Source organism: Zalophus californianus, chromosome 10 (assembly GCF_009762305.2).
Source record: "Zalophus californianus isolate mZalCal1 chromosome 10, mZalCal1.pri.v2, whole genome shotgun sequence".
Lineage (NCBI taxonomy): Eukaryota > Metazoa > Chordata > Mammalia > Carnivora > Otariidae > Zalophus > Zalophus californianus.
In genome coordinates, this window is record NC_045604.1 from 9,862,561 (window position 1) to 10,006,370 (window position 143,810).

General features: G+C 49.0%; 1 protein-coding gene across 1 annotated transcript; it reads right to left on the minus strand.

Moving 5' to 3' along the window:
- Window positions 1–15,938: 15,938 nt before the first annotated feature.
- Window positions 15,939–103,123, minus strand: FAM78B (family with sequence similarity 78 member B). Its single transcript, XM_027613767.1, has 3 exons — window positions 102,808–103,123; window positions 28,467–29,393; window positions 15,939–19,140 (listed from the first exon to the last, which is right to left on the minus strand). The coding sequence occupies exons 1-2, from the start codon at window positions 103,068–103,070 to the stop codon at window positions 28,871–28,873; spliced, it is 786 nt and encodes a 261-aa protein (XP_027469568.1). The 5' UTR covers window positions 103,071–103,123; the 3' UTR covers window positions 15,939–19,140; window positions 28,467–28,870.
- Between the last annotated feature and the right edge of the window lie 40,687 nt (window positions 103,124–143,810).

Here is a 143,810-nt window from a genome sequence, read left to right on the forward strand (position 1 = left end):
ACAGGTAGAGAAGTTGACTTTGGAGAGGCGTGGAGATACTTTCCCACCTGAACACAAGAGGAGGCAAGGGTGTTTGGTCTTAGAAGCTGGTGTAGGAAGGTGAGGTGATGCTTATCTGGTCGCTTCTATTTTTTCAATGAAGTACAAAGATCATAGGTGAATTGCTTTGGGCTGGGAAGAATCTGAGGACTACTCTGAACAATCTTCTTCATTTGATAGGTAAGGAGAGCAAGACCCAGAGAAGAGATTTGCCTAAGTTTCCCTGGACAGTTAATAACTGGCTTAAGAGCAGAACCTAGATCTCCTGGTCTGAGCCCCGTGTTCTTTTTACTCCCTGTGAATCAGCAGGAGAACATGTCTCTGGTTTCCCTCTAGAGATGGTTGGCTGGACTCTGGTGAGCTATCAGGGAGGTGTGTGTCTGGGGATTGTTACTGATATTTCCACAGTGGCTTTGGTGAATCTGGATATTGGGTTGCATGATTTATTTATTTATTTGTTTATTTTAAAGATTTTATTTATTTGTTAGAGAGAGAGAGCAAGCACGAGCTGGGGGGAAGGGGAGAAGGACAGAGGGAGAGGGAGAAGCTGGCCCCCCGCCGAGCAGGGAACCTGATGTGGGGCTCGATCCCAGGGTCCCGGGATCATGACCCGTGCCGAAGGCAGATGCTTAACTGACTGAGCCACCCAGGCATCCCTAGGTTGCATGATTTAAATCCAAGAGTTTGGTCAAGGAGGAGACTCACAATTACAGAATTTCAGACTTAAAGAGGCACCTCTAGGTGCCCCCAAGATCCATGATCATTGCTAAGATATCCCTCAGAGCACCTTACAATCCTCCAGTAAGTCATTGCTCAGCCACTTTTTTTTTTTTTTTTGAGAGAGAGAGAGGACACAGGGGAAGAGGGACAGAGGCAGAGGGAGAGAGAGAGAATCTTAAGCAGGCTCCATGCCCAGTGCAGAGCCTGATGCGGGGCTCGATCTCACGACCCTGAGATCATGACCTGAGCCGAAATCAAGAGTCAGATGCTTAACTGACTGAGCCACCCAGGCGCCCCTCTGCCACTTTTTGATCACGCGCAGTGACTGGGTGCTTGCCACCTCTCAAGCAGTGTACCCTACTGTGAGACATCTCTAATGGCAAGAACACATCAGGCTAATGTAGGGTTGAAATCTGCCTCTGTGTAATTTCTACCCACTGAGTCTAATTCTGCCTCTGGAGTTGTACAGTGAGACTCATCTCTCTCCTTCTTGACAGCCTTTCAATTACTTGGAGCTTCCTCACAGGTCCCCCTGCTGCGAAGTGACACTGCTTCTGAACCTCGAGAATCAGAGCTGTCCCCAGAACAGCAGCCTCACCCCAAAGCTTAGAGGACCAGAGTCTCTTGATAGCTCAATTTTTGTTGCTTGTTCTGGTGGAGGCCAGGAAGTCAACTCTGCTGCTGATACCATTTTCTGTTTCTTAAAAATGCATTCTCTTTTCATTTCAGTGCCCTGGGACCCCAATCAAAGCTCTCTAGTACGCCCCACTTGTCTTGCCTTACTTGCCTCGCATGTACCCCAGGGACACTGCAGGTAGGACCTGCTTGCTCTTCCTTCCTCTGTTAGAGTCCCACAAGGAGGTCCAGGGCACCAAGCCTCAATCAGGAGGCTCCTCCACTGACTCATTGACAGATCACCAGTAGGAAGTCTTTGGCAGGGAAGGTGGGGATGCTCCTCACTGCAGCAGACACAGAAGTAGAATCTTGTCTGGAATCCTTACACTTATCCCTCACTATTCAAATCCTTCCCACACATCAAGGTTCACCCTTGGACCTTCCTCCTCTGTGAAATCTTCCCAACCTGCTCTAACCTGTGCTAACTTCCTCTTTCTTGGGACTCTTCATCTTAACAGTGGTGACATGTGGGTAGGAGCCATCTTAACGTGTGAGGAGGGATATTTTATAACAGGTATTATTTAGAGTTACAGCAATGATGATCATAAAAAGCAGACCTTCTTTTAGTCCATCTATTGTTTGTAAATCCTCTGTGCACAATGCACCTCCTCAACACTTGCACGGGGATGGGTGCCACTGCTTAACGGTGACTCGCAGCTTGCCACATGGTTTCTCTGATAGTTGCATGAGCCTTAGTTTTCTCCCCCACCCCAGGCATAAGCCGCTGATGGTTGGGATGAGTCTTACTAATCTTTAGCCAGTCCTTCTGAACCCGGGCATGTACTCATGGCTTAAGAAGTAACATTCCTGATTTCACGAGTGAATAATTGGAGTGGTTCCCCATTCTCAACATCCACAGCAGTGCATTGTGGTTCTGATCTCCCTTAGAATCATCCCTCCTGACTGGCCTCAAGGAGGAGAGAGACCGGAGTGAGTGGGTATTCGTGTGTGTGTGAAGGAAGAGGGAAGCATGAGGGGAGAACCCTGCATGCCCACCACCCCAGCTGTGGGAGAAGGCAGAACTGGAATGCTCCCTGGCTCACTGGTCTGCACCTACCCAGAATCTTCTACTCTAATCAGGGGCAGGCATCTTACTTCTGCTCCTCTTCTCTCATCCTTCCCCCTCCTCACTCCTACCTTCCTTTTGTAATTACTCTGTTGGGATTTCAAAGACTAGAGCATCCCTTTCCCGACCTCAGCAGTCCATATGATTTCATTTTGATTTTGCTTTGGCTGAGCCTTTGACCTATTGTAATTATTTTCCCAAAGTGCCTGCAGTCCCCAGTGCACACAGCTAATTATCTGCAGAGCATGCACAAAGTGATCTCTCAGCTTCTGATGGATCTGGGGCTCTGCAGCCCTTGCCTGTTGGTTAAGTACTGGGAGCTCTGGCTAGACAGTTTTGAACTTCCCATTCAGGGTTTTGGCATGTGGGAGATTCAGTATTCAGTAAGGGCCCCATTCCTTCCGGAGGCTGGCTATCAATGAGTAACACCCAGTAATCAAGAGTACGCTTTTCCTGGATATTCATTCTGACCACATGATGGCTAGACTGCTTTCCGGGAGTGAGGCCACCATGGGAAATCATTTCATTCAATTACTTATTCAATTCATTCCTTCATCTATTCAACATCTTTTGAGACCCTACTACATGGTAGACATTATGCCAGGTGCTATGTATCTGATGAATGAATAAGACATGGCCTTTGCTTTCAAGAAGCTTGGTCTAGTCAAGGAAATGACAAGTCTTATATGCTCTGAGGGAGGCACAGATCAAAAGGACACAGGAGTTCACATGACAGGAGGGGAAAGCACTTTTAAATGAGGGGACAAGGGAGGTCTTCTGGGGAAAGGATATGGTTAAGCTGGACTTAGAAGATGGGTTTAATTTGGCTACTGGGAGGCAGAAAGTAGAAGCAGCCCATTGTGTGGGTGAGTCTGTAGGACTTTCTCCTGAAGGCCTGTTAGGGGCCCCCAGCCTCCTCGAGGCCAGCGGCAAAGTCTACAGAAACCTTGCTGGCCCCCGTCCTCACTCCCTCCCAACCGGAGTAGCGATCCTCTGGAGACTGACGCTCAAGGTCACGTTCGTGAAGTGTCGTAGGCTTATGGCTCCACAGTCTTCTTTCTGGCCCATCTCACGGAAGCTGAGGAACTTCCCCACTTCCAACTTCTGCCACCTCCTTGCTCCCCACCGTGCCCTCTCTGGGGTCTGGATGAATCACTTTAAGTGTCAAAGATGCTGCCACGACAGACTAAAGACATGAGAACACCTGATGTGTTCCCAGACCCCCCCACTCCCAGATGCTTCCTCACCTTTGTTCCTTTGCTTAAGCTGATCTTCCCTCCTTCTCCTTCCTCCCAGGGCTGACTCCTTAACATCCTTCTAGACTCATCTCCAGTGCTGCCTCTCCCTGGGGACCCCTTCCCCCCAACCCAGGATGTGTTATGTGTCTCTCTTGGCTTTCCCATCAATGCCACCATTGCCCGGAACTGTCTGTATTTGACCCTATGTACTGTTGGTTCTTTGTGGTCAGGAACTCTGTGTTTTTCCATCACCAGTGCATACATAGTAAGTGCTTAATTGGTGTTTGTTGGATCAAGAAATGCAGGCAGGGTGCTCTATAAAGCAGATGCCTCTGCAATGAATGTGGATTGAAGAAAAGGACTTTGCACATTTTTCTTAAAGCTGTCATGATATTTAAATTATGTTATTGCTGTGGCCACATTCTGGCAAGCTAGGAAGACCAGGAACCAACCTCAGGAGTGGGAAAAGCTTATGGGATGCGTCGGGAGGTGGTGGTCTACATGGCCGATAGACCTGGCTGCTGGGAGACCTTCTGGGGGAGACTCTTACCCAGATGCATGGCCTTGATAGTCTTCAGGGGTCAGTTGTTCTCCAAGTGGAGTCCCCAGACTCCATTAGTATCGCCTGGCAACTGGGTGGAAATGCAGATTCTCAGACCTACCCTAGAGCTACTGGATCAGAAACTGCGGCTGGGGCTCAGCCATCTGTGTTTTAACAAGTTGTCTAGGTGATTGAGACGTGCTGAAGTCTGAAAACCATTGGCGCCACTCAGCGCTCCTTAAACTGCACTCTGTATAAAAATCACTTGGGGGAACTTATTTAGAATGAAGATCCCTAGACCCCATCGCAGAAGCTGTGATGCAGAAAGTCAGAGAAGCCCGGGCGTGTGCTCCCTGGGAGCTTCAGGATCCAGCTCCAGATCATATGTTCAGTTCATCCATGGGGCAAGAGATGATTGCTGAGGTCCCCATCACGGTGACTGGCCTCTGGTTCTGGTTGGCAAGGAGTTGTTGGTACAGTGAGTGGCAGAAGGTGGGTCTGGGGGGGTGATGGTGCTCTGCCAGCCTTCCAGTTGGCTGGGAGAGGCCCTCAGGGGGAAACCGTGATGACTGTCCTGTGGGACAGGACCTGGAAAGGAAAGCAGCCCGGAGCCTGAAATGGGACAGTCTTTCCCCAAAATAGCCTAGAGTGATAGTAGGGGGAGGGCGTAGCACTTCTGCCCCTTTAAACACCCTTGTAATTTGCATTTAAAAATAGAAAGAAGCTCATGAATAATTTGTGAGTCATGAGCAAGCCCCCTCAAAATACAGTCATGAATAAAATATCCCGCTTTGCCTCCTCTAATGACACCGGCCTTTGATGTTTTATTGATGGCTTGCCTGCCCCGAGTGCTGCCAGGCTCTGGGATTAATTCATGCACTTGGGCCCTCAACCCTCCCAGGTTGGTGGGTTTGCCCTTGCTTGCTGGCTGGCTTGCTTACACATAAATACACCACCCTGTTTTAGACGGTTGGAAAGGGCTGCCTCAGATCCCTTTGGAGCAAGAAGCGTAATTACAGGACTGTGAGAACCCGTGCCCTGGCCTCAGAGAGGGTAAGACCTAAATCACCGGAAGCCATTGTCCGTAGCAAGATGAGCATTTGGAGCAGGTGCAAGTGTGTCTCCCGTTTTATTGCTTCCTAGGCAGCCAGGCATGGAAAGCAGAAATTAAGGAACTATAAATAATAATCCCCTAAAGCCTGCACGAAGAGGTGCCCTGGAGGCATGTGCCCCATCTAAACAGAGGCTCTGCCTTCCCCGGGGTGGGGTGGGGTGTGTGTGTGTGTGTGTGTGTGTGTGTGTGTGTGTGTGTGTGTGTGTGTGTGTGTGTGTGAAACAAAGGTGGAAGCCCCAGTGAAGGAGCTGGAGGCGGGGCTTGGCTTTGCATCCTACCTAGGGAGTCTAGGCACCTGCCAGGGACCCTCTCTCCAGGCAAGTCCAAAGGACTGCCTTGGATATGTTGCTGTCTACCCAGGCATAGGAGGGAGGGTGGAGGAGGGCAACTTCATGGCCTTTTAAAGTAAAAATAAACAAACCAACCTTATAATGAGAAAAAATTGCATGGATGAAGAGGATAATGGTAGTGAAGTTCCAGACACTGAATGTCCTGACCGAGGCGAGATCCCGGCTTCCCCGAGGATGACCTGGATGGGCTGGGAATTCACCTTGGGAGAACAGGGAGCTGAGGTGCTTTGGGTCTGTCCTGGGACAGAGTGATTGGTGGAGGGTGGGACAGTTTTGGGGTGGGAATGTGGAGACCCTACCAATGTCTTTGACTGAGGTCTTGGGCCACATCCCAAGTTTGCTGAGAGAGATCGCTGGAAGAGTAGAGAGAGTTGTAATAGGTAGGGACAGTGCCCTTCAGAACCTCAGCCCTGTCAGCGTGGACAACTGTGGTCATCCAACTAGGGATCCAAGTCTGGTGGTGATGAGAAGAGCCAAGGGACACTGGGGACATGGCAGAAGCAGTTGAAGGCATTCAGGCCAGGGAGTGGGAGTGCCTCCACAGCTGGAGGCCACGGTGGTCAACGAGGAGACAGCATGAGCTCCCTTGGATCCAGCTGCTCTCTCCTACCCCTTCTCCCCCATTCTGTGACTGACCATGGAGTCCTGGGCTAGAGTCCCCAGGCTAGTCTCCCATGGAGAGTAGGATACCGGTTCCCATCAAGATGCAAAAAGAGGGGCATCTTGGTGGCTCAGTTAGTTAAGTGTCTGACTCTTGATTTCAGCTCAGGTCGTGATCTCAGGGTCATGGGATCAAGCCCCACATTGAGTTCCACACTGGGCGTGGAGCCTGCCTGAGATTCTCTTTCCCTCCCTCTCTCTGCCCCTCCCCTGCATGCATGCATGTGTGTGCATGCACGGGTTCTCTCTCTCTCACTCTCAGAAAAAAAAAAAAAGAAAGAAAAAAGATGCAGAAAGGGGTCATGGAGTGGAGGCAGACTGAAGCGATGAGGGAGCACAAGGCTTGGTAGAAAGAAGAGACCAGGGAGGACAAGGTTCATGATACCTGCACCCTCCCAGTGAGTCAAGGCAGGGAGGTAGTCTGGATCAAGTGTGTTCTATCCTGGTGGCGGGGGGGGTCGGGTGGGCAACATTAGTACTAGACATTTGACTACTATCTGCCAGCAAACTGTCATAAAAATATAAAAAATCCCTTAGGATTATGAAGTAAATGGCACTCCCAGAGCTATGTAGTATAGAGTATACGGCAGCCCCAGGGGAGTTGGGGAGGGGGCTTGTCACTTCTGCTGCAGGCTGCCCTTCCAGGGGCAAGTGTATTTGAATAGGATCAAAGCCTCATGCAAAAGGAAATCATGGCATTGCCCACTGGGGGTAGGGACTAGGTATTTTTAGGGGGTCTCTTAGTCTGTTTGGGTTGCTCTAACAAATTTCCACAGGCTGGGTGGCTTATAAACAATAGTACTTATTTCTCATAGGTGGCTGGAAAGTCCCAGATCAGGGTGCTGGCAGACTCGGTGTCTGATGAGGGTTGATTCCTGCTTTATAGACAGCCATCTTGCTGTGGCCTCCCGTCGTGGAAAGGACCAAGGAGCTCTGGGGGTCCCTTTCATAAGAGGACAGATCCTGGTCATGAGGCTCCACCCTCATGACCTAATTACCTCCCAAAGGCCCTACCTCTTTTTCTTTTTTTAAGATTTATTTATTTATTTTAGAGAGAGAGCACAAGTGGGAGGGGCAGAGGGAGAGGGAGAGAGAATCTCAAGCAGACCCCGTGCTGAGCACGGAGCCCAGTGAGGGGTTCGATCTCATGACCCTGAGATCACGATCTGAGCCAAAACCAAAAGTTGGATGCTTAACCAACTATGCACCCAGGTGCCCTGGCCCTACCTCTTAACACCATCGCTTTGGGAGTTAGGATTTCAACATATGAATTTTGGGAAGACATAGACCTTCCGTCTATAGAGCAGGGAGTGGGGGTATGTGTATGCTAACAGTGGGGTTCCCTGAGGCCCCTAAAGAAGACCGTGAGTGTCACTAGGTGCCACCCACACAAGAATACAGCTGGGGGATAGAGGTCTTTACTGGTGATCCAGTTCATTCATGCTACTCATTGGACCAAGGGTCAATGCCAGTGTCTGAGTCTCAGTGCAAAACCAACATTCTGGTGTGAGAGTGTTGATTTCAAAGTGGGTATAGAACTCTGTGTGAGTGTGTGTGTGTGTGTGTGTGTGTGTGTGTGTGTGTGTGAGAGAGAGAGAGAGAGAGAGAGAAAGAGGAATTGTGGTTGTAGCCTTGAATTAAGAGACACTTGAGCACCAAGGAGCTCATAGGAGGTAAGAATAGCTAATTGCTGTCTTGTCCACACAGTCTGGGAGACAACCCTGAGCTCGTTATTGCTGAGACTTAGGAGAGGCAAACACCCCAGAAAAGGCAAATGGGGAAAGAAAAAATGTTTCCAGGCCAGAGGAGGGAGTAAATGGTCCATTTCCTCATCATGCCTCTCAGCCAGTGTTCAATAGAACACCCTTCCTCCAGAGCTTTCTCCGCCGTCCTTCAGGACGGGTACAGCAGGCAAGAAGGTGCCCAGCCCACCCCTGCAGTCAGGTGGCTGTGAGTCCGGGGTGCGTTGCTCAGTGCCAGTGAGCCTCAGCTTCTTCGCCTGTAAAGTGGTCATTCCAGTACCTGGTGGGGTTGTCGTGAAGGCGAAATAAGGGGTGTCTCAGCACTCGGCACCTGGTGACTCCACTAAGTGTATTTTTCAATGTTTCTTGAAAAGGAAATACATAGCGATGGAATGGTATCAATGTAAAAGGTGGGAAAGTCTCTCTATATTAAATATGATGGATTAAAAACTTTGAAAAGCTATTATACATACATAGAAACAAAATAGGGCAAAAAGATATGTTGCAAAAAATAGATTCCCCTCTTTCCCTCTTCTTAGTTCCCAGGTGCCTTCTCCCAAGAGATGATCAGGTTTCACCCTTTTGTCAAGAGGGCTGTGTTCCAGAGTCCCCTGACTTCCCCCCCTTGTGCTTAAATCATCTCAGCCTCCAAGATTTTCTATGCAGCTTCACTTGCCTGGGAGCCAGCTTTGCAGAAAACAGGATTTGAAATGTCTAACACATAAATAAGCGTTCTACACATTTGTTCTACAAAGGATTTGTTTTCTCACACCCTGGTGCCCCAGACCAATACATCTGCCGCCCTGGCACGGTGAATGGCGTGTTTCTGTGTGATGGCCAAGAGGTGGGAGCCAGTGCACGAGGTGTGGACAAATGCCCCATGGGGTGGTGGGGTGGAGGGGGCTGGGAGGCAGGGGGCTGTGGCTGCACCCTGGCTGCCGCCCCTTCTCACTGTGTTGTGGCCCACCCTGGGAATTGGCTCCTTCGAAGCAACCTGTTGTGATGGGGGCATTTGTGGGTAAGCCCTGGGCTTTTGAATCAGCAACTACCATGGCTAAAGTCTCACTTTGGCAAAAAGATAGGCAAGGAAAGCCAGCAAAAATGACCTCTTTCCCTCCGGGCCCCTAAAAACGGCATCGATGTAGATTCCTGCTTGGGTTTATCCTCAGGCACTTAGCGCCAGTCCTGGGACCCTTCCATCCTCCCTCCCACCTCCCCCTCCCCACCAGGGAAGGGTCATGCCCTGTGACTCCTGCTGGGTCCTCACGAAGACTGGGAGCCAAGACTGGGAGCCGGGCTGTGTACCGTGGATTCCAGCCCTGGGGAGACTCTGGCTCACCCCAAGGATCTCAAGTCCCAGGCCAATGGCGGATGGGATATGCAGGCCTGTGTACCACCTCACCAGCTCACCAGCTCGCAGATGCAGTGGGAGGGTCCGAAAAGGAATGGTTTTGCTCCAGTGTAGATGCTCCCTCCGTGAGGCTGCAGTAACTGCCCTCAGAGCACTCGGTTCTAAGGAAGGCAATGATCCTAGAATCTCCTATTCATTCACCCAGTGACCCTCTCTTCTGAGGCCCTGGAATTATGGTATTGCTCCTGACCTCAAGAAACTCACAATAAGCGAACTGCCGAGCAGCCAAGGTGAGTACAGCGGTGTGTGCCAGCAGCCGGAACGACTGAGCCCTGCAGCAGGAGTGGGGGCAAGAGCGGTTGGGCCTTCGCACAGGGGCAGCTCGTGCCCCATTGCCAAGAGACTAGCAGGACCTGTTCACAGTCCACGGTCTTGCCACAACCCCATGTGTCCTATACGTGCTTCTCATTATTTCCTTCCTTCCTTTGCCCAGCACGAACTCACCTCCATCAAAGACCCAGGAACTACTGAAGAATTTTCATGGGGAGATTGCCTACCCAGCCAGGACATCCTCGCCTCTGATGGAAGACCAGTGGGCAGGGCCAGTTCAGACGCAGTAAGGCACTCAGATGAGTTCCTGGCAAGCTGGGTCTCGAAGACAAGGCTCATTCCACTCTAACCCCACTGGGCTTCTGTAGTTCCTCAATCATGTCCACTTCCTGTTCACTCCAGCCTCAGGGCCTTTGCACTGCCGGTTTCCTCTTCCTGATAATCTCCTTCTCTAGGTGGTATCTGCCTGACACCCATTTCTTTCAAGTCTATGTTTAAATGCTACCTTCTCCTAAACCTTTCCTGACCCTCCTATTTGAAACCCATCAATCTATATTTTCATTTCCTGCTATTTTCTCCTCCAGAGCACTTATCACTAACATAGCCTCTATTTTGGTTACTGATTTTACTACTATCACTCTGCAGCCTCCAACTAGAAGTAAGCAGAGTTTTGCCTGCCTTGTTCACCACTGGGTCTCCCACCCCTGAAACAGTGCCTGGCACAAAGCAGGTGTGCCTGACATGTTTGTTGAATAAATAATGAAGGAATGGGTATTTCTGGGGGCTGAATAATTGGACTGAAGGGAGGCTCATCTTGCACCTCTGCTGAGGGGTGCTGCCTGGCCCTTCCCTGGTTGTGGGCCACAGGAGAAATCACTGGGGAACTCCAGTGCTTGGTTTCCAAGCCCCTGCCCCCTGGACTCTGGGACCCATGTCCTCTTTCATAGCAGATTCACGCCCCCCTACCAGACTCCAGTCACAGGCTTCCTCGTGGGCTCATCTGGGGGCTTGGTACTAAAGAGGGTGTCCTGCTCCTCTTCCCATCCCCCGCATAGCAGGTACTCCTAGTAGGTTTGTTCAACTGAATGGGCCCTGTTCTCTGAGGGGCCACCTCATCACATGCAGTATTTCCCTAGCGTGACTTGGCAACAGAGGTGTTAAATGGGGATATAAGAATGTCCTTATTCACAGCCTCTGGTTTCTGCCTCTGTGAACTCACCAGCAGGGAGATCTCTCCCTAGAGGGGAGGAGGCAGTGTGGAGTTGGGGTCCCTAGTCAGCTTTGGTGCTGTTTCTCCCACTGCTTTGGGAGGTGGCCTCCCTGCCGCTGGGATCCCAGGCTGTGTGGTTACTGAGCGACTCAGTGCCCCAGACCCACCACCCCCAACTTCTATTTCCTACTAAGGGATACTGCTCCTCCTGGGGTGGGGGAAGCTCTCAAAGACATGGGATTTGGGGGGCGGTCCTTATAACCATCAGTTTAATACATTGTAATTCAGAAGATAGCCCAAGTCAACTCAGAAGTGCTCAGGGACAAACTCGCCACCTGCAGTGTTTGCTGCTGCCTTGTGGACCCCTCTGTTTGGGGTGGGAGCGGTGTGTTAGGAAGGAAAGAACAGCTCCCCACCAAAGACCATTTTTCGCTCTCTCAGAATCTTAACAAAAGATCCCTACAGCTTCAGTTGGAACCCATTTCTCTCTGTCTTTCCTCAGTGATAGGAAAATAATTGGTTCCCATCATCCTCACTGTAGATGCTCTCGCTAGAGTGAACAATTGCTACACCTCAGACGGCGCTACTGGGTGGAGACACAGACACGTTCCTGAACTTTGCGGATAGATTCTATTTAAACTATTTTGTGTCTTTGTCAGGCTATGCACATGAAGTTTTAGTTTGGAAACTATGATCATTGTGGTTCTAGCTTCTCCCACATGCTTCTTGCTTATTCTGGGATTTGTTTCATCTTCTGTCTGGGTTCATTCTCTATCCTTCCCCATGAAAATGAGGCTTGCCCACTTCCTTCATGTTGACCCTGGGCTTATCAAGTATCTTTGTGTTTTGGGTGGTTTTGTCCCACTTCCCTTGGCATCTTGATGGTGAGAAACCGCAGAAGCAGGAAAGGGACACTTCTGCACACCCTCCAAGCTGGGAGGATGGCTGAAGAGGCTACTTACTGTCTTCCCTGGTTGTTCTAAAGTCTCTCACCCTGACCGTGGGGAGAGGAGAGCAGGCAACCTCCGGCAGCTCTACGAACCATTTTGGAAAACAGAGTATGCCTCTTGTCTTAGTCAGTCGGGACCGCTAGAGAGAACACCATAAATTGGATTGCTTGACCAACAGACATTTCCTTCTCACAGTTCTGGAGGCTGGAAGTCCAAGATCAGGGTGGCTGCATGGTGTGGTTCTGGTGAGGGAGCTCTTCCTGGTTTCCTCACTTGGGGGAGAGAGAGCGAGCGAGCGAGCAAGAGCGAGAGCAAGAGAGCACAAGTGAGTGAGCTGGGGTCTTTTCATCCCTTTATAAGGGCACCAGGCCCACCATGGAGGCTCCTTCCCCATGACCTCATCCAAACCTGATCACCTCTCCAAGACTAAAATACCCCCCAAACCTAATTACCTCTCAGTTTCCAAATACCATCACTTTGGGTGATATGCATTCCACATAGGCATTTTGGGGGACACGCTCAGTGCATAGCACCTTCCTGCCTATAGTTTTTATCTTCTAAGCTTTCCCAGAAGCTGAATTCAGTCTTACTTACTAGGTTAGACTCATGGGCTCAGGACCAGCTGCCTTTCAGGCTAGCTTGACACTTCTTTCTTCTCCATGGTGGGCATTCTCCAATGGCTGAGATAATAAAGGGAACCAGAGGCCTGGGATGGGACAATAAATCCAACTGCTTGTTTGTTGCCACACCCACACCCCTGGGATCCATCACACGAATGTCCTTTTCTCCACACAGAGTGCTCAGAAGCTCCTGGCAAGGACCATGTCCCAGTGCTTCTTCAGCACATTTTGTGTAGTTATGTGCATGCTTTCATAGAGTACCTGCGAGTGGGCTTGCTCTGAATCCAGTTGGAATCAGATAATTAGTTTATAGACACAAAATATATACTGTTTTAATTTCTCCAACTTGAGTAAGGATTGCTTTGGGAGTTGTGTGCAGCATGCTGTAAAAATAAGTCCTTTTAATTATATTTATTTCCTTAATGAATCACACCGATAGTAGGTAAGTGGAGTGTTGAAGCAGCCCACGGGGTTGCCCAAAAGTGTCATTTGTCCCATGCCTTCTGATTTATAATGTAATTTCACATCCAGTCTTATCTTCTGTTTGCAGGGAACTTTTCTAGGTTGCATACACCTAGTAAGAGGGAATGCTGGGTCTCAGTTTTGAATCTTTGGGCTTCATGTCTTGTGCTCTTTCCATGTGCATTGGGAACATCATACAAGGGAGTCAGGAGAGCCTGACTCTTAGTAGCCATGTGGCCCTTGGGGGCCACTTGACCTTGCTCAGCAGCAGTCAGTGAAGGCTCCACAAGTTGCCTGAGATAGGAGGTGATCAACCTGAGACTGCCTTGGAGAGAGTGAAGTGATCCTTCCGTGGCCCAGGGTGCCTCCTGGTGCATAGGTTAAATGGGAGAGGGCATGATTACTATTGTTGTTATTAGTAAATGTAATTGGCAGATGCTTGTTGGCATATGGCCCAGATAGAAAACCACCTGGAAGCTGATCTTCCTGAACTCTTGATCCCCCTTCTCTGTTCTTGTCCCTTCCCATTGAACCTCTCACCACATAACATATAATTTCCGTATTCATTATGTCTATCGCCTATCTCTCCCTCCACTAGAATGGCAGTTCCAGGAGGGATGGGTTTTTTTTCTGTGTGATCCTGAGGACTGCTCAGCATCTAGAATAGTGTCTGGTACATGCTGGTCACTTAATAAGTATTTGTTGAAATAAATAAATCTCTTGCTCTGCAGATCACTCCAGTGGTCTCCTTACTTATACAAACAGGGGCTTCTGGGAAGGGGTAAGGCAGAAGTGGATTAGCTTGCCTAGGAGACCTGGGCCTTTCTGTAAGTCAGGGAATGAGAGGCAATTCCCTTTCCTAGGTTTGAAGTTGGGACACCCATGGGGATCTCCAAGGGACCCATACCTGGGCTCAGAGAAGGAAGAGTGCTAAGGTCACTGACTTGGGTGGGCGGACAGGGCTTTAGGTTGTTGAACTGGGTGTAACATAGAGGCTTAGAAAGTTGTGAGGAAGGTGGTTTCAGCACCACATGGGATAGATTTTAGAAGGGCCTCTGGTTCCCAGCACCCTTGGCATTGTTTCTCTTTGAGAACAGTGACTGAGCAGAGCGTGGTGTCCAAAGCCGTACCAAGGTGATAACTTTTGTCCTGGGTACCCCAGCAACAGTGAACTGCTATCTTCCCTCAGCTGGTGGGAAGGGAAGGCAGGAATGCATGAACATGACCGTGTTCTTTCTGTGTGGTGTTTCGGCTCTCTTTGGGATGAGTTCAGGACACAGCGTTCCTGAGAAATTGGGGGTGGGTGGGTTGAGGAGCCTCAAGAAGGGATTACTGAACTCTCTGCTAACAGGGCCTAAGAAAGTTCGGGTAATTAATTTGAAAAATAAAAGAAATATGATCATATTTGTGCCATAAGTTGATTAGGCAGGTTGTACCATTTCTTCACATAGGTAGCAATAAATATATAGTTTTTGTTTGAATATTCTTTGTTCCCCCAAATTTCTTCTTTAAGTGTGTGTGTGTGTGTATATATATTTAAATCAAATACATCATTGTTTCCTTTTCTAAACCGTTATAGAGTTTAACATAGAATTTTACAGTTTCTTTTAGCGAGAAAGAAATACCACTTATTTTCAAGTTTGCTTCAACTGTCACTATGTTCCCAACCCTCATTTATACATTTGAGCTTTATACATGTACACACACACACACATACACACACACATACTCGGTGTATTCAGCCATCACCAGGGCAGTGTTTATTTCTTAAAATAAATGAATTAGGAAAAAGTGCCAATTGCCCTTTCACACAGGATATAATTCAGACTATGCTTTTTACTGGAGAAGATACAGGAATCCCGTTTCTGAAATGTGCCTGTAAGGCTGCTTCCCACAGAACTGTGCATGTCCTGCTTGGCTCACTTGGTGGGGGGGGGTGTCCTAGTTATAAATACATATGTTTAAAAATGTACCACCCTCACCCCAGGAGATACATGATAGATAAATTTTTTTTCCCCACTAGTGGAAGCCACTATTTACCATTCTTTGAGTATCTGGGTCTCCTTCTTGCTTTTCCTCTTTTGAATGGTGAGAGAGAGAGAAAGAGAGAGAGAGAGAGAACAAATATGAATTTTTGACTCCTAGCCCTCTTAAAACTGCTGACCCCTCAGAAGGGTCCCATCTCTTGTGGCAAACAGCCATGATAGCTCTGAATAAAAGGTCCAGTAGAAAGAACAGCTGTTAGCCTGATGACTCCAAGCACTTGCCAGCCAGGTGCTTACTTCCAGCAGAAAAGCAGGGTGAGGAGGAGGTAGGAGAGGCAGGCGTGGGGTGCCGGGGGGGAGTGCTGTGGCTGGCCAGGGCTGGAGAGCTGTGCTCCTCAGGTCCTTCCCACCTGCAGAGTGTTCAGAGTCCACGTGCACGCCAGGATCTCCATCCCAACTACACTTCCCATTGTCACCCAGATAGGTCTGACCATTAAAAAACATGACTCGAGGGAGAGAAGGTGATATCCCAGAAGGCTTATCTACCTTTGGGAGCTCAGACTCTTCAAGTTATCTTGTTTTAGTAGAATCCTAGGTGGCAAGTGTTGAACTAAGGGGAAATCATTTAGCAAAGGCAAAGCAGAAACTGGTCAAAGGGTGCTCTAGAGAGGAGTAGTGGTGGGGAGGGGATAAAGGGCAAGGTTTGCCCTCTGCTTTTCTAGAATGTTCTCCTTTCCCCAGTTTCACAGCACTAAGTTGGCCTTAGCCCACTACTTGTCCTAGTGGTCAGGACTCTTGTATCTGCCCTCTGTACGTCCCAGAGCTGCTTATTCTGAGGCCTCCCCAAGGCTTTAAAAAAAACAAAACAAAACAAAAACCAGCCGCTGCATCTTTAATGACCAAATTAAAGAGAAAAGATACTTTGTTGCTGTTGAATACATACTGTATTTAACTTTTTTTAATCCCAGAGAAGTGAAATGCAACATCTGTTTGAGTTTATGTAACATCCAAAGACTGACGACTCAGAATTTCCTAATTAAAGTCATTTTTAAGGCACTCTGCAGAGCCAGCTTTCGTCTCTTCCTTGGGTGGCTTTTTCTCCAAACTGCAGCAGAATACCTGGTTTCTCTTTCTTCCAAGAGATACACACATGCTCATGCTTTTCACCTGCTCTTTGTCCAGACAACACCGAAAAACAGCACAATTCCAAATGGGAAACAGTGAAGGAAGGAAATACATCTGTTGGAGGGCATGGGGGGAGGGGGGGCACAGAGAGGACACTTTTGAGTAAATTAACTGATGGGGTGGTAGCAGAAAAGAGAAGGAGCCGAAGGGAAATGGAACAGGGTGGGGTGGGCCAGGTGGCTGGCAGCCAGTGAAATACAGGCTACATTTCCCAGTGAGGTTTAAATTAATTTAGCTGTTCCTTCTTTTTCTTCTTCTTCTTCTTTTTTTCTTTTTTCATTTGTAAAGTTCGGGCCAGTATAAGGGAGGAGTGTCCACATTCTGGAAAGTGTACATAGGTAAGTGTGCTTGCTTGTGCTCATGTACTTATGAAGGGTTGATCTTAGAGATAAGTATGGCTGGGGGAGGGCTCTAAAAAGCTCCCCTGATAAAAAATAATCTCCCTTACTGGCCCACTGCTGTGCCTGAGATACCCACCATTAGAGCCACTCCTTCGGATTAAGGCATTATCTGTAGCCCCAATTAAAACATGAATGTCACCTGGGAGGGGTAACCCTCAACTCTTTAGCACCCACTGACTGAACTGTCTGTCACCTATCAGAGAGTAGGACCCTGAGAGATGGGACATAGGGCAGGGACATTCTGACTAATGGGGAAAGAAGGCTTGGTGGTATGGAATGCAGGAGGGGACAGGCTGGGCAATGGAGGATGTGTATGAACTAGTACTAGCCCCAGGAAATTACTCAGATGAGGGAGATCAAGTACTAAAAAAACCTCTTCCCACATCCCAGGTTTCCCTGGACTGTGTGTGTGTGTGTGTGTGTGTGTGTGTGTGTGTGTGTGTGTGTGTGTAACAGTTTTGTATATATTACAACATTCTTGTGTATATATCTAATATGGAATTCACCTAGGCCCATTTAGGAACATGGTACATCTCTATGGATCTCGATGGTTTGTATGCAGCTGATGCACATCACACACATACACACCATTCATACATGCATTTACTCACACTCAGTGGAAATCTTGTAAAGTGTGAAGGGGGAGATGTCTCTTCTCAGCCATTTGGGATTTGGATGCTTCACAACTGTTGGGGAAAGAACTGGCTTGGGGTAATGAGACTCCTTCCTCTGTTACCAGTCGACCCTCATTCAATTCAGGTGGCTCTGCAGAAATAGCCAAGCCTTGGGTTATCAAGACTCAGCACGGGCCTTCCCATCAGGATTGGGATTTGGAGACAAAAATGTCACCCAAGTGCCCTTTAAACCTTTGGAGCTGGGGAGTCTGGGGCAGATGGAAAGAGAATCTGGTGGGGAGTGGGTTTCTATTCCTAGAAAAGCTGGACACCATTTGAGAGCCCCCGGGCTGGGTGTAGGCACCAGCCTCAGGGTGCAGAATGGTGGGACCTGCCAACTCTCCAGGGATCCACTCAGGTTGGTTGACCTGATGGGTAAGGTTGAGTGAGGAGGAGGGGCTGGAGAAATGGGAAGAGAGTCCTCATTCCCCAGTGGCCACTCCCATTCTTGGCAAGGCAGAAAGCTCCGGAAATAGAGGATGAAGGATGTGATGGGTGGGAGGGATGAAGGGAAAAAACACTAGAAGTGCTTCTCAACCCTAGCCTCACATTAGGATCATCTGGGGGTACTTTTAAAAACACCCATGCCCAGGCTCTATCCCCAGATTCTGCTATAATGAGTTGGAGAGGGGACCAGGTATGGATGGTTTTTAAGCTCCTCAGGCATCTCTGATGTGCATGTGGCCTTCAGAAGGTGGCACCAGAGCAGAAGGAAAAATCTAGATCCGAGGTGGCCAGGCTGCAGCTGACTGCCCCCCGCCACGCGCGCACACAGAGCAGGGGAGGGGTTATGCTGTGACGGGGAGGAGAGGGCGGGATGCTGGGACCTTCTACTTGGACAGTTGACCCTTCTCTCTGCTGATTTGTATGGCTTTATCGTCTCACTAGAGCTGGTGGTTTCTAACCCCACTTCTGGCTGAAAATCTGGTTGGGGTGGAAGTATTTGGGCAGAGAGAGAGAAATCCCCCCTCTGTTTTTTCTGTGGCTTCAGAGAGGAGTCACTCACTGTGCTCTACGGGGCCAAGAAGACAGATTCTGGGGCTGGACGCCTCAAAGATGGGAGTGGGTTTTCTGCTGTATAATAAATACATATTTCATAAATGAATCAACCAGTAAGGAAGCCAACCAATAAACCAATAAATAAAATAATGCACACCAGTTTTGCCCTCTTAGGGTGGCCCTCCCCTCCCCCCATCAATCCTGCTGACATACACTTTGCCCTTGGTCACCTGAAGACACCCAGCCTGGTCATGCCAGGGAAGCAGGACTGCTTTGGCCCTAGCTCCAAGGATCAGAGAAATCTCAAGAGAGTATCCACGTTGGCCCCCCATGTGGAGAAGGGAGGAAAAGGGGAGGTATGCATTCCCGCTGTTTCAGACCCAAAAGCGTAGGGAGGGAAGGCAAGAGTTTGGCAACCAAGGCCGGGCCATGTTAGGTATCTGAAGTCCAGGCTGACCAGCTCTTCCTCCCTGGGCAGCTTCGCTTTAGAGGGTCGGGGATGGACTTGAGATCTGGATGGACCCAATCTTTCCACACAAAAAGATACAGCAGACACAGCTCCCACTTCAGCACAGCCTGCCAAGGGCCGAGCCCAGCCCAGCCCAGCCAGTCCATGGGGAGTGCTGCATGACCCGTGCTTTGGTAGGAGGGGTACAGCTCACGGGATGGGAGGATGGCGAGGAGACAGGGAGAATAGCGCTCGTTTTAATGGGAAATCAGCTGTCCAGGTCTTCAGCTTCTAGAACCACCAGCCATGGCTCATTTCCTCCTCTTTAGTCTCTGCCATGTGGTTCTGCTTGCTGGACGTGCCTTGTCCTACTAGGTGACCTGTATGTGGACATGGAAACGTGTAAATAAGACAGGCATGAAGACAGTGACCAAAGAATGTCATTCCTTAAAAGCAGATGGTTATAATCTGGGCTTTATAGATTTCAAGGGGACAGCAACCCTGCAATTTTATGCGAAGTTATTGGGACATATTTACATATCCATTTCTCTGTAAAGATGGTCTATACTGTTTATGTGGGTCTTAAAAAATGATTAAAAACTAAAATAATATTAAGGGATTCCAGATCATCCATAGGTGTTACCCACCAGCAAGGCACAAAGGGATCTAAAGAAATGGGTGGGAATTCCAGACCCTCCACAACCCTGCCTTGTTTCTCAGCATCTGAAGGCACAAGGAGATTTGCAAGACTCGCTGATTCACCAGAACCCTGTGGCTTACCCCATAGTCCTGTGCCTGGGTGCACTCTCCAACTGCACTAAAATTTCTCGAGTGTAGGTCTATACTACTCAACTTGAAGTTGTCAGTCAGTTTGTCTTTTTAAGACAACTTGCTGCCACTATTTTTGTGTGTGGGTGGGTATTTGTATATATCGCTTTATGTAATAGTTATGGTCCTAAAGAAGGGGGTGAACTGAATCTTTCAAATAAAAAGAGTACTTTTGAATGCATGGAAGGAAGAGTTGCTCCGAGGTAAATCCAAGCACCAGGCATCCTCCTCTTTCTTCCCTGATCATTTTTTCTGCTTTGTGTCTTTGGATTTTTGATATACTGGCTTTGCTTACAGGGATGCACAGCAGAACGAGTTTTTCCAACAACGAATGAACACCGTTGTGTTTTCAGAATGTCTGCATGGTTTCAATTTCAAGAAGAAAACAAATCCCTAGTTCTTACAGAGGTTGTCAAATAAACTTGTTCCAGTTGTTTGAAGTTTGCAGACAACCACATTATATGTACAAATGGGGACTTAATAGCCTATAGGCCATTCTAGAAACGGATCCTCTATACACCCTGTACTCTAGACTAGCTGCTATGCCCTAGTGTCCACAGTGCCTTTCCCCGCCCCCTGTAGTGAGTGAGTGGTCAGAGGCACTGATGGTGCTAGGCTCTGCCGGCCCTTGATATCGTGCACGGCACAGAACGACAGATGTGGGGGATGATGGTGGAAGTTGGGACATGACGTGGGCACTTGTGTGCAGTGCAGAAGCCTTGAGACAGCCTCGGAGGCTGTGTGCTGCTCATGGACCATACTGGAGAGAAGCCTGTGTGCAAAAGTCACATCATTGTGACAACTGCTTTATATGACCATTATATTCATTATTATAATGTTCATATTATGTTAACTGTATTCAACTTACTATACAGTATGGGTGCCTTTGGGTTAGCATAATTTTGGTACAGGAAATATTTTAACTGCATGGTTGAGTTTTATCTCTCAGTTTCCCCCAGGGAACTCTGCCAATATGTTCTCACAAGCTTAAAAATTTTGGGGGGTGACTGTGGCACTGAGAATAGGCCTTCTTCCCATTTCACAGATGGAAACGTGAAGATGCCTTGCATGAGACCTGCATATTAAGGTCCATTCAAAAGGACTGGTCTCCTGGTCCCTGACAGCATCCTGAGCATTTGAAGGAGGGAGCTGGCTTGGGAAGTGCCTCCTTCTTTCCTGAAGAGGAAAGGACAAGATCATTTTGAATCCAACAGAGTTTAGAGCTGCTTATTCTCTCGCAACAAAGGCCCCTATTTCCTTTCTGATGAATGTGCCCAAAGAAGGCATTTTCCTTTGTTTGATTTTGTGTGTGCTCTTGGGAGCAGGGTTTTTTTTTTTTTTTTTGCTGTTTTCAGAAGACCCATGACATTCTTCAGGTGAGACAGCAGATGAGTCTTCGTCCCTAAGGCATGTGTGTGTGTACATGCATGTGTATATGTGTGATGTGTACATGCATGTGCATATGTGTGTATGCACGTGCGTGTGTACATGCGTGTACATGCATGTGTGCATGCATGTGTATATGTGTGTACATGCATGTGTGTGTGTGTGTGTACGTGTGTATGCACACGCACACTGCACACGAAGAACTAGGTGGTGTAGAGCCTAAGTCCCTGTTCATCTGATATGCATATGCAGGGCGCTTCTTTCTTTCCTAATTAATGAGAAGTAATAGCTTTCTATAGTTTCTGGTACGTGAGGGAGTGAAGTGGGAAATAATTTAATTGGCTGTCTTGCTTTCAAAGCCCAGTTTAATGAAATAGTTCTCAGCCTGAAGTGCATTTATTATCTTTCCTGTTATTTTTCCAATTAACATTTCACTGGATCGTGTCTGTGTGGAATATTCTAATTGGTTTGGGGGTGGGGTGAGGGGACAAGAGCAGATGGAGAGATAACCAGCTGTTTCTCCTGTCACCAGAGCCCGTGTATGTGTGGATGAGGCTGTAGGCTCTCCCTAGTGCCTTTCCTTGGAAGAGATCAAACAACACGACAGAATGCTGCTTGTCACCTCACCCGTCCTTACCAAGTCCTCGGGCCAGAAAGGCGTCTTACCCTCACAGGCAGACTAAGGGAGCACTTGCTAAACTTCTGGGGTTACTTGTGATGTATGGCACCAAAGGAGAGGATGACTGGTGCCCAGAGCTTCCTGTGAGCATCGTCTCCCTCTGGGCAGGGGCTCTGTTTAGTCTGGCACATAGGAGATGCTCCGTTTAAACACTTGCTGGGGGAATGAGTATCCTGAGGGATCTCACGGTAGCCACCCCCACCCTCCCTTCCTGTGAAGAAAGCAGCATGTAGACGGTGGCACAGAGAAGGGCTGGGAGCAGGGTGAGGGAAGCCAGGCATCCAGGGCAGACACCGCGGGGCGTTCGTGCTCAGCAAGTGCAGAGTTGCTCTTTGCACAAAACTGCATCAAGGGCCTTCTGAAATTTTTGCACCCTGGTTGGTTCACCTTCATCCTGAGCCTGGCCTGAGGCAAAGTATTCTGTCCTCCTTCCTGTCTCCTCCCTGTTGCCAGAGACATGGGGCATCAGCTGGCCTGAGACCGGCCCCCCATGCAGCCATCTTGCTGTTTGAATGCTTCACATGCACTGTCAGAGCCCCCCATGGTCCCCAGGGATGTCCGAGGGCAGCTGGGCCACTGCTCTGGTCTCCCCTCAGTGCTGTAATGCTATAGCATCTATTTTCCCTTCTCTCGGCATTTCTGACCCACACTCAGCAGCTTTAAGGACTGAGCCACATGTTCTGGGTTAGCTAAGGACCCCTGGGAGCCTGGAGGCAGAGGAGAGGCTCCTGCGTGTGGCCATGTGGCCCGCTGCCCAGAGGCCTGGCTTCATATTTATCCCGGTGAGAAGAGCGGGTGGTTTCTCTTCTGGACCACTCCCCAGTTGGGCCAGATTACCTCTCTCCTCAGAGGGCCCATGGTGCTGGGCTCGGCTGGGGAGGGGTGCAGCGGGGTATGTGGGGCCAGGGGGCCTTGGGAAGCAGTCCTGAGGCAAGCTGCGTGGCTGGTCCAGGTGAGGCCATGTGGAATGGGGCCACAGCAGGCAGGGTGGGCAGAGAAAGGGGCCATAACCACATATGCCTGCCAGGTGGTGGGACAGCCTGGGGGGGTGGAACATTTGAAGAAACATATCCTTTTATTTGCATACTCAGAGCCAGATCTGTAATGCGACCTCCAAACTGTGGTGTCCTAGCCAAGATCTGGGGCATCAGAAACTGTAGAGACAGGACAGTGGGAGATCCCCACCCCCAACACTATATATATATATATATATTTTCCCCTCTGTATTAGTGGAAACCCACAAAAAGGTGTGTGTGTGTGTGTGTGTGTAAAATTATTATTATCACCATTTTCTGCCTCTGTATCTCTTGCCTGAGCTCACAACAGGAAAAGGACCCCTGCCCCTGGCTGGCTTCTCTAGGTGGCTTAAACCAGGCAAAGTGTGCTGGGATTTCAAGTTTGGCCCAGATCTGATGTTCAGCCTCCTTTCCTTTCCAAAGGCTTCTTGGAGTTGCAGCTACAAATTCTGCCCAGACCTGCTTCCTACAGGGCTATGTATCCTTTCTTTTCCTGACTGCCAGTATCCAGGCCTTTCCAGCAAGGTGTCTGGGGGCAAGGGGAGGGGTGGGGAGCTCAAAGCCCACCACCCACCACTGAGGCCAGGCTTACTTGGTGGGCAGAGTGGGTTTCCCTGAAATGGTTTTGGGCTTCCCAGTAGATGGAACTTGAAATCGTGCAATTAGCTCTGGGCCCTGTGATTCCACCAATGTGACAATACCTTACAACAGGCAGCATGTTAGACATTTTGGGAGTGTTTCCAGACATCATCCCCCTGTGTCTTCCTGACTGTGATATTGGCTGGGTTGTATTAGTGGCTCAGTTAACAGAAGAGGAAATGGAAGCCCATGTGAATTAAATGATTTGCTCAAGGTCTAGTTCACCAGCTGGATCGCAAATCACGCTGAAGTCCTGGGCTCTGGCCTCCAACCTTAGAGCACCCCAAAGGGCTTCCCTTCCAATGAGGAATAGGAGAGAAATCACCTGAAGGCACAGAGCCTGGGATAGCTGAACCCAGACTCTTCTGGAGAGCTAATTCTGTCTTAAAGTGCATCCAGGGATCAATCAAAAAGGATCAATTTCTGCATTCCTGCAAAGACACCCCCTCCTACTTAGTCAGCCCTGCTCAAGGAACAGCAGTGGCTGGACAAACAGAGAAAAAATGCTTGCATTGAATGAAGGAGAGAATGTTCCATGAGAATGGAGTGCAGGTATGCAACCAGAAGACTGAAGCTCAACTCCTCCGTGCACTACTATTAGGGTGACCTTAGACAGGTCACTTGACCTTTCTCCTCAAATCCTTCATCTGTAAAATAGGGACATAGGGCAGCTCTCACTGGATGGTTGAGACAAAATGACAGAATCTGTGTCTGTGCTGTGTACAGTGTAACATACTAATCAGAGGGGAGTCGTTGCTGTTAATAATAAGAAGAATAGAAAGATTAGGCCAATACTAAGATTTCCTCTCTTCAACGGAGCTCTTTTTTACTCTATGTAAAGGATAGGAAAAACCCTTTGCGAACTATAAAGCACGGTATGCCTGGAAGGAATCGTTAGCAGGACTGAGGTTAGCAGTAGGATACATCGTGGGAGGGAGCACGGCCCTGGCCCTCAGCTCCCCAGACATATTCCTGTAAAACTGTTTGAGGATGGCCAAATAACCTTGTCTGTCCTCTGGCCACTGAGCTGGCAAGTCTCCTGCAGGCCTTCTAGAGGCAGATGTCCTACCCGGGAAACTGGAACCAGATGTACTCAAGATCTCAAAAGAAATTAATGGCAATAAGACTCTGGGGTAAAAATATCTGTGTGCACTGAGCTTGCTCACTCAGCTCCCTTTCTATCTGAGGATCATTTAGGCTTAATTATAGAGTTCAGGCGTTCATTGGGTTTTTGATTAATTTTCTTTTCAGCTTGAGTGTGTGAGTGTTTGTGTGTGTGTGTGTGTGTGTGTGTGTGTGTGTGTGTGTGTGTGTGTGTGTGTATGTGTTTACATCCTTCTTTGAAACGCAGTTGGGAGCTGGCTCTGGCAGTGTCTAATTGTGCCCTCAGTTTTAACAAGAACGTTCGATGTGCCAACCAGAACTCCAAAAGCCGTTGTTTGCACTGCCTCCACCCCAGGGGCTGCTCCTGCCACATCGAGGGATGGTGGCTGGCAGGGTCTCGCTCAGCTGGGACCTCAGCTGCGGAATGCCCGCTTTCCTCCTCCTTTTGTGCTTATGGGTTGTTGAAGGGGCTCTGAGACCAGGAGAGCCGACTTCCTCCTCTACTAATGACCGGGGCTGTGCTGAGAGCTGCCAGATGACCGCAGCTCCCCCACCCTGCAGCCTCTGACAGGCATTCTTGGGGGGGCCAGTCTCCCTGAGGATTACAAGGTTCTCTGCCTAAGAAAACAGTGTTCGTCCTCTTATTTTTAATACATCCACTCAGTAGTTGGTAGGGACTACATGGCCGTGGAGGGGAAAGTGGCATGCTTTCTCCCTTCCTTCTCTTTGGGTGCCCTCCAGGCAGGGAACGCGTGGGGAGGCTGCATAGTGCAGTGTCCTAGCATGGGATTTGGAGCCAAATGGCCCAGTTTGAATCCTAGCTCCTGACATTTCCTGTTTGTGAGCCCTTGGATAAGTCACTTAACCTCTCTGGATCTCAATTTATGGTCTGTAAAATGGAGACAATAATGTCAACAACAAAATTACACTCCCTGCAAGACTGGGGATGAGAAGAGGCATGTAGAAGCCTTTGGTAAAATACTCTATAAGTCACAGTTCTCTTATTTTACTGCTCAGAATTGCTGCTCAGAACGTGATTTTGCCCTATGCCCTTATTCCTAGCATGAGGAGACAGGGTTGTACAAAAGCCCAGGGAACGGGAGGTGGAGAGAGGACTAGCCTCCAAACCTTCCCATGGGCTGTGGACCAAAGCACTGACCTGGGAATATAAAGTCCATGCTGCCAAGGGCCCAGATTAAGAGTTCAAGCTCAAACAACTGTCATGGGTAAGAGGGAGTCTGGAATATTCATTTTTTGACATAACAGTAACAAAGATTTCACCCTATTTTTAAAAGGGGGAATTCAATTGCGTCTAGTGCTGGGAAGGTGAATGGTTCAGGGCTAGACATGGGAGAGGACAGTGGGTCTCAGGTAAGTGTGCCCATGCTGTGCTTTGAGATCTGGGAGACCCAGGCTCTTCTCTTGGCTCTGTTGCTAATTAGGTCTGTGACCCTGAATAGACGAACTAATTTAACTGGACCTCAATTTCCTTGAGATTGCGGAAGAAAAGATCTCAAAGGTGACTACATTTAAGATCTATTACCTGACAAAATGCTCTTTCCCACAAGGAATTAAACGGTCTTGTGCCACCAGAAACCACTGCATTATGTGTGTTTAGAATTAAGTATAGTCCTAAGACCACCCAACTAAAACCTGATCAAGGCACTGAATGAGCCTCTCTAAACTGATGGCCTCTGGCATCAGACCCCAGGGGCTCTTGGGGGAAGAAAAGCCTGGTGGGAGGATGGGGTGACCCCAATAGAGATTTCAAGGTGAATTCTCTCTTGCTGGAGAGCCTTTCATTTGGCAATATCCTGACTAAGCTGAAAGGTAACGATCTAAGGATCACAGAAAGAAAAGGGACTGTTTCCTTGCAAAACCACTTTAACTTTAAAATAATCAGCTGTGGGGTGATGGAGCATTCTTCCCGGCTCATTCCAGAACCAAGAGACCCAACTGCACAGCTCGCAACAGTATCACCAACAATAATCATAATGTATATTTGCCCAAGGGCTTTTAACTTTATAAGCACTTTCCTCTCTATTTTTCTCATTTTGTTATTACATAATTTTCCACAAAACTGGCCAGGTCATTTCTTTTGAAACTCCGAAAAGTGCGACTTTTCAGCAGGAACAAATCTAGCTATGTATGCTGCCCCTTGCTTTTTACAGATATGCCCTTGAAGAAGTTATGTTATACGTAAATGTGATTGTGGAAGTCATATCTTGGGCATGAGGAATTTAAAAACAGAAATCTTGTACAGGATTTTGTAATTCAATGATCATTTCTCATTAATCAGTGGTTTGTTGCAATTTTGGATTTTTAAATATCAGGTTTTCTTAGGATAGGGCCACATGGGTTAAATTCCAGGATTGGTGTCCTGGCATCCCATCTAATTCAATCAGAGGGAGAGTTTGTTGTTTCAGATATCAGAATGGAAAATAGGCAGGTTTATTTCAGCCATGGAGCTCTTTGGAGCTCCCATAAAAAACAAGGAAGCATGGGAAGGACAGTGGAATCCAAATGTAACGGCTAAATTATTTTTAAATGGAATGTCTCTAGGTCTTCTGTGAGTCACTGATGTGTCATTAATGTGCTATTATAAATAGCTCAGTTTGCCATCAATAACTAATCTATAAGAGAGTAGCTGGTGGTTGGGTGTGAGGTTAACATTACATGATTTCAAGTGGATCTGTTAACCCTCTCTCGTAAATAAGCACCATCCCCTGGGACTAGAACCTGAAAGAAATTAGACTTAATTGCATTTTAAATAAAAGTAATAAAAAAGTCCTCCTGCTTTTTCTTCTCCACTCTCAGACTGTGGTAGAAGACATCATTGAAGCCAACCATAGGACTGTAATAATTACTCTGAATGTCAACTCTTTCACCTGAAATTAGGCTGCCAGTGTCCATCCACAAAATCTACAATGACATTGTGACAGTTTTAAAATTATTTTGCTTGGGGGATTTTGAATGAAGAAACCGTGTGTGTGTGTGTGTGTGTGTGTGTGTGTGTGTGTGTGTGTGTGTGTGTGTCACAATTTGCATGATTGAGAATAAAAGGAAAGGCTCTTTTCTGGGTGATGTAAGCTAGAAGAGCTGGAAAAGTCCTTATTGTAAAGACTGGAAACTCTCTAAAACGTTTGATATTGGCCTGACTAAAGGAAATGGTCTCTCATCCTTGATGGTGGGATCTCAGCCATATAGTCTTGCACAATGTGAGCAGCTCAGATTTTCTTTAAAGAGCTCTGAAGTTAAGCATTATGAGGCACTTCCTCACAAGTGCTCATGCAGTTAAAGTTGAGCTTCTGTGAAATCAAGCTCAAGTAAGCATATATAAAGTGTATGTACTGGGCTACAAGGACATATGTAGGGACTGCTGGCACATGTGTTGGTCATGCTACCAGCATCCTGGTGTGTATGCTTGCATGTGTGCATGTATGTACATGTGTGCATTCTGTATGTTGACATCCTTCAGAAGCTAAAAAGACCCCAAAAGAATGAAAATAGTATTCTTATTTGTTAAAATGTTCTCGAAATCCTACATGGATTCCATGGTTTATAAACAATTACGTTTTTGTAAATTTAGGGCTGGTAACAGGAACAGGATAAGCAGCTGTAAACAAAATCACAATTAATGTTTCACCAAAAAACATGGTGAAGTCCCCAAATATCATAGCTTCTGCAGAATACAGGAACTGTCTATCCAAATACTGTGATTAAGGATACACAGAACAATCAGATTTTGGAAAGAGGTGGGTAGATGGAACCATTGAGGCACCATCTGTCTGTTCACATCAGAACCCTGGACAGTTCCCAGGAGGCTCCCCCTTCAGAATGGAGTGAATATCAATATATCTCTAGTTCTCTAAATGTACCTTTCATTCCACTGAATATGTTGAAGATCTGATTGTCTACTAATAAATTCATAGGTATTAATTTGTAGTAACAACTTATTTCTCCTTCTCCCCATTCTTTTTACCACCCAACTTCCATTCCACCCCCTTCCCCGAGCACCCTCCAGTCAGACAGTGGGACTTTCTGTCTTACAAACACCTGGTGTGGATGTTTTCACTCCCACTTCTAATTGGTTGGGAAGCAGCATTTGCCACAGGCACTGTTTAATTTTGTTTCCATCCCCTGCATCTCACAGGAAAGAAATGGTCAGTAGTTCAGATAAAAGAATCATCCTGGTCAGCTCCAAAATATGGCTACTTGCATGGTAATCACAGCAAGTCTGTCAAATCAGTGATTTCTTTATTCCTAAAAGGAAGGGACTTTTCCTAAGGATTATGGTTCTACCACCCAAGAAGCAGCCCTACTCTTCATAAGTGGCTGCAAATGCTGGCAAACCAAGTGGTCTGCTTTGGCTCAGAAACTCAGTTTGGCTCCTGCCACCCCTGGCAGCCTCACTGCATGTCATAGCGTCATGTGCTCCACACACAGGCCAGTCTGCTTCTACTTAGGAGGGATCACAACCAGAGGTGGTCCTCGCTTGGGCCTCCACATGAGAACCTGGGCATCGTTGGCATTGGGTTTCACTAGTGCATTGGGGGGGATGGGTTCCATCCGGCTCAGGATCCGGGGCTGCTCCTGCTGAGTCCTGCCCACCAGCCGGGCCCGTTGCCCCAAGAGCTGAAGAGGGTCCACCTCAATGTCCACTCTCATCCTCCACTTGATGGTCTGTAGAATGATCTTCTCCTTCGTGGTGGTATTCATGGCCACCAGCCAGGTAGTGAAACTTTGGTCCCTCTTGATCCTTGTGAGCAGTGGCACATTGCTGTCACTCACTGGCACTGCCCACGTCACACTTGGGTAGAAGTTGTCATTCATGCTGACGGAGAACCTGGAGATCTTGTTGGTGGGACCAACCAGGGTCACAGTTTCTGTGGTGTTCCCGTACCAAGGGTAGCTCACCCCATCTGAATCACTGATGGCTTTTACTCTCCCTTCCCTCAAGTCAGGTAGTTCCCAGCTTGACCTGGCAAAGCAGAAGAGATGCACAAGAAAAGAAGAGGCTGAATGAATTTTTCAAAAGCTGGAGAGGTGCCCACCACTTACTAACACCGTCAACTTGGGCAAAATGAGAAGTTCAGAGGGGAATTCATGTCAGAATTCTATGAATTCAGGTCAAGGTTCTATGCTGTGCTGCTTCAGGATTAAATAGGGACAAATCAAAACAACACAAAGATTAAAAAGCAATACCAAAGCAAGTTAAATAAAATCACAGCTGGTCCAACTGGAAACAGGAAGCTCTGAGAGGCATTTGTGAGCCCCACAGAGGCATCAACTAGTTGGGATGGTGAATTGTAATCAGCTGGTTAGAGGCATTCCATTTCAAGAAACACTTTCTTGGGAAGTATGAGTGTGTGTAAGGTTTGTTGGCAAGAGGTGGTGACAATTTGATGTACTTAGAGGGAAGTATCAGGTGTAAAGGAGGGCAAAAGGAGGCAAACTTTCCCAGGAAATCACAGTGGTAGAATTTCTACTCAACAAAGAAGGTTGCTTAAATTCCAGTCATTGGCCAGTCTAGCACTTGGCAAACAGACGTAGAAACTGATAACACAAGGAGATCATGGTCACCTTGGGAACCACCTTAATGCAAATGTTGTGCTGTAGGCTGGCATATGTAGTCTCTAACTACGTGCTGTTCTCCCACTGACTTCAGGCCCAGCCTCGAAGTCCCATTGCTTAGTTTAGTAAACCTGCCATTCTGGACACTTTGCTATTCCTCCTGGCTGCACCTGACTTTAGCCCATGTCCCTCCCCTCTGCTCACCACTAACACCACCACCACCACCACCACCATCACCATCATCATCATCATAGCTGTTACTTATTGAGCACTTGCTCTATTCCAGCAACTGTCCTAAGTACTTTAACTATGTTATCTCAGTTAACGTTCAAAATATTCCACAAGATAAATGAATTTCTATTTCCATTTTACACATGAGAGGGTGGAGGTTTAAAGATGTTAAGGTCCACACCAAGGGTTCTACAGTTTGTAAGAGGTGGGAATTGGGAATTATCTGCCTCCAGAGTCTATGCTTTTAACGACTGTACTTTACTACCTCCTGGTTCTGGAGAAAGCCAGAATGGAGGAGACTCAGGCTGTCTGTGTGATTGCAGCTCCCAGAACAGCCACAGAGAGCTGGACTGAACCCAAATAGAAGCAGAAGTTTAGTCAGCAGAGCCTGGCCGTGCATTCTCCATATATCCACTGCTGGGACTGGGAATGATTCTCAGTGACAGTGCAGAAGAATTTAATAATTAAAAAAAAATGAGATGCTCCACTCATCAGCTAAGACATGGTATCCTTGTTTGATATAAAGTTCTTCCTCTTATGAAGTGACAGAAGATCCTACAGGGCTTTATACGAATGGCTTAAGAGAGGGTTGCATTGTCAGGTTGATGCTAAAATGTCTCAGCATCCTTTACCGTCACACGGGGACATGGAGACACTAATTGCTGCCCCTGGCTGGCCCCCACAGCACCCCCTGTGCTAGTCAGCCCCAGTCTGAAAAGAAGGGAAGGCCAGGCTGCCTGGGGAGGAGGTGGTCCCACAGCTGCAAGAACCTTTTCTCTTGTCTCCATGCCCCTGGTAACTGCTGGGCATAACTGCAGTGTATCATGATTGGCAGAGTTGAAGAAGAGGAAATGCCCTCACGTAGAAAGTCAGTGAGAGCCCATTTTGCTGCACATGCTCATTGTAGCTGCGCCGATGAGTAGCTCTCCACGATAATGCTACAGCCCCCCAATAATGCTACAGCCATTCCTTACTGTACAGAGGGGCATAAATGTTGTTTGAGTGGGATATAATCATATACGCATCAGAGGTCAGGTGAGACCCAATCTGCTAGTTGGGCTTATGAAACAGACACACTGGAGTCAGCTTCTTGCCCCCAGCCAAAGTGTGGAGACAATTATTAAGTCACCAGGCATTTACTTTCTGTGTCGCCTCAGCTCTGTTCTCCATTTAGGTTATAGTGACCAGGCCTGCTTTGGGGTCTTTTTTTCCTTTGTGGGACGGGAGGACAAGCATTCTCAGCAGTATAAAATTGTACCTGTTCTCCTGTCTAAGACACTGTGCCAACTGTGGCACATTGGTTGGGGAATTTTTCATTCTGGTTGATTCTTGGTTTTTGATTCTGTTGTAACACTGTCCTTTTCAGGACTGGCTATCTTGCTGGTCGATTAAGATATGTTGTCTATAGTCTTCACAGTTCATATTTTTGCCCCCACCTTCCTGCCTAGAGGTATGTGAGCAGACTTAAGCCCAGGGTTCTAGAGGTCAGTCATGTGAGAAATTTACAAAGCTTAGTTTGGTCCCAGATTTTCTGCAAACAGAGATAATACGATAAAGTTGCACTCTTTTGCCTGTCTTGGGAGAGAAGGAAGATACCCTTTTCTTTTAGGATTCTGTGGAATAGAGAAATAAAACAAGCTTCTTAATCATCACATCAAAGCAAAGGCACCTGGCTGAGTCTAGTGAATGGGCGTGGTGACCTTGGGAAGCGGTGTACTCAGTCCATCCACATTGCTGCGACTTCTGACACTGCTCTATTGGAAATCCTTTGGGTCTTAGGCATGTTCTCTCCCACAGCCCCAGGGACTGAAGGACTCCATCATTAAGGGAAGGTTTGATTTTGGGTAGCCCAAAATTCATTATGACATAAGTCTAGTGAATAGGTTTCTTTTTCAAAAATATCATATTTTTATTTATTTTATTTTATTTTATTTTTTTGCATTCTAAGGTAGTGGCACTTTTTCTTTTCCCCCAGAAAGAGTTATGCCTATACAACGCATGACTGGTTTATGTAGCTGATAAACTGGCTTTGGTAATGGTTTTCTTTTCTTTTTTTTTTTTAAGAGTATTTATTTATTTATTTGACACACAGAGACAGAGAGAGCACAAGCAGTGGGAGCAGCAGAGGGAGAGGGAGAAGCAGGCTCTCTGCTGTGCAGGGAGCCCAACGCAGGGCTCGATCCCAGGACCCTGGGATCATGACCTGAGCCGAAGGCAGATGCTTAACCACTGATCCATCCAGGTGCCCTGGTAATGGTTTTCAAAGAAGTCCCTGATAAATTCCAAGCGTGATAGTACCCTGGAGTCACTCTCTGACCATTTAAGAGGACTACTTTGAATGGGATGCTGGAGGCACTTCAAATTCCACGTGTCCCAAAGTGAACGCACCACCTCCAGCATACACTTGGGCCCTTTCCTCCTTCTCTGCCAGAGGTGACCCACTGCTCACCCAGTCTTCTAGGCCAGAAGTAAGGGTTATCTTTGGCTCTTCCTATGCCCTCCCCTAGACTGTTTGAGGTATTGCATCACTGAGTCCTATGAATTTTGCTCCATAAGTGATGCTTGAATTTATCTCCTTTTCTCCATCCAGCTGTCCCTGCCCTCATTTAAATCCAAGCCCTTAGCATCTCCCACCTGGTCTACAGGGAATGGTCCATAACTGCCCTCTCTGCATCCAATCCTGATCCCTTTCAAATTGATCTTTTAGCTGCACTGGTGTTCAAACACACAGACATGATTCTGTCCTTTTTACACCTAACACCCTTCAAAAGCATCATTGGCATCACCCACATGATGGGATTCAAGTTCCTTAATATACGGCCCTCCATGGTCTGGCCTCCCTACCTCCACACACCATGCTGTTTTAACCTCTTCCTTTTTGCTCATGCCATGTCCGATGCCTAAAGCACTCTTTCCCCTGCTACAGTCTCACTGGATCTAATCACTCATCCTTTGAGAATCATTACATACATCACCTCCTTCAGAAAGCCTTCTTTTCCATGCTCCCATGGATATATCCAGCTCTTTACAGCTCTCAGGTTATATTATAATTATTTATGTGTCTGTTTTCCCCATTAGATTATGATTTCCTTGAGGCTTGGGATTGTGACATTTTTGAATCATTAGTATCTCACACATTGTTGACATATAGTAGATCTTAATACATTTTTGTTGAAGGAATAAATATTTTATTTGAATCACTTTCATGCCTGTATACCTGGAGCTTGGTAGAACTTGTATACAACAAAGTGCTTTATCACAGTTTTACCTTTTATATATTCCCTCACCTTTAAAAAAAGACTAACATCTACTATTCATGTATTCTATTATGAGAATAGCACCGTGCTTAACACTGAAAGTTATTTATCCTTGAGGGGGAGGCAGACAAGCCACACACAAATAAAAATGAATGAACTGGTGAATATAAACGTATTTAGTGACTGTTCATGCCATTATATACCTACATACAAAAGTGAATGACACAGACTCGGAGTGATACAGGATGTTGGAGACATGGACGTCCATGCTGGCTATAGGGGGAGAGCTTTGTGGAGGAAATGGGATATGAGCTGTGGAGAACAAAGAAAGGCACACCCTAGTGGGAGGTTCCACCATGGGCAAACATGTGGCCTTAAGCATGAACATGGAGTGTCCAGGAAAGAGAGGGCACCTGGGAAATAGAGACAAGGCTGGGTGGGCAGGGCAGAGTCAGTCTGTGAAGTAGCCTTTAATAATGGGCTTAGGCACTGGCTTTCATTCCCGGGGTGGTGGGACTTTTGAGCAGGAGATGATGTGCCAGGAAGAAGGGTGATGTAAGAAGGAGAATTAGAGGGACAATGGGAGGGAACCTGCGATGTTCAGGAGCTTTTGCAACACTGTAGGTGATCTTTAATGAGGCTTCCAGCTAGGCTGGAAGGAACGGAGGGGAGGGGCTACGTATGAGAGATGCTGCACAAGTAGGTAGTCTCTGGCTCGGTAACTGATTGCCTATCAGAGACAAAAAGAAGGGATAAAGTAAAACAACCAGAAGAGCCACACACAGTTGACTGGTGTGTGTAAAATCATTCTCAGAAGTAACAAGGTGTGGTCTCACTGCCTCTGACATTCCACATATGTCCCTGGACCCACCCACAGTGGTATTTCAGGGTGCAAAGCCCTGACTCCTCCACGAGGGAGTGAAGATGGAGTCACGTTTGTCTTTGCATCTATGCCCAGAACATGGTGGCTGGCCCAGGGAGCACACATGTGACTCCTGTTGCCCCTTGTGTCTCATGAGCTCTTCCTCACCATCCTTTGCTGATTCTGCTTCATCTCTCAACCCTTTACCTTTGGAAGGCGCCAGGTCTTAGTCTTTGGTCCTCTTCTTTCTGTCTACTCACATTCCCTTGGTGATTCCAGTCCCATGGCTATTAAGTACCATCTACATCCTGACAACTTCCAAATTTCTATCTCTAATCTGAATTGCTTCCCTGAGCTCCAGATCCATAGACCCAACTGCCCACCTGCCAACAACTTTGGAGTCACTCTTGACCACACTCTCACATTCCATGCACTATTGGCAAATCCTGTTGATGCCATCAAAATCTATCCAGAATTCATCTCCTGTCCATCCATCACCTCCATTGCCACTACCCTGATCCACGCTAGAGATGTCTCTCCTGGATTGCTGCCCTAGCCGCCTAGCCAGTCTCCTCCTTGCTAAAACCTCTGTTCTGCTGCCCTGGTCCATTTTCAACATGGCAGTCACGGTGATCTTGTGAAACAAATGTGAAATTATGTCAGTCCTCGACCCAAAATGATTCCACAGCTCCTAAGCCACTCAGGAAAAGCCCAAGCTCTTCAAAGGACCTATGTGGCCCTACATGATGTGGCTCTCCATTTCCTCTCAGCCACCATCAACTTTTCTCTCCTTCTTGCCCATTCTGGCCTCTGTGCTGCTCCCCTGAGCATGCCAGCCAAACTCCCACCTCATGGCCTTTGCACGTAGTCTTTATTTTATCTGAAGCATTCTTCCCTCAGGATCTTCAGGGCTTGCTGCCTTGCCTCCATTATTCCTGGCTCAAGTGTCATGTTCTCAGTGCAACCTTTCTTGTCAACCATATTTAAAATTGCAACTTCCTGCCCCAGCACTCCCCATGCCCTGACTCTGCTTTATTTTTCTCCACTGTCTAATACACTATATTACTTACTTTGCTTATGGTCTCTCTCCCCTCACCCTGCAGCTCAAAGTTAACCCCAAAGAAGGTAGGGACTTCCTGTTTTATTCACTGCCATATCTCCAGTACCTAGAACAGTGCCTGGCACACAGAAGGAGTTCAGAATCACTTGTTGAATAGGTAAGTATTGAAATGATCTTAAGTGAAAGATAGGAAGACATTGAGTTTCAACTGGGAGGTGCAGCTTTTGTGGAATTGCAGAGTTGGATCGAGAGCTTGGGAGAAAGTCAGGGCTAGAGGTATAAATTTGGCAACAGTCTGCATGGAGAGGATTGGCTGATGGTGATGGTGAGACCACGGGGGATGAAAAAGACACCTTAGGAGGCTCGTTCAGATGGCCAGGAGACAAAGAGGAACCTATGAAGCAGAAGAGCCAGCAAATGGGGACAACTCGCTTCCAAAGTCAAGAGAATTTCAGGAAGCCATCATTGCCAAAAGTCACATGAATTGAAGAGAGTGGGGTTAAGGAAAGACTATGAGATTTATTAATTATCAAGACAGCAGTGAAGATATGCTGGTGGAAGTCATCCTGTAAGCGGTTACAGAAGGAATGGGCAAGCACAAGAAAAAACTGGGAGTTCAGGTAATTCCTTCAAGAAGTTGGGCAACAAAGGGAAGGAGAGAGCGAGGTGGGGAGCTGGTTGGGCAGAGTAGCCAAGAGCAGGATTTCTGGAGCCAGGCTGCCTCAGCTTGTAAACCGAGTGCTACCACCTACTGGCTGTGTCAGTTAGGCAAGTCACTTGCCCTCTCTGCACCAGTTCCCCCACCTACAAAATAGGACACAGTAATAGGATTTACTTGATGTACTTGGTGTGAGCATTAAATGAGATAATGGATGCAAAGTATGTAGCACTGCATGTGGTACAAGTGAGATCTGACTTTAGGTGTTAGTAAGGAAGAGCAATGGGGACAGTGTTGGGAAGGAAGGAAACTTAACAGCCACTGATCCTTCCGTGGGCAAGCACCCAACAGCAACCGTGTGAGGCAGATTTGATGATACGCGGGTCACACACAAGGAAAAGAAGCTCCAAGCAAACTGTGCAAAGTCCTACCAACGGCAAAGGGCAGCACCGGAATCTGAAGTCAGGTCTCTCTGACCCCAAACCCTGCTTTCTCTCCTTCACCACGCTTGTGGAAAAGCTCCTTAATCTTAAACTTAAACTTAAATGAGTTCTTCATCTCATTTTTTCTCTTTGCGCTCAGTGGTTTAGGTGTCAGTCCCAAGGTGACAGCTGGCTGGCCTCAGACAAGCTGCTCCTGTCAGCCTCAGGCTCCTCGTGGGTAAAATGGGAAGGAAAATAACTCCAGGCTCCTTACATATCAGAGCTGTTACAAGGATCAACTGGAGTGATGGAATGTGAGCAGACACTTTGTAAACTATAACAGGCTAGATCCACGTTAGTATCTCGTTCCCCTCCTTCTACAATCCTCTCCTCATGGTGATAAACACAGTGTTTTCATTTTAGACACTCAGTCATTGACCAAAGGTCACAGCTAATGGACTCACCAATGGGGCTAATAATGAAAACATCGATTATTGCAACCTTCATGCTTTCTGCATCCCATTTTTAGAAGAAAAAGGCAAATCTCATTTAAACAAGTTCATGTGAAGCATTTCATTCAAATAAGTGGTCCCTGGGTTGAGGTCCAGGTTCCAGCCAGTTCTCCCAGTGCCCATGAAGGGCAGAGCAACCTCTCTGAAGGAGCTCTACTTTGCTCCCCCTGAAGCCTTGTGGTCACCAAGGGGATGGGGGGCCAGTAGCAGCATTCTTGAGGACAGGGATAGGCCAGGTGTTCAGGGACACTGATGTCCCCTGATGGATGGGTGGTTTCAAGCCTGTTTCAAGCTCCCAGGTAGGCTTTGGTATCCAAGATGACACTGCCCCTCAGCCGAGGCGAGAGGAGCCCCTGCTAGTCTTATGCTTTAAGGGACCCACTCTGGTATCTTCTGGCTATGCTGTTCCATATTGAGCAAGGGCCCTGTGGGGCTAAGAAGACATGCCCACCTGAAGCCTGTTTCCCTCCTTCTAGACCACAGTCTGGGTATCTGGGATCTCAGTATTCCCAGCCATATGGCCCCAAACGTGCCACCAGGGTCAATGCAGGCCTTTTCCCTGTTCTGTCTTCCTAAGGGCAGTCTACTCCACCTGTGTGGGCCAAAGCTTGGCTGTTTGTTGGGGGTGCACATGGAGTTTGGACATATGTGTTAAGCATCCACACGCATATGCGTGATTGTCCATTATCTCTCAATATGGTAACAAGCCAAGGTGGGAAGAGGAGTGGGGCCAGCTGGGGGTCAGCTATTCCTGCGCTGCTACACTCTAGCACAGAATTTTGAGGAGTCCAAGAATTCTAAATCTGAACTTTGCTTTCTAGGTTGTTATAAAGGTGTATCTATCAGGGTAGGAAGGCAGAACTGATGTGATTTAGCACTTAGTCTGACTTACACCCTTAGCTTTCCATTAGTTGACTTAGAATTAAAATTAATATTTAGAAATTAACTTAATATGTGGGCCTTCGTTTGTGTTCTCTCTTTGGACCCTACAAATGTTGGGGACAGGTGGAGATCTGGAGCGCCGTGGCTTTGGAACCCTGGACAGCTCCAAATCAGCATTCTCTTTTGGTTTGTGCGCTTTTACTCACATCTGTTCAGTCTTAACATTTACAAAGTACTCTCAGAAATAGCTTTGCACCCACTTCTTACATCAATCTCATGAAGTGGGTATCAGTCTACTTTCCATTACACAATAGGGAACTTGCTCAAGGTCATACAGCTAGCAATGGGCAGAGCTGAGTTGCGAATCGAGGATCAGATTCAAAACCACATGCTTTCCTCACACTGACTCCCTGGTACTAAATTAGTGGTCCAATGGCTCTGAAAAAATAATGATAATAGTCATGGGTGATATTAGCTGACAGACACTTGCTATCACCATACCAGTTGTTAAAATATTGAAACATTTTTTTAAACAACTGCTAAACCGACACCCTCCACCGTTCCCAAGCGCCTCCTCTCTAGCTACGCAGGTTCCTGCCCAGGGCCCTGGATCTCTCCAAAATCCACCAGCCAAAGGGTTAATGCAGGCAGGACAGGGGACCTCGGAGACCCCCACTCAAGCTCCAAGGCTGGATATCAGCCCTGATCATATCACAGGCACTGCTCTGAGAGTCTGTGGTCTGTCCACCTTGCTGAGCCTGCTCCTACAGGAAATTGGCTGCTGTGTTAAGTTCACTGTGTTCTGATGCTGAGAAGGGACTCCCGCCTTCTCTCTTCATCTTCATCCCTCAAACTGATGGCATTACCACTCAGGAGTATGGAAAATTAAAGAGAATGTCATGTTTTCTGAGGATTCAGGCTTTTCTCCATCTAGTACTGGGACGAGCAGTCATTGCCACATCCCAGAGAGTCTGCGGCTCAGGGTCACTTCTGATTCGGCAAAGGCAGTGCCCAGCACCTTCATGCCCCTAAAGTCCCTCCACACGAGGTGCTGGAAGCGGTGGGTGAAGGGAGATGAGAGGAGGAAGAGAAGCCCCCTTCTAGGAGCAGGTGGGGGCAGGGCTCAGGGCTGGGGAAGGGGCTGTGGTGGGAGGTGGGGGGAAACAGTTCAAAGCCGCTGCCCTGTGTCACCTGGTGAGTCCGGACGCCCACGGCCTCTAGGCAGCCTCTCAGCCTGTTCAGACACCAGTCCCAGCCCTGGCATGGCTCCCGAGTCTCAGATGGTTTGCACCATGATTACAGAGTAAGTTTTAAAATTAGGCTTTTCCTCATTCTGCACTGTTTATGTCAGACTCCAAGAAGCCTCCCACCTCCTCCTCCGCCCCTTCCTTTCTGACCACATCCTTTTTTCTTGGCACACAGGGAGGTATTTTTTCCCACAGCAGAAAAGACAATTTCCAGTGTTTTTAAAGAGCCTTCCGTGTTGGGAGAGGCTCCATGTTTAAGTGAAAGGTTTCTCTTGCAGCCACACTCATGTTCTGTTTAGACTGGGTTTCACTAGCATTAGAGACACCTTCTTATTACGTATTTATCCTTCACGCCTGGGGGGTCAGTTTCTCTGGTGGACCCCCTAGCCCAGCGGGGTTCTCAGAGGCCTCTGCTGGCTTGTTTATATTTGACATGCCTGAGGTCTTGGGTCAGTGGCCAGTTTTCTGGGTCATGTCAGGATGGTTCACCTCCGACTCCAATTCTGAGCTGCTCGGAGCAAAGCGCCCTTCCCCACAGACAGCTGCAGACTGGGGCGGCGGAAACAGCGAGTGCCCTCACTCACGTGTGTGGGGCAGGCACGCAGGCCCACGCTGTGTCCCGAGGGAGCACGGTGTCTGCTGTTTGGGCACAGGCCCTGTGCTAGGCATGGCGGGGGTCTGTGCCCAGCCTCCAGGGGCTCACTGCCTACCTGCACTCAGAGGCTCCTTACCTCCTCCTGTCCTTTGGAATGAGGGTTCCAATCCTCCTCCCAAAGGCAGCTCCAAGGACACAGCCTTGAGTTGTGCTGTGGTGCTAAGACCATCTGGCTGGTTCACAGGCACCAGTGTCCAGAGTTGCACAAAGGTCAGTGTGAGCCCCCCATCCCCAGCACTGCCTCCCTAGGTCAATGGCAGCCACCCCTCAGCCTACTCAGCTCTGGTCCAAAATGCCTCACACTCATGATTTGCAATCCTGTTATGTAACTCATCACTTCCTATTACAGAATAAATACAGTTTTTTTTTTTTAAAGTAGTTCTCTACACCCAATGTGGGGTTTGAACTCACACCCCAAGGTCAAGAATTGCATGCTTTTCCAACTGAGCCAGCCAGGTGCCCCCAAAATAATTATTTTTTAGAATATGGACAAAATAAAAATAAAGGGAAAGACCCATAATCTTGTGATCATAGGTAACTACTTTTAACATTTTGGTGAATCCATCCAATATGGATGGATAAAATTTCTCAATTTTAACAAAGCATCTATCTGTAGTAGCAAAATTCCCAAATGAGAGGAAGAAAACACATGTCCACCTTCCCTCTCCTCTTGTCTATCATTTGTCCAGCTTCTAGGGATGAAAGCAGACGATTCAGTTGACTACCATGGCTGGAGTGTGCAGCCCCCCTCCCCCCCCCCACCTGGCCCTTCCAGCCTCTTCCAGTGCCTTGGGGTGGAGCTCATGGACGGTGCTGTCACATGGAGGCACTCGTGCTGATGGCTGGTGGGATTTTCAGGGCCTCAAGAGGGGAAGAAATCTGATTTCAGAAGAAAGAAATGCAGTGGGTATTCGCTCAGGATGAGCTGCCCCTCCCAGAACATAGGATCGACCCAGTTGGTTTTCCCGGGGCTCCAGAGACACTGTGGGGACTCAGGCTGGCTGCCCTGGATCTAAGCTGGGCCTGGGGCTCCATTCACTCTCCCCTCTAATCTTCCTGATTGAGTCTCTGGTGCCACCTGCAGCTGGGGAGCCACCACGGCTCCTGACAGGTGGTTCTGATCTGCTGGTCGTCATGCTTCCAACCTGTGTATTCGGGATGGAAGGAGACATGGCTCCCACCTTCACCCCGCCTGGTCCCAGCCCCAAGCCAGCCTTCCCGAGGCTCCTATGCTCTAGAATCCAGCTCCTGTGGTGATGACAGGCCTCTGACCCTGTGAGCGCCCAGAGTCTTTCTTTGCATTTGTTCCTCCTGTTCCGTCACTGACTGGGGGGAGGCGTGGCTGGCTTATTTCTTTTTGTGCTATTCAAGTGAGATTCCTCATTTGGAATCTTTTGGTGGGTCCCTGGAGGAGGACACCGTGGGGCCTTCCCATTTCCCCAGCCTTGGGGAACTGACAGCTTGGCACGGTATGCTCTGCAGTCTCATTGACTTTTAGCCCAGAACATCTGCAGCTTTTACTGTTGTTTATAAAGACACAACTGGTTTTCTGGGGGCTGAATCTAATGATGGCACAGGCATCTGATAGAGACGGGGAATCCTGAGGATGGCTGGCAGGGGGCCGCAGGCAGCCCCGAGGAGGAGATAGCCTCTCTGCCATCCCACCCTGACATCTGGACCTAATGCCGCTGGAGGCTGGGGCCAGAACTCCGAATTCTTCGTATTTGCTGGTCTAGGTAGTAGTTGTGATTTCTTCCCATCTGGTTTGGGAATCATTATGGGGGACAGTTCCTCAAGGTCAAGATCACATGATGGCTAAATCTTCCCCAAATGAATAGGAAGTCACTAGATATTTACAATTGAATGAATGAATGAATGAATGCACCAGAGCAGGAGTTCAGGGGCACCACCACCCACCAGAGTTGACTGAGCCTCTCTGATCCCAGCCAGGGGAGGAGAGATTGCCACTTCCCAGTCCTGCCCACCCCATCAGCTAGCCCGACAGAACAGCCTACAGGGCTCAGGCCCCTTTGGGGGACCAGGACTGGGGAGGTAGGTAGAAAGGCCAACAGACCAGGGGAGAGGCTGAAAGACCCTGCTCTGGGCCACCAAGCCAAGGGCGGGACTCAGGAGTGACCCGAGGGTCTGGGTACCAGGGGTGGGGGGTGTCAGTGTAGGGTCTGGGGTGCAGGCTCCTTGGCCTCAGGGGTCTAGTGACTAGAAAATGAAGTCAAAGATCTGTTTATTGGAGGAAGAACAAGACCAGAGGAGCCAGACTGAGCACAGCTATGGTGACAAGGCAGAAATCAAGGCAAACAGTGGGGACTCTCAAAAGTCAAGTATTATTAATACTGCTATTACCCGCAAGAGTGGCCAATATTTACCGGGGGCTTACTGTGTGCCATTCTACTAGATACTTGATACAGCAACCTCAAAGTAGGCACATGTTACTCCCCTCTACTTTTTTTTTTTCCCAAATAGGGCACTGAGGCTCAGGTTAAAGCATTTGGTAAAGTCACCAAGCAAGCAGGCAGCCGACCTGATACGAGCCTGACTCTCCAGCACCTGTACCCACTTGTGGCTCAGAACTCGAGGCTGTTGGCAGCCGGTACTGACCTGAGTGCCCTAACCTGCTTCCCTCTCCCCTGCCCCGCCAAAGCACCGGTTCTCTGTATGGGTGACACTCCGGCTGAGGCATCACCCCAGGGGAGGCATGGCGGCAGAGGGAAATGACTGCCGGGTGCCGGGTGCCGCTTGCTGGCTGCGGGGAGCACGTGTCTCTCACGGGCACCGGGCAGGGTGTGGGAGGGAAGGCGGACAATGGGGACGTGCCCGTGCCCTTTCTCCCAGCCGCCAAGCACTTCTGCTTCTTCTTCGGGGAGATCCCCATTCCCACCGGTCATACCCAAGCAGGGAGCGGAGAGGGTGGGGAACGGTCAGGTTCGAAGCACAGCAGGAGAGCGGGGTGCACACAGGGACACAAGGGGCGAGACTGAGGACGGAAATGGTGTGGGCCAGCGGCACCGACTCTTAAAATCAGAGTTTATTGTTTTCATTAACTTTCCACTGTGTGGTCCTCACACGCCGCATTTCACTGCATGCTGAGTGGGGCAGCAGATGTGGGGGGTTACCAGCACAGCTACACTGGGGGCAGATAACATGCGGCTGCCGCCGGCTCAGCATGTGTCCTGGTGACAGGGCTGTGAAAATGGTTTATTAGACAGGTCCCTGCTTAGCACACAGAAGGGGTGCCTGTCTGCAGGGATGCAGAGGTGGACACATTTGTGAGCACAGAGGAATTCACATAGGTATTACCAACCTAGAGGGGCAGAGAGATTCCAGAACCCGTTCCCCCAGCGCTCGGTCCAGGGCGGGGGGGATGCCCTGCAGCTCTCAGTGAGGGACATGCTTCACACACCTGCTCTCACTGAATCTGTAACAACGCTACCAGACGGTTTCTATTATCACCACCCCATTTGGCAAAGGAGGAAACTGAGGCACTGAGAGATGAAGTTACGCTGGGATCAGGCAGCTGGTAAACCATGGAGCCAGGATTCACACCGTGGTCACCTCTGTGGCCCCCAATTCTCCAGAGATGGGAGGAAACTACCATCTCTTAAGCTTCTACTATGCCTACCATTCTCGGTACTTTCTTACGAGTCAACTCATTTGGTCTTCATAACCTCCTTGGGAAGGAGGCGTCAGTAGCCCTGACGTACCAAGGTGCAACGCTGACTGAGAAGTCAAGAAGCTTGTCTGTATTCTCCCAGTTGGGAAGTGGCAGAGCTGGGATTTAAACCCAGGAGAGGCCCCACACTCTTTCCCCTGCCCTGGGTACCTCCCACTTGACATTGTGTTGTGTTTTCGATTTTAAGAAGTTACCTTATTTATCTGCCCCACCCTGTCCCCCCATCTGCTTTCCTCGTTAATCGATTAACTCCTTTAACACATAATTTTTGAAGTTGTTCTGCGTCCAAGGCCATGTGTGGGGAGGGGACACACCGCTGGCTGTGGCCTGGCTCCCGGCAGGTTTTCGCTATATGCACATGACCTTGGTGCAAGGAGGAAGATGAGTAGTGCACTCAGGCCAGAGAACGTTCTGGGGTGTTGGGGATGCCGGAGAGCACCTGTTCCTCGGTATTTTAGTCTTTTTGATGCTCTTGTAAAATGGCCTGTTTTCCTAATTTCCTTTTGAGAGTGTTCAATACTCATGCTACCTAGAGACACAGCTGATTTAGGGAGTGTGTGTCAGCTGTTGCATCCTGAGCTCTGGGGAAGGTGGCTCTGAAGTCAGCCTCCCCCAACGAGGGGTCCAGGCGGCAGACGCTTTGAGCCAAAGCTGCCCAAGCTGTTGGTCACCTCATCAAACCCCTAGGGGCCTGGCTTTTACACCCCTGGATGGATCATCTCTGCTCTCAAGATTCTGGCATCAGCCTGAGAGCCAGCAGGGGAGCTGACTCACAACAGAAAACCCTGGCACCTCACTCTCTTCAGATGTTAAGTTGAAATCTGGAGCTTCATGACTCTTCCTATCTTTGGGAGCCCATCAGAGCTGTGTGAACCAGAAGGAGCAGTGGATCACCCCTGCACGCCGTGCCCCCCTCTGGCCTCACTCTCTTCCCGGGGGAATTTCCCTCTCCTCCGCAGACCCTGCTGGCGGGGTGCAAAAAGCGTTGGACTTGACATCGGAAGATCCAGGCCTGCATCCCGGTCTGTCCCTCAGCTGCACAACCCCCCGAACAACACCCTGGCTCCCCTCTCCCTGGGTTGCCTGAGCCATAAAATGCAGATAATAATGCCCCTTCACGGAGCCAGGAGCCACCGTGCAGGTTACACAGGAAGTATGTGGACCGCTAGGTTTTATGCCCATTACAATTTCCCGGCTTTATTGAGTGACATCCAGCTATGGCCAAGACATTTCCACCACACAGTCCTCTGGGAAGTGCTTCTTGACCATCCCAGCACACCTGGCTTCTGGAGGGCTGTGTCACCTTTTCCCCCAGCCCACAGCCACCCAGTTGGGGGGCAGAGGAGGCAGACCCTGGCTTGGCAGCCTCCCCAGCTTGCGACTGTTCCTATTACAGGTAGAATAAATCCCAAGCCCCTCACTTTCTCCACTCACCCTGCCTAATCCGGCCTCCGGCTCTCCCCGAAGCTTCCTCTCACACCACGCTCCCCTGTGCTCTCAGTGCTCCATCCCCACCCACTCGCCTTGTAGTCCTGAAACATACCAGACTCTGCCCTGCACCAGGACCTTGGCACATGCCATCCGGGAAGCACTTTTCCCCACTATTTATGTGGGTAACTCGGAATAACCCTTAGCTCTAAGTGCCAGTGGTGTTTTCTCTGGGACCTTCCCTGATCTGCACACACCCTCCCTTCCAGAACGCTGAACTAAACTAGGTTTCTCTTCCAGAACCCTGTGCTTTTTATGATTCACGGAATGCATCACCATTTGCAATTACATAAATGCATGAGTGTGATTGTGCTTTAACGTCCATGTCTTCATGTGGGCTAGAACACGTGGACTCTGGCTACCACCACAGACCGAGTACCTGCCACACTCGAGCACACGGTGGGATTTCATAAGCATGTGGGGTGGGGGGAGTGAATGTCTGCAGGAGGCAAGAGGAGGGAGAGTACTGGAGAAGGAGTGGTAGGGCTGACTACTGAGAAGGGAGGAGGGGGAACGTGGTGGGGTGGGCAGGGAGAAGGCAGAGGGCTCAAGAGATGAAGGAAGCCCAGTGGGAACACCTGAGAGTGACTGATTGAATTTAAGATTTTGAAAGAGCAGAGTGAAGGATGGTCTGTTTTAGGGCTCCCAGAAAGGGTAGGGGCTGCCTCCAGATGGGGTGCAGCCAGGGCATCCAGAGTGCCCAGGGAGCTTGAAATGGACCCAGAAGGAGGACAGGGCTCCATGGAGGGGCCCGTGTTACCCACGTCCCTGTGGCAGGGGTGGCCCTGCCCTCCAGGCGTCTGAGGGATACTTGGAATTTCATGGGGATCCCTTGGATTCTGCAGGAGGGAGCTCTCTGGGAGGCACGGAGCTCTTTGCACATAACTTGGGGATTGAACAGCAGCTTTTCCTCATGGGCTGGAGCCCTGTGGTCAGCAGCGCTGCGTGGACTCAGCAAGACTCGGCTCCCACAGTTCCTGAGCCGCACTGGGGCTCTTGGTCCTCCTGGTAGCAAGGATAAAGCTGAACAGCAGAGGCAGCGATGGAAAGCCACACGGGAAGCTGCTAATAGCCACTTGCAGAAGTAGCTCTTTTTAAATACAAAGTTTCATACGAAAGTCAGTTATCCAAGGCTGCTCCTGTCCCTCCCAGACCCTCCCATTCCCAGTGCCTCCTTTCTGACCCCGTGCACTCCTGTGGGTTGAAAGATGTCAACGTGAAAACCAAGGGACTGAAAATCCTATCCCGCATGTGCCACTGCTCAGGGCTCCATTTTCCAAGTCAGGACGCCACAACCATCTGCCCATTCACCAATACACGAACCAGCCCAGCCCCTGGCCGGGCACATCAATGCCCAGCCACGGAAACAGACCCCTTATTCAACAGGAAGACTGGGCTTAACACTAAGACATAGGGGAAGTACGTGCCATGAGCCAAAGGAGGTAGCCGTGGCAATGATGACAACGGAAGAGCCTCCCAGCATCGCAGGTTAAGTCCATCCTTCTCCGACTACACCTAGCCCCGCCAAGGGAATGTTACCCCAATCAAAATCAATAAGAAAAGCTGCCTCAAAGGTGGGGCTCATTTTAAATTTAGTTCCATGATGTCTTGAGCACTTGCCCTGTGCCTGGCGCTGTCCCTGGTGCGGGGGACACCGAGACTTAAGACAGGGCTGTTGACATCCCAGGCAATGTTGATGTTATTTGGGGAGGACAGGCTTAGAGGCAGATCACTTCAGTGCAGTGTGGGATATTTGGGGACAAAGACATGTCATCCTAGGAGAGGTAGGAGAAGCGTGAAGGCCAGCTGGGGAGAGAAGCAGGTGGTGACGGCAGTGACAGCCAGTGCTGATCGAGGGCCTGCTCTGCACGGGCATCCTTCCCAGTGCTTCGCACGCGTTCACTTATTAATCCTCACCACCACCCAGGGAGGTGGGAAGTAGCGCTCTCCTGTTTTAAAGGGGACCGTGGTGTGGGAGGTGGATGACCTAGCCTGGGGTAATGTGGGGTTTGAACACATCCTGCATGGGATCCCAGAAGAAGACTGAGTGGCAGAGGAGGAGGGAGCATGGCCTGGGGAAGAGAGGGCGCAGGAGATAGCTTCTGAATGTCCTGAACGTGGAGTTGGGCCAAGAGTGAGGGAAGACCGGGGCGCCTGGGTGGCTCAGTGGGTTAAGCGTTGGACTCTTGCTTTCGCCTCCGGTCATGATCTCAGGGTCCCAGGATCGAGCCCCAAGTCGGGCTCTGCCCTCAGAGGGGAGTCTACTTGGGATTCTCTCTCTCTCTCCCTCTTCCTCTGCCCCTCCAGCATCTTGCACTCTCTTGTTCTCTCTAAAATAAAATAAATCTTAAAAAAAAAAAAAAAAGAGTGAGGGAAGACAAGGTGGGAGGGGACGATGGTGTGGTCGGGTTGATGCAAGGAGGTGGGCTCTCAAACATAATTTTTTGTGGGTCCCCCACCTTCTGCTGCCACAGAGATGCTCTGCATCTGTGACTGACCCAATGGGAAAATCACCATAGCCAAATACTGGCTTAGCACTTTACACTTCACAAAATACTCCTTAATGACCCCATTTAATCCTCACAATAATCCAGTGAAGTTGATGGTATGTCCTCCATTTTAGAGTCAAGGAAACCAAAGCTCAGAAAGGTTAAGTGATTTTTCTTAAGGTCCAGCAGTGAGTAAGTGACGGAGACCTGTCTCAAACCTCCATCTGCATTCTCTGTGCTGTCTACCACACTCACCCTGCTCTCATGGAGGCAGGATAGCTGGAGAACCCAGAAACTGGGGTCCACATGGTTGAGCTACCATTTTTTTCTGAAGCACAAAAAGGGTGGGAGCCTTATGTACCAAGATTCTATTTTTCTGATGAATTTTCCAGAACCTGGCTCTCAGGGAGAATATCTGTCCAAACTGCCTGTAATACACTTAGTAAACATGAGCCAGAAATAATTAGGTAATAAGCTGCCATCAGTGCTAATTATCTGTGCCAATGGAGGCGAGCACTGGTGTGGAGAATAAAGAGCATTGGGCAAGTGTCCCTCTGATGGCAGGCACAGCCCTGCTCCTCCTCCCCGAAGGGGATCCCAGGCTGCCCTCGGTGCAGCCTGCACTCCCAAACCTGTCCGGTGCTCTCAATCCTCCTCAGCAGACACCCCTGTAAAGGGACCCCTCGGGGTCGTAAGTGCTCTCCACCACCCCTCTACCTTCTCCTTGCACCCAGGTAGTCCTGCTCTGCCCCTCCCGTAGACCATCCATCATGGATTCAGGGCTGGTTCTCTGCCTGTTTGCTGCCTGTTGGTCTTCAAGCTTCAAGCTTCCTTAAGCCTATCATCTAGGACAGAGATCTTGGTTTTCCTTTACTCCATGCTCCTCAGCTGCAAGCCAGCCTTGCCCCCCTAGAAATCCAGTCCTGGCCCTTGGAGCCCTGGGGAACAGGCTCCCCAAAGGGAGTTTTGTGTATGCAGCATAGCTTTGATTATAGGCCCAACCGCCCCAAACATCCTCCCTTAAATCTGGTGCCGTCTGATTATTTTTGCTTGCTAAGGTGAGAGTGAAGAGGCCCTAAGAAAAGTCATTCTAATCCACATTTTTGACGAATGAAGGAATAAGTAACTTAATCCTCCAGTGATGCCCATTTTACAGAGGAACACACTGGATCTCAGAGACCTTCTAACTTGCCACTAAGCAGCCATGCCAGGACTAAAGCCGGGCCACTCCCGAGCCCCAGACCTTCAGGTCCACTTGCAAACTTCAGCCGGAGTTAAGATATGCCGAGAAACAAATATACTGGGGCAGCAACTCATTAAAGGAGCCTTGCTGAGAAGAATTTTGGAACTGAAAACTCTTGGTGTACAATACAAATGAGCACCCATTCATTTTTCCTATTTTACAAGTTTCTTTAAAAATAGATACTCCCGTTTTTTAAAGTGGGGCATGTCAGTTTGTAAGGAAAGACCCAGAAGAGGTATTGGGTGGAAAAGGGTAGTAGGAACACACAGCCAGGTGGTGCCTCAGGTCTAGTTGTACATGGCCATTGTGAATGGCAGCACAAACATGCAGATGGTCATAAATTCTAATTTTTATGTACCTGTTCCAAGCACCTGCCCTTCCCATTTTACCAAGAGAAAAGGGGTCCGATCGTGCCCTTTTTTCCTGGGCCAAAAGCAGAAGGAAAAAGAACCAAAATATCATGACATGCCAGGCCCTATAGGACCCCCACTTTAAAGCAAAGGGCTTGCTTCCTTTTACATAAAATGTCTTTCTGTCCCTTCTCACATGCTAAGCCTTTAAGACATGAAATCTGTGCTAAATTAATGGAGGATACACATGAGAGGAAAGTGTGTCAGAGCAATTCTTTGCAAAATAAGGCAATCCTGTTCAGCAGAGACCTTGCAAGGGCTGGGAGTCAGCAGGCAAGAGGGTCACAAGGAAAGTGTTCTTTATTATTTTGTTAAAGAAAGCAACAAAATTAGCAGACAAGATGCACTGGAGGTGAGGCAGGCGTTGATTTTTAGGGAAGAATTGATGCATCCTGATTGGCTGGGACGATACAAGGACAGGGCTGCTGGGAAGGGAAACTGACTAGTCCTGGGAACAATGGCAACTCCCTGGAGAGAGAAGGGGGCATGGGGACCAGGGGAGAGAGGTCCTCGGGGAGTGTGAACGAGTGTGTGTGTGTGAGAGAGAGAAAGAGAGAGAGTTTTGAGGCCACACTTTACAGAGCCAGAGGCTGGAGAGGAAGCAGGAGGTTGGGATCAGGGCTGACCTCACACAGGAGGCTCTGAATGCGGCCGCAGAGAAGAAGCTTTCTGGGGGGGGCGGGGCCGAGGAAAGTGCCTGTGGTCACAGCCAAGAGGAAAACGGTGGCAGCTGAAGAGCAGGACCAGGAGTGCTAGGACTCAAAGCCATGTGGGCCCCGATGGAGTCGGGAGCTGGGGGACAGAAGCAGAAGGCCCCCCGCCCTGCTGTGGAGGGCAGATGCGTCCCGTGCTCCACGTAGGGACCCACCTCCACGCGGTGGTGGGACCTCCCCACCTGGGCGAGCGTGTCCACACGGGCATCTGCTCTCTGACAGAGCGTGGCCGTGGGCATTTTCCAATCAAGGTGGACACAGCACAGCCCTTGGCCATGCTGCACTGGGGCTGAGATTCTGGCCCCATGCTGTCCTGTCCTGAGCAGACTTCCCTCTGCTCCTGTCTGTACCTTCCTTGGAAGGCTGACGGTGCAGGGGGGTCCTGCAGATGTGGGGGCCGAATGTGCCTTAATTCTTCTGCCGTGAACATGTTGGCCCTGTACGGATGCTGCTGTGAATCAAAATGGCTACATATTCCGGAGGGAACCCTGAGGGTCGCTGAGGCCTGTCGGGGCTGGCCGAGGCTGACAAGTGCAGGGAGGGACCAGACTTCTGTGGCAGTGACAGCAGTACTGGCTGCCGTGGCTTATGCACTAGGACATGCCAGACGGGGTAGGGCGTTACATACGCTTAATCCCCACAGCCACCCTTCTGCACATTTAATATATAAGAACACGAGAGCTAAAACCACCTGTCCAAGGTGGCCAAACTGGCAGGCCGCTCTGACTGCCCAGACCCTCCTGGCCATCCTCAGTAGGCACGGGGCTCTGCACCATCCCCCTGCACCCGCCCTCGCGGGGCTTGCAGGAACTAGCTGGCTGGCACGCGGTGCCGCAGGTGGCCGCGTTTCCTCCTTCCCAAACGGCTTGCCAGGCCCTGTGGGCAGGGCGGCTTCCCGGGACAGGGGTGGGGGAGGCTTCCTTTCCTTTGAGCACGAACAACTCAATGACAGGCCCTCCAACTGTCCCAGTCCCACAAGAGGTGGCAGGCCAGGGCAGCTGGGGTGGCCAGGCCAGAGGGACGTGGGTAGAGGCACGCCTAGGTGTCACAGGTGCCGGCCCGTGCTGTGGGCGCTCTCCCTGGTTTCCCAATGCTGGGGCATGGGCCATCAGAGCCACCGGGGGAGGGTTGCAGAGGGCCTGCCCCAGGAGGAGGGCCACCACCACCGTTTTCCAGCGGAGCTATACAACCTGGACTTCCATGCACACTGTCGGGGATGCCCTGCCCCTGGCCCAGGGCTCCTGAACCCCCAGGGGACCCCCCAGACCCCCTTAGTCATGCCTCTCCTCACCCCTGCTGAGAAGGGGGCATGGGGAAATGAGCAGGGACCCACCCAAGTGATAGATACAGTGAGTGATGCACAGACCCTCCCAGGCAGGAGACAAGTCTCTGGGGCTGGAGCAGGGGAGCAAATTAGGAACCGCTCTGGGGGGGTGACACTCCCCGAGCCGAAAGGAGTAAGATGTGAACTTCTGACGACCAGTGACAGAATCAACACAGAGACGATCAGACCCTAAATGCAGCAAGCTGCAGTCAGAAATGAAATGCCCCAGCTGGGAGTGGCAACACTTAAAAATACGGGCTGTGGTTCTCACAGGAATGCTCAACGGCCCACGTTCAATGGAGAATGGCTTCTGGATTATGGGTTAGAGTAAATAAAGAAGATCATCGAAGTAACATAACTATAGGTTTTTAGCTTAAAATGACATCTGGTACCAACATATTGTCTGTCTCTAAGAAACTCAAATTGCCAGTCGTCCTGGGAGCCTCTGCTGTTCTCAGCAAGTTTTCATCCTGAGTTGCTCTGCCTGGTAAGAAAGAGCACAAGTGTGGACTTCCAGCCCTGCTTTGGGCCCCCGAGTCTCTGTGGTGACCCCAGAGCCGCTGCTGGGGACAGGCAGCCACCGAGGGCCCACCTGCTCCCACCTGTGGGCTGGAAGCCCCCACGGCCCCCACGCGGGTCATGCGCACCTGTCTCCTCTCCAAGGGAAGCAGCTTCAAGCGCTCCACTTCCCCACGGTTGGTCACTGGCAGCGTTGGACACTTCTCTGGAAGGAAGTTAAACCCACCCCATGATTGATCTAATTCCTGGTTCTCCAGGGTCCACGCCACGTGACCCAGGGCGAGTTACTTCCCCGCTTTATGCCCATTTCCTCATCTCAGATGGGGACTCAGGAGAAGAATATTTCCGACCGGCCTGAAGTCGCCCAAGAGGCCTGCTTTCATGTTCTCCTGCTCCTGTCCTCGCCCTGGGGCCTCCCCCCGCCCCCAGTACCACTGTGGCAGTCGGCCTGCACCCCACCGCACGCTGACCTTTGCCACGGGAAGTCAGCCCAGTTGCCAGGGAAACCAGGCTGGAGCCCTCGGATCCAGAGAAGATGAAGAGCTGTTTTCAAAAGGAAACGAGCAGGGCTTTATCACTGGCCCTGGCCCCGGGGGTCGTGAAATCCTGACTTCGCCGCCTCCTTCAGCACAGCTGGGCATCTCTGAAGAGTCGGGCGGTAAGAGACCGTGACTACTCTCTTCCTTCGGCTGTTCTGGACACTGTTCATTATCTTCTCTTCCTGTGGCTGAGGCCAGGGCAAGTGGTGAGCAATCACAGGCCTTCCCTCCCCTATGCCTCTGCCCCAAGCCGAGCTCCTCATTAATGCTCCCACTCCTTTCTTGCTCGGCCACTGACGCGGTGAGCAGATGTCACAGGCATATCGGCTGCTGGCTAGGCGGGCATCAGTCACCACAGACTCCAGGACACTTGGAACCGAGTCCCACAGAAAACCCAAGGAGGGAGTCCCCAGTTTGGGAGAGCAAATTGCAGCCCCCAACTATGGGAGACATGGCTTCTGACACCTCACGTAGCAGGGCTCGGGGATACTGTGAAGACCCACTGGGATGACACTGTCCTAGGACAGGCGCAAAGTCTGAGGGCCTCTGCACGTAATACTGGGCGTTCTTTGTAGGGTGAACGTGCACTAACACCATACAGTCATGCTTTGGAAGGTCCTGTGCCCCTGGAATGGGAGGAATGACAGAGAAACCTGCAAGACCTCTGCTGAGCAGTGGAAAGGTCTCTTTCCAGTGGAGAGAGACAAAGTCACCGGTGTGAACTCTGACGACCAAACCTGGACGGTAGAAAGTTAAAGGCCTCCGTGGGAAGACCAGTTACAGGCCATTGTTGACAGGGTTCTCCTGACCCTCCCAGAAATGGTGGCCTGGATCTGATCCTTCTCTTTCACATGTCCCCTGGATCAAGCAACTGCAAGGTCCAGGTGGCTGGGATCTGTCCAAGGAGGGCCCTGCCCGGGGCACCTGTTGTTCTCTCCATCAGGATGATCCCACATTTATGCAGTTCGTTAGAAGTAGGACTCTCTCCGAGACTGATGGACAGAGTTATAATGGGTTCACATTTGCTCTCTGCACCCCAGTAAATGGGCCTCTGCTTTCAGAGGTTGGCTGTCAAGTGGAGACACTTGATAGGAACGATCTCACCCCTGCAGAGAGATAGCCAGAGAGCTCAGACATGTCCAGGGCTACCTGTCACAGAGGCCCAAATAGCTGGCAGCCAGCAAGGACACACCGACTGTGAGGTTTATGTACAGTGTCCCTGCTGCACCTATAGTCTGTTCTGGAAATGTACTAAGTCTCCTGCTTTCCTTACAGGTAACTGGGACTCACTTCTTTTTGGCCACCTGCAGTGGGGGAAAATTCATACTCACAAGGTCCAAGAAAATGTCTTTACATGTCAGACAACTATCAAGTGGTTCCTGGTCTGGGAAACCTCCTGCCCAGAGCTTTTGAGGGGACCCAATGAATGCAGGTCATTAAAGTTTGCAGCCCAGCTCCTGGTACCTAATAACTACTCGGTAAATGTTCACTATGATCTAATTTCCTGTAATATTTGAAATAGAACCAGCCAGAGAGCAGGGCTCTTGGCTTCCCAGAGGCTGGTTCATTACCTATGGCTTACCATTCTTTATTGCTCTCTGGCTAAATTTCCACCCAGGTCATAGAGATTTTGCCTAAGAGACTATAAATTGAGTTCAGGAAGTTGCATGATCCAGGTTCTCACGGAGTTGATCAATGTCAGGAGACAGGGCTCAGTGGCCTGGCCTTCCCTTGGCTAGAACTCTGCTGTTCCGGGCCTCCTTGGCACCATTCCTTCTGCCTCACTTCTTGGGGTGACTCCACTGCCTCTGCAATTTCCTTCCAGCTGAGTCATTCCCATCTTCAGAAGGTATTCACGAGGGATTAGTTTTCTTAGTCACTGATCCCATTTCTATTACAATTGCATTCACAAGGCTGGTCCCCAGACAGACAAAAAACAGAGGCAGGTCGAGGGAAAATACAGGTGGGAGCCCAAAGCTGGGTTCTGTGGAGACCAGCCTGTTGCTTTGCTTCTCCTCCTCACCTCACTTCACCCAATTTCTAGAAAAGCATGGATCTGGTTTCTCGGGCCCACAGTCTGAATTAGCCGAGGAGAGGAACTGTGGAGCTGGAAAGGGCACTTTTCCCTGAGAACCCTCCCCCTGCTGCAAGACCCAGCTCTGGACCCTCGTGGCATCGCCTCCACTGAGGGAGCTAAGGAAACACTGTGAGGGGGGCCCTGTGTCCTGGAGCTCGCTGATGAAGCGCCGACTAACCCCCCAGCCTGCACTTCCTGCTGCAGGCGCCCCCCTCTTCAAGGGGTGGCTACAATACCCCGGCTTCCCTGTCCCCCAAGAGGCAGGCGTTCCCCAGCTCCTGCCCTCAAACTAAGCAGAACGGGGAATGCAGCACCGAGTCCCCAGCCTGCCCGAGGTTCCACGAGTGCTTCCCACGTGCCAGGCCCTACGCTTAGCACCTGGGACAGGCACCTCATCTCTCTTTGCAGCGATCCTATCGAGTACATAGTAGGCTTACTCCCACTTCACAGATGTGGAAGCTGAAGCCCAGAGAGGCTATGTCATTCACCCACAGCCCTATCACTAACAGGTGCCAGAGCTGGACTCCAAGTCTGTATTCCTGGGAAGTCCGTTTATTTATTTATTTATTTGCTTTTTTTTTTTTATTTTAAGATTTATTTATTTATGTTAGAGAGTGTGTGTGTGTGCACGCAAGTGGGGGGAGGGGCAGAAGGAGAAGGAGAGAGAGAATCCCAAGTAGACTCCCCGCTGAGCAGGGAGCCCGATGCAGGGGCTCGATCCCAGGACCATGAGATCGCGAGCTGAGCTGAAATCAAGAGTTGGACGCCCAACTGACTGAGCCACCCAGGCACCCCTAGGAAATCCATTTAAAGTGCACTGTTAACCTGGCTAAGTTATAGAGATGAGAGATTAAAAAAAGTGTTTTCTACTTAAAAAAATAACACTACAGAAACTAACTGTAGTGAACCAGGCTCAGCTGTGTCCCCTCCAAAGGCCTTTCAGGCCTCAGATGGTCAGCGGCCCCAGACCTGCCTTGTCCTGGCCATGGTCGGGAGGAAGGTGTGGGCACCGGGGCCACCGTGAGCAGGCTGGCTGTCACTGTGGCCCTCCACCTGTTTTGCTGTCGGCAGCGGGATGCACCTGCAGTGGGCCCTGAGTTCACAGCCCTCCCCCAGCAGGTCCTGCCCCCACAGCCTTCCCAGGAGACTATGTAGGGCAGCCAAGGGAGACCCACTCTGCAGGGTGAACAGACCTCCCTTATTTGTCGCTATATGCCCAGATGACGGCACTGCTCCAGCCTCAGTCTCATGAGCTGTGAAACAGACCTAGAAGCTCTATTGCAGAGTTATGAAGATGAAATTAAATGTGTGATGACCAAAGCTATGTCAAAGCGTTATACACACTGGCAATTAAGTATGTAACTGAATTTATTTTCATCAGGGTGTGAAGGACCATTAGGATTTACCCTCCTGCATTTTTTTAAAAAGATTTATTTATTTATTTGAGAGAGGGAGAGAGAGCATGAGTGGGGGCAGGGGTAGAGGGAGAGGGAATCTCAAGCAGACGCCCTGATGAGCGTGGAGCCAGATGCGGAGCTCGATCCCACGACTCTGAGATCATGACCTGAGCCGATGTCAAGAAGCAGACGCCTACCCGACTGAGCCACCCAGGCACCTCTACCCTCCTGCATTTTAAAAGAGGAATTTGATCAAAACAAATGACACTCCAATGAGTAGGTTGTGATGTGGCATCAGAAAATCCTTCCAGCAGGTGGGAGGACTGGACTCATCCCCCACCCCCGCCCCCAGAGTCTCTGGCCCTGTCCTGCCGTTCAGGCTGGCCTCCCCTGCATGCTCACTCAGGTGTGCTCCCCTCAACGGCCCTGCATGGAAAGGAGCTGGTGTTTCCCGGCACAAAGGGCTGCAGGATGGGGGGACAAGGAGATGGGCCCATGTGCGGGTGGGCATGGCTGTGAAACCACATGCCAGGCCTTTGTCAGCTCTGCCACGCCACCTCCAGCAGGTACACTGTCGGGATCCAAACTGGGTTGAAAGCATGAAGCCAAACAGTGGCCAAAAGGAGGCAGCCCAGCCGAGCTGGTGACATGGTGCCCATGATGGGATCCACCAGCCCGCGGGTACCTGCTGGCATGCGAATTCTTTATAGAACAAGATAACTAAATCAAATAGACCCTATTTATCCCTTCCACATTCGCCACAGGCCTCCTCTGTGCACACTCTATGCTGGGCACCTTTGGGGGTACCATGTATGCTGATAAAAGGGCATTTCTCTTGCACATTAGAATTTGGGAGGTGCTCCCATCGGCATGATCGAACTGGATTCTTGAAACAGACCTGTACCAAACATAGTCTAATGCCCATCTAGTGGTCGGGAAAGTAAAGTTCAGGGAGGAAAGGTGTCCTGGGCCACAGTCAATGGCACAGCGAGGGTGAAGAGCCACTGGTCCATTCGGTCACTCAGTCAGTCAGTCACAGAGTGGTTGGAATTTTTTGGAATTGATTTTGGTATAGATCTGCCACCTTTTAGAAAAGTCTGGCCATTGAAGCAGAGGGTCCAGGGCTCTAAGAGAGGTGCGGCCTCCCCAGGAAAGCGGCTTCTCCTCTGAGGAGATACGGAAGGTAGAAAAGGGAACTTTTGCCTCCTTCAGACTGGTCCTCTCCCTTCTGCTCAGCAACTAGTAGTCCGGGGCCTGCTCACACTGGGCACTAGGGAAACCGAGGCAGCCTGGCAGCCATCAATCACCCCGGCAGTGAGCTGCCACTCGATACTCTCATTTCATCTCTGCGACAGGCCTGTGAGGAGGTGCCAACACCTCCCGCTGCACAAAAGGCAAAAGGAGGAGGGGATCGGGAGGCTGAGTCCTGCTCCCTGTGCGGCTCTGCAGGTCACCAGGAGCGCGGAGGGCTCTGGGCTCCGCCCACCGTCCAGCCCCTCCCTCCCGTCCACATTCCCCCTGTCAGTGCTCTGGCTCACCGAGACCCTGGTTTCCTGTCTCGTACAATACTGCAATCGTTCCGTTTGACATTTGTTAAAAATACATACGTCTACGTATGTGTATTTTGTGAGCACCAGCAGTGGTCTGGGCTCCGTGCTGGACCCCGGGGAAGAATGACGAGCATGACCCAGGGCCTGGCATGCTGGTTTGGAACAGGACAGGAGGACAGGCATCCCTACCTCGCAGGGGCGAGCGCTTCACGAGCGCATGGCAGATGCATCTGGCCCAGCCGGGGAGGGGGGGGGAGGCGGGGGCCGCGGTGTTCAGGGGTCAAGGGAGGCACGGGACCTCCGTGACGAGTTCCAGCCAACCAATGTCCTGATGACCCCTGTTGAAAATGAAAATCCAACCAAACCACGCCTCTTCTCAAAACCTTCCGATGGCTCCCTATCACTGACAGAAGGAAGGGACGGGCTCCTTAGCAGGCCCGCCAAGTTCTCCCACTCTGCCTATATATATATACCTGTCTCCTCCATGATGGAAGCACCCAGAAGGCAGGGCCTGGGTCCAGTTTAGCTCTTCAAATCCAGGGCCCAGAAGAGGGCTGCTAGATAAGAGGCGCCTGAGGAATTTATTACAAAAGAAAGAATCACTTCTGAGGTCTGAGTCATGGTCCCCAGAGAGAAGGCCAATTCTGCTTTCCCTTGGGTCTCATGGTAGGAAGGGCCCAAGCCCCCTGTAATTTTGGTCAGTGAGGGGAGAAGAGGAGGGTAACAAGGAATGAGATGCAGCTTCGGCCCCTCTATTTCCTGTGGAGAACCTAGGAGGCCTGTGGACAGTTCTTCCTACCGCTTGACACAGAGGAGTCAGTTTATAGGTCCTCTGAGTGCAGAGTCCGAGGAAACGTCTCTGTATGAACTGCCCCTCCCCCCAGTCCTTCACATTCCCTCCCTAGGAGCCCCCAGCCCCAGTGCTCTGCACACACCAAGCATTTAGCAAGTTTCCGTGTGAAGGGTGGGCCCTCTGCACTTCCCACCAGGATGGGGTTCATAACGGAGACAAACTCCCCTATACTAATTTTCAAGGAGAAAAGAAATGCACTTCCAGCAAGAAAATTGGGTATCTGGGAAGGCTTCCAGCTAGGACTTGAAAAAACCGAGTCCATCCTGCATTACAACAGAGTGGGGGTGGGGAGGTGATCTTTACTCATCCTTCCCCAGCTCTGTGCTAGTCACCTCCCAGGACACAGAAGAGGCGACATGGAGCCTGACCAGGAGAACAGAACAATGTGGATTCCCTCTCTCCTAAGTATAGTGTGGCTTCTTTGCTTTTTCCTCCCCAAACTCCGTGCTGGCCAACATCTTAACAGTTAAGACTGTGTGTCTGACCCACGTCTATACCAGGGGCTCCTGACTCCCAGGGAGATAGTCCGGTTTTGTACCAGTGGTTCCCCTCAGCCTTCTTCATTTGATAGCATAGAGATGGTAATTTTTTAAATTTGGGGAGGAAGGATGAGGAGTGAGAGATTTAGGAGGGGGATGCAGTACTACCCTCCTCTCAAGATGTAGCCAAAAACAGCTTTTGGTGCCTTAACATGATGCACATGGATTGTTCATTCATTCCACAAATGTTTACTGAGTGGCAGAGACTGTTCTACGCTCTGGGGGCTCTGGACAAGCCAGGCCACCCCGCACTGCCATTTGTCCGCATCCACGAGGAGGGGACGCTGTGCCCACAGAAGCCAAGCGAGGCTCTGACCAGAGCTGCGTTTGTGTGTAGCAAGAGGCACTCAGCTGGGGAAAGAGAAGAGCCAGCACTCTCTATAAAGAAGGTCCATTTGGGAGGAAATTGCCATCAGCAGATGGGCACGGTCATAGTTGAACACCAAACGAGCCGCCATGAAGTTAGAATGAAGTGCATGCCACGTGCCCTGTTCCCGGGTTAAAGAGTTCCTCATCTCCAGGTCCCCTTAGGAAGAGGAGTGTTCTTTCACTAAGCCCACAGCTTGACGTATTTCATCCCTGGTATGTGTTTTCTGCTGAGTCGTCCTCCGGTAAGCTCCCCTCCTCACCTGGATCGCCCATACCTGACTTATGAGTCAAATACTGCTTTTGTTCTATCACCCGGAGCACCCCTTGGGTCTCAAGACTATCTGGAGAAAGGGGGGTGAGAACAGTGGCCCCCAAGGTCCCATGACCCTTGGTTTGTAATGGGCGCACCCTGCCATCTCTCCTGGCTGAGGATCTACCGTGTCCCTTGGATTGTATCTTGACCTCTGCCATTCTGTGCTCTCCTTCTGCCTCCCTCCCCAGTTTAGGGAAAGACACATGTCCCTGGGTAGGATTCTTGCCTAATTTTGCATTTTGTGAAGACTGCAGCTTGCTCCTGGGGCTCCATAATACAAACAGAATAAAAGACCCCCCCAAATCGCAAGTTTGCCTTTGTTCCTTTAGATGATGAGCGCTTGTGGTCTCGGCACCCCCGACATCACATTTCCTGGTCAGCGCAAGCGGCTGCTTCTGCCGTGTGCTAATAACATAAGTATCCATTTACTCTCACCTGAGAAGTGCAGTTCCGAGGGCCTGTTTCATCCCAGTCTCAATGGCACTGATTTTTCTACGGATATATGCCTTCATGAGCATAGATTTCTGTCGAGAAGTCAGTTAGCATCTGAGGTTACAAGGACGCAGCGTCTGCCTTCACCGCTGGAGGGGCTTGGGCAGAGGGGGCTGCTGTCTGAGACGACTGGTCCTTTGCAGGCTATGGATCAACAGAGCTCAGGAAGGGGGAGAGGGGCTTCCAGCATGTGGGGCGGGGACACTCTGTGATCCCGAACATCCCTTGGAGCACCCAGAGTCTGACATTCTGTGAAATTTTTATCAAGTACATCCCAAGATAGTTATCTAAAGTATAATTTCAGTTAGTCACACAGCAAATAAAAGAACCAACAATTTCATATTCTAATGGGTTTTATGCCTTCATTAAATAAAACATATAACTTTATTAAGTTAGATAAAAGCTTATTGGATATGTTTACTACCTTGACTGTGGTGATGGTTTGTTTTCATGAGTGCATGCAGATGTCCAAACTCAGCAAATGAAATATGAAATAGGTGCAGTTTTTAATATATCACTTATATCTCAATAAAGCTGTTAATTATCTTTAAAAAAAAGAAATATTGTGAATTTTTAAAAAAAGAAAATCTTAAAAAAAAAAGAAAGGGGGTGCCTGGGTGGCTCAGTCATTAAGCGTCTACCTTCGGCTCAGGTCATGATCCCAGCATCCCGGGATCGGGCCCCGCATTGGGCTCCCTGCTCAGCGGGAAACCTGCTTCTCCCTCTCCCACTCCCCCTGCTTGTGTTCCCTCTCTCGCTGTGTCTCTCCCTCTATCAGATAAATAAAATCTTAAAAAAAAAAGAGAGATATTCTACCTCCCAGGTTCAAACATACAAATCCTACCAAAAAAAAAATTAAGAGAAAAAAAAAGAACCTCATTGGTTCTCTAATCCAGGACCTAGGGCCTGCGGCCTGTTTTTACAAATAAAGTTTTATTGGAACAGCCACACCCATTCATTTACATATGATCTTTGGCTGTTTTCATGCCACAACAGCAGACTTGAGTAGTTATGGCAGTGACCATATAGCCCATGAAGCCCCCTATATTTATGATCTGTTTGCCACCCTTCTATCTAATCCAATCTCCCAATTTATAGGTAAGAAAACTGAGGCTGACAGAGTTCAGTGACTTCCTTTAGGTTGAGTGAATCAGTGGCTGAGAGAGGACGAGAACCACAACATCATGCCGGGTGCTCATTTTATAGACACAAGGCCCGAGGACGGAGGTGAACTCTTGGGGCCCAGGATCACTCCCACCACGTGGCCGGCCGCAGGACAGGGCTGACTCTCTGAGTTCCGATCCCACAGGGCTGGCTCCCAAAGGCTGTTCCAAGAAGGCTGAGGCCTTGGAGGGCAAAGAGAGCCTCTAAGACAAGAACTCATCTGGCTCCCCAATTCCCTCTCAGCATTAGCATTCACCTTCTGTTAGCCAACAAAAGGACACATTTACAACTGTCTCGAGTTCAACTTGAAAACCCTTTTCACAGGTTTCCAGGGAAATTACTCCAAGCGGCCCTGATGGGTTAAAATGATTTTAACACACCCAGTTGCTTTCAGTTCCTTCCGTGGCATCTGCTACAAACAGCAAAACACATGAGTACCTGATATTTATCTTCTTTTGAAATAGGAGATTCCAAATGAGAGAATGCATGGGGGAAAACCACCCTATCTGCCCACAATCATATTTAAAAAGAACAAACAGCCAGTCGGAGGCCCAGGTTGGGCCTCTGTGTTCTGTGTGGGAGATTTCTTAGAGCTACGAGATCAATCAACTGCTCGGATGATCTACGTTTGTCCAGGAGAGTATCCATGGGAAGCTGACCCTCCCTATCTCCTTTCTCCAGCTGCGTGTGTCCCCTCAGAGGGCTGTTTTCCTCCTCCTTACCATTTACAAGCCTTTACATTGTCCGCATTTACACTTCTATCACACATCTCTCCTGGACAGAGAGTGATGAATATTCCTCGGAGAGATTAAAGAACGTCAGCATTCTCAACATAAGTGGTCAAGAGAATAAAGTGCGCACTGTCAAGAGCCACGAGAGACCCCCCCAAAGCCTTGCCAAGGGGGTACATTTCACAGGTGCATGGTTCCCTGGGCCCACAGAGCTCCTGACCAGCTCAGACACGAGCTTGAATTTCAAGGGTGCCATTTCCCAGCCAGGGGAGGAAGGCCAAGGACCAGAGGGAAGCCAATCACCAGAGGCAGCTTTGCATGGGGTTCACCCAGTGCATCCCCTGTTACTCATGGCTCTGAACTCAGCATGCCCTTCTCAGTGGAGTCAGCTCCTCACAGCTTGCCGAAGACGACAACCGACAAGTGTCACACCAGCCACTGGGGGCAGTGCTGACAATCAGAGATGGAGAAGGTCCTTGTCTTTACATTTTTTGAGAACTGTGCTGCGGCTTTACCCGTGCCGCTTATTTAAATCCTCACACAACTCAAAAACCCGCGTATTTATACACGCAGCATCCCTAGCTCTGAGAAGCTAAGCAGCTGGTCCAAAGACACACAGAAAGGAAGTGAAGGAGCTGGGCTTTGAACTCATGTGTGTCCATGTGCCCTCCATCATACTGTGCCTCCTCCAGAGTCTGGGGACTGTCTTTCTCTGTGGCTACTGGCCAACGGTGCCTCACCCCCTCAGTGGGGTGCCTGGCGGCCGCAGGAACACAACAAACACATGGGTGCATTGAATGTGCTGCATATCGTGTTGAAATGAGGGTAAGTTGGAATGGCGAAGGTCAACGGAGAGGAGAGGCAGACGAGGGAAACAAGGGAAGAACAAACCGGATTTGTTGGAAATACAATTGTGTACGTTGGTGTGAATTATTGGGATTGATCTTGCTCAACTGTGCTCACTCAGGCCCTGGGGGCTCCTGACGAGGGGGGGGACATCCCCGAGGGCCGCGGCAAGGGCTGCCAAAGACAGCAAAAATGCAAGATTCCAGCGGCACCTGGAGTGAGGTGGGTGGGTGAAAACAGGAGCTGAGAGCTGTTTCCAAGAAGAGGGGCAGGCAGTGAGCGGAGGACCTCCACCGGGAGCTCGCGAGTAACCCGGATGAGTGGAAGCACGCTCGGGGCAGAGGGGTCAGTCTGGCTCCGGAACCCCCGGCTGTATCTGCAAACACCGCTTACCTTGTTCCTTACAGCTAAGTCTCCAGTACCTCTGCCTTCCATCTGTTTGGCCACAGTTAGCGGAGGGAGGAAGTGAGGATGGAAATCAATACAGCAAGGCAGACACATCCCAGAGCTTCGGCTCCGAGGAACTGCTCCTGATCTCACGCCTCACCACGATTATCACCACCAGGCCCACCGCGAAAACGTTCAGGGTCTGGGGCGAGAATAAAAAAGCCCACACACCATATGAGTAAATATTTAAAAGTTATAAATCAAGCCTACAAACTGCTAGGTAAAAGAGATGCTGTTCTCCTACCTTGGCTACCATATGTCGTCCTATCTGGAAGATCAGATTCCAACTCAGAGTTTTCAGACTCCACAGAGTACTGTGTTGGACCATGGTGGCAAGGGATGACACACCCGTGGACGTGGATCTTACGGTCAGGGAGGGGCCAAACCCACATGGTGGGAGAGCGAAGTCCACGGTCCGGGCTCCACCCACACCCTTACCATGCACCGGGGGCCTCTGAGGATTCCCAAGGCAGTGGAGGCCACCCACAGGAGGCTGACCTGGGGCGAAAAGCTCCCCATGGGTCCTGGAAGCAGTTTGAGGCTGTTTTAGCAGGGAATTCTGGGGTCCTGGGGTCGCTGAAGCATGGCCTAGAAGGAGGAGTACGGATGCATGTGTCTCCTTGGCCCTTCAGAACTCCATGCCCTGTGGAGCACAGGGCTCTCGGCCCAGGACCCAAGAGTGGTAATGATCTTCATTGATACCCACCAAGTGCCACCTACTAACAGGTGTTCCAGGCATTTTACATGGGCTAATTTATTTAATTCTCACAACTCCAGGAGGTAGGTACTATTCTTGTCACCATTCCACAGCTGAGGAACCTACGACAGGCAGCGGGAAGCCACGTGCCCAGGGTGACAAGTGACGGATGGAGCCAGGTTGTCTGGCTGTGCTATCAACTACCCCGCGTCCCCTCCTCACATGGCCGAGTTCACCTGCGGCGCAGGTAAAGCTCATGCAGTGGCCCCTTAGAGAGACACAGAGCCCTCAAGGCAACTCCCAATCAGGCACGATAGAGCGCCTCCTGTATACTTGTGGCCAGAATGTTTGTGACGACTCTCTGCCACATCCCCATCTCTCTGACTGCTTTGCTGAATCACAGATTAATTCCCAGACCTGGGAGGTAGATTTGCTGAGGCATCATTGTGAAGAACGGGAAGTGAGGTAGGCGATGGGTTTGTGTGTGTGCCTCAGCCAGGAATAAGGAATGGAACCATCCCTAAGGGAGAGGATAAGCCCAGTCCGAGGGCATCTGTGGGCTGATGCCATAGCTGATCTGATATAACCGGGAGAAGGTTGCTCTGTCAGGACACAGATCCGCCCGAAGTGTGAGCAATGGAAGGCACGGTGGATGAGCAAGGTTTCCAGCAGTGGGGGATGGTAGCTGCCCTTGAACTGGGGGAAGGTCCAAGCCAAAGAAAAGGAAGCCACTGCATCTCATCTTAGAAGCCCAACCCACCTCTACCCGAATCAGATAATAAAGGGGAAGAAAAAAACCCCAGGAGCGTGGTATTTACAGATGTTTGTAAGGTGTGTCGTCCCACATTATGTCGGCAGGTTCCCCATCTTAGGTAGTAACAGACGTCAGAACAGAGACAGCTGGGACCCACTGACAAATGGTTAAAAAATCGGTCCGGAGGTGAGAATCATCACGGATCTGGGTTCAAATCCTCCTTCTTTCCCTTAGTGGCTGTGTGCTCTCGTGTGTGTCATCACACCTTCCTGAACCCTGGCATTCTCCCCTGTAAAATGGTGACAAAGGACCTACCAGAATTACTGTGAAAATTCAGTGAACCAACATTGCTAAAGCCTCGGGGACATAGAAGGTGCTTGGGCAAAATGCCATTTCCCCCTTGAGGCCATCCTGGGAGCCTCTGTCCCCTGCTGTGTGCAGGAGTCCGGGCGCAGGCTGGTCCCAGCTGTGGGAGGCCCTCTTCTGCATGGGGGATCCGAGGTCCGGCCCAGAGCCCTGGGAGGAACGTACAGAAACAGCAGAGGGCAGGGTCTGCTTTGATCAGGAGCCGCTCTGAAGGAAGGTGGGAACCCAGACAAACACCTTTAAAAGAAATCCCTCCGTGGCTGTAACAGCGGAGCTGTGGGGGCCGCACCCAGCCCCGCGGTGACAGTGAGCACAGCCCACAGGGTCTGCTGCGCAGCGAGGGGGTGCGGGGCGGGACACGGCGCCTCTCACTGCCTCTGCTGGCTGCCCACCTCCTGCTTTCAGGCCTTGACTTTTGAGGCCAGGCCAGGCCTCGCACACACCCTAGGCCGGTCCAGGGACCCTGGGAGGCCCAGACTCATGGGCGGACACAGCTGACAGGCTGCTCTTGGTCGCCTCGGTGTTTCTGGGAGCGGTCTGCCTTCTCTGTTCTGACTTCAAGTCATCTCGACACCCAACGTGGGGCTCGAACTTACGACCCCAAGATCAAGAGCGGCATGCTCTTCTGACTGAACCATCCAGGCCTCATACTTCTCTCCTGGACTCGGGCGGCCCCTAAGGGTGTCCTCTCTCGACTCTTTTTCTAAGTCACCTTCCACGGTGCTATCAGCGTGGCATCTCTCAAATGCAGGGCCCACCCCAATTTAACACCTTCAATAGCTCCCTCACTGCTCAGGCTCCTTAGTGTGGCCTATTAGTCAGGCCTGTTTCATTTGCAAATGTCACAAACCAGCTTGAGAAGCTTGGATTTTTTTCTTTTTCTTTTTTTAAAGGGTTTATTGGCAGGATACTGGGAAGTTCACAGCACAAAAGGAAGAACGATAGGAACCTGGGCAGTTCTGGGATCTCAGGGGCCAGCACTGGGGACTCCTCCAGGGGGTGGGGCCTTCAGGCGCCCCGGAACCACGCGTCTCCAGCCACACACCGCACAAGGGGCAAGCTGGACTCCCCAGCCCGGCTCTGGCTTCGGTGGAAATCCCAGGGCCGCTGTGATTGGCCAGCTTGGGTCACATGGGCACCCCGCGCTCACTCTGTGGCCCGCGGGATGGGGGAGGTGCCCGGTGCTTGAGCTCCACTCCCGGGCCTACCAGAGTGGGGAGAAGAGTGGGATCTGCGCTAAAAGAAGTCAGAAGGGTAAAGTCAAAAGCCCCCCGTGATCTGACCTCATGGTCAGCTCAGCACCTCACTGCTCGGTGTCCCATCTGGAACCTTACATCATAGCAACACCAGTCTCCTTGCTCTTTCTAGCACACGCCATTATGTCTTGCTCCTGGTTTTCAACATGCCTTTCCTGGGACGTCTATACCGTCTTTGCTTGGATAATGCCTACTCATCCTGCTAGATTCAGTTCTTGGTCACCTCTTCCAGGAATCCTTCCTAGAGCCTTAGGTTAGACCAGACGTCTCTTTCTGAGCACCTGGCACACCTGCGCATCTTTACTGTACTTAGGACACAAGGACACTACCCAGTAATAATGATGGTAATGAAGACAAACATATAATGTTTACCATGTGCCAGGCACTGTTCTAGGCAGCTGACACACTTGAATTCATTTGCTCCTCACCACAACCCTACGAGGCAGGCACATTACTAGTCCCCATTTTATGAAGCAAAGAAACTGAGGCACAGAAGCGAGATCACGAAGCTAGCAGTCAGCAGAGCTGTGTTCAAACCCAAGACCCACGGCTCTGAGTCTGTGCTCCTAACTACTGTGTCCAGAAATGGCTCGAAGGGCCGCAGGCTGCCCTGCTGGGCTGTGAGCCCTCAAGGGCAGGGACAGTGAGAGTCACCCTCACGTTCCAGGCGATGACAGAGTCCGCACTCACAAAATACTGTCTGACAGAATCGAATGGAACTGTCTCTGTGGGGTGGCAGGAGGACGAAGAGGGAAGGAGAAAAGACTCCTTGAGCTGGATTTTGCAGACCTGCAGAAGGCATGCGGTCAGAGGCCAAGCTGCCCGTGTCCGGGCAGACCACACAAGCTGGCCAGAGCCCTGCTGCCCACCGGCCCTTTCTGCAAAATGCCTCTGGCTAACTCTGCCACACTTCCTTTCTCTGCAACTTGTCTCCGTATTCTTGAAGCAAACTTGGCTTTCTCTGTGGTTAACTGAGACTTGCCTTGTGGCACAAAAGGAGGCTTCTACACTGAGCTCTCACAGATGCGTTTTTTTCCAACATAACGTGATAAAGCCAGCATTGGGGTGTGCAGCGCTGGGGTGATTTTCACCTGGAGCTGCGGCATTCCTCTGTGTAGCTTTGCTTTCCTTCGGTTGCTGGCCCAGTGGGCAGGCAGGCCTCTGACTCATCGCCTTTCCTAAATAAGCTATCAAACGTTCCCTGACTTGATTTCTCCAGTTGTGTATTGAAGCTGACTCTAATAATCTGCCTCAGTGGGCCACGGGGCTCAATAAAAGGGCCTACTTGTTTCTACTAGGAAGGCGGGGGGCAAGGAGGGACTGCAACCATCATGACGGGTCATTAAACATGGCACGTGCTTCCCTCCAGTAGGACCCGAACCCAAACTACACCCCAGCAGCAAATTAATCAATACTAAGGTCAGATATGATGAGAGCGACCATTTATTGAGTCCTTCGTAGGGGTCAGGCTTTGAGCTAAACTATTAACAACTCCTATCTAATTTAATCCTCGTAAATCTGTGTTGATCCTTTAACGGTATGACAAGCACCTGTTCATGCCAGACGCTATAGTGGGTCCCTGGGACACAGCAGTGAACAAAACAGACAAAGATCTTTGACTTGTATACAGACAGCAAGCAGTAGACATAATACACAAGTACAGTACAAGGTGAACCACAAAATGGTTAGGGAAAAGATGGGTAGAATAGTAGAGCGGCTGGGCGCCCTGGGGGGATGGTCCCCATTGAGAAGATGCTATTTGAGCAAAAATTAGTTGGAAGTGAGGGAGTCGGCCATGTGGATATCTGGGAGAAGATCATTCTGGGCAAAGGGAATGGCAAGTGAGAGTGGCCTCAAGGCGGGACCGTGCCAGGGGTGCTCAGGGATGGGTGAGGAGGCAGGAGAGGCAGGGGAGGTGTGAGAACAGGGAAGATGAGCAGGAGAGGCAGCGAGGGGCCACGTCGTGCAGGCCCTCACAGGTCACAATACAAGCTGCTTTACAGAAGAGGAAACTGAGGCAGAGCAAGGTGATGTGACCTGTAAGTATCAGAGCTGGGACTGACCCCAGGGTCTCTGCATCAGAGCCTAGGTGTACATCCTGATGCTAGATACCCCCTCCCCCCTACACACGGCAAACCAAAGCTGCGGCTGCTGCTCTCTCTCGTTGTTTTTTAAGATTTATTTACGTGTGAAAGGGAGGGCACTTGTGTGCACCTGAGTAGGGAGAGGGGCAGAGGGAGAGAATCTTCAGCAGACTCCCCGCAGAGCATGGAGCCCGACGCGGGGCTCCATCTCACGACCCTGAGATCATGACCTGAGCTGAAACCATGAGTCAGACACTTAACAGACTGAGCCACCCAGGTGCGCCAAACCAAAGCTTCTTGATGTCCTCCCAGGTCAACCAAGTTAGGTCTGATGGGATCCAAGACTCAGAAATTTCTGATAAGTACTGACAGTTTCTCTTTCCTGTCCTACCTCCTTCCCCAGCTTCTTGGAGCTGCAGTCATTGACAACCCATCTCTGAGCTCAGTCCTGCCCCAGATGGGGACGGGACATGTACCAGTAGGCTCCACTCAATCGCTACCAATCCATGGGGGAGCTGGGAATTTTCCTGGGACTGTGGAGCGTCACCCCCTCATCTGTCCCCACACATGGCAAGTCCACTTTCCACACAGGGGGCCAGAATCCGGTGCCCTGGGTGTCCCCAACCTTGAGTCTCTACTGTTCCTCTTTCATTGGCTGGGGCCCCACTGGATGCACTCAGAGCTCCACTTAAAGCATTAGACACATGTTAGGTGCTCAATGAATGGTTGTCACTGTTGTTACTAATAGTACAATGGGATTTGCTGCCCCCAAAAATGTACTGGACAAGTCATGCACTGCTGTGCACCCCAGTCTTCCCCTCAATATGGGGTTAAAACCCATGCCAGTTTCCGTCATGGCAACTGCCTGGGCTACTATGGATGAAAAAGCCTGGGCTACTATGGATGAAAAAACTTTTCATCATTTGCGAAAAGCTATACACACGGAAGCCACTGTTTTTAGGCATCAGCTGGAGAACAGAGAGGTTTCAAGCTGGATCCCACTGCCCACATCCACAAGCCAGAGCCTGGGGGACCTGGTCCTTGGGCCTCTCCTCCCACTTTCCCACTGGGAGCAAACCAGGCACGGGGCTGTCAGCCAGAGTGGCTGAGGCAGGACCACCTTCTTTCCTGTGGTGGCCCCACAGAGGCACGCGGCATCCCTTTGGCTGGTTAGCAGATAAATATTAATGACTAAATATGTATGTAGGGTGGAAGATGGATGGGTATCCTGGGAGCCATCGCTTTGATTGTCCCTTCTTAGATGCATTTAAGGATCTCAACGTGATAATTGTAGAGAGCTGGAACGAAATAATGAAAAGCGTGGTGGGGAGTTAAAGCGACGTCCAAGGGAGGAAAAATAAAGCCGTCGGGTCACCTGCTGAGAGGACACCACGCAAATGTGACTGGTGGCCCTGGGAGGGGAGGGCAGAAGCCTTTGGTGGGGACACCCTCTCGTGCTCCAAGAGTCCTGGGCTCTGCCTTCCTGCTGGGGGTGTGAGCAATGGCAGGAAGCCCAGGGGTACCAATTCGGGCTCAGAGCCCCTGCTGCGGGCACACGCCAGTGTATATAGACTCAGAGCGTCCTGGTGTATTGTTAGAATATTCGGAAAAAACAGCATATGGCATATGCTTCGCATGCGATTCTGCTCCTGCTGTTAACTTAGTTAATTCCAAACTCGGATTCTCTCTGCTTATAAAAAGGTGCTTTGCACAGGGACTAAGGCCCCAGACTGAGCTTCTTTTCTTCTTTCTCACTGAGTGTTGTTTTTTGAGGGTCACATAGATCATCCTTTAAAAAATTATAACTAGATCTGAGAAGCCCGTCCGCACTGAAAAAACAAAGCATTGAGCCAATGAGTGCGTGTCTTTTCCCACAGGAAGCGTGGGAGACCATGCCTCTGGGAAACCCGCGTGTTTAGTGCTTTTCCCGGGCCCCCCTCCAGGGCCCAAGGTTCCTGATTCCTGGTCCCTCCTTTGCTCCTCCTGTTCCATTAATGGCCACGTCCTCCTCAGGGATCCAGATTCCACGTTTTTGTCCCTCTGCCTCCTCCCCACCTTCCTTCACCCCTCGCCAGTCCTGCTGCCTCTCAGCACCTCTTCCTTCATTCATCCTGTGCTCCCCACTCCCATGGCCGTCACTCTCATTCAGGCCCCCAGACACCTTGCACTGGCCTCCTCTCGCTCCAGTCCACTCCAGACACTACCACCAAACCACCCTCCAAACACGGCTCTGACCACGGCACTCTACTGCTCAGATAGCTCCCATGGTTCCCCCTTGCCAACATTAAGGGCAACTGGCACAGCTCACATTCAGAGCCTTCAGAAACTGGCCACCAGGTCTTATCTCTGGCTACCTTGTCCTCTCAAGCTATGTCCTTCTCTGCCCTTCATCACACTGCTCCTCTGCTCAGACCACCCGCAGGCAGCTTCTGCCGGCTGGAATCCTCCTCAGCCCCTGCGGGCCTATCCCCAGCATCGGCTCTCCCAGGAAGCGTTTCCTCTCGGCCACCTCTTCACAGCTCTCAGGTATGCGCGCCCTGCATTCCAGTCCTTTCTGTGCTGAAAAATTCCTCCCACTAGAATTTATCACCCACGAAAACAGGCACTGCTACTCATCTTTTTGGCTCTTCACTTCACACACAGTAGATATTAAACACATTAAAAGAAAGACACTTGGATTGCGTGAAGTGAAAGCACAGACATACCGAGTTTCCTGCTGGATCACATAGGGGTCTGGTTTAGAATACGCTGTTTCTTCTTTCTGCTTCTGCATAATTATGGTCAGATCAGAGGAGACCCAAATGCTGAAGGATGCTGACGGTGGCCCCCATGGTGTGTCCTGCCTGTGCACACATGGTTATTCTGTGTGTTCCGGTAATCCTAGGGGTTCCTGCAGTGGCTCCGGCTGGGGGGTGGATTTTGCCCCCCAGGGGACACTGGGCAATGTCTGGAGATACCTTTGGTTGTCACGATGGGGAGGTGCTGCTGGCATCTGGTGGGCGGAGACCCGGGATGCTGCTAGCCATCCTACAAGTCACAGGAGAGCCCCCACAACAAAGAATTATTCAAGCTAAGATGTCAGTAATGCTCCTGTGGAGAAACCCCGAGTTATTGTTAACTCCGTGATGACTGGGCCAAAGAAACCAAGGCACGAACAAGTCGGGTGACTTCCCGAAGATAACACAGCCATTTCAGTGGCAGAGATAGGCCTGCCCCCAGGTTCTCTGATTCCCAGCCGGGTCCCTTCCCCTAGGTTATGCCTCTACCTGCATAGACACACGCCACGGCAGCAACTCAAAAGTACCAGACCTGACCGAGATCACTGTTATTAAGCCTGGTGGATGTTCAAGTGACCCCAAGGGCGTGGGCCAAGGTAAAATAATTTGGTCTCTCAATCACTCTCCTGAGCCGGGATGCTTTCCCCGAGTCCCTCCAAATTAAACAAGCCAGTGGGAAGCAAAAGCAGAGAACCCCCATCCATGGATAACTAAGTCCTCCAGGACACGGTGGCTTTGCTGAGACCCAAGAGCATCAAGGCTGGCTTTCTCTGCTCCAAGCGCCACCGTGATGAAGCCCGGGAAGCAGCCCAAGGCAAGCCACACTGGGAAACCCGACACCACCTCGGTTCCTGGATTCCTTGACTCCAGAGAGCAGAAGGGCAGCATGCTGGCACGGAGGGGGAGGAGGGGCCCGACAGACACAGATGCCACTTTTTCTGAGCATTTGGGCCCTGTCCCAGAACCTACCATCTGTGGGAGAGAAGCGGGCTGTAGAAGACTGACAGGCAGAGGGCACTTGGGGGCGCGAGCGTTTCCTCAAGTGACTACAGGGCCACCATGCGAGAAGATGCTCTTGGGGGCTCTAGGGGGCGGAGAAGACACCATGTGGCAGATTTGGGCGCCATGTGAGGAAGAATAGGGACAACGGTATAACATCACATGAGGTTCCAAGTCCCCGGGATCCAGGGTAAGCGGTTGAAGTTCCTAACTTGATACCTCCCAAATCCTCTATGTCTGATGGAGGAAAACGCGAGCATGGTGGCTGGGTGCTAGCTGTAGGGCCGGAGCCTGTGGTCTCAGCAGCATGCCTGTCTAGGACGGGGGACGGGACCCGAAGAAGCCCAGCCCCGCGGAGCAGGAGATGTTCAGCTGGATGCAGAAGACCCGTCTCACGGCGACAGGGACACAGAGGCATCGCTGTCGCTCGGATCAGAGCCGTTGACTTCAGTTGAGAAGGTTTCTGCTCCAATCCGAGGCTGAACGTCAGGAAGGCCATAAAAACTCCTCTAAGTACAGCTTTCTCCAATTTTTAAAATTTGTCAGCAGATGTCTCTACAGTAAGAGCAACAGGCTATGAAGACCGGGCACGGAGTAGCTGTCGCTGGGAAGTAAAGCTCACAAAATGAATATGGTACATTCAGCGGTACTGTTGCTTTTGTGTTACATGGGGGTGAAGCAGTGCTTGGCTTTTCTGTTCTCACTTTGCCACTTAGAGGGGTGATTCCAGACCTTTTCTCTCCCCCCAACACTCACGGGGTGAGGAGACGGTGACACCGGCATTGACTGACATTCAAAATCTGGCACTGCCACTGAAGTGTGACCTTGGCCAAGTCATTGAAATTTCACGTTGCGGTTCCCTCATCTGTCAAATGGGGATGCTGTTACTACCACTACTTACCTTTACAGGGTAACCGTCGAGGATGAAATGAGATGTGTGTAACGCACACGAGGCAGGGGATGTGCACGCTAAGTGGCTGGTGAATGTCAGCCCTCATTACAAAGGGCTTCCCCATATGTCATCTCTTTCCCCCTTGTACCACCATAAGGTGCAGCAGCAGGAGGCTCCCCACCCCTCCAGGGCCTGATTCTTCACCCAACGGTTGTTGTGCCCTCTTGCCAAATTGTTCTACCTAATTAGGCAAAGACTCTCATGTTAGGATGAAGGCACCAAGTTCTTGCTTCCAGTCGTTTTCTATAAAGGAACCACTCATATATATATATATATATATATAGCATCAACTACGTGACCCAGTAAGGTCAGTTTCGTTGCTAACTGCCCAGAAATATTATGAGATAAGCAGTGGCTTGAGTTACAACGCCAGCTCTTTAGTGCGATCAAACAATGCGTCGCGATATCTGCTGGCTTCCCAACATGACCCCTGACGAAAGCAGTAAGAGCAGTTTGTAGGGGTGTCCACAGTACTACTTATGCCTTCTGGGATATGGAAACAGTCTCTGGGGCCAATGTCAGGTCACCAGCAGTGCTGGGAATTTGTTGGAGAACTTTCACTCCCAACAATGAGGGAAGGTATGGATGGTTTGTTAAACTGGCAGGATCTTGGCAGGACAGGAGGTATTGCTGACTCTGGGGATGGCCAAAGTGGCCCTCTTCTTCACTTGGAGAATAGATATCTGCCGGAGGCTGCACCTGTGTTCTTCTCTTGGCTTTATGTATGGGGACCAAGGCAAAGCTCTGCGGAGCTGACTGATCCAGCAGCTGCGTGCGGTGCCTGAAACCCCTAACAATGCCCCCTTTGGTCTTCTGCAAAGGCAGGTTATGAGAACTCTAGGGAGAGGATGCTTGTTATTTCAGAATTCTAGGTTTAGAGAATTCTGAACTTTCCCAAAGATGCCCGTTAGAAGAACAAGGTCTTTAATGAAACAAAAGAACCTGCAATTTGCATATTTTGCCAGCAGGTGACAGCCATGTGACCCAGACTCGAGTGTGGGACCCAGCAGTAGCAGGTGTGCTACTGCTATTTCCACGGATTTAGTAGAACGCATACAACTTTAAAGCAATATGAATCCGCCAAGCTGAGAAATCTTAAAGAAAAAAAGAACCGGGGATATAAAGGGGGACGCCGAATCTGATCTTTATTGGTTAGAAATGGTTTCTGAGGCAAACCTCATGCCTATCTAATTGCAGTGGGTTTAGTGCTGCTCTTTCTTCAAGCTTGCCCCCCTAGTCACCCTGGATCAGAACCCCTGCCTCTCTTCTGTGCACACTGCGATGTACTGAGCACTCACTTTCTACCAGGAGCTGGATAAGACTTCCTGCCGTTCACTGCCGCCTCGCCACAATCCCACGAGCTCCACATTATCATCTTCGTCTTCCCAATGAAGGATGGACTCAGCTGGTGACAAAGCCACATCCAAACTCAGACTTGCCGGACCCCCACACACCGGGCTCTCCCCTGCTCACGTCGCTCATTTCCTCTACCAGGCTGGAAGAAAAGGAAGATACCAGGGTTTCCCCACGCTGACAGTTCTTTCCTGACACTGTCCTTACAATGTTCATTTCCTATCTGAAGGGGGAAAGTCCTCTACTTTATCCTTGAAAAATAAGGCAAAGCAAAAGAACAAATAATCTAATCAAGAATTGGGCAGAAGACATGAATAGACATTTCTCCAAAGAAGACATCCAAATGGCCAACGGACACATGAAAAAATGCTCAACATCACTTGGCATCAGGGAAATACACATCAAGACCACAATGAGGTACCACCTCACACCAGTCAGAATGGCTAAAATTAACAAGTCAGGAAACGACAGATGTTGGTGGGGATGCGGAGAAAGGGGAACCCTCCCACACTGTTGGTGGGAATGCAAGCTGGTGCAACCACTCTGGAAAGCAGTATGGAGGTTCCTCAAAAAGCTGAAAATAGAGCTACCCTATGACCCAGCAATTGCACTACTGGGTATTTACCCCAAAGATACAAATGTAGTGATCCGAAGGGGCACCTACACCCCAATGCTTATAGCAGCAATGTCCACAGTAGCCAAACTATGGAAAGAGCCCAGATGTCCATCGACAAATGAATGGATAAAGAAGATGTGGTATATATATGCAATGAAATACTACTCAGCCATCAAAAAAATGGAATCTTGCCATTTACAATGACATGGATGAAACTAAGGGTATTATGCTAAGTGAAATCAGAGAAACACAATTATATGATCTCACTGATATGTGGAATTTAAGAAACAAGGCAGAGGATCATAGGGGAAGAGAGGAAAAAATAAAACAATACAAAACCAGAGAGGGAGACAAACCGTAAGAGACTCTTAATCATAGGAAACAAACTGAGGGTTGCTGGAGGGGTGGGGGTGAGGTGATGGACATTAAGGAGGGCACGTGATGTAATGAGCGCTGGGTCTTATATAAGACTGATGAATCACTGACCTCTACCTCTGAAACCAATAATACATTATATGCTAATTAATTTAATTTAAATTTAAAAATGGAAAAAAAAATAAGGCAAAGCAGTCCCCCATTTTCTTTCTTTCCAGGCACTCTGAATGAGTGTGCAAATCGTATTTATTTATAGGTTCCCAGAATTTTCCCACCCGTGGGACCTCAGGGGAGCTTTCATCCAACTCCCTCTCTTTGTGATATGGAAAACGAGGCAAGAGAGGGGCAGCAACACCCCAGGGTCAAGCAACTAGTTGGCAGAGGTAGGATTGGAGCCCAGGGGTTTCCTGCCTTATGGCTGGGCTGTGGGACCCCCTACGTTTTCCAAATCATTTCAGAGAGTTCTGAATAAGTGGCCAATTGAGAGAGACCAGAACATCAAAATAATAATAATAATAGTAGAGATTAAACTGGTTAAACTGGCTTAATAAGAGTGGAGCATGAGAATTTAAAACACCTCAGTAGGTCAGACCAGCATTCACCCCACCTTACAAGGCACCTCTGACCGTGGTATCACAGAGGGTCATGGGAGAATATGGGAGATGCATCTAGAATGTTAACATTAAGCATTTTGGAAATGTCCCCGAAGTTCCATTTAATAACCCCATTTATATCTGTCATCCACGACTCTCTGAGAGTTCATTCCTGGAATCTATTTATAATTTCAGCCCATACTGTTTCTCGGAGTAACGATTTTTGCACATTTACTACCTACAGCGTAAAGTACTACTTCCTTTTATTTGGCCTAAAACTATCAAGCTCTCTGGCTCTGCTCAGCAGGGCAGGACGAGAAGTCATTAACATCTTTCACCTGAAGAATTATTTTTAAAGAAGCTAATTAAGTCTACAATGAAAACAGGTATATTACTATGCAAAAACATTAATTAGGCCAATTTTGAGGTTCCTACAAGTGCCCTGAAAGAGTTCAGTCCACCTACGGGAGCTTATCTTCTCTGGAAGACTTCCAGGTAGAACCTACTTTTAGTAGGATTTTTCTTTAGACACCTGTGTGGTGGACACGATTTATGGCTGCCCCAGAAGAAAGAAAAAAGTCTGTCGAGGGGCGGAATATATAATCTCTAACGACAGTGTGACAGCAATGAAATCTTTAAAATACATCCTTTTGTTCTCAAAGTCCAAAACTCTGAGAACAATTCCTTTCTGAACAAAAGGTATATTGGGAATGACTCCAGTAGCTAAGGCTGGGAGATGGGCTAGCAGGAAACACCATCTCGATGGAGATTCAGGTCGCATTACCTGAATCCTGCTGGATCAGCATTTATAATGAAAGCATGCATCACCCCCTGTCTGTTTGTTTCACTATCAATAAGGGATAAGCTTTCATTGCTTTTGTATTCGGGCCAATAGTACAGGACATGCTGGCTGAAGATATTCTCCTTGAACATTCAAAGAAAGGGCAGATGGATGGCACGGTCTGAGTCTCCTTCTGTGGCCAGGCCAGGAAAGAGATGGAGAGGCACACAAACCAGGGAGAATTCCAAATGGAACAATTTCCACTGTGGTCCCGGGCTTCTGGGACCAGCTCCAGCACAGGCCCAGACATAGTGCTTAACACCACGGCACCTGTCAATTGGGGGCGTGGGGGGGGGTGGTGGTCAGTGCCTAAACGAGTTTCTCTTTCCTCTGGAGAGTCACGTTCTGTGTGTCTTCTGCAAAGATAGTGCAAAGGTTAATCACCCAGGGTATTTTAGAGTCAGTACAGACCAAACCCGTTTTCTGAAAGTTGGTTTTGATACACTAGGGAGAGTTCTAGTCTCCCAAGACCACGGGAATCCCCAGGGGTTCCCACATTCACAAGACAGAGCAGGAAAAACGAAGCCACATGGCAAGCCTCAGCACTCAATCTTCTCAAACAGCCCTTTGGGGGAGACGTGCCATTCACCAGTATTTTTAGGTAGGCGAAGTACAGTGTCTTCAAACTCTGCCAGTAACGTGCTTGTCTATGGGACCAGCTGGGAACTAGCAAAGGACACAGAGGATGTAAGTACAAGACTGTAAGGATCCTAAGGCATGGAGCGAGGCAGAGATTTGATAAGACTTGGATCCTCTACCAATGTCCGAGTTCACAGCATGGCTTTTTCCAAGAAGCGCCACGTGCTTTCTAGAAGACACGTTAATCTTCGCAGAACCCGGGGAGGGGAAAGCCGGAGGCCGCGGGGGCAGGGTGGGGGGCTGGGGAGGCAGACGCCTCACCGTGCGCTGCCCCCCCCCCCCCCCCGAGAGCGGGTCCGCGGTGCGGGGAACAGGACAGTGGCATCCAGACGTCCTTCTGCTCTGACTGCCGTCCTTGCTGCCCACTCTCCCTGCCCGTGTTACTACCACCGTGAACCTTCTCTCTCTTGCCAGCAGCCTAACTTTGCTGATAAGCAATAATCCCACATAAAAGACTCCAACAGCAGATGAGAGAGGAAAGGGGCAACTGGCTGATCTGCCGGAAGAAAAGAAGCCAGGAGCTCAGGGAGCATGAGCATCCCGCCTTCTGTCCCAGGCTCGGGGCTACCCTGCCCGTAATTGGGGCTGGAGCGTCTGCTCCAGATCCGGAGGCCTGGCTGCCTTCTCCGCCTCCGCGCGTGAGGAGAACCTAGATGTCTGGTGGGGGAGTGCTCGCGTCGCCCGCCTGACCACGTACGAATGCGGCTCGCCCCTGCGTGTTAGCACAGCGCCTGGCGCACAGCGCATGCCCCGAGTGTCTGCTACGCGAATGCGCTTGTGCTGAACCCTACGGTTTAGAAAAGCGTTTGCGTACTCTCTCCCCTTCACTCCTCAGAACTTGCATACGGCAGGGGCCGTTGCACTCTCTCAAAACACGAGGAGACGACGAGCAAGAGAAGGGACCTGAACCCCGAACTTCTCATTCTGATACTCTACATATCTCCAGAAAAGGGAGGTTTCAGGCTGAGCTGGTGGAAAGAGGAGAACAGGTTTCTATGCCCAGGATGATAAGAAAAGAACCTGGGGATCTAGTGGAGGGATGGCAAGCAATTTCATTTTATGTGCCAACTCTGATTTTCAGCAGCAGCTGCTGGCTCCGGGAGGCAGGAGGACCCTGGGGCTGCTCAGTGGGAGGGTGTGCTGTGATCGATTAGCTATGTCTGCCCCAGGCACGGAAAGGGCTAATGGGACCATGGTGTCACCATGATGTCACCTATGGGCAATATTTTCTTTCTCGTACACCTATTTATTTTGTAGCTAATAAAGTTTATCAGAAAACTAATGCATTCTACATGACACAGCTGGACCGTGGCAGAGCTGAAATTTTACTCTAGGACTCCGAACTCCAAGTCCAGTACTTTGTTCACTATGTCATGCTCTCCTGGTCCTAATACCAGTCACGGCTCCATAAACATGGACGAATGAGTTCTCCCCCAACTCCGTTTCTTCGCCTGCAGATCACAGGAGATAATTCCCATTTTCTCTCTCTCACAGAATTACTGGCAATCAAATGAAATGCCAGAATCCGAGATCTCTGAGCTCGCGGCCGCGTTCTTGCTGCGGAACCACGATGCTATCAATAGATGTGAAAACACTGAGAATGCAGAGCAGTAGTACGGGAAGCAAGGAGTCTGAAGCCCGAGATTCTGCTTCAGTTGCATCTGCTCCACACCTGGTGGCTCTCTCTCTCCAGCCCCACGTGCAGGAGCTCAGGAAGAATGAGAATGGAAGAGAACCAAGGCTGACAACAGAGGCAGCCCCCAGCCCCCCGCGGGCAGCTGGTTCCAGGGATGTCGCAGGAGAGAGGACGTGGCTGGAGGCAGCAGCCGCATCTTCTCGTAGCCCTCTCACCCCTCCATCCCGCTCTCCGGACGGGTGGCTGTCCCAGACCTAGTCACTTCACATGAGCCGTGTCGCTGGAACCTGGGCCACTGCAGCTCAGAAAAGAGGATGATGGCAGTAGGGCCTGGGGAGGGGTGAGGCTGGGGTCCTGCATCTCGAGTTGGGGGCTCCCCTTTGTCTCCTACTTCTGTTCGCTCATCAAAGGCTCCATCCTTACTCCTACTGCTCTCCATCCTGTCTCTCCCTCCTCCTGACCCCCTCATGGGCCCAACCACGTCACCCATCCTCTGGGGTCCTCTTTCTTCCAGCCTCAATAGCACGGCAACCTCAAGGAAAGGCAACCACCTCTCCTGCCCCACGCACATGTTCCAGCAGGGGGTCTTGGGGCCGCGCATAAAAATAGCCACTGTATCACCTCATCACTCCTCATAGAGTGGGAGTTTCTGGAGAGTGGAGGTCATAGTTTGGCCTAGAGGTGTCTGAATAAAGAGAGACCACTCATCTTAACTAGCCTCAGACTCACAGGATTATGAGGCCGAAAGGAACTAACAGGGTCATGTTGTCTAACCAGCCATGGAAGTCCTGAAAGTATCCTTGAACACAGAGACCTGCCTAGCTCCCAGGCAGGCTACTGTGGGGTTCCAAGAAGCTCCTACCCATCATGTTTATTTTTTGATTGTCTCCACTCGCTAGAATGTAAACTCCACGAGGGTGGGGATTTTTTTTGTCTGTTTTATTCATTACTGCATCCCCCTTGCCTAGAGTAGTGCTTGGCATATGGCAGGTGCTCAATAAATACTTGTTGAATTAATTAATAATTGGTTTAGTTTCTAGCCTTTGGGGTCTTTCAAAAGAGTTTAAACCTTTTTGCCTTCTATAGGATGGTGCCTCAAATAATTCAAGACACCTGTCACGTCTTCTCCCTCCCTGACTGAGCTCTTACAGTCCCTTGAACATTACCTGAAGAATATCCAGACCCTTTGCCACCTCGGGATATTCTCTGAATTGCTCCAGAATCACAAAGCAAGGAGGACACCTGAAATTTTCCCAGCTAGCCCAAGCTCTCATTTTACTTCGGACACCAAAGCCCGGATGCCTCGCTGCCTCGTAAGCAGAAGTAGCTGTGTTAGAGGGGCATGAAGTGTTCCCAAGGTGCATGCCCTCCTCGTGTGTGGGCCAGCGAGCAGAGGGAGCACTCACAAAGGGCTCACCTGTGGTGGTCCGACAGGTGACTTCTGGGGCAAGAACATGTGAGATGCACAGAGACGGTCTCTGCCCTCAGGGTCTCCAGTGGGACAAAGGGGTAAGTCAACATGCAATTACATCCTAGCGAGCCAATGGTTGATGCGGCAAGTGCCCCACCAGGAGCACACCAGAGGTTTGGGAACGTGCCAAGTCTCTGTGGGTTTTACTCCAGTGACAGCAAGACATTCCTCTCTCTGAACACCCTCAGAGTATTAAGCAACTGAAAGGAAGACAGTGGAGTATTTCTACCTGTACGTTTTTGACATCATTTTGAAACTCCCTAAGACAGATTTCCTGAAAGCTGTTGTAACTGTTTACTAGGTGTTGGGAGCTGGGCCCATCATAGGTCCTCAGCAACTGTTTGTTAGACAAGTAGATGCAGGATCTTCACAAAAACTCTACGAGCTAAGCATGATTATCCCCCTTTTACAGAACAGGCAAGTGTGTTCCTGCCTGGAGGTGATGAGAGGTACATATCTACGTGGGGCCCGGCAAAGGGTGGCCACAGATCGCTGGCAGCTACGGGATGCACAGCTCACATTGTCTTTTGCATGTGCTGACAGATGCAAAGCTGCACATGCCAAGCACGGTCGTACGTGTCCTGGCCTCTGGAGGAGAGAGACTGCTCTGGGCTGGATTGCATGGAGATGCTGGGGGAGAGGCAGGCTTCCGGGTGCTGGGCTGGTCCTGCAAAGCCATGGTGCTCTCTGCTCCTCAGCAGGGTATACTGTCAGAGGTCCCAGTTTCCTTGCTCTGGGCACAGTTCCCCTGTAATCAGGCAGGTTGTGAGGGTGAGTGGCATGCTGGCAGCCAGTTCTGCTCTGACCTGAGGCATGTTGGCATCGAAGGCCACCACTGCCTTGCAGAGATCTCTATGAAGGTAGCTCACTAAGGGACACTGTGCAGTGGAAAGTCATTGTTGGGGGGGGTGTCAGACTATGCTTAAAGAAGGTTCTAGAGTCCTGAACAACTTGGGTCTATTGCAGTTTGGGGCTCTGCTTCCAGAAATCCCCTTCCACCCAGGGTGGATCTCCCAGATGCCTGATTCCTTTCAGTGACCTCTACCATCCAGACCTGGGAAGAGTGCGTTACCGTGGCCAAGACACAGGGTGGCCACAGAAGCCTTGAGCTCACAGAGAGGCACTTAGTCCCTCTCTTCAAGGGGTCCAGCGGGGACAACAGGGAGACTCTATGTCAAGACTGACCACAAATCAAAGAAACTGGCTTTGTTTGTGATTTGAGGAATTGTTACCATGACTCTAGGTTTGTGTATAATCTTGTTTATTTCCTCAACCGAGTCACAAGCTCCCCAAGGGTGGAGGCTTTGTCTTCTAAGTCTCTGACCCCATGGTTCTAACGCTGAGAAGGCATTCTGGGCCTATTGTGGAGTGATGGGTGGGCAACGGGCTGCATCATGTGGGTTAGTCTTAAATCTGAGCCCCACAGGCCCAGAAGGAGGGATTGGCTGAAGGGTTAACTGAAAGGAGAGGTGCTCTGACCCGGAGCCGGGCAGTGTGGCGGCTTCCAGGATTCAAACGTGTAGCACACGTCTTCTTCGGTCAAGGAGCTCAATCCAGAAAGGGCCATGGTTCGATCAACAGCACAGGAGGCCACAGAGCCTGGTGGTTACGAACGCAGACTCTGGGGCCAGATCCCGGGTTCCAATCCCAACTCTAAAGAGCTGTGTGATCCTAAACAAATCATTTCATTTCTCTGTCTCAAGTTCCTCATCCAGAGGTTGCCATAATCGTAACAGCTCACGGGATCGTTGTGAGGATCACATGAGGGGAGATTTATGAAATATCAGGAAGCACATACGTGCTGGCTATGAATGTGCCGTAGAGGCTGGGGCGGTAGGAGGGAGGGAGAGCGCATCCTGACTTGGGGTGGGGGGGGAGGATGCCAGGAAAGCTCTCTGGGGAGATGCACAGGTGTCTTCCGGAAGGGAGGGGGACCCTGGCTGGGGGTGACACGCGGTGTGCTGCAGCTCTGGTTGAGGCCCCATGGAGGGACGGCGGGACGGCAGACAAGGCAGGTTAGATGCCCACCCCCCGACCCCCCCAGCAGACGTTTGGCAGTACTTGGTAAGGAGTGTGAATTTTACTGTGGAGGGCATAGAGAACCTTAGGAGGCTTGTAAGTAGGAGGATGAGCTGATCAGATGTATAGGCTGAGATGCCCGCTCCGGATGCAGACAGGTGGCAGAGGGAAGGGCATGGGGATGGGAGGCAGGAAGGCCAGATGGGAGGCAGCGGTGCAAGTGAGAGGAGGTGGGGCTTGCATGAGGGGGCAGGGATGGGAAGAAGAGGGTGGGCAGATCTGACAAAGTTTATGTTAAAGGACGACTGGCAGACGTCAAAACAATATGAACGATAATTCGTGGGGTGCCCTTAACAGGAGTCAGGCCCTGTGCTGAGCACTGGGCTCGGGCTACCTCATTTAGTCCCTCCCCCAACCCTCCAAGCCTCCGGCGGGTGGGGTGGGCAGGGTGGGAGGGACTGGGGGCCCTCAGGGGCTGCAGGACAGATGAGACACATCCTGCTAATTTACCTTTGATGAGAATAAAGAAGGAAGGGGGCTTTATGAAGGAACGAGTAACAATGAGGCGAAATCGCTGACAAAAGGCAGCAAAGAAATCCTGAACCCAAATTAGTGGGTCCGGCAACCGGGGTTCTCAAGGGATAAAGGGACTGGGGAGTGCTGACTTCTCATTATTCAGGAAATGAATACTAAAACTCAAAACTGCCTGACAGTCTGTCGGACGTGTGCGTGTGCACTGTGTGCGTGTGCGCGTGCGTGTTTGTGGAGAGACCGAAAGGGGGGGTGGGTGAGTGACTATGTTCTCACAGACCCAGGCACGCTCAGGCACTTAGATGGGGGAAAGTGCTGAGTAAGGGAAGGGTCTAGGAATGGTTCTGCTCCTCTTTATGAATGATCTTGATGTGGGTGTCATAGGAATGAAATCAACAGATGGCAATAAATTTGTAGGAAATGAAAGAGACGGATTTAAATGCAGGATCACAAAAACCCTTGAACTGCTTCTATGCAAGAGAGGCCTATGAACATTAAATATTTCCTAAAGGGTTAGCTCAATTCCCAAAGGGGGGGAGGCAGGGCTGGGGAGGAGGAAGCTAGCTGTCCTCATGGGAGGGGGAGAGGGGGAGCAGAGGGAGGTCTCCCATTCATCTGAGCAGTGCTGGCTCTTGACAGACAGGGAGTGGGCGGCTGTTTATCTCTCAAACCTCAGCCATTTTCTTCAGTAACAAGGTGTAAACTAACTTTCCTCAGGGCAGAATCTTCAGCTTCAAGGGGGAAAGAGCACATCAAAGGTAGAGAGCCCACAGGCAAAAGAGGGACTTGCCATTTCTTTATGGAAGAAACTTCCTCTCTGTTCTCCCCCACGGGACCTCACCCAGAGGCTGCTCTGTGACTTCATTCATCTTCCCACCAAAAAAAAAAAAAAAAAAAAAAGCAACCCTCTCTTCCTGCCCCTGCCTATGAAAAGGAGTAGTTTTGAGTTTCTTTGAAAAAGCCAGAGATGGGGAGAGCAGTGGGGGCACTCAACACCACCTCCTAGACTGGACTATCCCTTCAAAGGCTCACAGCAGACTTTAGTTCCTTGATTCTCCAACTATGCCAGAGAAGACAAGTGGTAGGGGGCCCTTTGGGGTTGAATCTGTCTTAGTCAAGGTAAAGGAGGTGCCACTTGGAGGGGCCCTGGAACAAAAGAAGGTGACCCCTGATAGCCACAGACTCAGGAGGCCAAGGACTGCAGGAATGGCCACTCCTGTCTCAGCCTCTCATCTTGTCCACCAAGACTGTTTCCAGCATGTTCGTTTTTCCAAATCAGAGGTGTCACCTAAACATGGAACCCAGGCGAGACTTGACATTTTGGATGTGTTCCCACCTGTCTCATTAACCGGTCTGAAGGGCAAAAAAATTGTCCCAGAGCGCGTCTGGTGTCCTGCCTTCCAGAGCATTCTGCAGGTCGGGTCCAGATGCCTTCCCTGAGGACAGTTCACGGCACCAGCACTTTGCTCAGGTTCTCAAGGGGAAAGGATGGTTTTCAATGGGCAAAGGTGGGTGGGTGTGTGTGTGTGGAAGGGCCTGTGTCGTACAGGACACCCACCTGCTTCTGGGTTTCCTGGGGGAGAGGGAAGGATGAGTCAGATGTTTTCTCAAATTCCCTTTCAGCTGCTTTGTGTCTTTAAGAGAGGCCACAGAGCATTACCTTAGCAAAAGTCAGCAAAATACCCATCTTAGATCTGCATATTGTCAAAGACAAGCTCAAGTCAGACACATTTCTGGCACGGAATGGAGCCCATCTCTGCAAGTTTTCCAAATGAAAGGTGACTGGCTCTTCTTGGTTGGCTGCCCATCAAGCTGCCGCACAAATGCAGAACTCGAGGCCTGGAGGGATGGCAGAGTGGACAAAGCCTGCCTCACGAGTTAGAAGGAGCTCGTCTGGTCATATCCCTTGCCTTCTGGCGTGGGATGTGTCACATAACTCTGCTGGGTCTTGGTTTCTTCATTTGCAAAAAAGACATGATACCTCCCCACCTTCTTCTTATAGCTACAGTGAGGAGCAGAGGAAATGTTATGGGCCAAAGCACTTTGTAAGTTTCTATTACCAAGATGAAGGATGATTATTAGTAACATGGCGCGGAAGGTCCAGAATCTTCCCTGAGGACAGTTCACAGGAATGCTCTGGGCCTTTAGTTCAACGGACTGACATTTCAGTTACTGCTATGGCCACTTTGTTGAAGAGGCTTTTGACCCCCAGGGCCAGTGTCTACCTTCTCCACTCAGGGTTTTATGACATCTGGGACTACAAAGCATTATGTTTATTTAGGATCCTGTCTGAATCGCTTTTTGTTATCTCTGAATTAAACGTATTGATTATTGGGTCAGGGTGGCACATTAGGCTGATGTTCCAATTCAGAGCCCAGAAAGCCAGGAGGAGGGTAAAGTGGACAAATCGTGGGGAATGGGTCTCAGGGGGCATCTCTGTCAACCTCGGCACAGGTAAACAGCCTCCCGAGCATTAGCATGCATTTCATTCTGGCTCATAAGGCCTATTATCCTGAGCTTCCCCTTAGAAGCTTTAGGTCCTTTGCCTTCCTCCGTATTCAGTGCTCAGGCTCAGTTGATGACTTTTGGATAAGGACCCTCTACTCTGTCTTTGTAGGTCTCGTCCCCAGCCAAGGCATCAGGGTTCCTAAAAATTCTGAGCTCATAATCTAATCCAGGGGCTTTGAGCTCTGGGTCTGGAGTTCAGGAGACAGCAGATCCAGGTGGAGATGGTCAGAAGGAAATCCGTCCTGGGAGAGGCGGTCAGGAAAGAACCAAGTGCAGCCTAGGAAGCGCAGCGATGGACAGGGGAAGGGAAATTTGCTGACAACCAGGACGGGGAAGGCAGGCTCGGCATGAGGTGAGGATGGCCAGAAAAGTCCTAGGGGCTGTTGAAGGTAACACCTGACTTCTTTTACGGGAACACTGTGGTTCTGGAGATCCAAGCAGGCACGGGGCCGGGATAACAATGCCTAGATGAAAAGTCCTCCCGTGGCTGCTACTTGCTCATGAAGACCTTCTCTGGGAACAGAGTCCCAAGGATGAGCAAGTTTGAACCTGGTAAGGACACTTTAGGGAACTGGTATAATTCTGCCTGGAGAAAAGGCAACTTGCGGTCTTTTAAGGGTGCCTACCAGTCTATCGGGTTCCACCTCCTCCAGGCAGGCCTCCTTGATTACAAAGCCCATCGTGGACCCCGCATGGTGCTAAGCATCCAGGTGCTTAATAGCACCAGCTGACTGATTTAAAAGGGCTTGTACACAACCACAAGATTTTCTGCACAGGATGAAAGATTTCCTAGCATAGCTCCTGGCACATACCAGGTATTCAATGAATACTTGTCCATTTAGTTATTTATTCACCCATTTTTTATTTAATTTTTAAAGATTTATTTTGAGAGGGAGAGAGACTCTTGAGCAGACTCCCTGCTGAGCGTGGAGACTGATGCAGGGCTCCATCCCACTACCCTTCAATCATGACCTGAGCAGAAATCAAGAGTCAGACATTTAACCTGAGCCCCCCAGGCACCCCTCACCCATTTTTAAAAACATTTAACAAAATCACAGGGTGCCCGCAATGCATGAGGCACTGTTATAAGCATGTTGTAAATGTTAACTCATGTAATCTTCCTAACAACTTTATGAAGTAGGTACCCCCTATTATGGGTGGGGAAACAGAGGCACAGAGAGGTCCCTGAACTGCCTGAAGTCACACAGCTAGTAACAGTTACGTACGGAGCTGCGTACATAGCCCGGGTAGGGGGAGCTCAGAGCCCATGCTCCTTCATGCTATGTGGCCTCCTGTCAAAGAGGAGGTAAGAGGCCGGTGGTTCTGAGCCCCGTGCCCTTCTCCACCGTGGCGCCCTCTGCCCAGGAATCTAATGCTTCAGCCGCCACAGTGACAACAAATCTCCAGCTCCACCCCACTCTACCACATGCAAACCTCACCTGAACGCAAGGTGCCATGTGAGGGGTCCAAAGAGCTATGAACACAAAGAGCACAAGTCTTTGATAATTTTTGTTTAAAGAGTGTTTTGTTGGCTTTCGGAAAAATCCTGACCTCCCTCTCATGTACATGCAGTTTGGTAAGAATGTTTGCAATGGTTCTGTGATCACGTGTTGGCATCTTAGGGTTGCTTTTCCTCTCTTAGGTCAGGCAGTAGTACTTAGGAATGCTGTGCTGATCCTGCTGGTCAGAAGCATAGCTTTGGAGTCCTTCGAACCTGGTGTTCAATTCTGGATCCAGCACGGGTGAGTCTGGGCAAAGTACACGATTTTGAAGAGCCTCAGTTTCTTTGTGTCTCACGGAGATAATTTGAATTTCAGCGAGTATTAACAAGACACATTTGGGTCAGGTTTGTCCTGCGCCTATTGGCTGGCGAACCAATAAACGAATGGATGACCGCATGCCAGTCAGATGGGGGAGGTGCAGCTCAGATCTCCAACGGGCACCCCTGCACCTGAGGGAGGAGACAACTCATTCTGCCCCTCGGAGCCTGGAGGCCCAGCTGAGAGGGGAGGCTCAGACCCTGCGCTCCCGACACAGCGCCCGTCCAGGTGAGGTCATTCCTGCGGACCGTCACTGCGTTATGGAGTGTGTTTCTCTGAGGAATGATAAGCTTGCATAAAAAATTAAATTCACAGAATTGTTATAAAAACAGACATGTTTGACAACTCCATCCTTGGAGGATCTCAACTGGTCTGCTGCTCAGCTGTTTGTATGACCTTGACCTCTTTTCACACCTGTGCTATTGTTGCACCTGAGAAATAAAGCAGTCGCACTGGGGAGCTCACGGTCTTTCCAGCTTCTAAAGTTCTATCGCCTTTTCTTTTTCTACCATCAGCTACCGAGAGGGAGCAATCAACGTGGAGGTGGCAAGTGTGGCCACTTCCTGACCATGTGAACCTGACAAATCACTTAAGTTTCCCGAGCCTGGGTTTTCTCCCTTGTCATATGGACAGCGACGGCATGAGCTCTAAGAGCAAGGCTGAGCCTCAGCGGAAGTACCTAGAGAAGAGCACTTTGGTAGATGCTAAACTTCCAACCTCTCCTTTTGTCACCGGATTCTAGTTTTATGTGACCCCCCCACTGCCTTGAGATCTCCACACCCCAGAGCAGCTGGACGCAGGGAGTCCCCAGCCCCGTTCCCATGCCCCGGCTAGTCAGCGCGAGGAGTGCCCAGGCAATGCCAGGCATGGGTGCCTTCCCGGGGGGCCCCTGGTTACGCCTTTGAAATAGCAGCCAGCGTTGCCTCCCCGCCCCTCTCTCCTCCTGTTGGTCCTTCTCAGAACCATCTGGAAGAGAAGGAGGTACACAAGCTCACCACCTGCCAAGGGCCGAATGCCAGGGCAAAATGAGCCTCGGGGTCAGGCCCAGGGAAGAAGAGCAGAGCAACCTGGAGCAAATCCTTCTGAGTCGCTGATGCTCTGGAGGGACACTGCAGATGGCTGTGCTCAGACAGGGCCTCCAGAGCTTCCTCTCCAGCAGAACATTCTGGGTCATCAAGGCAGACTTAGGGCCCTGAAGTGTGTACAGATGGGGACCAATGCACAGTCATTGGGCATAGTCACAACACCACAGAGAAACTGAGTCACTGAGACAGCAGTATGCTTTCGTCGGCTGTGGCCGGTGCACGGTACGGGTCTTGCCAGACTCCCTCTATCCAAGATCCTCACCATGCCGTGGCCCCTCTCTCCACTCCCAACGGTGGGCGTGCTAAGAAACCTCAGCTCTTTTTACCAAAGGGCCTTGCCTTGACAAGCAGCTTGCTTTGAAAGATATTCCTTCAAACCAGAAAAAGTAGCCCCTAAAAGCTTATTTATTTTTTTGCCTTACTTTTGCCTATAGTTAAGGAACAGAAGAGCCAAGTAAGGAGGTCCTAATGTAGTTAAATAAACGTCTTGAAAAACCCTCCATTACAGATCTCTTACGGAATCCGTGGTTGAGCTTGCAAAACAGATTCCCCAGAGGCCAAACATGAAGAGGAAGCAAAACCAAAGAAGTAGGCAGGCTCAGCCTTGAAATGTATAAAGCAAACTTGAGTACTCTGCAGGAAGAGAGTCATGAACACACCAGCATGGAGAGAAGTTTCAACAGATCTTCTCAGTAACGAATAGAGCAAGCAGATAAAACTTGGCAGGAACACAGAACATTTGCACAACACAACTAACAAGCTGGATCTTATGGACATAAATAGTGAATATTCAGAAGTTGGATGGAGTGACCCAGAGCTAAGATGCTGAGCTTGTATGGAAGTTGATTTTCGCCAAGGAGCTAAGGGTCAGGGCGATCCACCTCAGTTCCATCCTGGATCATGCACGTATCAAAATGTTGACAAACAGGGATGGCAGGACGGAAGAAACTGAATCATTGAGACTGGAAATGATTGCAGGTAGAGCCGTAACAGCTCAAGAGTTCGCTGTTACCCTGTCAACAGGTCTGTGCTCTTGAACTCTGGACATACTTAGCCCTTGACCTGTCCCAGTAAAGACAGCCTCACCATCTATACCCACTTCCTTCTCTCTGCCTACTCTGCTTCCACTTAACCAGAGATGTTTCTAATAGAATATTTTTTCAACGTCTTTGCTCTTTTGGAATAGCATGAAAGCATTCCAAAATGCTTTTCCTTTTTTTTTTTTTTTTTTTTTTTTTTTGTGGCAAGTCGTAAATACCAAGGTGAAATTCTAGATCCTAATTCTGATGCCCAGACATTTTAAGAAGCACCAGATGCTGAGAGTAAATCTTAGAAAAACCCCTCTCAGCATCCAAGTGAGGATGGATTTCTTTCTTGGAGTGAACACCTAAACACACCCGTCTGCTGATCCAAAAGCATCCCTACTCTTCTTGGCTCAGTGGTGGTTGTTTGTCCAGCCTGGGGGTACCTGGCCTCGGACTCCTCCATCCTGAGTCTGAAGAAACGGTGGCGCAACATGAGCAGAGAGGAAACCATCTGAAGCCCCAAGTGCTCACCAGCCATCCCCAGAGGGTGCGGTGCCCAAGTGTCCTGGCTTCAATTCCTGGGCCCACGCAACCCTTCAACCATTTCGCTAAAGAGAATTGGCTGCTTAATGGAAAAGTCTGCACAGATCCCCAGGTTAAAGGTGGACGGCCAAGGCTTCTGTGAAAACCTTATCAGGTGGCCCAGTGCTGCATCGCCCCTTCCATTCTAGGCCGAGGGCCTGGTGGCTCCTGCAGGGGAAAGGGGCCCTTAGCTCCAAATCTGCACAATGACCCCTTCTAGGCAACCTTCAGTTCTGACCCTTTGTCCCATCATGCAACAGTCCCATTTCTGGGAGTCTTCAGTGGCCCCCCAGGTACACCCAGATGGTGAGATGCTCTGGGGTACCCAGGCTCTGAAAAGATGACCTCTCTCTGAGACAGCTGAGAGAAGCAGAGACAGCGGCCAGTGCAGGAGGACGCACCTTTGCCGCAGTGGGGGCCGCCTTGGGCCGCCTAGGCCCAACCCTCCCTTCCATCTCAGGGACCCCTTAGTCGGGGCCGCTTGGCTCAGCTACCTGACCAGAGACTGTTACCCTGGGGGCTTTCAGCAGAGAAGGCTGAGGGGGGCTGTTCTTTGGCATTGGGTTGGGGGTGAGATCAGCGCCAGCCCTGCTCGGGTCTCCCAAGTTCACCCCCCGGGAAGGAAGGGCCGGACTAAAGGTCAAGAGTTTGGCCTCGCTGGGCAGGAACCAGGCCGTCGGTGGCTTCCCTTGGCCCTGTCCACACCCGATCAGTCGTCCTCTTTCCCAGTCTTAGGGTCTGCTCTTGACACCCAGGCCCTTCTGACGGCCGCCGCCAAGGGCAGTGAACCATGTCCTTCAACTTCTTTCATTACCCCATCTCTCTGCGACAGACCTCTGTGAGCGGCCTGGCCCTGGAGGCTGGAGCATCAGTCTGCCCCCTCCCTGGCCCACCCGCTCTGTAACGTCCCAGGTCCTCTGGTTTGGCCCGGGTTCCAGCTGCCTCGCCAGACTTCCAGAACTCTAGTTTAGTTGCCCCTGTAAGTCACAAACAGTTTTCTTTATAAAAATTGTTCTGTGGCATTTGAAACCCGACTGGCCCGAGGTGAGCAGAGGGCCACAAACCAGGCAGGGAAATGTTGACATGGACAGAGAGATGGTGCACGTGGTAGACAGGGACAGGGACTTGAAACTAGGCCAGGAGATCTGAAGGCACCTCCCCCTCCAGCGAGGGCTGGAGGTGGGTACCCGCGCAAGTTTTGAGAGAGAGGCCCAGGCTGGAACAGGACCGTGTCAGGGGGAGGCAGACCACTTGATGTTGTTCAGAATTTCCAGAGGCCTCACGATGGGCAGCCTGCAGTGGTGTGAAGACAGAGCTTTGGAGCCACCAGATGGGCCAAGGTGATAGGCTGCTCGGAGGCACACATGGCCCCCTCTGCAGTCCTTCCTCTAGACCGCCCTTAAATCCCACCAAACGGTGTGTTGACTTTGACCGGCTTGCTTCTCTTGCCCTCTGTCCCTCCCTTCTTGACTGAGAGTAAGCAGCCAGCACACTTAGATCATACCCTGTGCTAAAAGGCTTCAAGTGAACAAAATATAAGAAACGAAAAACGGAGAGAAACCCAACTAAAAGCCACAACAGCAACACAGTCTCCAAGCTGCTAGGATATCCTTCTCAGACCTGCCCCATCTGCTCTGCTCCCCAGGAGCCTCCCAGCTGAGCCCTGCTGTCAGGGGAGGGCCCCCGGCCCCTCACAATCTGTCACCTTTGACACCACTTGGATCTTGTTTCTTCTGGACCTGCCAGGGGCCATGTAGCTACCTTGCCTGAGCGTGGGCAGCGGGCCAGGGGGCCCACGTATGGCCCTGAGCGCGAGGGAGGTGGGGAGGTGGGGGAGAGGGGTTCTGAGTTGGGGGGCACCCAGGCAGAATCTCACATTCTCCACACAACCCTCCTCCCTCAGCTGCCAAACCCTCCCACTTCCTGCCATCTGTGATGGGTATCTCTGGGGAGACCCTCTCCTTTCCTGCGTGCTAATCACTGTCTATGGACACTGGGAATGGGCTGGTCTCTCTGCTCCTGGCAACTGTGTAGACATCCCTTGGGCTGATGTGAGTTCCTCCCTGTGTTGCCGAGGGCCAGGCCCTTCCGGGACTCTGGGCTGCTTCCTCTCTTGGGCATCTCTGCCCAGAAACCTGGACCGTCAGCAAACAGGGAATGGGGCAGTGGGGGCAGGGATGAAACAATAGGATGTGGTGACCCAGTTACTACTTTACGGACTAAGGGTGCCTGGGGTCGGAAGGACTTGGGTCACTGGCTGTGTCACAGCCCCTCTCTGGGCTTCGGGGTCGCCGTCTGTTAAGATGAGCAGGGGGCTCATGAGTTCCCACGTTGCCTTAACATTCCACGACTCATGGGTGATTCTGCTGACCCACTACCTGCACTTTTCTAGGTGTTTCTCTCGAATCTAGACTCTACTGTGACTGGTAGCTGGTAGCTGGCAGGGTAAAGAATGTGAACTCAGGTGCTGAGAGGGTCCCTTGGGTCCGACCCCAAGACCCCGGTCTCATTAATGTCATGTCCTGCCCAGCTGAGCAAACCAGCTGGGAGGCGAGGAGGCTGGCTATTTCCAATCTGATTAAACCCTTTTTGTTCCCCAGGTTTGCTCAGGAAGGGCAAAAACAAGTGCTCAGGCAATATCCTGAACACCCCCTATCCATTCATTGGTTCATTCGTTCTCTCGCCCCTTAATGAGGCAGCATAACGTCACAGAGTCTCTGGAAATTTGGTTTCTAATCCTGGCTGCCACTGATTAGCTGGGTAATGCCAGGCAAGTTAGTCAACCTCTCGGGCCTCAGTTTCTTCATCTCTAATTCGGGGAAATTAACATCCCCACTTCACAGATGTGCACATGGCACATTTAGCATGAAACTCGTGTTCAACAAATGGCTGAGTATCGTTGACTAAGCTGCTTATGGCCTCATGGGGATACAGACAATAGGCAAATACCTGCTCCTTCCTTAAAGCCCACATGGGGCCCAGCACCAGACAGGCTCCCTAGCTCCAAAGGCCATGAAGAAATCTTGGGAGTGTGGGTTTAGTTTTCTGACACAAATTTCTTAACAAAATGTGAAGGTTATTCATGAACGTTTGAAACAGATTCTCAATTATTTGAGTCCCTTTAAAAAAACCTGGTTTTGAATTGAGTCCCCCAGCCGCAGGTGTGGAGGCTGCCATTGGGAATGGAGGCTCAGCTGGCAGCCCTCAGGAGGAGGAAGACAGGGCGGCATCCTGCTCTCCCAGAACCAGCCTGAGCCCCCTTCCAGCCTCCTGGTCCCCACATACCCCAGCAGCTGACCCCGGTCCTCTACCCCCATGCCCAGAGCGAAGCCACATCTCACTGGCCTGTTTCTGGCCATTCCCAACTTGCCAAGGCGTGTCTCGGCCGCCACTCATGCCCAGAAGCCCCGACCTCCTCCGCCCGCCTGCCCTTCAAGATGTTGACCGAGGATGCTGGTTTATTACTCCCCATTAGCCAGACCTCTGACAGCCTCTGAGCACCCCAGCCTGGCACAGGCCCAAAACCAGCTTGGAAAGGTCAGGCCCCAAGAGAGAGCGCCAGCCAGAGGCTTTCTGAGGCAGGCCTGTCCCAGAAACCCCACTGAGGTGCCATCAGACACCACGGTCTTATTTATTTCACTTTAATCTGACAGCCTGCACATTTCTCTTCGCTTCTATTGAATACACTGGGATGTTCCTATCTGCCCTCTCTTGTCTTTAGAGGCCACAAATCCTGACTGGCCCAGAGGTGCCCAATGTGCACGGCTCTAAGGATGACCTCTCTTGTCCCCAGCTCCTGTCCGGGGTTGGCCGACTGTGCACTTGGCAAAGCGAGGCACTAGGGAGGAGTTGAGAGGCCTGGGCCCCAGGCCTGCCCCACCCCATGCCTGCCAGGGTGATCTTGAGCACAACTCTTTCGTCTCTTCGGGCCTCCACTTACTCATGTAAAATGGGAATGATGGTTGCCCTAAATATGTTTCGTGATTATCATCCGGTTAATTATGTGAAGACTTCTTATAAAGAGACAAAATCATTTTATATGGAGAGAATAAAATATATTTATGACAGCAGACATTAACAATAATTTGGATGCAAATCATTTCATTGGTCCTATCTGTCCACCTGGGTTGCGAAGTCTTGCAGCTTACGGCTCCTTCCGGAGCTGGAACAGCATGGCTTACACGCTCTAGAATCGTCCCCAAGTCCTAGGCTTCTCATCTGACTGGCACTGTCACCTCAAGAGGGCCCGGGACAGGGTGGGGAGTCCCCGCAAGGATGTGGCTGATTTGCAGGCATCCTGTCCAGGAACTGGAAGTGCTCAGGGTCCTGCATGCCGCCCAGAGCCCACAGCTCAGAGCAGATCTGGGAGGGTGACTTCTGGGTGGGACAAGGGGTAGCCACCACACACCCCTGAGTATGTGTGGAAAACAGCCCTGGTTCCCTGTGGGCAAAGCCAGCCTTTCTCCTCCCCTCCGGCTAAAAGCAGGGCTGGGGAACAGCAGCTGAGCCGTCCGGGACCCATCCATCCTCAGAGTCTGAACGCCTTTCTGCCCGGAAGCCACAGGGCCACAGCCGTGACCTCCCTGTTCCTTGAGGCTGACTGAGAGTCATCCTCTAGTGACAAGAGTCGCGCTCCATCATGATAACAATAATGCGTGCATGGCACATTTCAGTGTGGAGAGCTCTTTCACGGTCTTTACCCCGAAGTGACAGCGACAGGACAGATCTCATCGCCCAGTGACATGCGTGCAAAGCAGACACCGAATTGTTAAGGCATCTGCCAAAGGTCACGTGATTGGCGCTCGAACCCAGGTCTTCTGCCCTGAACCCCGGTGCTGGGGAGCCAGTGGCTCTATCTTCAGCTGGCACCGTGAGCCGCTGGTTCCATCTGGCTAGCATCCCAGAGCCTAATGAGGGAGAAGGGTCCACAGGGCTAACATGGTGGCCTGAGGCGGCCTTGGGAAAGGAACAACAGTACCAGAATTCCCAGGAGCCAGAGGGATGTCGGTCCTGTGAGCCAAGAGTCCTTCCGCCACCAGAAGTGGGTCTTCTTTCTCTTCCCGATCATCTGTCCAAACAGCGATGGTCTGGAGAATCTGAGGGACGAACAGACTCTGAAGTCCAGGAACTGAGGGGTCTGGGTGACTATCTGCTGGTGACCATCGGGGCTGACATGGGACCCCCCCAAGGAAGCTCCTGGAGGAGGCGGCCCAGGGCTCAAATCTGCAGCCCAGACTGGCTGGCTCGGGGTGCCTGAGAGCTGGGGGCTGCCTTCTCTGTCCCCCCGCCACCCCCCAGAAAGAGCCGCTGTCGCTGCGAATGTCTACCGCCACTCTCAGCAGGACCTCTGAGACGTCCACACCCCCGACCTCAGAACAACTCTCTCCATTTCCGAAGGAGCGAGGAAACACATGAATTGGAGAAACATGCTACAGCTAAGACCGTTTTGGAAAAGACTAGGGAACTGTAGAGGGACAGCGATATTTTGCAGACCGAGTTCTGAGCGCCTCCTTCCTAGGAGTGAAGGCAGCGGGTTAGAAAGAGCAGGGGGCCGGGGGTGGCCGGGGCCTGGGCTCCTGGTGGGGCTGCTGGCCAGCTGAGGCCCCGGGCCAGCTACTGAACCTCGCTGCCACAGGAGCAGCACCCCTCGCTGCTGAGATGTCCTGGGGGGCCGTGTGTGGAAAGCACCTGGTACACAGACCTTTCAGGTCATCTCCTCCGCCTCCCTTTGGGGCCCTTCGGTAGCGCACCTCCCAGACTCGGGAGGCTTTCCTGGATGCGGACGAGTCTCCCGCCACCTGGACACAGGCACCCGTCTTTCTAAAGCCCACTGCAACAACTCCAGGGTACCTCGCTGATTTGGGAGGCCCGGTGAGAACGGCAGGGAGCTCCCCCAATACCACGTGGGGATCTTTCTGCGGCTGGCGTGTGCACCCCAACCCCTCCCAGGGACCCCGGCTCCACGGGGGCCCTGCCTGGCTGGGAGTGGTCACCGGAACGCTCTGTCACTGCTGACTTCGCGTCATTTCTCTTCTTGTGACAGCCATTCATAAACGGCGGCCACTTCTCGGGGCCTGTTTAGTGTTAACACATCAGAAAAGGCAGTGCCTCTGTGATCGGCGACCCAAGTGGCCGCACGAGAGGAGCTACAGCATCAGTGACCCGGGGCCATGGGGCAACCCCAAGCCCCTCCTCAAGGAGCACTGAAGCACCAGGAGGCCCCAGGCTGCAGCAGCCGTAAGGGCGAGGTTTTCTAGTGCTGCTGGGAATGGGGTCTGGCCGGTCCCCACCACTTCCGGGCCTAGCCGTGGGCAGCACACAGACAGGCAGGGTACAGGGTCCGAAGCCAGTCCCCGCGCCGCCACCGGCTAGGCTTGTGCCCTTGAGTCCTCTGACCTCCCTGAGCCTCAGTTTTTTCCTCAGGAAGATGGGCACACTGACAGCATGGAGCTCCCAGGGTCGGAGGAGGGTCAGCCAAGATCCGAGTGCTGGACAAATCGGAGGGCAAGGGATATTTGGGACCTCGTGCCCCGCACCGGAGTCTGCAGGCCCCTACCCAATCGCCAGCTTTCTCTCTTCACCCGGAACACAAAGCAGCCGCAGACAGCTTCTGCCTCTGCTGCCTGGTGGACGTTCACTGACACCCTGCTGTCCCCGTCCACCCAGGGCCCGGCTGAATTGTAGCATCCAGGTTACACGAGCTGCGTTTCATTCTTAACTCCCCTCCTAACCCTTGTCCTGACGTCCTCTCCGGGCCCTCCCATCCCTTCCAGCCCCAGAGTTGTGCTCTATCTCCAGGGAGCTTAATGCTTCCTGATAAGACCTGCTAATCCTCCCCTACTCCTCCTCTCCGAGACGGAGAAGATTAGAGGCAAAGGGTGAGGCCAGCTCCCCTTCAAGGGCACTCAGGACTCTCATGAGGGAAGTGGATCCTGTTTCTCATCTCATGCTCTAGACTGGGAGTCCCCGACGTTTCTGGTAAAGCGCAGCTCTAGCCCCTTCCTCCAGGTCATGGGCCCCCCGATCCGGGGATGTAATGGGAATGGGGGGAGGGTGGGTGTTGGTGCAAGTGGCCTGGGGGCTAATCAGATGCCTGAAGGAGGCATCTCTATAACCGAGGAGGGCCACACTCAAAGCCATACCGCACGTGCAGGCAGCACGCAGCCGTGGTCACGAAGGGAAGTGCTAGCTTTGGGGGAAATGGCTCGGAAGATCAGGGTACTAGCACCCACAGTCCCGAGATTCAGGCCACGAGTCAGTGATGCAGGTGAACGGTGCTATGACACGGTCTCCAGGTTGCCTCTCCTTGGGCAGACGCCGAATGCCACTTGATCACAGGTGACGCGAAAGTGAGGCTTGGGTGTTTGCTGAACACCGCTCCTCGTGCACAGACCTGCATGGAGGCAGAGGAAGTGACAGACGGGTGCCCTGCGCTGAGGAGCAGCGGATCTGCTGGGGCAACACAGAACGAAATGATACAAAAAGCATAGTGGCATTACACTGTGTATGTGCTAAGCGATGGCTGGGACGTCTAGAGTTCAAGAGCTTAGTTGGGTTAGCCTTGGGTGTGATAGGAAAAGCTGATTTTGAGGGGTCCCCGGGGGGCTCAGTCGGTGAAGCATCCAACTCTTGGTTTCAGCTCAGGTTGTGATCTCAGGGTCGTGAGATCAAGCCCCGTGTTGGGCTCTGTGCTCAGCGCCGAGTCGGCTCCGGACTCTCCCTCTCCCTCTGCCTCTTCCTGTGTCCTCTCTCTCTCAAATAAATAAGTCTTTTTTAAAAAAAGCTGATTTTGAAGAGAGACATGATTTGTTGAAGATGACACACACTATTCGAGGTCCGAAAAAAATGGCTCATTTATTTTTCAGATGTTTATGGAGGACCTGTTAGGAGCTAAGCACCACTCATAGGGCATAAAATGGATACAATATCTGCTTTCATGGGGCTTACATTCTAGCAGAAGGGTCAGGTGTTAAACAAACATACAATTACATTCTTACAAACTATAACAAGTAAAAGAATAGTGTCTCATTCAAGAGAACAGAAGAACCTTAATTTAAACTGTGAAATCCGGGTGGCCTCTGAGGAAGTGGTGGTTCAGGCCTGAATAAGAAGTAGGAATGTGCTAGAAAAGGGTGGGCAAGGAAAGCATTTCAGACAGAGAGCAGCACAAGGAAAAGTCCTGAATTGGGATAAAGAAGCTATTTTGTTTGTTTGTGTTTGTTTTTTTGTTTTTTTGTTTTTTTTCAAAAGTGGAAGGAGGCTGACATGGCTTAAGAACAGAAAATTCAGAGACCGGGACGAGGCCTTCACATTTCCTACCTTTTACAATGAAAAGTCAGTAAAAGAGTTTAAGCAGGAAAGTGATAACATTTACGTTTTGAAACTATCACTTGGCCACTGTGTGGGGAAGAGACTGGAGGAAGGGCGAGAATGAAGGTGGGAAGTTTGGCTGGAAATCCTCTGTTGGAGCAGGTGATAGCTGACGGTGACCTCCCTGTGAGGACAGGAATGGACACAGAGTGGTGGCTGGATTACAGAGCTATCCCAGAGACGGGACCGGCAGGGTGTGATGATGGACTGGATGTGTGGGAAAATATCTAGGATGACACACAGATGGTTCAGCCTGAGCCCCTCAGGGGCTGGAGGTGTTCTTTACCAAGATGGGGCAAGACCGGTGGAGTTGCAGATTTGGGGAGGGAGCTGTAGTGGCAGTCAAGAGTTCCAGTTTGGGTACATTAGGCTTGAGATGTCTCTGAGACAGCCAAAGGGGAAATCGTACACCGACACACAAACACACGCGTGCGCACACACACACACACACACACACACCTATGCCGCAGGTGACTGTGCATCACACAGAACATCTATTGCCATGGGGAAGGGTAAAATTACCCAGGGAGAGGATCAAATGAGTAAGGTCCTCATGAACTGTACTCTGAGGTAAGACAGAGAAACAGCTAGAAAAATGCATCAAGCTAAAAGATGGGAGTGATTCAAGATGGAGGAAGCTGTCAACTATGTGGACTATTGCTGAAATAGCAAGTGTCTCTCAAAAGCATCTGCTGGATTGGTAACATGGAAGCCACAGACTGAGCCAGAACAATTCTGGAATGGACAGAAACCAGCTTGGATTGGACTGAACAGGCAACAAAGGTGGGCAGGTAGTGTCAATGTCTCGTCAACACTGACTCTCAAGGAGGAAGAGAGACAGGCAGGAGTGAGCTATGACCTCCGCAAGTTTCACCCAGGCCAAGGGTCTCCCAGCCTTGGGCTGACCACAACTCCCGTACAGCTCTAGAAGATGACGCACATGGGCTCAGAAAGAGTGGGGAGGGCCTTTGGCTATGGCCTGTCCTCCCTCTGACCTCGGCTTCGCCTCGTTCATCCTTGACACATGAACCCCATTCTGTGTTCAAACCTCACTCAGGAAACCTCTTGGGTGGCATACTCTAGCATCTAAAACTGTTCCATCACAAAGGTTTTATGTCTCTGTTGAAAAGCCCCTGCATGCCCCAGAGGTATGAAGAAAGTAGGAAGAGCCTCTGCACACTGGTTCAGAAGACCTGACCTCAACCTTCTCCTTTCCAGGTTGTATTGTCCTAGGCCTTTCCCAACAGACCCTGGCCTGCCTTCGGACCCCACCTCCCACTGGCTCTCCGACTTGAAAGCTCTACTCCGGCCTACTTATGCTCTCTTAAGACACCTTATATTTTCCTGCCCCCATATATTTGCTGTTCTTCCCTCTTAGAATGAGTCCCCCTCCTTGTCTAGCTGAATCTTATCCATTGCTCACATCCAGCTCCAGTCCTTCTGCCTCTAGAAAACCCTGCCTGGCTTCCCACCCCTCTTTCCAGATTTCTCCTATACTGCCTGGGAGCAAAGGCTTGTTCTGCCTGTGTCCCTCCCTCCTACACTGAGGAACTATGAAGCTGCCTGCTTGGTCCTTTGCTTTCTTTGCTGGTGCCCAGACCTGAGAGGCGCTTGATAAATATTTTATTGATGGGATGACTGACGAAAAACCAGAGGCCCTTCATTCCCAAAAGATGAAGACTTGGATCAGGGCTGCATTAGCGGGGTTCACCAGGGCCAAAGGAGAAATAAAGAGAGGACATAAGTATTCACCAGCCTGGGTTCTATGCAATCATGTGAGGATGTTCCAAGTCACTTGAGTTCAAGTTCAAATTAAGCTCCGGGCGTCAGGATCATCAACTATTTCAAATGCTCCTTCAGAAACCTACTCCTGCTTGGAAATGTTGAAACTCTAAACCACAAAAGCTCATGTTTTCTTTTAAGCCTGTCACTAGAAGTTTCTTGCCATTTTAAATTGTGGATTTCCTCTGGCAGTCCCTTTTAAAATGTTGAAAAGGCAGCTTTCTAACCTACACCCTCTGGTCATATCATGCTTCATGTAACAAGAGCATTGCAGAGGGGTAAAAATTCAGCCTGTGGTGTTTTTTACTCAGGATACTGGCTAAAGTGGGTAATAACCAACAGACCATGAAGACTTCCATGCAATATGAGGTCCCATTAAAAAGTTTGTCCTGGCTAAGTTTTCAGGGCATACACATTTTGTGGAGATGGGTTCAATCCAATTTGGGCTCCAAAGTATGCTTAAGCATAGCAGTTATTGTAACCATGAAAACAGGTGGACTCTGGACCCAGATCTCCAATAATATGCTTCATGGTATCTTGGGCACTGTTTTGCTTCCCTGTTCCCTGCATCAGTATGAACACTGAGAATCTTAACATACTGATAGTAGCAGTTGAAAAGCAAAGCTCTTTTCCAAGCCCCAGAGGCAAGAATTCAGCAAGGAAAGGTCAGGGAATAAGTGCCCCCAGACCCAACACCAGTTCATCCCCATTGAAGCTGGTTCCACTGTGGACACAATGTCCCCCAGATTCAAGGACGTTCGACTACTATGTCTGTTTATATCTCAACTCGGCTTTTCCTGAGGTGGGATATATTTTCTTTTACAGAAAGAAATTATTTATTTGTTTGCTTTTGATTTACTGATTCACAAGAGATACAAAGCAACAGAGAGGCCTTGCTATGTAGTCTGGGGAAAAGTGAGGCTGTTTCTGCTCAGTCCCTCCTGGCCTCCTCTGCATCCGCCCCAGACTGCAATTACTTCCCCGGTCCCCGCCCACCCGGGCAAGGTGCACACCGCCATCAGGGCCAGCACAAAAGGGAAGGCCTTTGCCTGGTCTGGGGCTTGCTCTGACTTCGCTGGAAATAATGGGTTTCTAAAAGAACAGCTTTAAGAGACCCATGTATTCAGATATAATCATCCTTTGGAGGGTGTGTCTGTTTTTAAATGGCATGATTCACCCAAAGTAATATGTCCCCCATTTCTTAGATCCAGCTGTCTTCCAGCAAGATAAGAACACAGTGAACAGAGGCATATAGGAAGAAACTAGGCTCTCGCACATCTTCACTAGGAATGAGCTTTCTCCAGCCCTGAGCTTTTATGCTTAAAGAGAAAAGTTCAAACTCTTTGAGGGGAAGGCAGGGAGAACAAAACAACCTGTCAAAATCTCTTTTAGCACCCATGACTAGTGTTAACTTACATGCTCTCTGAGTGCAGTAAAAAGCCTGCAAGCTGCCATTAAAAAAAGATCGTTTGGCCTTTCAAAATAGAAACTCCCTTGTCCCATATATTCAATGGATGAACCTTGGGAGCTCCAGAGTCCCCGGTTAATAAATGAAATAAGGCTGGATTTCCAGAAAAGGGTTTCTCTAGAGGCCGCAGGCTAATTAGGGTGCTCCAGACCAGCACCGTAGCACAGGTAGAATGCAGGCCCCAAACCTTTTAGCCACTGTGGTCGCCAACCGCTCAGAGTCGGCTTCTGCAAGGAGGCTGGCGGGGAGTTAAGAAAAGTTAGTAACTAAAAAGTCCCGACGCGACAGCCCGCAGCCTGCGGCTCTGGGGCAGGCTGCGGGCTCCGGGTGGCGGCCGCGGAGTCGCAACGGTCCTGGGTCTCCCGGCAGCCGCCCAGCCCGGCGCGCACCGAGCAGCGCTGCTGAAAGAAGTTGGAGAGCTCCCAGCTCGCCGACTGGATTCGCCGGTGGGCGCTGGGGAATCCCTCCCGGCGCTGTAATTACTAAAGTTCTGGAGCAAGTAAGGACCCTGGACGGCCAGGAGACGTGTACTTGCCCGAAGCACAAGGAAAACCCCGCGCCGCGCCAGCCCCAGACTGCTCGCACAAGGTGCCTTCCCGCTCCCCACCGCCGCACAACTCGTCCAGAGGGCGCCGGGCCAGAGAGGCGGCTCCGCCGGGCTTGCGGCGGCTCTGAATGGAAACGCCTGCAGCCTTCCCGGCCTGGGGCACAAGGGCTCGAATTCAACAGCGGAGGGAACAAGGGCAGAAACCAGCCAAGTCCCTCTCCGACGCCCGGGACCTTCTCCTCCAAGCCCTCTCGGGCTTTTCCAAAGGACGCGTGGCACAGCCGGTGCGCCCCCGGCGCTCCACTCCACTCCTCTCTCCACAGGTCCCCCCAAACTCTTCCCGGGAAGCCCCATCAAGCCCAGACGGCGCCCCGAAACACCCAGGGCCCTCGCCAGCCACCCCCACGCCCGTCTCTCGAACCCTCCTTGTCGCGTTCTCGCCGCCCCGCGCCGTCCTCCTCGCGTTCACGGGGAGTCAGAAGCAAACCACGAGAAAATGCCTTCGCGAGGAGCCTCCCTACACCCGCCCTGTCACTGAAACAAAAGCGCAGGGAGGAGGGAGGTGGAAGAGGAGGCGGGAGGAAGGTTTAGAAAGAGGATGGGGAGAGCGCTAAGAAGGAGCTGAGGAGGAGGGTCGGGGTGGAGAGGAGAGACGGGGCCAGGGACCCCGCTCCGGCTCCGCGCCGCCGGTCGCTTACATGCCCAGGTCGCTGTAGGTGTTGAAGAACTCCATCTGGTTGCACGCCTGGATCCAGCCCACCACCCAGGTCTCGTGGCGGGGGATGGGGGGCATGACCACGCGGGCCGAGGCTTTGAAGTAGGGGGTCTTGTAGCGCAGGACGATGGGCGAGGTCTCCTCGATGCGCGTGGGGCACTGGTCGATGGTGGCGCACACATCGTACACCACGATGTTCTCGCGCCGGATCCGCGCCTTGCAGGTGATGCTTTGGATACAGCCCATCCTGCCGCCCGGCGCCGGCGCGGCGCGGCGTGGGGCAGCGCGGGGGCCCGCGCGGGCAGCCGGGGGCGCCCGTCACGCCGGCATGGCGACGCGCCGCCCGCTCCCGGGCCGGCTCAGCTAGCGCCTGGGAGCGGGGAGCCGCCGCCGGGCATCCTCCCGGGAAGCCCCCTCCTCCGGCCGCCGCGCGGGGTCCCCGCCGCCCCGACGCCCGTCCGCCGGCCCCCGCCCACGCCCGCCCCCTCTCTCTCCGGCAGGGCGCGCGGAGCGTGCGCTCCTAGGAGGCGGCGGGCGCCCCCGCCGAGGGCAGAGGGGGGAGCAGCGCGGCGCGGAGCGGTGCCCACCCGGGGCCGGAGCCCCCCGCCCCTCGCCGGAGAGGAGGAGGAGGCGGAGGCGGCGGCGGCGGCGGCGACGGCGGCGGCGGCGGCGGCGGCGGCATGGAGCCGGGGGAGGGCGGCGGCGGCGGCGGCGGCGCCCGGTCTGTCTGCCTCCGCGGCGGCAGCAGCAGCAGCAGCAGCCGCCGCCGCCGCCGCCGCCGCTGCATGAACCTCTGCACCGCGGCTGCCCCCCGCGTGCAGCGCACCCAGCGGCGGGCGAGCGGGCGGCCCGAGCGGCAGGCGGAGGCGGCGGCGGCGAGGGCGGCAGCGGAGACCCGCGCGGCCGCCGGCCCCGCCCCGCACTCCCCTGCCCGGCCGCTGGGGGCTGGGGGGCGCCAGGGGGCTGCGGCCGGGGAGTGGAGGGCCCCCTCAGGCCGGGCTGCCCGGGACGTGATCCGCGGAGGAGACTGGCTGTACGCCATGAGTTTTGTCCCTCTCCGGCTGCCGTCCGGGTGGCGGGGGGGGGGGCCGGTGATGTGTAAGGGTGGGGGTGTTTAAAGGGCCGCGGGCGCCGGGGTGGGGCCCTGCACGTGGGGCCGGCGCGGGGCGGGGCTGCGATAGGCGGTGCCGGGGTGGACGTGGGGGCTGGGGGACCCGGCGGGGCCCGGGTGGGGCCGGGGTGGGCGCCGCGCTCCAGAGTCTGGTGGGAACCTGGCAGCGACCGTCTGGGGCAGCCGGGGCGGGGGGGCTAGGGGAGCAGCTGTATCTTAGGCAGGTCGGTTATTTGTAATGTGGTTTGTTAGGTTAGAGTTAGGCGTGAGCTCCCGTAGTACCCTACCTTGAGCCTCCAGGAGCCGCTCGAAATGCGGTGGATTTACGTCTTTCCCCGACTGGATTTGCTCTGGAAGCTTTTCTTTCCACCACCACATGTAGGGAGGGTACCCAAAGAACCCCCACCCCGCATCCCGTGCTCTAACACCACGTCGCCAAAATGCCAAGAGTTTTGGTTGTAGCATGAGCTCAGCTTTTACTCATCTCCTGCCTCCATCTAAATTTTCTCTTTCTCAGAAAATGCTCTTTCAACAAAACCCCACACATTGGGGAATTAGAGCAGTGGTGGACTTACCTAAACACGGCGTTTTGAACGTACCTGCGGGGAGACAGGTTGTGCCCAGCACGACCATCTAGCTGGACTGGAATGCTCAGCAGCCTTCTTGGGGTTACCGAGGGTAACCTGTGACCTGCTAAGTACAAGGGGAACTTGAGAACATTTTTGGAACCAGGCTGAATTTAAATAGTAACTGCTTAATGATACAAGTCCAGGACACCGATTCGTAGTAAGCCATCTCCCTCGTAGAAAGCCTGGAATCTCAGGGACCCACTCTTGTCCTAGCTTCTCCAGAGCACAGCACGTGGGGGCTGACCAGCAGTTGTCTGTGAATGAATGAAGGATTAAAGAAAGAACAGCCTCACTGTCATCCTCCTGCGGTAACTGCCACCGTACATATTGGACATTGTGTGCAGTATGACCCAAGCCATGTGTCCAGTATTGTAGTCTAATGTACCAAACAGGAAACAATATTTAGCAAATGCTCTTACCGGGCATCTTTTTACATTTAAAAGCCCAATAGCTTTTCTTTAAGTATTTCTTCTGTGATCATTGAACATTTTGCAGGATCTGGTGCCCAAGTGTGAAACATTCCAACAGGCTACAGGAGGCTGACTACAGTTAGTCTTTAGCTAGGACAGATGTGATGAGTAATTTAAAAGTCGGTTGAGATAAAAGCATTCTTCATCCTTATTTTAACTTTTCTGGTACCTTGATTCACTTTGTAGTTAACAAAAAAGCAGTTTTTGCCTTTGGATAGCATGCTTTGGTCATTTTAGCACATCGCTACAGATCTCAATCGCAGGTCCTTTCATTCAGGAGATGCTCACTGACTTCCTGGCAGGAGCCAAGCATTGTGCTATGCACTAGGATCCAGAGTGAACAGGAGCTCATGGATCACTGAGGATAAACCTGTTAACAAATTATTAGTGTAAGTTGTGACACATGCTTCATTAGTGGTGTGTATCCAGTACTGTGGGAGGCCAGATAGAAGAGCCACTGAGAGATGTATCCGTGGCTCTCTTGGAGTAGTGACATTTGAATTGGATCCTGAAGGTATTGTAAGAGGCTCTCGGAGAAGAGGAGAGCTTTCGGACAGTGTAGGAAGAGAGTTGGGCGAATGAGGAATACATGGAGGTATGAAAGAATGCAGCATGTTCCAGGAGATAAACAGCTCACAGCCAAGGTGTTTCTCAGTGTTAGACAGTGGGATAGGACCCTATCTTGATCTTCAGTGAAAGCCAATGAGTGCAAGATTTGCATTTTTTTAAAAAGATTTTATTTATTTATCTGACAGAGCGAGACACAGTGAGAGAGGGAACACAAGCAGGGGGAGTCGGAGAGGGAGAAGCAGGCTTCTTGCAGAGCAGGGAGCCCGATTCCGGGCTCGATCCCAGGACCCTGGGATCATAACTTGAGCTGAAGGCTTAACGACTGAGCCACCCAGGCGCCCCGCAAGATTTGCATTTTAAGAAAAATTACCCGGTATCCTTTTGGAGGATAGAGCAAGGATGGTTTCGAGGCAGGGGGTCAGGGTATTGTGATGACAGATGATTTGGCCCTGAGCTAAGGCAGTGCCATGGGGCTGGAGAGGCCTGGCTGCATTTGAGAGTCATTTAAGAGGTAAAATCGATTTACTTGGTAACTGATTAGATGTTGGGGAAAGAGTCTGGCCAACTCTGAATTTCCTGGCTTCAGCAATAAATACATTTGATTTAGTAATAGTCAAAACAAGGAGAAAGAATTGGAAGCAGATTGAGGTTGTGTGTTGTCATGCTGTTTGAGGTACGTGGAGGGTGTTTGGGGGAGGGGGCTAGAGTTTGAGTTTCAGTGGTTATTGGGTTCCAGGAAATAGACAAAGAGAAAAGCACTCAATTGGGGGAATGTAGTTAATCCTTGTTGGTTTGAGTTACTTGTCAGGCTGCAGTGTCGTGGACAAATATCATCCTTCGTCTTCTGGTAGCACGTGCTAAGCTTTCATAAACAGGGCAGAGTGATGGCAGCTACTCCAAATGGCAGGAAAGGCATATAAAGGAGAATATACCTTCTTTCCAAACTTAAAATGAGGCCTTGTTATATCCAGTAGAGAACCAATAAAATATAACTCATTATTCACAGACCTGGACCCCTGACATTCTCAAAGGGTTCATCCATGACCTTCATGAGCCTCCAAAATCATGGATGTCACCATGACATATCATTTCCAGTATAAAAAGCAGTAAAGTGTGAAAAATGTAAGGGACCCTTTTAAACTCTTAATGGTTCTATAAATAGGGGACCAAGGTGATTTCTAAAGTGACTTAAATAAATTTTGTCATTAAAACGAACTCCTTACTTCATTACATCTGTACCTCATTAACTCCGTATTTCCCTGGCTCTGCAAAGAAAAAGAAAATGTTAGCCACAGTGGGAGCATGACTACATAGATGTCAAGGAGAAGAGAAGAGCTGAGCTGTGTGGGGACATGAATGCCAGCCGTCAGGTGTGGTCCATTCACGAGCTAAGTGGCTGGCAAGTCCACTCTGGCGTCCTGGCAAGCCATTCAAATTTGTGTCTCAGCAATTACCTCATGGCAGAGACCTTTCAGATCATGCAGTGGAGACTGTGTTCATCCATGAATATTCAGTCTGCAAATGCCAATGGACTACTCCATGCAGTACGCATGAAAGTCCTCAGAAGTGCCACGATGTCTCTGTGCTGTTCTTCTAAGCTCCTCTTTCTCTCTTGGCGTAGTGAGTGTCCCTACCCCGTGAGCATCACCTACCCGCCTCTCTTAGCACCTTTCGTGTTGTGTCACAGTTGAATGCTCACACAGATCTCCTTCAGTAAGCTGTTCACACCTCCGGGGAATGTGGCATCATGTCTTGTTGCCCAGCCCAGGGCCCCCCACCTAGGAGCTGCTCAGTAAATATTAGAATAATTAAAATTATTTTTAATATGATAAAATATTATTTCCCATAACTTAACTGTAAGCTCTGTCTCCTTACCTACAGCAAGCATATATTTTTATCCTAATTCTTTCTGCATGGTACTTCTTTGTCCTCCCAATCTTCCCTCACAACGAGCCTTCTTGGTGGTAAGTGATGCCTTTTGTCTCTGAGCACCATATACCATCTCAAGGGTTATCCACTCTAGGCACCAAGAAAGGGAAAGAGTTCAATGACGAGATGCTGATGACAATCATTCCTTGTGAATAACCTCATTCGGGTTTATTCTCAGGGCACAGCACAAATGCTCCTTTGTACGTCATGCTTTTGATGGCCCTGTGCATGACAGAGACCCTCAGTTCCCCCAAGTTAGAGCCCCAGAGCACATTCCCCAGGATGCTGGCCTCTGCACCTCCTTTACAGTCCACTCTCTCAGCCTCCGATGACCCCATGCTCAGTCTTTCCAGAAGCAGGGCGATCTCTGACTTTATTTTTCCTATTGGTTGACTCATTACTCAATTTGTCAAGTGTGCTTTTTAGAAACTCTGGGTTACAAGGGCCTATTTTCTAGTTGACCTGGGCAAGGGTTTTCAGAAACTGTAGAACAGATTACCACAAGTTGTTGCCTCTGGAGCTGTTAAAAATGGAGATAGATTTCTACCTAGCTTAGATGTCCTGAAGACAGGCAAGAGGGTAAATGAATCCTCAAGCTCCAAGAGTTCAGGGTTAAAGAAATAACTTGGCTGTTTGGTGTGAGCTCCTCCTACCACCACTTCAAGTCAGAGAAATCAGGCTAAGCTCAACAGGAAGTGGACTGTGGCCATGGACTCTTCACAGAAGGCATTCAGCCCAAGATGTGACAGCTGATTCGTGTAGCCAGTATCTATCAAGCCTTTCCCACCAGCCTCACATTACCTTAGGCTGCAAAGACTGTGAAGAAGGATGCCCTAGTTGCTCAGCTGTCCTGTTGAAGGTCACTCATGCCTATCTGTGCCATAGTCAGGTCCTTTTCTAGGTCCTTCTCTATAGGGTTTAATTCTCTTCTCTTCTTTTAATCCCATGATTCTGCAAATCATGATTCTCCTCCTAGCTTCTCTGACTCCTCTTGCTTCCCCATCTCCCACAGACTAGTATTCCCAAGGGTCTCTCCTCCCCTACCTGAACTCTCTCAGGGCATTTACTGATGCTACTGGTTTTAATTATTATTTTCCATGGATGTCTTCCAAGTTGGTCCCTCCAGCCCAAACATTTCCTCAATTCAAGCCCAGCACGTTCATCTGCCTACTAGATGTTTCCATTCAGAAGTCCTGCCATCTTCTTCATACCAGTGAATTGGCACCTCTCTCCCTGCAAGCCAGTGTCTCCTCCTGACTACCCCACTTGTGGCTGAGGGTTCTTCCCTCCCCATCTTTGCCACTGTCATCCAACACCTCAAGTGAAAACAAATTTTGATCATGATTCTCCCTATTGCAGAAATTTTCAGGGTCTTCTTGTCGCATATTCACCGCAAATATCATGGGTTGGTGTTGAAGTGCTCCATGATGGCACCCCAAGGCTTTTCAGCCTTCTTAGCCTCTGCTTCCAACATACCCTGGGCCTCAGCCTGAGCAGACAACTCACCATTCCCTCAACAGGGCTCCACCCTTTCCACTTCTCCGTCTTTCTTTAAGCTCAGTCCTCGACTACATGTTCAAAGCCCGCCCTGCTCCATGACAATGATAATGATGGCTACCGTGTATGTCTCACTGAGTCCTTACATGAGTCTGGGAGGTGGGACTGTTATCCGCCTTTATGGATGGTGGTGCAAAGCAAGAAAGGGACCACCCGCAGGCCAAACTAGTAAGCGGCTGGGCCAAGATTCAGTTCTCTGCCCACACACTGTGACCCTCTGACTCATAGAAACTGCGAGCACTTCAGCCAGAAATGATCTTTTTCACCCCTGAACTCCTACACAGAACACACACTGGACACTGAGTAACTCACACATGAATGAACAGAATAACAGGATTTTATAATGGCTTTATGGAAAGAGCAAAGGAGAAGGAAGAGTTAAGGATAAATCTAAGATTTTCAGACGAATTACTTAGAATGATAACACCAGTTTCCAAGTGAATCACATGAGAAGAGGAGAAGGGGAGAGTCTGGTGGGTTGGGGGCTATAGTGACCTTGATATCAAGACATCCAAGTGTTCGAGTGGGGAAGTCACCGGTGGGTGCATCTTGTTTGAGTTGTCATTTTAGAAACTATAGCTTAGTGCAATTCCTTCCTTCTCTCATTTCTCCCTCCTTCCCTTTCTCTGCGTTACCTTCCTTCCTTGACTTTCTTCCAGAAATATCATCAAGCCTTTTCTTGGTGCCTGGTATTATGATGCTGCTTGGAGACAGTGAGGCATATGAGATACTTCATCCTGTTCTTACTTTGTTCATAGCACTCACACTTTTAAAAATACTATTTATTTACATGTCTCTCTCATGAATACATTATCATCATCTTGAGTTTGTGTCTCATATTTAATTAGACTTTGTGTCCTCAGTTGTAAGCACAGTGCCTGGTACGTTGTAAATTCTCAAGTGATGTTGAGTCAAATTCTCAAAGTGATGTTGAGGAGTAAGAGAAAGGGCATTTTCAGGCTGAGACCAGTGCTCCTCAAATTATGCCTACAGACCCCCTGAGGATCTTGATAAAATGCAGATTCTGATTCAGTAGGTCTGGGTGGGCCTGAGACTCTGCATCTGTGGTGAGTTTCTGAGTCCTCATTACTCCAAATGGGATCTGAGGACCCTCAGCATTGGCATCCAAGTTCACAAAGCATGATGGAGAGAATGGTGTGTAGGAGGCAGCTGGACATAGCACGTAGGGATATAGGCATGGGGATTGTGGAAGCCAAAATGGGGAGCTGGGACCAGGGCCTGCAACTCCCAGGGTCTACATGAGGCAGAGGGAGATATAGTGAAACGTCAATGCAGTTGGAGTCAGACATACCTGGGTTCTAATCTCAGGTTAGACAAGAACTAGCTGTATAATTTCAGTGTCCCTTAGCTTCATTTTCTGTGTCTATCAAATAAGAATAGGGAGAACACGATGTCTACTTCATAGGGCTGCTGTGACCATTAATTAAATGTAAATCTCAGGGCGCCTGGGTGGCTCAGTCATTAAGCATCTGCCTTCGGCTCAGGTCATGATCCCGGGGCCCTGGGATTGAGCCCCATGTCGGGCTCCCTGCTCCGCGGGAGGCCTGCTTCTCCCTCTCCCACTCCCCCTGCTTGTATTCCCTCTCTCGCTGTGTGTCTCTCTCTCTCTGTCAAATAAATAAATAAAATCTTAAAAATAAATAAATAAATGTAAATCTCCTCATGCAACGCCTGGTGCATGGTAGGTGTTCAGTAAATGGTAGTGAGCATTAGCCCCATTTGAGAGGATGCCAGGGTCAACCTGGGCAGATGGATAAAACAAAATCCCTGCCTGTGGGAACTTCCAGAGTGGATGGATCATCGGTGTGGATGGGCTCCTGGTATAGCCTCTCCATTTTCTGTTTTGCTGTCATGACTGGAGGGGATAGGCTGTACATTGGCTGCACAACTTGAGGCCCCAGGTGGGATGACCCCTTGCTGATAGACCAGGTCAGCGAACAGCCTCAGCAAAAGGCAATTGCCTTCTCTGGATTTGCTTTGGCCTCAATCACAGTTCTTCCAGACACCTTCCCTTCTTCTCCCTTCTCACCTCCCCGTCAGGTTATCCCGCGAGGCACCCACTCCTGTTGGGCGAGGCGTGTTTCACCCCGATTCCTCCGCGTGGGTCAGAGCATGGAGTTTGGATTCAGGGAGTTGGGGCGGCATTTCAGCGCCAGTGTGTATGCACAGGTGCTCCTCCTCACCAGGGCTGGCCGCCCCAGCTCTCGCGCCACATGGAGGGCAGAGCCGCCGCCTGTCCCTGAGGCTGCCTGTCCTTCATTGCTACCACCGCCACCGTCCACCTGCATCCTCTAGAGCGCTGCTCTCCAAAATGATCTCCACTGGAGCAGAGGAAGGAAATAGTAGAATTTCTCTTTTCCACTTTTCCTGTTAAAATTTCTATTTTTTAAAAAAGATTTTATTTATTTATTTGAGAAAGAGAGAGAGAGAACGGGGGAGGGGGTGGAGCAGAGGGAGAGGGACAAGCAGACTCTGCTCTGGGCGCAGAGCCCGATGTGGGGCTCGACCTCACAACCCTGAGATCAGGACCTGAGCCGAAATCAAAAGTTGGAGGCTCAACCGACTGAGCCACCCAGGTGCCCCCAAATTTCTATTTTCATGTATCTGGTATTAATGAATGTATAAGTATCATGGTGCTCACATGTATAATATATAAATAAGTAGATAAGCAAACCTACGTGGCCTCTATTGAACCAGACCATTGCAGCTTCTAGCTGGTTTGCTTGTCTCAATCCCTTCCTTGACGTTACACTGAGAATTATTTTTCCAAAACGCCCTTGTCCTTGTTCACTGGCCTGTCTGAAGCCATTCGTTCATTCATTTATTGTTTCATTCATTCATTCATGGGCTGAGCAACTGCCATCTGTCAGGCACTATATGCAGGAGATACAAAGTACCAGGATATTATGCTCCTCCTGGTGATGAAGAAGACTTTGTAATCTGCTCCTTTTCTACCCCACAGCATAATCTCCAGCTCTCCCCCTCACCCAGAGGAGCCACACCGAGGCCCACACAGTTTTTGTGTGCTTTTCATTTTCACATCCCACAAGCACACCAGCTCCATGAGGGCAGGGAGCTTTGCCTTTTTGTTCACTAATGTAACCCAAATGCTTTGTGTGGTGCCCGGTATACAGTAGGCACCTAATAAATATTTATTGGATGCATGAATGCTCAGCACTTACTTTTCTCTCTCTCGTGAGTGCCGTTTATGTAGCCAACTCATCCCTTGGGGCTCAACCTAAATGTTCTACCCCCTCAGCAGCGCTTCCCAGAGAGGGCTCACTAGACTGCATTTATAAAACCCCTCTACTTCTTCCTCACAGCCCTTATCACCATAGGAATTACCCACTTCTGTGACTATTTAATTATGATCTCTCTTCCCTGCTAGATTATAAGCTCCACGAGTGTGGGAACTATATTTAATTTTTTTTATTGCTGTCTCCCCAGGCATCAGAACAATGTCAGATACATATATGTTGTTCACAAATCTCTGTGGCATGAGTTGGGGGCCTTGTCTTGGTAACCTGCCCAGTATCCCAGTCCTTCTAGAGTTGCTGCCCTCTCTCACCTGAGCAGTCCATCAGGCCTGGGGTGGGAGAGAGATTGGATTCCTGACACTTGCTCACAGACTTCCATCTTGCTGCCTGCCTTGTCACTGCTCCTGGAATTGCCCTGGTTTTGTCCCCGGCCAGGAGGCATGCGTCACTCCAGTAGCAGCTCTGGGGCTGAGGCCCGGCCTTCCTGACACCATGCTGTCCCTGGGGGACCAGGCACGTTTCTCTCAGCACCTGCTTTGGGATTTTCATGTTAAGCTCCAAGTCCCACCCCTCCTGGATTGCCCCATCCAATCTGTGGCGTGGACATGTGTCTGAGATATAGCAGGAGGTTGTGAGGAGCTAGTGTGGGGATCCCCAGGGACTGATTGTGTAAGGAACTCTAGTGTGTGTGGTGTTTACTCAGAAAATTCAGCCTGGGCCTCAGTCCAGGCTAAATAAACACACACACAAGGGTACAAATCTCTGTGAGCATTTACCAGTGGAATGAGAACTTATATCTATTACTACTGGAACCTATTGATATACGAATGGAAAGCAAGTCCAAATCACATTATAATAAAGGGAATAAGCAGTATAGGAAGAAAACAATACAAAAAGGAAGGAGAAAGCCTGAGAATCTCTTTAAATTGGGTATTTTGTTTACTGGAATAGGAACTAATTCTATCTGTATCGCTCAGTAAGTACTACACACAGTGAAGCAAAATAACATTAGTGTTTACACTTCCTGAGGCAGTTAGCAACACCCACAACCCTGTAGCAACATGAGACAACCATCCAGCAGACCACACATCACAACTTCATTTCACAGCCCCCCCTCCATGGAGCTGGGTGAAGAGGACCATACTGTTTCCCTAAAATGTTCAAAGTACAATTGATTGTATCTTAAAATAAGCTCACAGCCTGGCACAGGGAGCTTTATTGGAAAGTTATGTCTCTGAGGCTTTGTGTCTTTCAGTTAATGGAAGATTGGAAGTGATATCAACTCGCTGACCGTGGGCACATAAAGCCTTTGAAGCTCAGTTTCCTTGCTTGTACTGGGAATTCAAAAAGATGATCCTCATGGCTATCTCCAGATTTCCACCTGTGTTTGTTCTGGGAAACACCTTGATAAACTGCTTGGGGCAGAAGATGAGAATTCTATGACAAGGAGCTTGAGACCTGGTAAAAAGATGTTGGTTGGTTCTCCCACAGAAATGAACGTGAATTTGGTGGATGGGAAGAGAAGACAGGGAAGGAAAGAATGGATGGCCTACTAAGATGGGTAGGAAGATTCACCCATTAGGTCAGGGAAATCTGATGTCCGGTTTTAAAAGGATTGTATTAATTTTTTTCATGTAAGACCCACTCTTCTGTGTCTCCAAACCTTTAACAGAGTCTTCCTTATTTATGAAGACTGTGTGTGTGTGTGTGTGTGTGTACGTGTGTGTGTGCACGTGTGTGTGTGCAAATTGAAAAGTAATGCTGAGTTCCATATGTGGGTCAATCACAAGGCAGACAACTGGAGTTGAGCAGTAGTTGAGACGTGACATGAAGTCAGAGTCAGAGGAGGCTTTGAGGACATCAGCCTCCTGGAACTGCAGAAATCTTGCAAAAGCAAATGAACTTTCTGAGGGCATGGGTTAAGCATTTGAGCTAATCCAGTCTTTCTTTCTCAAGGAGAAGGAGGACCTGAGAATGCCAGGTCACATGGAAAAAGGTGAAAATAAACAGAACACAAGGGCAGAAAGCTTTGTGAGCATTTACCATCGGACAAGTTTTTATTACTGCTGGAAACTGCCCTGCCCTGCTCACCTTATATGGTTGTTAAGGGTTGAGAGTGTCATCAGTCAGAGAGTATGAAAAGCTTTACCAGTGTCAGATATTGTTACCACTACAACTATCTTAGGGATTTAAAAGCCCTTTCTGCTTGTGTCCCTAAACTTTGTGACTCAATGTCCAATCTGGACAGCATTACACAAGGATTATTGTCTGTTCTTCTTGGTTGTTGAAGATCAAGAGCCACTCCCTAGGGAGAGCATCTTTCTAAGCATGCTATGGTAGTAACTAAAATGACTGCAAAACAGGGGCACCTGGGTGGCTCAGTTGGTTAAGCATCTGCCTTCAGCTCAGGTCATGATCCAAGGGTCCTGGGATCAAGCTCTGCATCAGGCTTCCTGCTCAGCAGGGTGTTGGCTTCTCCTCCCTCCCCCTCCCCATCCCCTGCTCCTGTTTGTCCTTGCACACACACTGTCTCTCTCTCTGTCTCAAATAAATAAATAAAAATATTAAAAAATTAAAATAAAATGAATGCAAAACAATAATTCTGCAGAGATATAAGGAGACTAAGCCATTTTCTCCTCAAAAAGGAAGAGATTAAAATACTACATTAAACAGATGAAAAAAAAAATGATCGGGGGAAGGAATTCAGCTCTTTTTCTACATAGAGAGTGATGAGACCTGAAGAGGGGGGATGGAAAGGAAATTCCCAAGGTGAGAGGTAGAGGCAAAAGCAAAAGAGATTTTATCTACGTTACCCAAGTTTCACGCGGTTGGGGACACAACTGAGCAGAATATGTAAAGTTGAAGATAGATGAGCAGACATGGTAAAAACCAAAAGACCAACTAGGGAGATTAGTGTGAGAAGATATGTGTCAAACAAGAATAAAGGGACCACTCTTAGGCATGTGGGACTGGCCAGTGACCCCCAGCACCCCAAGGTGAAGACTCCATGGCCGTGGAGATGGCTGAATGTGTCTGGGTGATTCCGTGATTTCTAAGATGTAAAATGGGGAGGCTCACTGGGCTATTGGCTGTACCTACTTATCTTCAATTCAAACATACTCTCTTTTCCATTTTTATTAGTGTTCTAAGTGCTTTGCTAGAGATAAGAGCAATGCCCAGAAGGTCTAGAGGTCAAGGGGCAACCAGGGTTGCTACCAGGCTGGGGACACCTCCAGTACCTTACTTAGCCTAGAGTGGAAATCATCCAGAGGGCAGGCAGTTCAGAACTGCAGATGGGATGCCTGCAGTCCAGCACCAAAACCCTACTAATTCTCACTTCCTTCAGATCGGGGTGGGAAAATGTGGCCTGTGCTCAAAGGAGAAGACAGGGTGGGGTATGAGCCCCCTGGGAGGGGGTCTCACTCTTCTGCCACTACCTCACTCCATAAACTTAGGTGAAAAATTTGTCCTTCCTCAGCTCCAGTTTCCTCCTGGAAAAATGGGATTAATCACATTTTCCTTATTGCCCTCAAAAAGAATATCATATGTATAAATGCTTCAACATGGTGGGGCTCCGAACACTTGTCAATTAGATGATGTAATTTTGAGTGGAAAGATGATGTGTTTCTTTTTGGAACGCTTCCAATCTCTGAGGCTCATTTCTTCCTTGTGGATTAGTTCCCTCTGTGCCGCAGAACACTAGGCTGTATCTCAAGTGACTGTCAACTATTCTCTATTAAAGTGTCTATTGATCAGTAATTCATGAAGGGTCTCCCACGTGGCAGGCACTGTGCTAGGCATTGAGGACTCAAAGATGAATTGGACACCATTCTTGCCCTGATGGAATTCACAGTCTGGGAGGAAAGTCAGAATTATAAGAGAAGGTGAAGTCCTATAAGACAGGTCCCATTGGAGTACTGTGGAGAGATAGGAAAGATGGGGAGGAAGACCCTGAGGCTCAAAGGGGAAGGTTTCTCAGAGCACAGGAAGAGATCTGTTCTAGGATATGAAGGGTGAATAAGTGTCCCCAGCAAGAAGGCTAGAGAGGACAGTGTTTGCAGGGGAATAGCATATGCAAAGGCAGGAGCATACAGAGATAACTTTATATATTTAGGAAATGCTAGGAAGGCTGTTACAGATAAATCCTGAGTGAAGAGTGGAATGGGGAAAGGTGGAAGATGATATAGGATGGGTCACTGGAGGCCAGGTCTATTAAAGGGATTTGGAACAGGTTGGAAAAGAAATGGAATATTGAGCCATAATAGCTTTCCTGGGTTAAACCCAATCTGGTCATGAAGCATTATCTTCTTTATATATTGTTAGAGTAGATTTGCTTAAATTTGCTGATGACATCTAGTGTTGTTATTCTGTGGTTTATTGTAATGTCATTGTCTTGTTTCTGTATCAAGATAACGCAGGCTTCATAGGATGAGTTGGAATCGTTCCCTGTTTGTATTATTTTTCTATTGCTGCTGAACTAATGAACACAGATTTAGTGGCTTGAAACAACAAAAATTTATTATCTCACAGTTCTGGAGGTCAGAAGTCCACAGTGACTCTTACGGGGCTAAAATCAAGGTATTGGCAGGGCTGACTCCCTTCTGGAGGCTCTAGGAGAGTCAGTTTCCTTGCCTTTTCTGGCTTCCAGAGGTTGTTGGATTCCTTGGCTCACAGCCCCATCTTCCTTCTTCAAAGGCAACAGTGTAACATCTTCCATTCTCTTATTTCAACTCTCTTGCCTCTCTCTTTCACTTGCAAGCACCCCTGTGATTACACTGGGCCCACCAGGATAATGCCAGGTAATCTCTCCATCTCAAAATCCATAGTTTGGTCACATCGATAAAGTCCCTTTTGCCATGTGAGGTAACACATCCATTGGTTTCAGGGATTATGACATGGGCATCTGTAGAAACCATTATTCTACCTACCATACTCTTCTTCAATTTGGGGGGAGAGTTTGTGTAGAATTGGTATCATTGCTTCCTTAAATGTTGGGTAGAATTTGCCAGAGAAGTTTTCTGGGCCTGGAATTTTCTTCATCCAAAGACTTTTTAGGAACAAAATCAATGTCTTTAACAGCTTTAAGACAATTCGGGTTATCTACTTCTTTTGGTAGAGCTTTGGTAGATTATGCCTTTTAAGAAATTTGTACCATTTCATTGAAGTTGCTGAATTTACTGGCATAAAGTTGTTTATTATACCCTTTGTTATCCTTTTAATTCTATAGGATCTGTTAGGATAACCACTCTCATTCTGATATGGGTCATTTGGGTCTTCTCTCTTTTTTATTCATGATCACTATGTGTAGAGGTTTATAGATTTCATTGACATTCTCAAAGATTCGGCTTTTGGTTTCCTTTTTCTATTGTTATTCTTTTTAAAATTTTATTGATTTCAACTGTTAGCATTATTTCCTTTCTTCTTACACTAGGGCCACCAATTGCACATATCTTGATTTCTATTGATTGATTTTTCTCCTCGTGAGAGAGCATACATATTTTCTTGTTTGTATGCCTGATAACTTTTCATTGGATGCTAAGCACTTTACATTTTATGTTTTTGGGTGCTGGATTTTTTGGTACTCCTTTACAGGCTTTTGTGCTTTGTCCTGGGATGCAGTTAAGAAAAAAAAAAGTGGGGTCCTTTGGAGGCTTGCTTTTGAACTTTGTTGTGTGATACCAGACAATCTTCGTGTGGAGGTAATCTGGCAATGGTCTTTCAGATATCTTTCTGAGATCCCACATATTTCAGGTTTCTCTGCTCTAATTATTGCAAACAATTCCCGGTTCTGTGAGAGCTTTGGGAATTGTTTCTCCTGCCCTTTTCTGGTGGGTCTTTCTCCTGTCTCAGCTAGTTTCCTCACCTGTAAACACTAATTGGTATTCGGCCAAAGATTCCAAGGGAACCCTCTGAAGATGTCTGCAGTTTTCTCTCTGTGCAGGTCTGTTTTCACTGACACTTGGCTCTGTGAACTCTAGCTGCCTTGGGTTCCTCAATATTCCAACAGCATCTCCCAACTCAGGGAGACTCTCTTCTGGGTCTCCCCTCTCTGTTCTATGTCCTAGAAACTCTTCCCAGACGTCACTCTGGGACACCATTGGGCTTCCCTTGTTCCTCTTCTCTCAGGGAACCCTATCCTTTACTGCCTGTTGTCCAGTGTCTGAAATCTGTTGTTCCAGAGATTTTGTCCAGTTTTTAGGCTGTTTAAGGAGGGAGAGTAACTTCGGTCATTTTGACCCCATCTTGTTTGGAAGTGGAAGTAGACATAAAATAACTTAAAAATGAGATTGCTTAAAATCTTGGCTTTTAAGAAGCCTCAGATCCAAAAGAATGGGGCCATGGTCATGAAAACTTAGAGCTTGGACACCTGGAGTATGGTAAGGAGCCAGAGATTAATCCCAATATGCCTAAAATCTGGATAATCCATTCTACACTGCCTCGGATCAGAAGTCCACACTATACCCTTCTGAAAGCTTAACTAAAACAAGTTATGGGAGCCCCATTATCACTGGGAGCTGGGGCATTGACCTTACCCTTAATTCTAGTGAACCCACTTGCCCCAATCTGCTGGATGTCGCTGAAGTCTGCGGGCAGTGTTGGGTCTGGGCCCCTGGTCACAGTGGATTTGCTTGGCTTCCTTGAAGATTCTTTCTGCCTGTGTTTCCAGGGAAACAGGCCATAGCCCCATGGGGCCTCCTAACCCCTCAACACTAAAACTCAAGACTGAGAAGTGAAGCCATTTGCCCAGGGCCTCACTTTTGCCCTTTGGGATCACAATGAACTCTGTGGCAGAGTTGTGATAAATCACTTTCTTTCCCTACAGTGATTCAGATCTCCCAGGTGGAGTGGCTCTGCTGGGGTAAGGAATAAAAGTTGGGCAGCTCCCTGTGCTGCAGGAGAACCAGTGGCATGGATGGTTGAGCATCCCTGAGCATTCCCTCTCAGAAGGACAGATGGAAACAGAGTTATCAGTGGGTTAAGCCTCTCCCCCAGGCCTAGAGTCCTCATTTCAAAGACTAAGTGGCCTACAAGGTCCTTTTCTTACATGACCTTGGAACTCAGTACTTCTTCCTTCTGGGTTTCTTTTTATTGAGGAAAAAATGATACCAATTCTACACAAACTTTCTATTTATTTGATAATGCCCTCCCGCACTCATAGAAACCAATGCAAAGTAGGGGCAGCTGGGGTGGCCATGCCAAAGGAGGCTCTGACCTCCCTGAATGACGAAGGAAGGTCGCTTTCCCAGGGCAAACTGTGATTGTTCCTATAAGGATGATGGGTGACCACAGTGATGACAAACGTCAGGCGGCTCCCCGCGTACTTCGCACAGAAGGCCCAGTGACCGCACGGCGTGAGCACACGTGTGCCCAGTACCTGTGCTGGGTCAGCTGCGGTACCCAACACAGGTCAGGACACACAGTAAGTACGTGGTGGATCCTCACCGAATGAGTAAGCCCAGAGAGTTCTATAGTCATCGTGGGCTTGGAGACAGACACATTTATGAGCTCCTCCTGGGTGTGTGGCATCAACAATGTGGCACACAAAACCGAAAATCACACCTCACCTGCCACGGGGAGTTTTCCAGTCCGGGGAAAGAACTATCGTATAAAGTAAAGAATTGCAATGTCTACAAAAGCAGTGATTCGTAAAGCCCAGGAGGAAGAGATCACTCAATTCCAGCTTCTTCTTCACACGGTAGCCCTCTGGAGCTAATATTTGTCTGTTTCCTAATCACATGCTCTAAAACCCCTCTTATGTATGGGGGTATTTTCTGCAACACAAGCCTCCCCTCCCCAAGGGGAAAAGGCTTCCCGGCCTGCCTTATAGCTGGGGTTTACTCACAGATCCAAGTTCTGACAATCAGATATGCTGCCTGGAGACTTCGATTAGGAAAACAGCGGACCAAGGATGCAGGCGCTGGAATGTGCTTTCTGTTGAGGGAAACTACGAGGCAGTGGGCTGCTGGGGCCGCAGAATTTGGGGCTTCCAGGGCCAGGGGTGTGAACTGTGTGCTGTCATGCCCCCCCTCCCAGTGGGGTCTCCTCAGAAGCCATCCACAGTGTGGTCCTAGTCCGACCCCGGTCATGTGGCCCCCAGGCCTAGCCCTCCCGCTCTCCTGGACATTTTCTGAGCTACCCAGTATCCTTTAATAAATTCATTTCCTGCTTATGGCGACCGAAGGGGGTTCCGTTATGGGTACCTGGAAAGCTGACTGAAAAACCTAGGGCCAGCGTTTCCCGCTCATGTGAATGCAAACGGGACTCCCTCGTTCTGTGACTCAGGTGTGATTTTCTCACAGTAGCTGGGTCAGAATGAGCGAGCAGGTCCTAAACCACCCTGCAAGGAGTGAGCACACATCTCACTTCCGGAAGCTTCCTGGCAACATCTGCACTTTAAACATACTGTTAAAAACAAAATTCAGCTGAGAACATAAGAAAGAAAGGAAGAAAGGAAGAAAGGAAGAAAGGAAGAAAGGAAGAAAGGAAGAAAGAAAGAAAAGAAAGAAAGAAAGAAAAAAAGAAAGAAAGAAAGAAAGAAAGAAAGAAGAAAGAAAGAAAGAAAGAAAGAAGAAAGAAAGAAAAAGAAAGAAAAGAAAGAAAGAAAGAGAAAGAAAGAAAGAAAGAGGAAGAAGGAAGGAAGGAAGGAAGGAAGAAAGAGAAAAAAGAAAGAAAGAAAGAAAAAGAAAGAAAGAAAGAAAGAAAGAAAGAAAGAAAGAAAGAGGAAGAAGGAAGGAAGGAAGGAAGGAAGAAAGAAAGAAAAAAAGAAAGAAAGAAAGAAAAAGAAAGAAAGAAAGAAAGAAAGAAAGAAAGAAAGAAAGAAGTAAAAGAAACCAAGCCCAGAATGGTGTCGTTTGCCCTGATAATAACAAACCAAGTCTTAATTAATTACAGTTTTAACCTACCTCAAGGATGTGACCTTTTAAAAGTTAATCAGAAATTTCCTGATCAGCACTAGTGAGGTAACCTGCATGAAAAAAATAAAATAAAAAACGCTGCTGTTGTGTGTCAACTATACTTCAACAAAAATATGTATATTTTAAAAATTGTTTTTATCCATAGCAAAAAGAAAGAAAGAAAGAAAGAAAGAAAGAAAGAAAGAAAGAAAGAAAGAAAGAAAGAAAGAAAGAGAAAAAAGAAACTGTTATTTCCTTCCCTGAAAAAAAGATGTCATGTCCTGAAACGATCCTTTCTCTCTACCTCTCTCATTTTTTTTTCTAATAACTACCTTGCCCCACGCTCCTGCCTGTAAACACCTTCCATTTCATACAACTCCTTGGAGTATCTCTCTACTTGCTGGGTGGGATGCTGCCCAATTCATGAATTGCTTAATAAGGCCAATTAGATCTTCAAAGGCCCTTCTTTCTGTCTGCACCGCTGCTCCCCCAGCTTGGACCTTCGTCCACTGTATATGTCTTCCCATTTAGTTTCCTGCCTCCAGCCCCTTCACTTTGAAGACCACCTTCCATGCCACCAGATTTAATCAGGTCACCCTTCTTTCTAGGATAAAACCCTTTGGTGGCTCCTTATTCCTTGTGGACTGATGTCCAAGCTCCCTTGTGATCTTGCCCCCAGAAAACTGGTTTAAACTCACTTCCTGCTCCTTCCTCGTCACCTCCTGTGTCTAGCCACCCACCAGTCAGCAAACACCAGGTGCTCATAGCTGCCTCTGACACACACTCTTCTCTCTTCCTGAAATGTCCTCTGTCACATTATGTGTTTGGCATACTCCTACTCAGCCTTCAAGATTTAGTGAGAATGCCACCAACTTTGGGTAATGGTTTTTGCCATTTCCAGCAAAGTGTAGCACTTCTTTTCTGTGCTCTCTAGCCTTCTGATGGAGCACTCACCACATTGCTGTGGTTCTTGACTTACCCATGTAGCTTCCCGCTAGATGGTGAGCAGTGAGCGGCAGTGCTGGGGTTCCTCTGTTCATCTCTGCATCTTCAGGGCCAAGGACAGTGCCTGGCACTTAGTAGATACTCAGTTGATGCTTGTGAATTAACTAACTAATAATAAAAACGATTGCAGGAAAGAACCTTGAAAGTTATCTAAAACATTGGCAACCTGTATTCCCAAATGGAGGTTGTCGTTAAAGCAGTAAGATTCTAGCCACTCCGGCCACCACCTTTCCCTCTCCAATGGGCCATATGCATCTCCCGAGGGGAATCTTTCTGCCCTGGCAGCCTAAAGACAGACCCAGGGAAGGAAATGAAGCACCTGCTAATTTTCAAGCACCTAGGAATTTGGAATAGTAATTAACACAAAGCTCACTAATAGTTAGGGAGTAATTAATAGCTAAATGTTGGCAGTTAGCAAAATGATGTTTTTCCCTTTTTCTACCCAAGCAGTGATTTTAAGTTGAGGATGCTGAAAATGGCTTGAAATGGGAGGAAATCATTCCAGACACCACGTGTATTTAAAAGGCAGTGCTACAGGTGGGCGTCCTTCATTGCTGTCAACCACAACGGCAAGTGCAAGCATTTCCTGAGCCCCCGCCAGCCAAGGCAGAGGTGCAGAACTGAAGGCAGGCCCACTTTCGCAAAAACCTCTCCAATGAGAACGAATTACACTTGCAAAGCAAGTGAATTTAGAGGCAGGCAAGGTTATCATTCACAACCCAGAAAGACCCTTTGCTATACAAAAGTGTCTCCCACAGGGCTCCTTTCAATAGGGAACTCCTGGAAACACTTAAAATATCATCGAGTTTATAAAGAATCAATTAAGAACTAATTCTTTCAGCAACCATTCTATGGCACAATGGGGGTGTTAGCTACCTTTAAGAATTGCTGCTCTAACCTTTGACTTGCCATTGACCTTTCCCAGCAACCAATAGGCAGCAACACTGTGTAAAAGAAAATACATGGAAAGGGTCAGGACCCCTGGGCTTGAGCCTGGCTTTTGACCATGCTGGCTCAGCCTCAGTGTTCTCATCTGGAAGTAGGACCAACAGTCTCGGGGGTAAGAAGTAGAAAAGATAATCAGTGGAAATGGCCCATAACATAGGTAGTTGTTCACTCTTGTATTGTTTTGCCAGGGCCACTGTAACCAAAAGTAGCACAGACTGAGTGGCTTAAGCAACAGAAATGTATTGTTCTCGGTTCTGGAGGCCAGAAGTCTGAGATCAAGGTGTTGGTAGGGTTTGCTCCTTCTTGCTCCTTCGGAAGGCTGTTCCATACCTCTTTCCTAGTTTCCGGTGGTTGGCTGGCAATCGTTGGGGTCCTTAGCCTCTGCTGCATCACCATGATCTCTGCTTCATCATCACAAATCCGTTCTTTCTGTGTGCATGACCCCATCTTAACTAATGGCATCTGCAGTGACCCTGTTTGCAAATAGGTCACATGCTGAGGTCCTGAGAATTAGAACTTGAACACATGAATTTTGAGGAGCCACAATTCAACCCGTAATAACTCAATAACAAATTATTGTTCTGACCCTCAGTCCCTGAGATGACAGACAAGCTGTGTTTTGTTTTTGTTTTTTGTTTTTTTTTTTTGTTAGATATTTTCCTTTTCTTGGCTAGGATGTTGCCAAGTAAAAGACATTTTTATAGAAACAACAGCAAGCCACAAGGAGAAGATTTGAAACATGGAAATCAAGACAAAAGGAAATGTTAGCAGAGAGCAGATTAGGGCAGCCGCCCCAGGAGCACTTTTTCTTTCTCCTGCCAGGTTCTTTTATTCCTTCCTTCTCAGGAAAGGGAGTGCACTCATCAGGGATTTGGTCACATTCTCCTTGCCACACTGACGAGTACGAGGGAGGTCTGGCACTCTATTCTTATCATGACTCACTTTTTACAGGAAGAAGATTTCTCACACCCAGTGGAACCATCCTTCTGTCAGATGGAGATGACTCTCTGCCTCCAGAGTTCTGCCAAACCAGCCACAGGAACAATGAATCGGTCATTTCCTCCCAAGCTTGGTTTCCAGTAAACTCCAAAAAAAGCCAACTGATGCTGTTGCCCCCCAGATCGTATTACTATTGGTGGAGGTTTGGAGGTCAGAGCTGGAAAGTCGGTGACACACCTGTTTTGTGCTCTGGTCCCCAAACAGTGATCCTTGGCTCTTGGAGTAGATTGATTGTGGTGATGACCACATTTGCTCCCACCTCCTGTATCCAAGCATTTGATAGTGCCCTCCCATGCCACTGATGGCATAGCCACATGTCTTGATTTGACTTGAAAAATACCTGTGCGCTGAGGTTTCTCCTCTTGCTGCCCTTATGACCTCAGCAGCTGCAGCCAACCCATCAAGCTCAAGTTAGCCTGCTGGAGGTAGAGACATCACATGGAGCAGAGGTAAGCCATTTTAGCCAGGCCATGATGGACTCACAGATGCATGAGTGCCCAGCTGATATTAACAGAGTCTGGCCCAAGCTGGGAGAGCCATTCAGCTGTGGGAGGCCCAAATTGCACACTCTCCAAACTGCGAGCTACAATTATGTTTTTTTTTTTTTTTTTTTTTTTTGCTTTTTGCTTTTCATTGTTCTTGTAGGCCACTTGGTGTTGAAGTGCTTTGTTATGTAGCAAAAGCTCCACAGATATTTTCCCAAGGGTTCTTCTGGAGTCTAGTACTACTGATGAAATCATGTGTGATGGGATTTTAGGGACAGTTTTCTCTGCAGCCAGGTGTAATTTGGGGAATGTGGGCTAGGAGGTAGGATCTGTTATCAATCCTGCTCCTCACCCTTTGGGACCACAGGCTTGGAGCCAAACTGGCGTTGATTCAAATTATGGCATGGTGTCGTTGTGGTGTAACAGCTGTAAAAACAGGAAAATCTCAGTGGTTTCACATGGTAAAGGTGCATTCCTCCCCCATGTCACAGCCCATTTATATATTTATATATCGGGTGTCTCATACATATGTGAAAATCTGCAGAGCTGGCTGGGGCTGGCTAGTCTAAGATGGCTTGGGGGGATGGCTTATCTCTGCTCTGTGTAGTATCTCATCCCCTGATAGGCTAGCTTGTGTTTCATCACACTGACATGTATCCATGTAGAGATGCGGGGACCCAGGCTCCCTGCATCTAGTGCCTCCTCTGAGCCCTCCACGGGATCCTTGGCATCCAGCCAGGAGAAAAGAAAAGAGAAAGAGCATGGAGCATCTGGTGGGACTTGTTGTAGGGGGCCAGGGCTTGAAAGGGGCATAAACCACTTCCTCCCCTATTCCAGTGGCTAGCGCTAGTCACATGACCCCCACCTAATGCAAGGGGACTGGGAACATGATCTAGCAGTGTGCCAAAGAAAGAGAGAAGACAGATGTTGGTGAGTTCCAGAAGTCTGTCTCATGTAGCTACTTATTAACTAGGTACTTGGGCAAGTTATTTGACTTCTCTGACAGTCAAACAGTCCCATGTGGGTTGTGCAAAGAAGGTGCTTGCTCCAGTCTGTGTCTCTTCATTCTGGTGTGTGGTCATTCAGACTGGGGGAACTGAGGTCATTTGGTGCTATATCCCTATGCTGTTGTTTTCCAGAATCAGGCTCTGTTGGGCATACCAATGACAAGGCAGTGGGAATGGTTCACTCTCGGTTTAGGTGATAAGTCGGTGCATTTTCTTTTTTTTTTTTTTTTCAAGATTTTATTTACCCATCTTTCGGGGGCGAGGGGCAGAGGGAGAGGGAGAGATTGAATCTTGAGCAGACTCTGCACCAAGCTCAGAACCTAATGCAGGGCTCTATTCTAGGACCCCAGGATCACAAGCTGAACCAAAACCAAGAGTCCAATGCTCAACCAACTGAGCCACCCAGCCACTCCTAATTCAGTGCATTTTCTATGGATACTTTTTAAATTATAAAATGAACTGGAAGTTGGCCTATTTTGTATTATCATCATGTGCCACCAATAATAATAAAATACTCCTTCCTAAATAAAAATTTTTATCTAAGTGCTAAACAATGGTGGCATTACTATTGAGATTTTAAAAAATTCTTTATGTAAATTCTATTTATTTATTTAATTTTATTTTTTTAGGGTTTTATCTTTATTTGAGACAGAGAGAGAGAGAGAGAGAAAGAGCACAAGCAGGGGGAGCGGTAGGCAGAGGGAGAAGCAGGCTCCTCACTGAGCAAGGAGCCAAATGCGGGACTCTATCCCAGGACCCCGGGACCATGACCCGAGCCAAAGGCAGACGCCCAACTGACTGAGCCACCCAGGCATCCCTATGTAAATTCTATTTTGTTAGGATATACCATATTATTAATTTCAGTGGTAGAATTTAGTGATTCATCAGGTGCATATAACACCCAGGGCTTCATTACATCACATGCCCTCCTTAATGTCCATCACCAAGTTACCCCATCCCCCAACCACCTCCCCTCCAACAACCCTCAGATTGTTTCCTAGAATTTAACATCTCTACAGTTTGCCTCCCTCTCTGTTTTCATCTTATTTTATTTTTCCTTCCCTTTCCCTATGTTCATCTGTTTTGTTGCTTAAATTCCACATATGAGTGGAATCATATGGTATTTGTCTTTCTCTGACTGACTTATTTCACTTAGCATAATACCCTCTAGCTCAATCAATCCCATTTACAGTGGCATCAAAACCCATAAGATACCTAGGAATAAGCCTAACCAAAGAGGTAAAAGATCTGCATTCTGAAAACCATAGAACACTTATGAAAGAAATTGAAGAAGACACAAAGAAATGGAAAAACATTCACGCTCATGGATCGGAAGAACAAATATTGTTACTATTGAGATTTAATGATATACATAGCTACAATTGAGTCCTAATGCACAAGTTCCTGCCACACACTTTGGATTTCAGAATATATTATAGAGGCATCTAGATTTCAGATTCATTTAAGCATATTTTCAAACAATCACTCCAGCTACTGTGTTTCACTGTTTAAAACTTTTAAACATTATTAAAAAACTCCAAGTGGTCACATAGAGTGACAAAACAGAAGTAACTCCAGTTCTGCTTTGTTGTCTTCATAGGCATTGTTAATTTTTACTTTATGGTTTTAATGCAGGAATATCTAGTACCATGGAAAATGGAGACACAAGCTGCTCCCCAGGAGAGCTTGAACTGTTCTGAACCACTGTGAGCTTACTGGGAGTTCACCAAGTTCACTTCCATGTAGAATACAGTATCTATTTAAAGGGAAAGTGTCTTAGTCAGCTTGAGCTGCTAAAGTAAAATACTGTAGACTGGGCAACTTAAACAATAGACATTTATTTTTCAAAGATCTGGAGGTTGAGGATCCAAAGTGAAGGTGATGACTATTTGGTTCTTGATAAGGGCTCTTTTCCTGGCTTGTAAATGACTGATTTCTTGCTATATCATCACATGGCAGAGAAAGGAAGCTCTAATCTCTCTTCCTTTTCTTACAAGAGCACTGCTGCCATCGTGGGGGCTCTAGCCTGGTGACATCACTGCAACCTAATCATCTCTCAAAGGCCCCACATCCTGATACCATTACATTGGGGTTTGGGCTCCAACGAATGAATTTAGGGGTAGGACACAAACATTCAACCCATAACAATAAGTAATGACATTGTGCTTGTTTGAAGATAATTTGGGGGGAAGTTGGAAAATTATCTGCTTTGGATTCAAATTCACTAGCTTAGTCATTGGCCCCTCTGCAGAGGATTGGTCTTTGGTAACCTCTCCTTGTCAGCACTCTACTCTCCACTGAGGTTCCTGCGTCCACCTTGATGTATTAAGATCTTCTTAGGAAAGAGGGTGACTAGAAAGGACTCCAGAATTCCAGGTCTCAGATCCAGACATTAATTGTGAGCTGGGCCACACTGTCTACTGGCTGGTGGGGCAAAGCCATGCTCATTCCAAGTGGGCCAAGCATGGAAGCTCCTGAATCTCTCCCTTCCTCTTTCTTACATAGTCTGCTGCTCCAGCCTTTTTTTGTTTGTTTTACCACCAACTGCCTCTAAAATAGCTGTGTTCAGTTGTCCTCTCGTCCGGATGAGTAAGTCCAAATCTGGATGGACCTGTTCTTCCCAAACATGAATGACTCTCATTCCAGTTATCCCACATTCTTCCTTCTTTTTCTCTTTTTTCTTTTCATTATTTAGTATTATTATTGACACCATTATTCTCCCAGTCTCAGTAATCTTTGGCATGCTCTCTTTTATTTTCTATAGTTGACTAAGTTCTGTGATCAAGTTCTCTCCTTTCCCATCTACCCTGGTTTGGACACAGGTCAGCTTGCATGTGAGGTCATGCCTCATTACCCCATCCGCACACCCTGAAACCTGTCTGCACTCTGCTGCCAGATGAACCTTCCCAAACACCACTTCATCATGTCACTGCTCCCCCCTAGACTCTGTGATGGTTTCCTGTTGCTAATGCATCAAAACCACCTCCCCTCAGGCCTGAGGACGCTCGAGCCAGTGACAAACAGACTTAAAAATTTTTTAACGAAACATTTCAACTTTCAACTAAAGATGTTTTCCTAAATCTAAATCTAAACTTGGTTTTTCAGGAGAGAACACGTAAATGGGGCAAAGGAGACACCATTTTCCTCTGCGCACAAGAAGGATGTGTTGACCAATGTCGGGGCTCAACAAATACTTTTTAAATAGAGAAAAGAAACTTATGGGTAGTATATGAAAATGTAACTTCCTCAGATAGTATACTTTGCCCATATTCATCCACTGATGCTGTTTTAGTTATCTATAGCTGCACGAATGAAATACTCTAAAACTTGGTGACTTAAAACAACCATTTTATTATCTTTCAAATTTCTGTAGGTTGACTGGGCTCAGAGGCACAGTTCTTTTGTTGGTTTCTCTTGGGGTCTCTCTTGCAGTTGTACTTATATGGAGGCTTGGCTGGGATGCTGGCACAGCTGGGCCCCTTCCCTCTTTAAGTGGTCTTACCTCTCCCTCGCCATGTGGCTTCTCCATGTCGTCCGCCATGCAGTCTTTCCAGAAGGAGAGCCAGACTTCTTATGTGAAAGCTCAAGGTTTCCAAAAATGAAAGAGTGGAAGCTTCCAGGCCTATGGAACTAAGGCCCTTGCAGGCATAGTGTCAGCTCTGCCTTATTCTGTTAGTTAAATCAAGTCTCAGGAAAGCCCAGTTTCAGTGAAGGAGGGGTCTATACAACGGTGTGATGCAGGGAGGTGTGGTTCATTGGGAGCCATCTTTGGAGACTAGCTACCATCTTCTGGCTTTTAATGATTCATGTCCTTTCTTCTTTTCTTTTCTTTTTTTTAAAGATTTTATTTATTTATTTGAGAGAGAGAGAGCATGAGCTGGGGAGGGATAGAGGGGGACAGACAAGCAGACGCCCCACTGAGCAGAGAGCCCAACTCAGGGCTCGATCTTAGGACCCCAGGATCATGACCCTAGCTGAAGGCAGATGCTTAACCAGCTGAGCCACCCAGGCGTCCCTGATTCATGTCCTTTCTATGTGAAAAATACACTCACCCCTACACATCTCAGCACAATATGGCATCGGTTTAAAACCCAGGATGCTATCCACTAAATCAGGTGCTGGTGTGGATGGGACTCGCTGGGGGCAGTCTCTTATATGCACTTCCTCTGGTGCAGAGAACACCAAAAGACAAGTTATCTGCCCCTCACCCACCAGCATATAATAATGAAAGAGACAGAAAAACTACAGTTGACTTTCCTGTGTAAAAAGAGAGAGAAAGGGAAACATGAGCAGTCACTGATTTATAGCAATTTTGAAAAATCCAGCCTGGCACATGTCCCAATTTCTCTGACTCCAGGCAGGGAATGTTCCTTGATTAAGGCACAATTTTGCTTTTTAGGAATGGTTCTCCTCGGCTCCTGGTTTCATCCTCTAGGCTCTGGCTCTGAGTCATTCTTCCTTTTTCATAAGAATGGCCCGTGTTTGCAGCTATGTGGCTCTGAGCCTGCTTCTTACCTCAGTGGAAGTTACTGTCCCGGAGTGAGGGCAAGCTGGTGTGGCTAGTCTACAAAAATTGCCCCCAGGAGCCACACCTCTTTCTTCTATCCTTCTGTAGTTCCCTCACTCACTGACCCTGGGCTGGCCCTGTGACCTGCTTTATAACCCATGGACTATGTCGGAAGGGACACTGTGTTGCTAGCTCCGACCCAAGTCTTCAGAAGCCCTGGCTGCTTCTGATTTTATACTTTGGGGATCCCTGAGCCACCGTCCTGTAGGAAGTCTGGCTTCCCTGCTGCAAAGACCACAGGTAGAGTCCACATGGAGAGGGAGAGGCTTGAGACTATACCAAGAAGGCGAGGAGCCTCCATATAACTCCATTGCCATCTGACTGCAAGCACACGAGACAACCCAAGTGAGACCACAAGAAGAATTTCTCACCAAGCCTAGTCAACCTAGGGAACTGTGAGACATAAGAAGGCTGTTGTTTTAAGCCATTCAATTAGGGAGGTTTGGTATGCAACAGTAGGTAAACAAAACCCATGTGTCTATTCACTGCAAGCCATTTAACTCTCTCTCTGTGCCTGATACTGTGTTAGGAAAAGTGGAGGCTAAATTAAATAAAGCATTGATTCTGAACTCTTATTTGCTAATGAAAAATCTTTGTAGGTAGAAATACTTTAATTTTACATTTTAAAGGTGAAAGATTCTGTTTTATGAAAATATCCATGCAGGGAATCCTTTTTATTAATTAAAGACTTTATTTATTTATTTATTTGAGAGAGAGAGAGAATGTGCACGAACAAGGGGAGGGGCGGGGGGGGGAGGGGGAGAGGGCGAGAGAGAATCCCAAGCAGACTGAGCATGGAGCCTAACGCAGGGCACGGGGCTCCATGACACGACCCTGAGAACATAACCCAAGCCAAAACCAAGAATCAGAAGCTCAACCCACTGAGCCACCCAGGTGCCCCAGCAGTGAATCCTTTTGTAAAAAGGAATAATTACTCTGAGACTTTTCATATTTTTGATTTTCTTCACGTCAGAGTTTTTACACAGTGAAGAACACCTGAGCTTTTAATAATATAATTTAATTCAGCAAATATTTTCTGAGCACTTACTATGTGCTTCGTCTGTATATTTTTGAAAACTGTGCTGAAATTCAGGGGCCGTTTTCTACCTGATATCTATTGGCTTGCCTGGGGCTTATTGTCCTGAGTTACTTGCGGATCCTGGGGGTCCTGTTTTTGTCCGCTAGCATGTATTCCTGTTCCTATTATGCATCCCCTGGCTGTTTTCTTATTGCTTCAGCAAGAATTACGTTCAGTTGTTCAGTTTCTAAGTGACCTAATTAGCAGTACTTTTCCATTCTTTCTTTAGAATTCTCAGTCTCCAGTTGGACTCCCTCCCCATTACTCTTTTCCTTTCTGAGTTTTACTCAACATCCTGCTAATGAGTTCATGTTCCACTCCTGTCCCTCCATGGATTGCTGCCCAGGCATTTGGAGGCCTCCTTGCCTTAATTATCGGGGAAGAAGAAAAAATATCGTCTTGGTCTTTCCTTGCTAGATTCCGTTTGCTCTGCTTTCCAGCTTCTTACCTCGTATGGGTCTGTTTTTCACACAGAGACTGTAAAGCGGAGAGGAGCCCTGGAGATCACATAATTATATGAATGAGCAAACTTTGGCCAGAGAGCCAGGTGACTTGTTCAAAGTACCACAACCAGTCAGTGCTAGAGCCAGGCCAGGACGTGTACCTCCACACTAAGAAGTCCTGGCTTCACTAATGCAAAGAAGGCGCTGTCAGACCATATCACATGAACGCAAGCAGACAAACTGATGATTGATCAAGCAGGCCTAGCTATAATTACTTAATGGGTTTTACTTACATCTCTAGTCTTAGTTCTGGATTAAAACCGGGGGTGGGGGGAGGGATAAGAGGGAAGAAAAAGAAGCACAGTGGATTCAGAAGCTGGAAGATGTATAGCAGTAGTTCATAATATTTTTTAGGATTTAGGATTTTTTAAAAAGATTATTTATTTATTTATCTGAGAGACAGAGGGGGCATGAGCAGGGGGGGTGGGGAGGGAGAGGCAGAGGGAGAGGGAGAAGCAGACTCCCTGCTGAGCAGGGAGCCTGACTCAGGGCTTGATCCCAGGACCCTGAGATCATGACCTGAGCCAAAGGCAGATGCTTAACTGACTGAGCTGCCCAGGCACCTCTAGGGTTTAGGATTTTGATGAACACTCTTGAGCCCCTCATTAATTTATTCAGTAAATATTTGTTAGTATCTCCTATGTGCACACCTGTATGCACATAGGAGATACAAAAGATCACCAGATCTTCTTTTAAGGGGACACTGTGCAAAATAGTGTACAGTGTCCTCATAAATATCTGTATAGTGCATAGAATTGCAAGGTCCATGCCCGTAGCAATGTATCCCAAATTTGTTGCTTTTTTGGAAAAATGGACACAATTAATTCCTTATAGATATTTTGTCTTCTTAATCACTCTCATGCCCCCAGTGCCTAGAACCGTCTAATCCTTGTATTTCAAATGCCTTCAAGGGCCATGCAGTTAAGGTAAATAAGTGGAGTAGGCTCAGGGGTGCAAAGGGAAAAATGCTAGGGACTCTGGCAGCACTGAAACTACAATTCCCATGTAAAGAGCACAGTAGCTACTTAGCGTCAGGTGATTTTTGTCAGGTGGGAATTCAAAGGCCGGTATTTCTAGAACTTCTACCTTTTTAAGACGGCCTGGAAATCTTTATTTTATGTGAACTCTTCTGATTTTTAAAATGCTGGTGAGGGGTGCCTGGGTGGCTCATTTGGTTAAGCGTCCGACTCTTGATCTCAGCTCAGGTCTTGATCTTACAGCTGTGAGTTCAGGCCCCATGTTGGGCTCCACACTGAGTGTGCAATCTGCTTGAAAAAATAAAAATAAAATAAAATGCTGGTGGTTAATTTTAAAAAACTTAAAACCATTATGTAAGCCAAATAAAACCCATTTACCAAATTCAAATCCTGGGCAGACAGTTGGTCCCACCACCCGGGTGTGTGCCTTCTTCATTGGCAGAGATGGCAGGATCCCAGCTCCCTGGCCACAAGACTCTCCCATTTCCTAAGAATTCTGTAAATCATGGCTCAGGAGCGGGAGGCTGGGTGGCTCAGTCACCTGCCTTCAGCTCAGGTCATGATCCCAGGGTCCTGGAATCAAGTCTAGCACTGGGCTCCCTCCTCAGAGGAGAGCCTGCTTCTCCCTCTGCCCCTCCCCCTGCTCGTGTGCTCGCTCTCTTTCATACTTTCTCTCTTTCTCTCTCTCAAATAAATAAATAAAATCTTTTTAAAAAGATAAGGGCTCAGGGACAACAGTTTTTACTCATTGACCTCTATGGAGTAAACAACCCATTCAGTGATTTGCCTGGTCAGTCTCCACTTGATGTCACTGAGAAAATCAAAGTACCTAATTAGAGGAAGTAAATGGGGAAACATTCCTCATTCCCTTCTGCTTTTGTGGAGATCCAAATATGGAATTGTCTTGCTTTTATTAGTTCAAAATGTATTGGTTATCCTAGAAATGAAAATGTAGTATTGGCGGTGTCAACCAATGAATCTGTTAGATGCCCGTTTCTACATGGGTCATGCTAACACAAACCTATACATGGCATCTCGGATCCTGTTTCTCCAAACCCAACAATAAGTGTGTGGTATTAGCTCAAACCATTCAGCTCAAGGTCCTCAATAGTCTCCTCAGCCTCAAATCTAATTGCCTGCTCTCATTGCTTGTCTTATTTCATTTGCTCGTTTGTCAAATATTTATAGAGTGCCTTCAGGGTGTCAGGTATGTTTTAAACACTGCAGAGATGACAGACATGGTCTGTTCTTTCACGGAGCTTATTTCCTGTGAAGGTGAGGGAGACAACAGTCAAGTAGACAAATGAATATGTAGCAGAGTTGCAAATATTGATAACTGTTATGAGGAAATAGGATAAGAGTGGCTGAAGAAAGGCTTTACTGCAGAGTCATTTAAGTGGAGACCTCAACGTGGAGGAGTGGACAGCAAAGCAAATATACGGGGCCAAAGGGTTCCAGTCAGGGGAAACATCTGGTGAGAAAGCCCTAAAACAGGAATGGATTCAAAATTTTAAGAACCAGAAAGAAAATCTGTGACTGGAATATCTAACTTGAGTTCTTTCCCACGTTTGGCATTGTTCACAGAGCTGGTTCTGACAACACTTGCCAACATCTTTTGATCTGCTGCCTCTGCTGGTTCTCTCCAAGGTCCTGAAGAATGAGTGTGCCCTTTTTGGAGAGTTTATCCCCTTCTACAGTCTCATCTATTACCTCAGTGTTGTAGTCACCTGAGTACACTTACAAACCTATGAATTCAAGTAATTTCCCATGCATAGAAATGGCAAAAAGACTTACAGCATTTATAGCTTTCTTCTCCCTGGAACACAGAAACATTTTGCAGGAGTTCAGAGAGATAATGTCCTGAACTACAGTAATGGCTAAGGTACAATCACTGGTACCTGGTAGCCTGTTAAGATGTGTGTGTGTGTGTGTGTGTGTGTGTGTGTGATGGCAGTGAGGGGCATATTGAGTAAGGATGATTCCAAAGTGTCAGACTGGAGTCCTTGGGTGGTGCCACTCACTGAGATTCAGGAAATAGTAAGAGAAGAGGCTTCCACTGGGACTCAGAGCAGGATGACTAGGGGTGTACAAGTAATGGAAGGTAAGACTGAGTTGAAAGGGTGTTAAAAAGGAGTTCCTGAATCTGAAACTGGGACTCCAGCAAGAGAATGTCTCTTTCTGCCATCTCAGATTGGACCTCCAAATAAACCTTGCCAAGGAAACATAATTGCAATGGGAATATGGTTATATGCTGCTGTTGAACACCTTTATTCTTCTACATCAAGATACAAGAATTATATAGTTGGTCTAAAAACTTACCCACCAATGATAGAATTGCTTTCATTCAAGTCAGAATGCTACAAGTCATGCAAGTTAAAAGTTGAGGCAATTCCCTAGGAATTTCAGACCAGAGTTTTTTGGTGCCATTTTGATTTTCCTTCTGTACATTAAAAAGGAGATAATAAGGTACCTACTTCAGAGAGTGGGTGTGAGGACTGAAAATGTTAGTGTGTATTAAACACACACATATTGTTGTTTGCTATTTATTATTATCTGTTATGACTTGTTCTTCGCTGCAAATTTTGTACAAAAACACAGCCTGTTCTTGTTCAGGAAGTACAAAGATGGTTGTTTTTCTTCTTGTTGGCTTTTTCTTCCTCTTCTCCCCACCTTCTTCCTGTAATGGAAGGACGTGTGCTCCTGGTCTGCTCCTGGTCACTCTGAAGTCATGGCAACACTGAACAGAGAAATAGGCCAAGTGTCAGGCAAGGCCAAGTGATAATATAAATGGACTTAGCAGATTAGAAATATGGACAGCACCTAATGAAATGAGATTCATCTTGGGAGGAAAATGCAAACGACTTTATCTAAGAAGAAATAGTCCAATGCATATTCAGCCTGGAAGGGAAGAAGAGTGTCTCTCAGGGAGATGGACATAAGGGGCAGGAGAGGAAAGAACTCTGACAGGGATATGGCAGCATCCCTGCTCTGCACATCATGACCCCAGGGAAAGGAGATATTCCTCATAAATATCTCCTCATCCTATGGACTGTTTATTTTGCTTCATTTGGATTTTCCAACTCTAATAGAGGCCACTGATCAAGTGGTTGATGTCATTTGTTCACCAAAAATATTTTTGTCAGTTGCGTTAGCCATTCTTTTGGCAGCTTTAACAATCAAATTAGAGGCATCGCACATAGTCTGAACCACTGCTGGACACTGTGCCCTCATGACAAGCACAAATACCAAACCTAGTACAGGGACAGGTCTCAGCAGCACTGCATAGACACAGCCTTGGGCTCCAAAGCTAACACCCAAAAATACACTCGGCACAGAGCTGGTGCTGTGTGCTGCGAGGCAAGTACTGTAGTTGTACCTCCCAATCAATTGTAGCGGGAGCCTGCCTCTCTTCTCCTGGTGGGTCACATCATCTCAGGAGGCTTTGTGTCTGTAGACAGGAGAAATGGACTGCTCTTAAGAACTAAGTATGAAGCAGTAGTGGGCAGCTGACTGATTAAGCTGGGAGAGAACCCACTTATCATCCATTCAGCAAATGCTTCTTTAGTTCTCTCCCAAAGCAGCAGACGCAATGGGGGTCACAGAGAAGAGCCAGGCATGGTTCCTTATCTTGATGAGTTTACATGCTGTCAGGAGAGACAGACTGAGATGTAAATAAATGCAGGACTAAATCAAATATAATGAGGAGAGAAAAGCTGAAGAAATTACTTCCAGCTCAGAAAGATCTGAGAGCTTAGTGAAAGAAGAGGGTCTTTCTCAAGGCCTGGAAGTACAGGTAGGAATTCAGTAAGTGAACATGTTGGGGAAGCAGGGAAACAGAGATGCCCACATTCCAGGTTGAGGAATAGTGGGAATAAAGGCTGGGGGAAGAAGGGGGCTCGCTGGGGGGTGGGGAGTTGCACTGGAGTGTTGGGTCTGGGAGCAGAGAGAGAAATCCCAGAAAGGAAGACATTCTGATCCTGCAGGGCCTTGCCTACCTGGTTAAGGAATTTGGACTTTGCTTTGCAGGCAAAAGAGAACCAGTGAAGGTTTCTGGTCAGGGGAGTGACATGCTTGTTGCTGTGCATGAGATAGATTCCTCTGGAAGCAACGTGCGATAGAACAGATTAGTAGAAGTGGCAGTGAGGAGAACAAGGAGGAAATTGCACACTCCCCACGTTATATTGACTAAGGTCTCAGCCAGGGCTGGGGCAGTGGGGATAGAAGGGAGGGACTGCGTGAGAAGCACATCAACCTTGTGTGGGCTGGGAGCTCGGGGGGATGACAGCCTCTCACAAGGTTCAGAATGGATCAGTATCTGTCTTGGCCTCTAACTATGACAACTTGGACAAGACCCTCAGCCTTCTCTGCATTGTTTTTTTTCCTCTGTGAATTGGGGACTATAACTCTGGCCTCTGATACAATCGGCAGAGACTGGGAAAAATAAGATGCATTCAACCTCATGAAGTATTCACAGCTCACTGGAGTAAAGGTGCCCTAAATCTACAACAATCTTAGCAGCCCCAAAGAAAGCCAATTGTTTTAAAGCAATAGGATTAATGGGTGGTACTTTTCAGTCCTTACAACCTTCTTATTGTTGAGCTGCCTCAATTTCCTTTTTAAAGAAACATTTCCTTCTTAAGGTTGAAAAGAAAAAGATCTGAAGGTCATCATAAACTAAAGTGAACATCAAGGCAAGAATGTTTCTATAACTAAGGACATCATCAACACACCTTGGAAATCACAGGATCTGTCAATAAGGGGTTTCATTGTCAAAATCTGTTGATTTCTTTTATGGGTCCCAGATTCTTGATTCACTAAAATCTATTAGACCATAATCTCCATCAGGGAAATGAACAGAGCGATCTTGTTCACCTGTCACATCCTCATCATCTAGCTCAGGCACCCAGTCACTGAAGGAGTGAATGATATGAGCAAGCTACATGGTCTCCCCCAGTGAGCACACAGTACGTTCTCCTACCAGTGAGGAGTCATAGAATCATTTCAATCTGACCTCTCTAACAGCACAAGGGAAAATGTTCAATGGACCCAAGCAAATTTTTCTAGGGGGAAACTTATATTTTTAAATCTGTATATATATTTCTAAAATTATGAACTTTATTTCCTGCAGACTGACTTCTTCCTGTCTCATTCACATTTTTCTTAAGGCTCTCTACACATGTGACATGCTAAGGCAGAAGGGGGTCATGATTAGCATCATCATTTGGGTCAGGGCTCTAAGTTATAAGTGAGAAAAACCTATTTAAACTGGCTCATATTATAGAAAAGTACTTGTCTTCAAGCATGACTGAATCCACATATTCAAACAATGCCAGCAGGAGTTTGTCTCTTTCCATCTCTTCATTCTTCTTTCTTCTGTGTTGGCTTAATTCTCAACTGGATTCTCCTTTGTTAGTGGCAAAGAATCCAGAAACTTCAGGCTTAAAGTTCAGGAGGAAAAAGAAAGCTTTTCTTTCTCAGTGATTCCTGCTAAATTCCCAGAATTGCCTCTCATTGGCTGAGCTTGGGTCACCTGCCCATCTCTGCACCAGTCACTGGGATTCTAACTGTGCAAGGCCAGCCCCAGAGCAAGGGAAATGAGATCCATTCTGCTTGAACCACAGAGAATATAAACAGAGGAGTGGGAGGAGGGATAGATTCCCAAAGGAAAATCAGGTGCTGTTAACAAAAAGGGTAAATGGATGCTGGGAAGACTAGATTGGCAGGTGTCACCATCTCCATCCATCTAGAATGAGGATGAGTAGGGCCACATCTGATGGGCTGTCAGAAAGAAAGTAATCAAGCCTTTTGCCACTATGGATGCTATGCATGTGCTTAATGATAACAGATGAGATCCAGCACAGCCAGCAGCTGCATAAAAGGAGCCAGCAGGGTTGGGAGTGGAAACCAAGCAGCATCCATCTTACAGCCTAAGAGTTCCCTCAAGTCTGTTTTACTACATGAAATGCCCAGACTGACTCAGGCACTTTTCAAGTTGCAAAACTTGCTCTCATGCTCAGCAGATATATTTGAAGCTGTTTTATGACCAACAGTTAAACAGGAGGAAATTAAGGGAGGAAAATCAAGGATACAGCTTCATGCATAAAACTCAGCCACACAATTAACAGAGCCCACATTAATCACCCATCAGTTAGGCCTCAGTGGTTTGATGGTTCTTCGTCGGCAGAAATACGTGGATCCTGATAGGCAAGGAGGGTTGATGCCAATATAACTGAAAAATCTAAACATGGGGCCTCTATCATTAATTAATCAAGCAATCACTCTCTTTGTGGTATCTGTGTGATGTTTGGTAATTGGGTTTTTTAGTGTTTCTCTCCTTTAGCCCCAGCTCTTTATCACACCTAGCATTCCTTTATCTAGACATTCCAGTGGAAGATGAGATGTGTTTTTAATAATAATAAAACCCTTGTATTTGTAGATCACTTTGTACTTTATAAAATGGCTCACTAGAGTCTTCCAGTGGCCTTTGAAGATAAGCAGGACAAATATTATTCTCCCAAGTAACTACGGGAGTGTCTGGCTTAGAGTCTGGCTTGAAAAATGCCAGCAGAACCCAATTCTCTTGCAGGCAGAGTAAGACATCTTCTAGTTCTGCTGGTGGAGTGTTCTGGAACCTTGGTTCAGGGTGAGGCACAGCCACCTAGTCAGAACAGAATCACCCTTAGTACTTGTAGTCTGGGGTCCCAAGGCAGCCCTACACAAGTGCAAAGGCATGAAACATAGCTGGACTTGAACAGAAATATCTCAGGCCAATGAGCAGTAATTCCATAGACAGGGAAGAAAAACAATCACGTAGGAAATCCGAAGAGATGCATTTCATAAGATAATACAAAGATGCTCTAATGATCCTCCTACTTGTGCTGTGATTAAGAATTCTTCGTACTTTCTTGACATGCACTATCCCATTAGTCCTCAATCTCTTAGACCAGAAGTATTGGCATCTGCATGGCTTTGGGAAATCTTGAGGAAAGAGTTGAGCTCCTACAGCTGGGGGACTTCTTATGTCTTTCAGATGCATCTCTCCAAAGCTGATAAAGTAGGAAATGTACTCAGACCATGGTTCTTTGTTTTAATAAGAAAAATAGTGGCTCTGGGCGCCTGGGTGGCTCAGTTGGTTAAGCGACTGCCTTCAGCTCAGGTCATGATCCCGGAGTCCCAGGATCGAGGCCCACATCGGGCTCCCTGCTCAGCAGGGAGTCTGCTGCTCCCTCTGACCCTCCCCCCTCTCATGCTCTCTCTCTCTCAAATAAATAAATAAAATCTTTAAAAAAAAAAGAAAAATAGTGGCTCATTGAATTAATGTTGGTTACTTTTTTGCATGACCGTGAGGCCCATGCTTGGAAATACTATCCCTAAAAATGATCATTATAAAAACACTTTAAAAATCATTTACTTATTCATTTAGTTTACCAACTTTTTCAAGGCCATGATGCCCAGTTCTACAGTGGTGCAGAAGACAAAGATAAAAAGGTACAGTTCCTAACCTCAATGGCTGGACACGTAAGCTAATCATTATACTCACTGAGCACTTGCCATATCCAGGCACTGTACCAAATGCCTTCTTTGTATTATTTCTTTTAATCCTTCCCGTTGGGGTGCCTGGGTAGCTCAGTCGATAAGTGTCTGCCTTTGGCTCAGGTCATGATCCCAGGGTCCTGGTGTCAGGCCGGCATCAGCCTCCCTGCTTGGCAGGAAGCCTGCTTTTCCCTCTCCCACTCCCCCTGCTTGTGTTCTCTCTCTGTCAAATAAATAAATAAAATAAAATAAAAAAACGAAGTGTTAATCCTTCCCGTAACCACGGAGGTAGGTATTATTATTACTGTCATTTTACAGATGACTAAACTGAGGCTCACAATGGTTAAGTGACTTGACCAAGTTCACGTGGCCAGTTAGAGGTGGACCTGGGAGCCAAGCTCAGGCAGTCCAAACCTTAACACATACTCTTAACTCCATACCATAAGTACACTAGTCATGGGATGAATAAATTTCAGTGGTAACACAAGGAAAGAAGCAGCAAAATATGCACAAAGGACTTGGTTAAGTATTGCAGGAAAGAGAGCATTTGAGCTGAGACCTAAACTAGCTTGGAAAAGACAATCTTAGCGCAGGGAAGAGCATTGCCTAAGCACAAAGGCAGGAAGAAGCCTGGTGTATTCTGTGACATACAACTAGACCAGAGAGGCTTGGGCATCGAGCAAAGGTTGGGGAAGAATGGGAGGTGAGGCCGGTGAAGAAGGCAGGACCTGAATACCATATCATCAATTACACAAGGTATCTGTGTAAATATCCTCAGATATGAAACAAGTACGTCATTTAATTTGTCTGGCAATTAATAGCTCTCACTGCCTGATTACCATCAGAGTGAACTTGACTTTAGTTTGCTGGGGTCCAGTCCCCTTGAAGACCAGGCTACTTTTCACTGTTACTGTTTAATGTTAAAGATCTCTTCACATAAAGACTTTAATATCATGTTTGTTTTGGACTTACAATCAATCCTAAAAGAGATTTAAAATGTTACAAATTCGGGGCGCCTGGGTGGCTCAGTCAGTTAGGCATCTGACTCTTGATTTCGGCTTAGGTCATGATCTCAGGGTCATTAGATTGAGCCCCGCATCTGGCTCTTCACGGAGTGTGGAACTTGCTTGGGATTCTCCCTCTGCCCCTCCCTTCTGCTTATTCTCTCTCTCTCCCCGCTCACATGCTCCCTCTCTTTAAAAATAAGTAAATACAAAAATAAATAAAGATAAAATGTTACAAATTATCTATGGAATCTAAACTAATCAGTTTAGAGTCATGAATTTGAATTCATCAAAATGTATCCTTACTCCATATAATTGAAAATGTGTATAAATATAATTGGTTAAAAAAGACTAGAAGAAAATATACCGATATTTTAAGAGTTGTCTTTAAATGCTGGGAAATTTTCTGTAGTTTCCAAATTTTCTATAATGATCACGGATCACTTTAAGGAATACAGAAAGAAATTTTTCTACAATGGAGACCAGACATTTTAAAAAATCAAAGTAATACATGCACGTAGTTCAAAAGGCAAATTTTCCCAGAGGACTAATAATGAAAACCTTACTTTGTCCTTCACTTCCCACTCAGTCTTACCCCCAAAGTCAACCCACTAACCCTTCAACATGTTCATTCTGTAGTTAAACAGAAATATGTAGTTCTTCTATGGTTCTGTGGGTTTTTATGCTATTTCTGATTTTGTCCATTTTAGACATTCAACTTCCTGCCATTAGATTTAGCTCACATGTATCACCTCCCACCTGTCATTCCCAACTTCTCAATATGGTTATAACACATATTTAGTTTCTCTATTGTTTGGTTACTTGGAAATTTTAGGTAATACACGTGCACCATCATTTCCTATTTCACCAAATGTAGTCAGTCTCCCTTCACATCCCTGTGGGTACAGTGAGAACATTGGTGCTCCTAGACTTGCCCTTGGCTCTTCTTTCTCCTTCTTCAGCATTCCAATCTTAGAGCATTCAAGTTGATAACATTTACATTTGGTTCTGTAATGATAATTCAATCTTCTGTGCTTCTTCTATCAGTTCATTCTAAAATTTGAAAACTAATAACAGCATTTACATTATTGTGACTATGTAAATGGTATTCACAAGGAGCCATGTAGTATTCTGTGAGTATAATTTCTTTCTAATACGTGCTTTTGTTTCTCTTGATTCTAACACTACTTTAAAATGTTTTAGCACATCAGGTATTCTATAGTCTCCTTTTTTCCCAGTGGATCTCTCTCCCAGGGCCTCTGGGTTGCATGCTCTGCAGGTGCAATGGACAGTGTGGTTGATTCTCCCAAACCCATCCCATCCCTGATCATTAGACTGAGACAACAGTCACATTCTCGGTGAGGACTTTCCTGGAGGTCTTCCCTAAAACTCCATTGCCCTTCAGCACTTGCTGTCCCCTCCTCTGCTTTGTGTATCCACCAGTACACATCACCACACAGCATGAAGGTTTTTTACATACTTGTTTGTTATCTGTTTACCTAAATCTTAACTTCATGAAGGCAGAGAGTTTTGTCTGTGTATTCTCTGCTTTATCCCAGTGCCAAGAACAGTGCCTGGCACACAGTAGGCACTAACTGGAAGAGTCAAAGTGACTCCATTTCCTTTCCTAGAAACTCTTCTGGGACTGAGTAGCCCTTCTAGACCAATTTGGGGCCATAAGATGTGAGGAGATACTTTCTGGGAAGGAGAAGCCAGTGTCTCTCCTGTTAGGTATGAACAAAGAAGCATTTGTTCAGGTTGTTTTTGGCAACCATCTCATGACCAGGAGGAAAAGCAGCTTTAGGAAGAAGCCAATACCAGGATGATGGAGCAAAAATGGTAAAGGCCTGGGTCTTTGTTGATCTTTGAACCATCGAATCTGTCTGGGAGACCTCCCTACCCGTGGTTTTTGTTTAAGCCAAAGGATTTTCTATTACTTTACAGTCAAAGAATCTTATCTGTTACCTCAGTTCTGCTGGATACCTGCTGTCTTAGGAATCCTCCTCACTGCCTTTCTGAGTCACGCTTTCATGGATCCCGTGTCTTCCTTTGTTCATTTATTCTCTTGTTTTACGAGAACACATGCTGAACAACTTCCTGAGAAGTTGTTTTTTACTAAGTCCTTAAATGTCTCAAAATGTTTTAATTTCTCCAATATACTTCATTGATGAGTTGGGTAGGTAACGAATTCTAGAAGGAATTCATAATATCTCAGATTTTTGAAAATTTTATTCACTCAAATTGCCTTTTACCATCCATTGCTGCTGATGGGATATTTGGGTGATCTAGCTTTATTCTGGAAAACAGGATTGTCACATTTAGTGAGTAAAAATACAGAACACCTGATTGAATTTGCATTTCTGATAAGGAAATATTTGGGACATATTTATTCTAAAAAAATATCCATTGTTTATATGAACTTCAGATTTAATTGTGTGTCCT

Excerpts from the sequence above, each read along its gene's own strand:
- FAM78B (XM_027613767.1), bottom strand. The coding sequence starts at position 103,070 with ATGGGCTGTATCCAAAGCATCACCTGCAAGGCGCGGATCCGGCGCGAG. Across the intron at positions 29,394-102,807 it reads ACCTACAGCGACCTGGGCAT|GTCAAGCTGGGAACTACCTG; the intron begins GTAAGCGACCGG and ends CTGCTTTGCCAG.